General features: G+C 43.4%; 2 protein-coding genes, 1 long non-coding RNA gene and 2 pseudogenes across 7 annotated transcripts; 2 read left to right on the top strand and 3 right to left on the bottom strand.

Moving 5' to 3' along the window:
* Positions 1-23804: 23804 nt before the first annotated feature.
* Positions 23805-25274, bottom strand: LOC134739499 (uncharacterized). The gene is made up of 3 exons (XR_010126193.1): positions 25222-25274; positions 24597-24710; positions 23805-24418 (listed from the first exon to the last, which is right to left on the bottom strand). It is a non-coding gene; the product is annotated as an uncharacterized LOC134739499 (long non-coding RNA).
* Positions 25275-35400: 10126 nt separating this feature from the next.
* Positions 35401-43762, bottom strand: TRIML1 (tripartite motif family like 1). Its single transcript, XM_054485908.1, has 6 exons — positions 43179-43762; positions 42523-42618; positions 40619-40849; positions 39245-39267; positions 38972-39069; positions 35401-36317 (listed from the first exon to the last, which is right to left on the bottom strand). The coding sequence occupies exons 1-6, from the start codon at positions 43584-43586 to the stop codon at positions 35767-35769; spliced, it is 1407 nt and encodes a 468-aa protein (XP_054341883.1). The 5' UTR covers positions 43587-43762; the 3' UTR covers positions 35401-35766.
* TRIML2 (tripartite motif family like 2) lies at positions 42339-97718 on the top strand. Of its 5 annotated transcripts, none has more exons than XM_063664395.1 (10): positions 42339-42414; positions 63581-63693; positions 78079-78144; positions 78257-78667; positions 78911-79006; positions 81954-82148; positions 84053-84193; positions 85917-85939; positions 86102-86202; positions 97024-97718. In XM_063664395.1, the coding sequence occupies exons 4-10, from the start codon at positions 78479-78481 to the stop codon at positions 97593-97595; spliced, it is 1317 nt and encodes a 438-aa protein (XP_063520465.1). In that variant the 5' UTR covers positions 42339-42414; positions 63581-63693; positions 78079-78144; positions 78257-78478; the 3' UTR covers positions 97596-97718. The 5 variants fall into 5 exon arrangements, with proteins under 5 accessions (XP_063520465.1, XP_063520461.1, XP_063520463.1 ...); XM_063664391.1 differs by lacking the exon at positions 78079-78144 and adding an exon at positions 84996-85049 and having other exon boundaries at positions 42340-42414; positions 63581-63646; positions 78260-78667; XM_063664393.1 differs by lacking the exons at positions 42339-42414; positions 63581-63693; positions 78079-78144 and adding exons at positions 73713-74628; positions 84996-85049 and having other exon boundaries at positions 78260-78667.
* LOC129035901 (U6 spliceosomal RNA) lies at positions 61675-61774 on the top strand (annotated as a pseudogene).
* On the bottom strand, positions 75902-77284 carry LOC129035299 (ubiquitin-like FUBI-ribosomal protein eS30 fusion protein; annotated as a pseudogene).
* Positions 97719-144179: the final 46461 nt, after the last annotated feature.

The following is a 144179-nucleotide window of genomic DNA, read 5'->3' as shown; positions in this document are numbered from 1 at the left end:
GCCCCTGGGTTTTCTCCAAGAGTTCCATTCACATAAGTGTTGCACAGCTGTTAATACACTGCCTCATCTGCTTGGTTTTGAATTTATAATACAGTATCACACTACATATCTTTCCACAGCTTGCTTCCTCAATGTATTAACTTTCTGGGTTTCAATCACCCTGACATGTGTAATTCAAGTTTATTCATTTTGACCATTATATAGTGTCCAATTCATGAATAAACCTCTATTTCTTTATCCATTTTCCCACCAATAGACCCAATAGACATTTGGTTACTTGCAAGGTTTTGTTCTTGTTTTTGCTTTTTGCTATTATTAACAATGTTCCTAAAAACATTATTTTATATGACTCCTTGTGCAAAAGGGCAGACATTTTTTCTACAGCACATACTAGAATTGGGCATACTCACATTCAATTTACAAGATAATGCCAAATTGATTTCAAAAGTCATTGCACCAATTCACACTCTTAGCACCTGCCCCAGGGACATACTTGTTCTACATCCTGGTCATATGTACCTATGTATTGGGTGTAGCATGAGATTTCATTAAATATTAATTGCCTTTTACTGATTATTACGAATTGAGAATCTTTTTATATATATCTACTGGCCACTTATATTCCTGTTCTGTAAAGTACTTGTTAGTACCTTTTACAGATTTTTCTAACAGGTTATTTCCTCTACTGTGAAATTTTTTCACATCTTCTCCCCACTTTTATTGATTTACTGATATATTTTTATATTTTCTGGATCATAATGCTTCATTAATTTTATGTATTTAAAAAAAAATTAGGCCAGGCATGGTGGCTTATGCCTGTAATCCCAGCACTTTGGGAGGCCGAGGCGGGTGGATCACCAGAGGTCGGGGGTTCAAGACCAGCCTGACCAACATGGAGAAACCCCGTCTCTACTAAAAATACAAAATTAGCTGGGTGTGGTGGCGCATGCCTGTAATCCCAGCTACTCGGTAGGCTGAGGCAGGAGAATCGCTTGAACCCGGGAGGGGGAGGTTGCGGTGAGCCGAGATCGTACCATCACCTCCAGCCTGGGCAACAAGAGCAAAACTCCATCACAAAAAAAAAAAAAAGAAAAAAATTATTTTCCCTGCATGTGTATCATATTTTTGCTTGCTTTATTGTATCTTTTGATAAAAAGAAGTTTTTAATTTCAGTCAAATTTATCAAGATGTTTTTGTGGCTTGTACATCTTATATGCTGTTTCAGAAATACTTTCCTATTCAAAGGCCATAATGAAATTATTCTATACTGCCTTTAACATTTCCGAATTTCTCTTTTGCATTTAAAACCATTAATGCTTACAACATCTGTCAACATGAAACGGGAGAGTTCTCTGACCCCCTCACGGAACACGTGATGGCACGTGGCTCATTTATTCGGCTGCTGCGTGTTCAAACACTTTAAGGGAGGGAGAGCACACAGGTGAGCTGGGGTGAGCACACTTGGGCTCTGACCCCCCCAAGCAGTGGCTAGGGGTATTACAATGTCCTTTAGCCCTGCCACCCAGGGAAAGCTAAAGTGCTAAACAGCTCAGTGAAGAGTCAGTGTGACAGCCTTTTGGGTTCCTGTACCCAATGGGTCCTGAATTCCTGTCTAGCTTCCAGGAAGAATCAGCTCACACGGACTTGAAGAATGGTGAATGCAGGGACTTTATTGCGAGGTGGAGGTGGTTCTCAGTGGGATGGGGAGGTGGAGAGGGGATGGAGTGGGAAGATGATTTTCCCCTGGAGTTCAGCCATCTCGTGGCGAATCTCTTCTATGACCGCCCCCAGCCAAACTCCTCCGCACATTCAGACACTTCTCTTTTCTGCTTCTCCACTGTGCCGCTCTGCTGCTCTGCTGCTGTGAGGCCCTTCTGCTCATGGAGCCTGAGGTTTGGGGGTTTTATGAGTACAGGATGCGGGGTCGGGGGGGCGGGGCGTGAGGGTGGGGGACCAGGGTGGTTTTGAATAAAGCAACATTCGGACGGGAAAACAGAGATAACTGTTTTCATTTAGGGTCGCAGTTTCCAGGCTTGAAGGTGGGGCCTTTGCTGAAGAACCACCTTCTTCTACCCAGTGTTTCCCTGCCTCCTGTCCATATCAAACACGCATGCACACACACTCATATAGGCACATACACACACAGAGAAAGAAAGCGAAAGGGAGAAAAAGAGAGAGAAGATTAATTTAATGGACTAGCGCATATTATCCCCATTCACATACAGGATAATTTCACCACTTATCAAACCTCCACACTTTCATTGTGTTATTTCCAGACAATCTATCAAATTTCTTTTCTCTATTGGTCTATTCTTGTGCTAATGCCACTGTCTTATAGTCTATGGATTATGATGCATCTTGATATCTGAGGAAGCATATGTTCCCACCTCATTGCACTTGAAGAGTTTCTCCCATCTGTTCTTAATATTTATGCTGCCTTATACATGTTTTTTTTTTTTTTTTTTTTTTTTTTCTGAGATGGAGTTTCATTCTGTCACCCAGGCTGGGGAGCAGTGGTGTGATCTCGGCTCACTACAACCTCTGCCTCCCGGGTTCAAGATTCTCCTGCCTCAGCCTCCCGAGTAGCTGGGACTACAGGCACGTTGCAGCACGCCTGGCTAATTTTTGTATTTTCAGTAGAGACAGGGTTTCACCATGTTGGCCAGGATGATCTCGATCTCTTGACCTCATGATCAGCCCACGTCAGCCTCCCGAAGTGCTGGGATGACAGGCGTGAGCCACCGCGCCTGGCCCATATACATTTTTAAATTAATTTTCCCGTTTCCTTTTAACCCTGTTAGAGTTTTGTAATTTAATCAACTTTATTTTTTAGACCAGTTTTAGCTTCACACCAAAATTGATCAGAAAGTACAGAGAGTTCTCATATACCCTCGGTCCCTATACACACACAACCTACCCCACTACTACCATCCCCCATGAAAGTGGTGCATATTTGACAAATCTAAAGACCTGCAATGATACATCATTATTACTCAAATTTCATCGTTTATATTAGGGTCCTCTCTTAGGGTTGTACATTCCATGGTTTTTAACAAATGTATAATCACACATATCCACCATTATATTATCATACAAAATGGTTTCACTATCCTAAACATCTTCTGTTCTCCACCTAATCATCTCTCTTTATCCTTAACCTCTGGCAACCACTGACCTTTTTACCATTTCCATAGTTTCGCCTTTTCCAAAGCATCACATGACTGGAATCATGCAGTGCATAAACTTTTCGGATTGGTTTTTGTTTCAGTCATTTATATGCATTTAACATTCCTCCATGTGGTGTTGTGACTTGGTAGCTTATTTATTTTTAGCACTAAATAATATCATATTGTCTGGAGGTGCCACAGTTTCTTTTCTTTTTTAACCTAATGAACATCTTAGTTGCTTCTAAACTTTGGCAATTACAAATAAAACTGCTATAAACATTGACGTGTTCATTTGGGTAAATACCAAAGAGCATAACGGCTGGACTATATAGTAAAAAAATGTTTAGTTTTATAGGAAACCACCAAACTGCCCTCCATGGTATCAGTACCATTTTATGAGTACATCCACTCCCAGCACAATGAATCAGAGTTCCTGTTGCTACACATCCTTGCCAGCATTGGTGTTTGGGATGCTCACCTTTTTTCTTTTTTTTTTTTTTTGAGACAGAGTTTGGCTCTCGTTGCCCAGGCTGCAGTGCAGTGGCGCGATCTCAGCTCACCACAACCTCCCCCTCCCGGGTTCAAGTGGTTCTCCTGGCTCATCCTCTCAAATAGCTGGGATTACAGGTGCCTGCCACCACGCCCAAATACGTTTGTATTTTTAGTAGAGACAGGATTTCTCCATGTTGGTCAGGCTGGTCTCGAACTCCTAACCTCAGGTGATCTGCTGGCCTCGGCCTCCCAAAGTGCTGGGATTACAGCCACGAGCCACCGCGCCCCGCCTGCTCCCCTTTTTAATAGGTGTGTAGTGCTATCTTCTTTTCTAAAAATTTGTAATACTTGGTGATAAAAGATGTTGACATCATCTTTACATATGCTTATTTACCATGCCCGGTAGCAAAGTGTCTCTTCTTTCATGATCCCTTATTGTTTACGTTGTTCTGCTGTAGCACTGTAATATGTCCTAATATTGCCTTGCTCTTATTTGTCTTTCTTTGGATCTGTCATGATTTGGTACTATGATGAGCCAATAACCCTGAAACTTCCGAGCTGCAAAAAGAAAAATCAAATGAGAAATCAAATGGGATGAATGAAAGACACATGATGGATTCGTGTCTTTTATTCATTCCAGAAACACTGTTAGTCATTACTTCTGAAATATTTTGGCCAGGCACAGTGGCTCACACCTGTCATCCCAGCACTTTGAGGTGCCAACGCAAGATTTTAAGACCAGCCTGGACAATATGGTGAAACCCTGTCTCTACTAAAATTACAAAAATTAGTCTTGCGTGGTGGCAGGTGCCTGTAATACCAGCTACTCGGGAGGCTGAAGCAGGAGAATCACTTGAACCCGGGAGGCGGAGCTTGCAGTGAGCCTAGATCACACCACTGCACTCTAGCCTGGACAGCAAGGTGAGACTGTCTCAATAAAAAAAAAAAAGAAATACTTTATTCCTTGCATGTTTCCAATAATCTGCCTCTTAAATTCTGATTATATGCATGGTGGATTTTCTACTTATCTCAAACTTTTCTATTTTCAATGTATTGCTCTCTTCATGTAACAGTCAATACAATTTTTGAATAATTCACTTTACTAATTGTTCTCTCATCTCTAGCAATTTGTTTTAACCCTTCCACTTCTGATGTTTGGACGTCTTCAGAGTTCTTTCTTTCTGGTGGGTGGTGGTCTCTCCAGCTTCAGGATTGAAACTGCAGAGCTTCACGGTGAGTTGTACAAATCTTAAGGCAGCACCTCTGGAGTTAATCACCTCTCCTATCTGGAGTTGTTCATTTACCCCAAGCAGAAATGTGCATTTTTCCCACGGGGTTCAGGATCTTGATGGCCTCAGAATGGAAGCTGCAAACCTTCACCCAGAGTGTTACAGCTGGTAACACACAAAGCAAACCCAAAACATCAGTAACAACAAGATTTACAACAAAGAACAAAACAACAAATTCTCCACCAGTTAAAACGCGATCCAACCACGTTGCCAGGTACTAGCGCAAGCAGCCTGTTTTTATTCCCTTATCTGACCCCACCCACATCCTGCTGATTGGCCCATTTTTCAGAGAGCTGATTGGTCCATTTTACAGAGAGCTGATTGGTCTGTTTTAGAGAACGCTGATTGGTCTGTTTTCACAGGGTGCTGATTGGTGTGTTTACAATCCCTGAGCTAGACACAGAGTGCTGATTGGTGCATCCACGCACCCCAAGCTAGACATAGAGTGTTGATTGGCGCATATACAATCCTCCAGCTAGATATAAAATTCTCCAAGTCCCCACCTGACTCAGTGGACTCAGGAGCCCAACTGGCTTTGCCTAGAGAATCCCCTACCGGAGCAGCGGGCAGAACTGCCTGCCAGTCCCATGTGGTTCGCCTGCACTTCTCGGCTCCTGGGCAATTGATGGGACCAGGCGCCCTGGAGCAGGGGGCGGCGCTCGTCGAGGAGGCTTGGGCCGCACAGGAGCCCACGGCGCGGGGGAGACTCAGGTATGGTGGGCTGCAGGTCTTGAGCCCTGCCCTGCTGGGAGGTAGCTGAGGCCCGGCAAGAGTTCCAGTGTGGCCTGGGCAGGCCGGCAGTGCTGGGGGACCGGGCGCCCCTTCCGCAGCTACTGGCCAAGGTGCTAAGCCCCTCACTGCCCTGGGCGGTGGTGCCAGCCGGCCGCTCCAAGTGCGGGGCCCGCCGAGACCACGCACACCCGGAACTCGCGATGGCCTGCGACCGCCGCGAGCAGCCCCGGTTCCTGCCCGCGCCTCTCCCTCCACACCTCCCCGAAAGCAGAGGGAGCCGGCTCTGGTCTCGGCCAGCCCAGAAAGGGGCTCCCACAGTCTGCGGCAGACTGAAGGGCTCCTCAAGTGTGGCCAGAGCGGACGCCAAGGCCGAGGAGGCGCTGAGAGTGAGCGAGGACCGCCAGCACATTGTCACTTCTCAATAGTACCAAAAAAAAGTCAAATATTTACCTGTCTTTGTATGTCTTATTGTACCTGAATTTTGAACCATTCACCTGCCCAATATATTACAAATAAGAAATTTACATAAAATTTAAAATAAATGTTCTGAGCATATTGATCCTAGGTTGATCCTGTCATATTGATCCTAGTTTTCATAATATTAAGATATATTTAGATAGTTTTTGTCTTCAGCTTGGTCTCACAGTTCAAATGCAAAGAACTTTCTCAACCTGAGAAGCAGAAATGACTCATATCTAATACATCTAAGTGTTTCATCTAATTTATTCTGAGCATGACTCCTCAAGATTGCATAAGGGGATGGGGGTAAGGTTTCTTAGCTTGTCCTATCATTTTTAGAAAACAGAACCTACAGGCTTTTTGATGTTGACCATGGATTTCAAACAACAGCTGAAATCATTACTTATGTATAATGAACATGATATAATGTTTACTTTGCAATGTTACCAAAAAAAAAAAAAAGAAAAACTTTTTTACTAACGTAGGAATCTAGTAAGCTCTGGTGTAGATTTTTCTGCAAAGATGTGATTGATGGGGGAGTCAGTTCTGACTGGCTGGATCCTGGCCGTGTGTTCCGCGCTGATCTTCCCAGAACAGTGTCTGGCAGAGTTGTCCACCTCTTCCTTCAGGGCAACTTCTAACCCCTGCAATTTTCAGTGCTTGCATATATACTTGCTTCAAGCCTATTTCTGTCATTATCGTATCACTGAGTGTTTCCTTCCACGGTGCTATGCACCCTACAGTGCCCGCCTTTTCTCATCCAAACTCTAGTCTGCGGCGACACTACCAGTTAGTTCTTTTCCCTCTGTGTGATCAGTATTCCTATAGATTTGTAGCAATGATAGGAGCTAGGAGGAGGCATATTTTAAACCCCTTTTGGCTGGAGAATCCTTTCCTGCATGGAATTCCAGTCTCATTGCAAACCTCTGCATTGGGATAGCTCTTCGGCAGCACCAAATTTTCTCCTCACCCCACTACAGCGTATCTCAAACAATTACTCTAAACCTAATTTTGGGGTGACCAAATTGAGGTACAGAAAATAAAGTTTAAATACATTAATATATTTAAGGCAATTTATGATTAGTAAACATATTTGTATTCAAGAAACGATTTTTGTATTTCTAAGCCCTCTATTGAAAACTTCATTATCATTCTCTCAGGAAACACAGTCCAGTAGGATACAAAACATTGTGAAAATTCTCAACTTTTCGATCCTGACTGCCCTCAGGTCATCTTTTTGTGTTGGAGTGTGTTTTGTTTGGTTTTGTTTTCTAAACTACAGGGAGCATTCCCTTTTGCTTCTGGCATAATGCCTATTCCCGCCCCCATCTCCTTTTTTTCTCCCCCCCACCCAAGACAGAGTCTCGCTCTGTCGCCCAGGCTGGAGTGCGGTGGTGCGATCTCGGCTCACTGCAAGCTCCCGAATTCACGCCATTCTCCTGCCTTAGCCTCCCTAGGAGCTGCGACTACAGGCACCTGCCACCACGCCCAGCTAATTTTTTGTATTTTTGGTTTAGACAGGGTTTCGCCATGTTGGCCAGGCTGGTCTCTAACTCCTGACCTCAGGCAATCCGCCCGCCTCGGCCTCCCAAAGTGCTGGGATTACAGGCATGAGCCACTGTGCCCGGCCCAATTAAGGTTTAAGAGGTGCTTTCCAGCCGGCAGTGGTGGCTCACGCCTGTAATCCCAGCACTTTGGGAGGCTGAGGCGGACGGATCACCTGAGGTCAGGAGTTCAGGACCAACCTGGCCAACATGGCAAAACCCTGTCTCTACTAAAAATACAAAAATTAGGAACAGGCATGGTGGCTCACTCCTGTAATCCCAGCAGTTTGGGAGACCAAGGCAGGCGGATCACTTGCGGTCAGGAATTCGAGACCAGCCTGACCAACATGGAGAAACCCCACCTCTACTAAAAATACAACATTAGTCGGGCATGGTGGCGCATGCCTGTAATCTCAGCTACTTAGGAGGGTGAGGCAGGAGAATGGCTTGAACCCGGGAGGCGGAGGTTGCAGTAAGCCAAGATTGTGCCACTGCACTCCAGCCTGGGAGACACAGCAAGACTCTGTCTCAAAAAAAAAAAAAAAAAGCACTTTCCGTCCCTTAAGCACCTCCTGCATTGCTGGGTGGCCAATCATATACCAAACTCCAAGGGAAGTGTACCAAATTATGCACGAATAGAATAGGTGGATTTCAAAAGACCATTCCTACGTGTAAGTCCTATATAATTTACATTTTCTTGCAAACAAAGAAAGGAACCTTATAGACTTGGAAAGGAGCGTGTCTCCATGGGCCCTCTCTCCCTCTGTCTCCCTTTCTCCCTCTGTCTCCCTCTCTCCCTCTGTCTCCCTCTCTCCCTCTGTCTCCCTTTCCACCCTTCTCTTTCTGTCTAATCTCCCTATTCAATCCCTCCATTTCTCCCCTTTTTTTCTCCTATTTGGCAGACTATCTCCTTGCTGAGTGTTGCAGACTCACCAGCCTTAGGCCTGTTCCAGATGTCAGTGGCTAAGGGCTCCTACTATTGGGCCAGTCACTGCCCATTTCTACTGGACTGGAAGGAAATAGGCCATGTGGTGAGGGCGGGAAAAACACAAAAGAAAAAGAGCAGCTCCTGCCATTCATTTGTTAGGAGCTGGCCTGACCCTCACAGCTGGGCCTGGTGTTCTGGTGAAAGTAAACAATTTCACGGAGCACAGCATCAACAGGGTCACTCTGTGACTGTGATGGAGGGAGACAAAAACAAGATCCCTTCATAAACATGTCTGAGCACAGAATAAAACAAGAACACTGGCCGGGCACGGTGGCTCACGTCTGTAATCCCAGCACTTTGGGGGGCCAAGGTGGGCAGATGACCTGAGGTTGAGAGTTCGAGAACAGGCTGACCAACATGGAGAAACCCCGTCTCTACTAAAAATACAAAATTAGCCAGGCGTGGTGGCGCGTGCCTGTAATCCCAGCTACTTGGGGGGCTTAGGCAGGAGAATCGCTTGAACCCAGGAGGCGGAGGTTGCAGTGAGCCGAGATCGCGCCACTGCACTCCAGCCTGGGCAACAAGAGCAAAACTCCATCTCAAAAAAAAAAGAAGACTGTGCAAATCATAATACTGCCTGAACATCCCGTTCTTCCCCTAACGTGAACAACTGCCTCTATGTGGATTACAGCTTAAGCCCTCCTGTGTTCTTCCTGCCTCTTAGATAAAAATTATTACAACGTTTTATCACAGAATCTCCACTTCTTGCTCTCAGCACCAGAGAAAAACCATGTCTCATTGATTACTCACTCAAAATCCCCTGGTATAAGCTCAAACCCCATCGCAAGCCCGTGCTGTCACCCTCTTCCTGAGATGTGCCATGGGTCCCCACAGGATGGTCTCTTTGTTACCAATAAGCCCACCTTGTTCAACTCCGGGTGTCCTGATGGCCTTTGGCTGGGAGTATTCACAGCAGTCACGTCCCTTGTTCAGTCTCTGTCCTGAGGGCTGTGGGGACTTCCTTATAAATTCGCCAAAGAAGGAGGCTCACCTTTAGAGCAGACTGCAGTCTAGTTTCATACAAGTTAAGCATATTCGTCCTGTTAGAAGAACGTTGGTCCAGGGCAGGCGCAGTGGCTCGCACCTGTAATCCCAGAACTTTGGGAGGCCGAGGCAGATGGATCACTTGAGGTCAGGAGTTCGAGACAAGCCTAACCAACATGGTGAAACCCCGTCTCTACTAAAAATACAAAAACTAACCAGGCGTGGTTGCACTTGCCTGTAGTCCCAGCTACTAGGGAGGCTGAGGCAGGAGAATCACTTGAACCCAGGAGGCGGAGGTTGCAGTAAGCTGAGATCGTGCCACTGCACTCCAGCCTCAGCAACACGAGCGAAACTCCATTAAAAAAAAGAGAGAACTTTAGTCCTACCATTTGCGAATGAATAGTCACAGTATTACTCTACTCTTATCAGCACATCTTACAGGAGTTACTGCATTGGCTGTAATGGACCGTTTAATAAACCCAGGACCAGTAATACACACTTCTGTTAATTCTACTCCAAATCACTACTATTGTCACTTTGTCTCCATCAATGAGGTTACGCTTCAGCACATCTCACCAAACGATAAAACTGAATATACTAGAATTATTCTTATAATAAGGTTACTGTCAAATTTCAATATTGACCAAAATCTCACTATAATTTTCACCAATCCATGGAGGTCCCTTCATTCTAATATTGTTCCCGTGCTTGTTATTCAGAACCAGTCACCCCCAAGGCAGTGTTAATATTATTTGAGAAGCACAAATAAAGGTTTCCCAGCTGAAAAATTTCCTTCCCCCTAGGCTGCCACTAGGGAAAGCAAGAAGTTAACATTTATTGAGTTTCTTCTGAATGTGAAGCACTCTCATAAAAATTTATCTCATTTAATTCTCACAACACACTGCAAGATGGGTACTATTCAAATTTTGACATGGAAGAAACTAAAGGCTGATGGTTTTCTCTGCAAAGAAGTGACTTTGTCTTGTATCTGTTACCCCTTCAGGACAGGCCAGTGGTAGGCCATTGCAGACGCTGAGTAAAAGTTCTGTTGAATAAATGAGGCTTAAAAAGGTTAAGAAAATTGTCTGAAATCCACCACTTTCTAAAAAGCAAAATAAAGTTTCAAACTCCACTCGTATTCCAAATACCTAGCATTTATTAATAGCCTAAGTTATACCAGCTGCTAGAGATTGTGCTATTTGACAATTAAACCTACGCTTTGGTATAACTATGAACATGGTAAAGAAATGAAATATTTCTAAGTAACCAACACTTTAATCAGTACCTAGTAAATAGTAGGCATACAGTAATACTAATTCCCCTTTTCCTAATTAAATAGGGACATGCTGGGTTTTTCTGGAGCCATTTTTCTCTTTGACCATCCAGACCATAAAAGTCACTGATAGCCAATATTGAGGGATTGTCACAGACTGACAGGTTCTTCCACTGCCTCCCTCAAAAAGCCAATGAGATGGAAGGTATTTTATTTATTTATTTATTTTTGAGACAGAGTCTCACTCTGTCACCCAGGCTGGAGTACAGTGGTGAAATCATGGCTCACTGCAGCCTCAACCTCCACCTCAGCCTCCCAAATATCTGGGACTACAGGCATTCACCACCATACCCAGCTAATTATTATTATTTTATTTATTTATCTTTTTTTTTTTTTGAGACAGAGTCTTGTTGCCTGTTGCCCAGGCTGGAGTGCAGTGGCATGATCTCAGCTCACTGTAACCTTCGCCTCCCCACTCAAGCAATTCTCCTGCCTCAGCCTCCCAAGTAGCTGAGATTACAGGCATACCCCACCACACCCATCTAATTTTTCTTGTTGTTGTTGTTTTGTTTTGTTATGAGATGGAGTCTCACTCTGTCACCAGGCTGGAGTGCAGTGGTGCAATCTCGGCTCACTGAAACCTCTGCTTCCTGGGTTCAAGCGATTCTCCTGCCTCAGCCTGCCGAGTAGCTGGGACTACAGGCAGGTGCCACCATGCCCAGATAATTTTTGTAGTTTTAGTAGAGACGGGGCTTCACCATGTTGGCCAGGATGGTCTCGATCTCTTGACCTCGTGATCTGCCTGCCTAAGCTTCCCAAAGTGCTGGGATTACAGGCATGAGCCAATGCACCCGGCCATTTTGTATTTTTTTGTATTTTTAGTAGAGACAGGTTTTCACCATGTTGGCCAGGCTGGCCTCAAAGTCCTGACCTCAAGTGATCCACCTGCATCAGCCTTCCAGAGTGCTAGGATTACAGGTGTGAGCCATTGTGCCCAGCCTCCAGCTAATTTTAAAAATTTTTTTGTAGAAATGAGGTCTCACTTTGTTGCCCAGGCTAGTCTCCAATTCCTGGGCTCAACTGATCCTCCTGCCTTGGCCTGCTACAGTGCTGAGATTCCAGGCATGAGCCATCCCTGCCTGGCCCAAGAACAACAATTATTGCAGCCAAGAAAGAGTTCAATAATCACTAAGCAATGGCAGGTCATTAATGCTTCCTAGTCCTTAGCGAAGTTTAATCCCCTACCATAATTCTAATTTTGTTTTATGAATGTACTTTTAATCTCCAGACAAGAAGGGGGATCAATTTCCCTTGACTCCAAGTTTAACTATGACTACATTCCTCTCATAGTTTTATTGGCCTCTCTATTATAATAAGCAAAACAAAAACAAGTTAGCAGTTAAGGTTAAAAGCAAGATGGAATTAGAGTCATGTTAGAGTTCTCTAATTATTTATAATTATGCAAGGGTGGTTTTAGGATTAATTGGCATAGAAGTGTCTTCTTGGCTTGAACCTTCAGCAGGATTTTCTGAGACTATACTCTGGAATAAAAATGTGTGTGTGATGAGTGCCAATCACTATGATCTGTTACACCAAGGAAGGACCAGACAAAAGGCAACCTTCATTTTACATTCACAAGATGCCAGGCCCAGGGCCCAGCTACCTGAAGAGAAAGTGAAGGACTTGGAATGCAGTCGGCTCTGACTTCCATCCTGCTTGTAAGTAATGAGGAAGAAACAAAAGTGAAGAAGCGGGGAATACAAGAGGTCAGTATACAAAGAGGATAAACCGTATTTCTGTTTAAATAAGTGAAATCTATATTCAAATTCAGGCAGGAAAAAAAAGAAAGAAAGAAAATTGAGGTAGAAGAGGAGGAAAAAACCTTCCCTAGCTTTTCACTTGCTGACTTTGTTACAAGACAAAGTTACACAAACCCACTGAACTCTTTCAGCCTGTTTTTCCATTCTGCTTAGACAATCCTATAGTCTTTTTACACAGCACCTCTTCCTATTTTTAACACGATAGGCTGCTTGGGATCCGCCCTCTAATCATAGAAGGATGCTACCCAAACCAGAGTGCATAAAATTGATCCCAATTGTAATGAGCCCTGAGGAGTTTATCGAAAATCTTTTATACTTTCAACTTTGCTTGTAAACAACATCATTTTACTCACAGACAAAGAAGAGCTTGCCAATAGCAGACAGACTGTGTCATCAATGGAGTTGGCAGAGTGTGTCTGCTGGAACTGAGCCTCCCTGTGCTATTGGTGGTGATATGATGAGACTGGTCTCAGCACTTCAAGGTGCTTTTGCCCTGGTCCTGAGCTAGGTTGGCCTCAGTTCCTGGAGGTAAATTTGTACTCAGTGTGCAGTGTGACTGTGAGCCTTACTTTCCAAGAAGAATTGAAGGTCTTTCTCCCTTCTTCCCCTCCTCTGCTTCCACCCTTGATCCGTGTTAAGTGTTCTATAGCTGGGCTAACAAATCACCATGCCTTCTGTGGTTTTAAAACAACACAAATTTATTATCTCGTAGTTCTGGAGGTCTCAGAAGTCTGACATTATTTTGACTCGATTAAGATTAGGTGTAGGCAGGCCTGCATTCCTTCTGGAAGATAAGGGGGGGAGCTGTTTCCATGCCTTTTCCGGCCGCTAGAGGCTGCCTGCATTCCTTGGCTTGTGGTCCCTTACCCTATCTTCACAGCCAGAAGAGTGGCATCTTGTGTCCTGTCTGCCCTCTGCATATGTCCTTACATCTTGTCCACAACTCTCCTCAGTCATCATCTCTATTCTCAGGACCCGTGACACCATTCTAAATGGTTATTTCAAGCAGTTGTGGCAGATACACAAAATTTAATGTTGATCATGTATTTCAGACCACTGGAGCCAGGTTGTTGGCTTTTCTCAGCTGTGAGGCAGACACTGCTCCACTGTGTAACCACAAGCTCCGTGGATGCACAGTCAGCTGTAGCAGGGGCCTGTAGCTCCTCTTACCAGGCATGATGTGAGGGGACACTACACCCATCCTTCTCCCAGAGAGGGGAGATTTAGGGACCCAGGTGCTCAAGTTACTCTTTCCAAAGAAAGTTTCCATGAAAAGAAAAAGTTTAGACAAAATAAATTTTAACAGAATTTGAGCATTAAGGCATTCAGGAATCAGGCAGCACTCAGACACAGAAGAGGTGCAGAGAGCTCTGCTCCAGCAGACTGAGCAGCAAGCTTTTATAGGCTGACCATGAAAACAAAGGAATTACTCAACTGACTCCAGCCAGGCCTCGTTTGAGTACGATCTTGTGAAAAGTCCCTACTTACATAACTAACAGCTATTTGGCTGTTTGCGACCAGTTGCTAGTTGGCTGCTTGTGATTGAGTATTAGTTGGCTGCCTGTGATTGGTTGCTAATTAGCTGTTTGTGGTTGGGTGTTTGAGACTGGTTCCTAGTTGGCCGTTTATGATTGACTACTAGTTGATTGTTAGTGACTGCTTACTGGTTTGTTATTCGTGATAGGTTGCTGGTTGGCTTTTTATAATTAATCATTAGTTGGCTGTTCATGTCTGGTTGTTAGCTGTTTGTGATTGGTTGCTAGTTGGTTGTCTGTGACTGGTTGCTAGTTCACTGGTTGGTTAACAGTTGGTTGTGACTGGCTGCTAGTTGGCTGTTTCTGATTGGCTGATTATTGGTTGTTGTCTCCCCCCACCACCCCCACCCCCCACAAATAATAATAATAATAGTCAGTTTCAAGAAATGCTTCCAAGTTGAACTTTGGTTTGCTTGTGTAAGTGTTCCAGGCACAGAACCAACCCCAGGCTAATGGCCTCCTGGATATTTTGCTTTAACACCTCCAATTTCCAAATAAATTTCCATCTTCTTCAACTTTAGTACTTGCCCATGCAAGAGTAAATAAAAAAGTGATTCTTTTTCTAACTCCTTTGCAAATGAGGAAGTTGACGCATAAATGATCCTGGACTCTCAGTGGAATCCTAGAGAAAAGGAATTCCATTTTTGCATCCTGTCATACACAGTCATTTCTGCTGCTGGAGTGCCACATGTGTTCCTAAAAATCATTGCAATATACAGAATTGTGTAATAAAAAACTACTGTGTTTGGCTGGGTGTGGTGGCTCATGCCTGTAATCCCAGCACTTTGGGATGCCAAGGCGGGTGGATCACAAGGTCAAGAGATAGAGACCATCCTGGCCAACATGGTAAAACTCCATCTGTACTAAAAATACAAACAAATTAGCTGTGCGTGGTGGCGTGTGCCTGTAGTCCCAGCTACTCGGGAGGCTGAGGCAGGAGAATCACTTGAACTCAGGAGCCAGAGGTTGCAGTGAGCCAAGATCGCGCCACTGCAGTCCAGCCGGGCGACAGAACAAGACTCTGTCTCAAAAATAAATAATTAATTAAAAAAATAAAGAAACACAACAACAAACTACTGGGTTTATGGGGTCCTGGGCACAACACCTAGAAACATTGTCAGCTGACACATTAAAAAAGAAGGAACCTAATAAACACTGTAGCACAGCTTTACACTTGTTAAATGGCTAAGAAATACATAAATACTACAATAAATATGGCACTGTACCTTGAAAAATATCTGAAGTTTGCTAGTGGAAGTGGGCATCAGAAGGATTATAGCTTATGAGTTATTCTGAAGCAGTAGAAGGAGAGTTATCAGGAGGGACAGAAAAGAAAGGAAATCAAACGGAAAGCTGTTATACCAAATGTGCATGGGTGTGGCTCATAACACTGGCAGTGAACTGAGGTGGCTAGCAGATGTTGAGGGGTGTCTGTGCGTGTGCGTGTGTGTGAGTGTGTGAGTGTTTTATGCCTTCCTGGGCAGCTGGATTCAGCTAAGCGCAGTTGTCTCTGCTCACCTAGTGTTTTTCATGGATGAAATCATGCATACACAAACATGAAATTCTCATTCTGCTTGAATTGTTCTCCAATACACCAACTGCATTGGAACAAATTTGCATTTTCAAAACAAGTGAATAGCAGAACTGAATGTATTTTTATATGAGTGATCTGATCAGATCCTCCTTAGGGAGTCATGCCATCAGATTGTAGCCTATCAAGCTATTAAACATAAGCTGTTTTCAGTTGTCAGGCATCTCTGGGTATTCTTGGACAGATGGTGAGAAATGGGAATACTCTCCCACATTAAGGGCAAACTGGAGACGACTGTGAAGCTGTCTCACAGCAGAAGATGTAGGCAAGGAAGCAGTCTATCCTAGTAGAAAGGAATAGTCACTAAATCCTTGCTCCAAAAAATGTCGGTGACATACTGTGTGATTCCAACTATATGGTGTTTTGGAAAAGGCAAAGCTATGGAGACATTACAAAGATCAATGGTTGCCAAGGGTTACTAGGTAGAGAAGGATGAATAGGCAGAGCACAGAGGATTTTTAGGGCAGAGAAACGACTCAGTACGATACGATAGTGGTGGATGCATGTCATTATACACTTGTCAAACCCAAGGAATGTGCAGCACTTTTGAAACACATTGAGCCCAAGGGTGAATCCGAGTGTGAACCCTGGACTCTGTATAATAAAGATGTACCCGTGTAGGCTCATCAGTTCTGACAAAGGTACCACTTTAGTGGGCGAAGGTGATCATGGGGGAGGATGCATGTGTGCAGAAGCAGGAGTTTATGGGAAATCTCTCTCTGTTTCTCTCAATTTTGCTTCGAACCTAAAACTGCTCTAAGAAGCCTTAAGACTTCCTGAAGTGATACTGTTTCTCACACAGAGATTTTCCAGCCCTCACTTCTCACAGGACCCTGGAGTGAAGCTGAGCTCATCCGGACGGGGAGGACCAATTCACATTGCTCATATTGATCAGGCACAAGTTCCTGTTTGGGGATACTCCTGCATCTCAGCCAGTTTTTCTTGGGCATCAGGAAAAAGTGGTTGTTTCTACATTTTGCGTGATGCTAAGTGCAGAGACGCAAATCAGCACCCAAATGTGAGAGCACTGAGGGATGGTTAGCAAGCTCCGAATGAAATGCATGCATTTCTGAGTTTCTTTTCCAAAAAGAAGGAAAAGGAGAGTTCAGGGTGGCTCTTAGAGGCAAAGGTCTAGTGGGGTTCCAGCCTTGTAGGAAGAGGTCCTGGGGTTAAGCTGGGCGAGAGTCAGTTATGGATGAGAACAATGGTGCTTCCTAGCACCATCCACTGACCACCTTCTCTTGCACTTATGACAGCCACAATGTCAATGTATTTCCTTCCTTTTAAACAGTAACTACTTTTAGAAATTTTGCTCAGGGGACACAGGGACTCTCCCAATCCTGTACCCATCCTCTCTTCTCCGAGCCATCGTTTCCACCTTAGTTAGTTGTGTTGCTGTTGAGTGTGGGACTTCTTTTAGTCCTTTATTCCTAGACTTCTTTTTTTTTTTTTTTTTTTTTTTTGAGACAGCGTCTCACTCTGTCACCCAGTCTGGAGTGCAGTGATGCAATCTCGGCTCACTGCAACCTCCGCCTCCCAGGTTCACGTGATTCTCCTGCCTCAGCCTCCTGAGTAGCTGGGACTACAGGCACCCGCCACCACACCCAGCTAATTTTTGTATTTTTAGTAGAGATGGGGTTTCACTATATTGGCCAGGCTGGTCTCGATCTCCTGATGTCAGGTGATCCTCAGCCTCCCAAAGTGCTGGGATTACAGGCATGAGCCACCACGCATGGCCTATTCCTAGAATTCTAAGCCACCCTGTCATTATTGTAGTTGCCGTACACACAAATACTATATTTATATATAAAGAACCATAATTTTAAAGGATAGAACTTAAATAAAAATTCTCTGACCTTGTGTCATTATAATTGCTTTAAAAGGTTTGCTTTAAAATTACTCAATCATGCTTAACTTACATGGTTTTACCATTAATTCAGTTCCATAATTTCTTATCAACAATTTATCAATCCAGGCCTAAAAGTGTTTTCCTCAATCCAGGGGAAAAAAAAGTGTATTCAGAGACAACCTACCCTGCACTGACAGGAGGATGCTTTTAGTCTTTACTGATCCCATTTCATATGAATCATTTTATGTTTCACTCCAGGAATATTGACTGATTTGTGTAAAGGGTGCTGTCTCCGACCCCACTGGGGTGCTACACAGTGTAGAGTGCATGTAATTTGTTACTTTTCTATAAACCAAAAATTCCTGACTTTCAAAACACATTGAGCCCAAGGGGGATAAGGAATTGAAAGCCTGCACGCTTTTCAAAGCATTTTTTCCGTCAAGCAGGTAACGTGTGTGAGGTTTTAGTGCAGCTGATGCAGAGGTTGCTGGGGTCCCTAAATGTGCTCTCCTGTTAGCGCTTGGCTGCACCCAGTACCTAGCCGTTTTCACAGACACCAGGGACCAGATGAGCAGTGGAACCTGAGGCAAAGAGATGCTGAAGCTTCTGCATCACCTGGGTAAAGAACAGGCTGTCGCCAGGCACGGTGGCTCACGCCTATAATAACAGCACTTTGGGAGGCCGAGGCGAGCGGATCACCTGAGGTCGGGAGTTTGACACCAGCCTGACCAACATGGAGAAACCCTGTCTCTGCTAAAACTACAAAATTAGCCGGTCGTGGTGGTGCATGCCTGTAATTCCAGCTACTCAGGAGGCTAAGGCAGGAGAATCGCTTGAACCTGGGAAGCGGAGTTTGCAGTGGGCCGAGATCACACCATTGCCCTCCAGCCTGTGTAACAAGAGCAAAACTTGAAAGAGAGAAAGAAAGGAAGAAAAGGAAGGAAGGAAGGAAAGAAAGGAAAGAAAGAAAGAAAGAACAGCCTCTCGCTCTGAACTTCCAGGCTCCCTTACTCCCCCAGCTTCTAGCAGCTTGAAATGGTCGTGACTGAAGCTGACTTTAAAACCCTGTGCTGGGCGTGGTGGAGACACTCTGCTAGTCCCAGTTCCTGAATGACTCTGTGGAGCAGAGACCACTAATTCACCAAGAATGGTTACCTGAGAGGAAGTTTTCTGCTGTTTAATCTATACTATTTGAGGTTATCTTTGGTATAGCACCTGGCCTTTACCTATTATGAGATCATCAACATCCAGTCAGCACATAGTGACTTAATGAGGTTTCATTATTTCTTTCAAGAAAAGAAAATTTAGGCCGGGTGCGGTGGCTCACGCCTGTAATCCCAGCACGTCGGGAGGCCAAGGCAGGCGGATCACGAGGTCAGGAGATTGAGACCATCCTGGCTAACATGGTGAAACCCCGTCTCTACTAAAAATACAAAAAATTAGCCAGGCGTGGTGGTGGGCACCTGTAGTCCTAGCTACTCGGGAGGCTGAGGCAGGAGAATTGTGTGAACCTGGGAGGCGGAGCTTGCAGTGAGCCAAGATCGCACCACTGCACTCCAGCCTGGGTGACAGTGTGCGACACCATCTCAAAAAAAAAAAAAAAAAAAAAAAAGAAAAAGAAAATTTAGGCCAGGCGTGGTGGCTCACACCTGTAATCCCAGCACTTTGGGAGGTTGAGGTGGGTGGATCACTTGAGGTCAGGAGTTCAAGACCTGACCAGCCTGGCCAACATGGTGAAACCGCATGTATTTCTAGTCCCTACTAAAAATACAAAAATTAGCCAGGTGTGGTGTTGGGCGCCTGTAATCCCAGCTGCTTGGGAGGCTGAGGCAGGAGAATAGCTTGAGCCCAGGAGGCGGAGGTTGCAGTGAGCTGAGATCGCGCCACTGCATTCCAGCCTGGGCAACAGAGCAAGACTCTGTCTTAAAAAAAAAAAAAAAAAAAAAAAGAAAATTTATTCTCAAACTTTTTTGAATAGGTTTCTTAGATTAAATAAGACGCCTTTTCAGCTCACTGATTTTTTTTCCTCTCCTTGAATCTCAGTTAGCAAAAAAACTAGCTCGTCAGCATTGGCCCAAATTGACAAAATTGTTTTCCTTTCCTTTGTTTCTATCATTTAATAAATTCCTTAATTAACAACTTTCTCCAGCAGTGGTCTTTTCTCTCTGCTGAGGTGTAGGCACAGCAGCCCTCAAAGCTGTTCCTGTGTAGATCTCAAAAGAAGAAAAAGACGAAAGTCATCTTGGTCTTTTTTTTTTTCCTTTTTTTTTTTTTTGAGACAGAGTCTAGGTCTGTTGCCCAGGCTGGAACCTGATCTCAGCTCACTGCAACCTCCACCTCCTGGGTTCAAGCGATTCTCCTGCCTCAGCCTCCCGACTAGCTGGGACTACAGGTATGCGCCACCATGCCTGGCTAATTTTTTTGTATTTTTAGTAGAAACGGGGTTTCACTATGTTGGCCAGGCTGGCCTTGAACTCCTGACCGCATGATCTGCCCACCTTGGCCTCCCAAAGTGCTGGGATTACAGGGGTGAGCCACCGCACCCAGACTTTTTTTTTTTTTTTTTTGAGACGGAGTCTTGTTCTATTGCCCAGGATGGAGTGCAGTGGTGCTATCTCGGTTCGCTACAACCTCTGCTTCCCAAGTTCAAGCAATTCTCCTGCCTCAGCTTCCCAAGTAGCTGGGACTACAGGCACTCACCACCACGCCTGGCTAATTTTTGTATCTGTAGTAGAGATGGGGTTTCACCAGGTTGCCCAGGCTGGTCTTGAACTCCTGAGCTCAGACAATCCATCTGCCTCAGCCTCCCAAAGTGCTGGGATTACAGGTGTGAGCCACGCCCAGCCATCTTAGTCTTTTTAAAAAATGACCTTTCACAAAGCGGTAAAATGGTAAACGTGTATAAAATATATCGTTATAAACTACAGGGATTATTCTTCTTAATGACTGACTTCCCATAATACCTCAATTTCTAATCAGTATGGCCTTGATCTACCACTTTTTATTAATGTTCCAGAGGTTAACATCTGCTACCCGAGATGTTGACACCATGATGTCAGGGGTTTGCTGATGAATATCCATCAGCAATCGGCAAACCCTCAGCCCTGTTGAGAAAACTATTGGTTATTTCAAGTTCAGAGCACTGATACTTGGCTTGCAATACTCATGGGACCCTCTGGTTAATTAATAACCAAGAATGTGAGATTTTACTCTACTGATTCTGTTTTATGACTAAACTTTGCTGCCATTTTAAGATTCTACATTTTGTTTCCCCAAAAGTAAATAAATTTACTTTTATAAATTTACTTCTTAGTAAAAAATTTTTTTTCTGTGCTGGTCAACCAAATGCAAAATGGAGAAAAAGACGAAGGAAACTGAAACATGAGAAGGAAAAAACTGGGTCTCTTGTAACATCTTATTCCTTCCCCCTGTGATTTTTTTTCTCATAGAAATTCTGTATGAGTGAATTTAGTATTATTAAAATAACACAGTGGTTCCCAGAGTTCCATTGACCACCATCTTGATTCAAATGCTGTTTCAACCGGCCTGATTATTTATTTAGTTATTTATGGAGACAGAGTCTTGCTCTGTCACCCAGGCTGGAGTGCAGTGGCACAATTATGGCTCACTGTAGCCTCGACTTCCTCCTGCCCTCCCAAGTAGCTGCAACTACAGGCATGTGCTGCCACATCCGGCTAATTTATTTTATTTTTGTAGAGATGAGGGTCTCACTATATTGCCAAAGCTGGTCTTGAACTCCTAGCCTCAAGCAATCCTCCCTCCTCAGCCTCCTGAGTTCTAGGCCAACAAGCACATGCCGCAACAGCTGGCTAATATATTTTATTTTAATTTTGTAGAAATGGGGGTCTCACTATGTTGCCCAGGCTAATCTTCAACTCCTGGCCTAAAGTGATCCTCCTGCCTTGGCCTCCCCAAGCACTGGGATTACAGGCATGAGCCACTGCACCCAGCCTAGGCAACTTCTTTAACCCTTCTAAAAGTAGTGTAACTATTATACACATACTTGGCCTGTTACAGACGTTTCATAAATGTGAGAATTTATGAAATATCTGGGATATATTATCCAAGAGATTATAATCGTTATTAGCGAGAAAGTACACATGCATAGAAAAGACTTGGAGTCATAGCTATTCTCTTTGCCTTTATTGCATATGCACACCAAGGCTGCCCAGCAGCAGCTCAGCCTAGCTCAGTGGCCGCTCGTCTAAGCACAAAGCTGCAGCCATCAGCCATTACCCATCAGGGGAGGAAGGCAGGATGACAGTCCCCAGAGGGCCAAGCTCCTGGGAAAAGATAAGCATCTGAATCCAAACACAGAGCCAAGATCTTATCCATGAAGTGGAAGATAAAAGCCGTGGAGATGAGAAGAGGCAGATAAAATAGAATCTGATTTCTAGCAGCAGAATACTAACTAAGATCTACCAGCTAGATCTTCCACAGCCTGCTCTTTTTAAAGACATTCTCAGCTTCTTCCTTATAGTAGCTCTTAAGAAAAAAAAAAACAGCAATGTATGTAACTCCTGAAGAATTAAGAACAGCTTTGTACATTCAGTATGTGATATATACATATCTCTATATGTAAAGATATATGGTTTTTTTTTTTTTTTTTTTTGAGATGGAGTCTCACTCTGTCACCCAGGCCAGAGTGCAGTGGTGCGATCTCCGCTCACTGCAAGCTCTGCCTCCCGGGTTCACGCCATTCTCCTGCCTCAGCCTCCCGAGTAGCTGGAACTACAGGCACCCACCACCACGCCTGGCTAATTTTTTTGTATTTTTAGTAGAGACGGGGTTTCACCGTGTTAGCCAGGATGGTCTCGATCTCCTGACCTCGTGATCCGCCTGCCTCAGCCTCCCAAAGTGCTGGGATTACAGGTATGAGCCACCGCGCCCGGCCATCTACATGGATGTTTAAAAATTAAATAATACAGAGTGCTGGGCCAGACACAGTGGCTCATACCTGTAATCTCAGCACTTTGGGAGGCCAAGGTGGGCAGACCACTTGAGGACAGGAGTTCAAGACCAGCCTGGCCAAAATGGCAAAACCCCATTCTCTACTAAAAATACAAAAAAAAAAAAAAAAAAATTAGCCAGGTATAGTGGCACGTGCCTGAAATTCCAGCTATTTGGGAGACTGAGGCACGAGAATCCCTTCAACCTGGGAGGTGGAAGTTGCAGTGAGCAGAGATTGCACCACTGCGCTCCAGCCTGGGTGACAGAGTGAGACTGTCTCAATCAATCAATCAATCAATAAAATGGAGTTTTAAAATGAAAGGCCAACAGAACTCTGCTCCACCTCTTCCCTCCTGAAGTCCTGGTCTCCAGAATTAAGGTAGACACTTTCTTTTTTCTTTTTTTTTTTGAGACGGAGTCTCACCCTGTCGTCCAGGCTGGAGTGCAGTGGCCCGATCTCGGCTCACTGCAACCTCCACCTCCCTGGTCCAAGTAATTCTCCTGCCTCAGCCTCCCAAGTAGCTGGGATTACAGGCACGCGCCACCATACCCAGCTAATTTTTGTATTTTTAGTAGAGGGGGGGTTTCTCCATGTTGGCCAGGATTGTCTCGAACTCCTGACCCCAGGTCTGCCCGCCTTGGCCTCCCAAAGTGCTGGGATTACAGGTGTGAGCCACTGCGCCTGGCCAACGTGGACACTTTGATGCATGTCCCAGATTCCTCCCAGCAAAGAAGGACTTGGTTGCCTCTTGCTGGAAATGCCCTGGGCAGATAGACTGCAGCTATCAGCCCCTTTAGGAACTGCCTCTGCTGGGGGAGCCACCTTGCCCAAGGGTGCCTAAGGGCTGGGATCTCTCAGTCCAACTCCAGCCAGGCTAGTTTGCAGAGCCAATTTAGCTCCAGGGCGCCCTGTGTGCCGCTGAGGCAGCCTGTAGCTGGCCCTGCATGGCAGCTAGACTTATCCCTCTGCCAAATCCTGCTTCCTTCCCCATCTTTAAACAGGTCTTGGTCTTGAGGTCATCTTCTTAAAAAAAAAAAAAAAATATATATATATATATATATATATATATCAGCATTGGACACCTGCTATAAAAGGCAGCCAGTTTTTAAAAAATTTTTACTGAAGTACAATTTACATACAGAAATTGAACATATGAATTTCCAGCTCAATGCACTTTCCCAAATGAAAAACAGGATGTAACCAGCGCCAGATAAGAACAGAACATTTCCAGCCCCACAAAAGAGACAACACATTTAACAATTACTCTTTAAAATGCCTAATAGCATTTTAAATGAGTCTAACAGTTCTTTAGATCTATGCCAAAGAAGAAAGAAGGGAGAAAAGTTACATTATTAGCTTCAGTGCCTAGGGTTCAAACAACAATAAAAGATTTAGGCTTTAAAAACAAAACATAATTAGTTCTAAATAGTATAGTATTCAATATTCATGTTGCTTAAAACTGGCTTTTGAATGATGTCCGTTAATAGGAAAAGGCTAGTTATAAAATAACTAGGATGTGTGTAAAAGCAGCATGGACTCTCTGATTCGTCTCAGGAGGGTCTCCCGGCTGCCTCTGCAGTGAGATCGCATCACCAAGCAGCAATCTGGTCCCTCCTGTCTTCAGCCTGGGGCTATTTTTTCCCCGTGCTCCAGAAGCAGAGAGGCCAAGAAACCTCCGTGAGCTTTTCTTCTCAAACAGGTTTACAGAACCAGTGTTTCATTTCTGAGAAGCGAGACAATTGGGAGACAGAGAGGGTTGGGGGAAAGGAGAGTGACAATTGGAAGGAGAGGGGCACAATTTGAAGGGACAAGATGGGGAGCTGAGAAAAACAGCCTCCAAAAACAGCCGGACCCTGCAAGGACCCTCCTACACCGCACCTCACTCCTCTCACACTCTTCACCTAGAGGACAGTCGCCTCTCCAGATCACCTGGGCCTTCATTCCCATCTGCAGGAGGGCAGGGCTCCCAGATACTCTGTGAGGGGTGGGCCCCACCAAAATAGAACCGAACAGAACTGGTGGGGAAGGAATTTGTTTGAAATTTGTGGATCCACCATCACTGTGAAAAACACACCCCAGAAAGCAAATCACCACTCTAGACACTGACTTACAATGCCGAGGAGTTTACTATTTAGACCGGAAGGAGATGAACCCGTGAGTCGATGCAGAGGAGTTTACTATTTAGACCGGAAGGAGGTGAGTACGTGAGTCGATGCAGAGGAGTTTACTCTTTAGACCGGAAGGAAGTGAACCTGTGGGTCAATATAGAGGAGTTCACTATTTAGACCGAAAGGAGGTGAACCCGTGAGTAGATGCGGAGGAGTTCGCTATTTAGACCGGAAGGAGGTGAACCCGTGGGTGGGTATAGAGGAGTTTACTATTTAGGCCGGAAGGAGGTGAGTAGTGAGTCTATGTGGAGGAGTTCACTATTTAGACCGGAAGGAGGTGAACCCGTGGGTGGGTATAGAGGAGTTTACTATTTAGACCGGAAGGAGGTGAGTAGTGAGTCGATGCAGAGGAGTTCACTATTTAGACCGGAAGGAGGTGAACCCCTGAGTCGATGCGGAGGAGTTTACTGTTGAGACCGGAAGAAGGTGAACCCGTGAGTCGATGCGGAGGAGTTTACTATTTGAACAGGAAAGGGATGAATCCCTGAGTCAAATGAAGGACAATGTTTGAAATTATCAGGAATTTTTAGGAAGGCTTCCTAAGAGATGAAGAATGAGGGAATCAGAAACTCAGAAGAACCAGATTTGGGGCAGTATGCTTCGAGGCTGTTTTGTCCAGCCAACTCAAGGCTGGAATCACCCCAAAAGCAGCGGCGGGGGAATTACCACAAGGGAGTGCTCTGAACTGTTCCAGGATGGGGTGGATTGGGATTTCAAAGAAAGAAGCCCTCAGCAGCAGGGTGCTCAGTTCAGAGCAGTTACAGAGGCCACAGTGATCCTTGGAGAGAAAGGGGTGCTCTGTATGGACACAGGGAGGGGAACAACACACACTGGGGCCTGTCGGTGGGGCAGGGGGAGGGAGAGCATCAAGATAAATAGTGAGTACATGCGGGGCTTAAATACCTAAAATGACGGGTTGATAGGTTTAGCAAACCACCGTGGCACATGTTTACCTATGTAACAAACTTGCGTGTCCTGCACATGCATTCCGGAACTTAAAATTAAATTACATTTTTAAAAAGTATTTAATAACCAGGAAAGGAAAAAAAAAAGAGAGAGACTGGGTACAGTTGCTCACACCTGTAATCCCAGCTCTTTGGGAGGCTGAGGCGGGCGGATCACCTGAGGTCAGGAGTTCAAGAGCAGCCTGGCCAACGTGGTAAAATCCCGTATCTATTAAAAATACAAAAATTAGCGGGGCGTGGTGGCATGCGCCTGTAATCTCAGCTACTCAAGAGCCTGAGGCACGAGAATTGCTTGAACCCGGGAGGCAGAGGCTGCAGTGAGCTGAGACCACTCCACTGCACTTCAGCCTGGGTGACAGAGTGAAACTCCATCTCAAAAAAAAAAAAAAAAGGGTGTTCTACCTGGGTGTGTCTGCAGTGAGGGGTTCAGGGATTATGGAATGTGAGAGTTTAAGAAATTTGGTTAGGGGCCGGGGCCAGTTTCTTTCCGTGTTTCGGGCGACAACCTCGAGACTTTTACGAGTGTCTGGGAATGTTCAAGACTCCGGTTTGGGTTTGGGCGTGCTGGGAGAAGCTTGCACCTGGCTGGGTCAAGAGCTGTCAAGGCACTCTGTGACTTTTGGTCAGGACACAGAAAGAAAGTGAAGTAGGGGAGAAGGGTTACTGGGGGACCCCACAGAGGCCATTGCAAAACTGGGGAGGTAGAGTTTCCGTAAGGACAGAACCAGGACCCCCAGGCAGAAATGGGAGGAATAGAAGGCAATATTCCGACCTCAGATTGAGGTTCTTGGTCAGAACTGTGAGGAATCAGGGCAGTGTCTAAAATCGCAAATAACATCATGCTAGTGTAGACGTCCAAGCTTGGTGAGGAGCAATTCATAGTTAGCACTGTTGAGTGCTTACGCCTTAAATTAAGTGATGCTCCAAGTACAAGCGTTATGTCATTTCATACATACGACAGCCCTATACAGCCCTGTGAAGCAGTATTATTTCCATTTTTTTTTTTGAGAGAGGGTATTGCTGTGTCACTCAGGCTGGAATGCAATGGCACAATCACAGCTTACTGCAGCCTTGACCTCCCAGGCTTAAGTGATCCTCCCACCTCAGCCTCCTGAGTAACTGGGACCACAGGTGTGTGCCACCATACCTGGCTTAGTCTTTTTATTTTTATTTTTGGTAATAGTATTACTTGGGGTCTCACTATATTGCCCAGGTTGGTCTTGAGTGGGGCTCAAGTGATCCTCCTACCTGGGCCTCCCAAAGTGCTGAGATTACAATGTGCCGGCCCAGATATTATTTTCAAACACATTTTTCTGATGAGGAAACTGAGGCAGAGGGAGACAAGGTGGTACAGTTAGTAAGTGGTGGAGTGGTGGAGCTGAGATTTGAACCCATCAGACCTGGCTTTACTGCCTTTGTGCTTCATGTTCATATCTGGCTAACCCAGAGGCAGATGTACAATGGAGCTAGAGAAACTCAAGTTTCAGGCCCCTATTTATTTGAAACTCTCTAAGACCCTGGGCCTAATCTTATCATTTGTAATTTTTTAATTATTTTTCCTTTTTTTTTTTTTTTTTTTTTTTGAGACAGAGTCTCGCTCTGTCACCAGGCTGGAGTGCAGTGGCGTAATCTTGGCTCACTGCAACCTCTGTCTCCCGGGTTCAAGTGATTCTCCTGCCTCAGCCTCCCAAGTAGCTGGAATTACAGGCACGCGCCACCACGCCTGGCTAATTTTTGTATTTTTAGTGGAGACGGGGTTTCACTGTGTTAGCCAGGATGGTCTCAATCTCTTGACCTCATGATCTGCCTGCCTTGGCCTCCCAAAGTGCTGGGATTACAGGTGTGAGCCACCGCGCCCAGCCTTTTTTTTTTGAGACAGAGTTTTGCTCTTGTTGCCCAGGCTGGAGTACAACGGTGCAATCTCAGCTCACCGCAACCTCTGCCTCCTGGGTTCAAGCGATTCTCCTGCCTCAGCCTCCTGAGTAGCTGGGATTACAGGCCCACGCCACCACACCCGGCTAATTTTTGTATTTTTAGTAGAGACGGGGTTTCTCCATGTTGGTCAGGCTGGTCTCGAACTCCTGATCTCAGGTGATCCGCCTGCTTCAGGCTCCCAAAGTGCTGGGTTTACAGGCATGAGCAGCCATGCCCAGCCTAAATTATTTTTCTTAAAGAGGTTTGGCCTCAGAAAACCTTGCTCCATTCTGTGAGCTGTCAATAAGAAAGTGGCAACAAGCTGTCAATAAGAAAGTTGCAATAAGAAAGGGGTTGCAACAGTAGAGAAAGTTGCAACAGGATATCTCAGGCAAGGGTTCAACAGTGCAACTATGGGTAACTTCTCTTTCTCTCTATGTCTCTGTCTTTTTTTTTTTTTTTTTTTTTTGCTTCCAAACAAGCTGTTTATTTGCAGATATAAAACAAGACCCCAGCCGGGTGTGCAGTGGCTCACACCTGTAACCCCAGCACTTTGGGAGGCCAAGGCAGGCAGATCACTTGAGGTCAGGAGTTCGAGACCAGCCTGGCCAACATGATGAAACTCCATCTCTACTAAAAATACAAACAATAATGATAATAATTAGCCGGGCGTGGTGGTGCACACCTGTAATCCCAGTTACTTGGAAGGCTGAGGCAGGAGAATCACTTGAGCCCGGGAGGCAGAGCTTGCAGTGAGCCGAGATCGCGCCACTGCACTCCAGCTTGGGCGACAGATCGAGACTCCGTCTCAAAAACAAAAACAAAAACAAGCAAACAAAAAACAAAGACCCCAGCTATGAGTGGCAAGGGCATTCCAGGCTCACCTGCAGCAATGTCTCCCTGGCCAGAAAGTGCCTATAGGACAGAAACGTCAACTCTCCCCACCCCCAACACTCCCCTGCTTCTATTCAGAAACAACTGGGACTCTAGCAGAAGGGTTACCCCAGTTAAAACCTACAATGAGACAAACCAACAGAGATGCCAGTGAGAAATCAGTGGCTATCAGGCATGGAGCTAGCAGCCAGCCACTCCCACCCCAAAGACAGATCACCCTGGAAAAACTGCCCCCTGTAGAGTTTCCAAGGATGACTTCTTGTCCTCTCCCTGGGGTTGGTCCCACTCTTGAAAGAAGATAAAACCATAAAACCTTAGAACCTAAAAATACCGTCATGTCCCCAGAGTTCCAAAGAAGGCTAACCACACTCTCGTTAGATGGGCGTGGGTGGATTAATTTCAGCAAAATGTTTTGCTGAAATTAATCCACCCACGCCCATCTAACAGGAGCCCATTCTCAGGAGTGAGTAGATCACATCCTCAGACACTCACCATCCTCCTCTTGGGTCATCCACTCAGACTTGCAGGTAGAAAGGTGAGCCACAACCGACACTCCTAGCCAGACAGTAAAGTTTCTATCGGAACCCGCCCAGATTGTGGCCTTGGTGAAGGAGACATGATCCGCGCTCAGCTCCTTGTACAGAAGCTTCGTGAAGCCAGGATAGAGGGGTTTGCCCCCACAGGCCATCATGTGGGAGACCAGCAGCAGGCCCGGGGAGGTCTCACAGGACTCCATGTATGTATGCAATATAAAAATGTATACAGGCCGGGCGCGGGGGCTCACGCCTGTAATCCCAGCACTTTGGGAGGCCGAGTTGGGCGGATCACGAGGTCAGGAGATGGAGACCATCCTGGCTAACATGGTGAAACCCCGTCTCTACTAAAAACACAAAAAATTAGCCAGGCTTGGTGGCACCCGCCTGTAGTCCCAGCTACTCGAGAGGCTGAGGCAGGGGAATTGCTTGAACCCAGGAGGTGGAGGTTGCAGTGAGCCAAGATCGCGCCACTGCACTCCAGCCTGGCGACAGAGTGAGACTATGTCTCAAAAAAAAAAAAAAAAAAAAAAAAATTATACAAAGAGAGAGGATGCAGTGCTTTCCAGCCTTGTTCACGTCATGGCACACATCTGACATGTTTTTTATAAGGCAGACAGGAGTGCTCACAGCTGGTGGTAACCTTCCTGAGCCTCACCCAATGGCTGATGAGGTCCACATTTCAGGACACCTTTAATCTACATGAGAACACTAACTGAGGCACAGTGGTTGTAAAAGGCGACATTAGCCCATTCTTCCACATGCAGGACGTGAAGCGTGCACACTAATAACATTTAGCAAAGTTCATACAATGTCCTAGGAGCTCAGGGCAAAGGTGTGAGATTTCCAAGACTGAGGATGAAAACAAGACTTCCTCTTTAAAATGGTTATGTATTCATTTTAAATTTATTTTTAAGACAGGGTGTCGCTCTGTTGCCCAGGCTGGAGGGCAGTGGCACCATCATAGCTCACTGCAGCCTCCAGCTCCTGGGCTCAAGTGGTCGTCCCGCCTCAGCTTCCTGAGTAGCTGGGACTATAGGCATGTGCCACTGCGCCTGGCTAATTTGTTTTCATTTTTATTTGTGGTGGAAGCAGAGCCTTGCTATGTTGCTCAGGCTGGTCTCAAATTTTGGGCCTCAAGGGATCCTCCCAAAGTGTTGGGATCACGGGCATGTGTCACCAAGCCCAACCTACTTTTATTTATTTAGTATATATTAGTTTATTTTTTAGAAATTTCGTAATAGAGTGCTCAGCATGAAGGGTCAGAAGGACTACATAAACATACGAAAATAATGTATGGAGGCTTTTTTTTACTGCAACTGAATTTTTATTAATATTTTTCCCTCTAAAATAGTAACACCAAGCTTGGAAACATTTCAAAGATGTTGGTGCCTGTATGTTCTGTCTTCCCCACAAGTCCTATGTTTTTCTGTCTCCTTTCTGAAAAATACAAAATAGAGCCTCTGGGGGAGATGGGAGAACTAACAAAAGTCATCATGCCCCACACATTGTTTTTATTTGTGCTCACATAATTGTCACAGTCAGGAGGGCTTCCCCACACTGTTGAGAAGAGGCAACTAGTCTCTGAGAGTTGAAATAACTTATGAAAGTTAAAACAGTTACTTTGTGGTGAAGTCAAGCATTCAAGCCTAGGTTGTCTAGTTTCATTTCTTTAACTTTTTTTTTTTTTTTTTTTTTTTCTGTTAGACAGAGTCTCGCTCCCTCAACCCAGGTTGGCATGTAGCAGTCACGGCTCACTGCAGCCTCGACCTCCTGGGCTCAAGTGCTCTTCCCACCTCAGCCTCCAGAGTAGCTGGATCCACAGGTGTGTGCCACTACACCCAGCTAATTTTTTAGTTTTTAGTTTTTGTTTTGTTTTGTTTTGTTTTTGAGACGGAGTCTCACTCTGTCACCCAAGCTGGAGTGCAGTGGTGAGATCTCGGCTCACTGAAACCTCTGCCTCCCGGGTTCAAGCGATTCTCCTGCCTTAGGCTCCTGAGTAGATGGGATTACAGACACGCACCACCATGCCCATCTAATTTTTTGTATTTTTAGTGGAGACGGAGTTTCACCATTTTGGCCAGGCTGGTCTCAAACTCCTGACCTCAGGTGATCCGCACATGTCAGCCTCCCAAAGTATTGGGATTACAGGCATGAACCACTGTGCCCAGCCCTCAGTTTTTTGTAGAAATAAGTTCTCACTATGTTGCCACAGCTGGTCTCAAACTCCTGGGCTCAAGCCATCCTCCCACCTCAGCCTCCCAAAGTGCTGGGATTACAGGTGTGAGCCACCGCCCAGCCTGAGTGTCTAGTTTCAAAGTCTAAGCCCTACTCCAATTCCTCTCAGTGTAGTTTCTTGGGGAATAAACGCAATGCTCTGGTGAGACCGTAAGGCAGGGGCACACATGGTCTTTCACTGGTCTGGAACTAGTGTGTCTGTCCCTTCGGTGTGGGGGTGTGAGGGAAGCTTTTGGGACGCCTTGCAGTGCAGGTAGAACGAAGGGAGGGTACAACCAACACGTACACGGTGCAGGACACACAGTGAGCTTTCCTGCCTGCCAGAGACACACTTGGGGAAGAATTAGAGAGACACCCAGGGGCTTATGTGCACTGTATTCACCACAGTAGGAGGTATCATAGTTACCAACAGAAAATCTGAATGCTGCACGATAGTGGAATGATCACATAAATTAGGGACAGTCGTATAATGAAATACTACTCCCATTAAAAATCATATTTTCTGCTGGACATGGTGGCTCACGCCTGTAATCCCAGCACTTTGGGAGGCCAAGGCGGGTGGATCACGAGGTCATGAGTTCAAGACCAGCACGGCCAACATAGTGAAACCCCATCTCTACTAAAAATACAAAAATTAGCCGAGTGTGGTGGCACGTGCTTGTAAACCCAGCTACTAGGGAGGCTGACGTGGGAGAATCACTTGAACCCAGGAGGTGGAGGTTACAGTGAGCCAAGACCATGCCATTGCACTCCAGCCTGGGCGACAGAGTGGGACTCCATCTCAAAAAAATCAGGCCGGGTGTGGTGGCTCACACCTGTAATCCCCCAGTGCTTTGGGAGGCCAAAGCAGTGGATCACCTGAGGTCAGGAGTACGAGACCAATATGGTGAAACCCAGTCTCTATTGAAAAAAAATAATAATAATACAAAAATTAGCCAGGCATGGTGGTGTGTGCCTGTAGTCCCACCTACTGGGGAGGCTGAGACAGGAGAATTGTTTGAACCTGGGAGGCAGAGGTTGCAGTGAGCCGAGATCGCACCACTGCATTCCAGCCTGGGCGACAGAGTAAGACACCATCTCAAAAAAAAAAAAAAAAAGTAAAAAAAAAAAAAAAATCATAGTTTCGGAGACAATTAAATTCAATGCATGCTCCTATATTATTTCTGGTAACTGGAAGACTGAAAAACAACTATAAAGAACATCACAAGGACAAGTGAGAAATTTTTATATGAAGTGTTTATTAGATAATATCATTGTATCATTTATTGAATGTAGATTTTTGGATAAGATAAATGTCATGTAATAAAATGTGCTAATTTGTAGAAGACACATGCTTATACATTTAGGAATATAAAAGTTCATATTTTAAAGAACTATCTAATGATTGAAGGAAGTTCACTATGTAATATTAAGGTAACCTTTCTTTTCATTTTGTTAAAAACATACATACATTAAAAAACAAAGGGTTAGAAAGATATACACAAAAATATAAGCACTGGTTATCTGCATGTTGTAAAATTACATGCAATTTTTATTTTAGCCTTTGCACATTTCAGCATTTTTTCATTTTCCTATGGTGGCGTATTAGATCTCATCCTTCCAAGGTACAAGCCAGGGGTAAATCCAAGAATATAGAAGGCTGGATTGGCCACATTCTTCAGTTACTTAGTGTAAGAGGGCCTTGTAAAGTAATCTAAGGTCAGATAAGGTACCGATACTCTCTAAGCATAATAGGTTGATTGTGGCAGGGGCAGGGGGAGGTACACCAGGAAATTGAGAATAATCAGAGCAAAAGAGTAGATAAAGATCTTATCTGAAGAAGTTTTGGATATCAGATTTCAGCATAAGAGATTGACAATATTTTATTTTTAAAGTGCTCCAGGGAGAAGAAAATTTAAAAATGAAGCAAATTGCAGTCCGATGCGGAAGATTCCTCCTGATGTCCTTCTTACCTCTTCTAGCTAATTTCGAAGAGGTAGAGAAGCAAATTCCGCTTGAAATAGCTGTCTCCCGGGGAAATGGGCCCCTCAGGAAAGGGGGGATGACAGGGATTTGGAGCGGAATTAACAAGGGAGGATAAGGAACAGCTTAAGGAATGGTGGCAGGTTCTGTGGAGACAACCTCATATCCAAGGAATGTCGTTATCACAAGGTGAAAGGCCGAAGCAGCGAGACCCCGCCCTGAGCAGTGCAAGGAATGAGTGTCTACATGAGGGAACAAGCCTCCCGGGGTCCACTCTCACTCCCCTTCTCACCCTCACTCTCACTCCCATTCTCACCCCCACTCTCCCTCCACTTCTCACCCCCACTCTCACTCCCCTTCTCACCCCCACTCTCACTCCCCTTCTCACCCCCACTCTCCCTCCACTTCTCACCCCCACTCTCACTCCCCTTCTCACCCCCACTCTCACTCCCCTTCTTACCCCCTCTCTCACTCCCCTTCTCACCCCCACTCTCACTCCCCTTCTCACTCCCACTCTCCCTCCGCTTCTCACCCCCACTCTCACTCCCCTTCTCACCCCCACTCTCACTCCCCTTCTCACCCCCTCTCTCACTCCCCTTCTCACCCCCACTCTCACTCCCCTTCTCACTCTCACTCTCCCTCCGCTTCTCACCCCCACTCTCACTCCCCTTCTCACCCCCACTCTCCCTCTGCTTCTCAAACCCCACTCTCACTCCCCTTCTCAATCCCCACTCTCACTCCCCCTCTCAACCCCCACTCTCACTCCCCTTCTCACCCCCACTCTCACTCCCTTTCTCAGCCCCCACTCTCCCCTTCTCACTCCCACTCTTACTCCCCTTCTCACCCCCACATCTCATCACCTTGGCGTTTGTATCCAGAAACCATGAGCGGCAATTTTCTTGCAAAGTTTTCTTGGTGGTTTATTCAAACTCCAAAGGTTATCCTATAGATTCAACCTTCCCCACACACCTCATCAGTGGCAGGCCCTGTGTACACAATGGTGCAGCAAAGAGCCACTCAGGATGATTTTCCCAAAGGAAAAATTAGGCTAGACTCTTTGTCAGTATCTACCACTTTGGGACAAAGAAGGAAAGGAAAGGATGTATCACTGGATTATGCTACAATTAGATGTAATGCCCACAAAGTAAAATGTATTACTTTTGTATTTATTTAGTCCCTCCACAGAATTGGGATTTTTGGTAATTGAGAAAAGATATATTCCAAATGTTTGCTGTTTGCTTTTCATCACACCCCTTCCTCACAAACCCTGACTTCTTTTTTATTTGAGGTGGAGTTTCACTCTTGTTGCCCAGGCTGGAGTGCAATGGAAAGATCTCCGCTCACTGCAACCTCCGCCACCTGGGTTCAAGTGATTCTGCTGCCTCAGCCTCCCGAGTAGCTGAGATTACAGGCACGTGCCATCATGCCCAGCTAATTTTTGTATTTTTAGTAGAGAAGGGGTTTCTCCATGTTGGTCAGGCTGGTCTCAAACTCCCAACCTCAGGTAATCCACCCACCTTGGCCTCCCAAAGTGCTGGGATTACAGGCGTGAGCCACCGCACCCGGCCAACCCTGACGTTTTGAGGGTAAGCTCTTTGGTCTTCCAGAGATTGAAAGCCTTCTGCTCACAGCAAACCACAAAAGCACCGAAAAGAACCTTATATACAATGCAATATAGTCGCTTGGTATCCCTTGTCATGATACATTTACTGAATAGACACTTTGCTCTGTCACCTTTTAACGTATTAATGGAAGGTTCCAGCCTGTTGTGATTATGGAAGCATGAATGGTATGACGATATTCACACAAATATTTGCAGTGTTCTCAACATATAAGCCTTCATGAGTACAAACACTGCAGGCTCATGGGATGGGAAGGAAAATGGCTTTTGGGAGAAGGATGAGACCTGAGCCCTCTCACACACCCTGGAAAGATGTGTCCATGCCTCAGTTTCCCCAGATGGATTTGCGTTGCCCCAGCATGCGGAGCTCTGCATGGAGGACAAAGAAACATTCGAGCAGCACAGTTTTTCAGAGTCAAATAATTAAATACACTTGAAAAAGTGACATATATTTATAAAATCCGGCCTATGGCAGTAGGATTCATGGTAATAGGGGCTCAATATTTGAGTGACCAGCACACACATGGGGTAGCCTAGAGAATACATTTAGTCAAAGACACAGAATATGATCAGCCCTCTTCTATTGGGGTTGAAGTTGATTGTGTAATGTGACTGTTCATAATGGGATCAAGTTAATGGGAACTCTTGGGGGTGGGGTGGGGGTACGGGAGTTTATTTCAGATCACCTGACATTAATAGTGTCGATGCCTTCATTGTCTTAATAGTTATGTCTTGGTCTCAGACATCGCCCGCTGTGAAGGCTCAGGGCACGCCTCTCAGATGTGACTGTTGAGTGAGCAGATGGTGAGAGGGTCTGTGTTTGTCCCCTCATTTGGGAGGCAGGGGGAAAAGATAGGCCTGAGGGCCTCTTGGAAGGAAGCTGGTGGGAAGCTGTAGATGAGGGATTCATCCGTCCCGTTGTAGAATGCTACATGTCCAGATTCATAGTCCAGGAAGACACCAACCTTACACACAGGCTCTCTGACGTGCTGACCTTTCAAAGGTGATGAGACCCAGAGGCTGTAATCATCTCCGATTTTTAAACCTATTAGTGAGAACAGGTCCCCAGGTGGCTTGGGGAGATTCCCCTTTCTGCTTACAGAGTCCTTGCAGATGCCCACTTCCCACTCGGTCTTGTTTCCCACCTCCACCTCCCAGTAGTGTCTCCCACTGGTGAAGATCTGAGCACCCAGCACAGTCGCAGACTGGTCAAATCTTTCCGGGTTGTCGGGTAGCTGCTGTCTGCTTCCCCCGTATTTCACACTCTTTAGATCCTCCGACAACACGAGATAGGCATTAGCTGTGGCTGGGTCCAGCGTTATCTCTGCTACAAGAGGAGGAAAGAAGAGATTTCCCTTGGGCATGTTTGAAAAACCTCTTACGTATGTGAGATTTACATTGAATTCTTAGTATTTAGTCCTGGTTTTTTAAATGTAATTTGGGGCCGGGCATGGTGGCTCACACCTGTAATGCAGCACTTTGGGAGGGTGAGGCAGGCAGATCACAAGGTCAGGAGTTCAAGACCAGCCTGGCCAACATGGTGAAACCCCGTCTCTACTAAAAATACAAAACAGTCAGGCGTGGTGGCACCTGCCTGTAATCCAAGCTACTCAGGAGGCTGAGGCATGAGAATTGCTTGAACCCAGGAGGTAGAGGTTGCAGTGAGCCAAGATTACACCACTGCACTCCAGCCTGGGTGACAGAGCAAGACTCAGTCTCAAAAAAAAAAACAGTATTTGGTTTAGAACATAATTTCTGAGCTCTTCTTTCACTGTTCCACAACACACAGCATGAAGCTCTAAATGGAGAGAGAGAGAAGAGCCACGTGGAGAAAGAGCTTTAGCCTGCCTGAGGTGGGGAGGAGAATCCCTGTGAGTGGAATGGACATCGCTCTGTTTACAGGACATCTTTAGAGCTCTGAGCTGTGTATCCACATAGGGATACCCTTGGTTGTTCGCATTCATATTAGCCATGGTAGGTTCTGGTTCTTCAATTTGGGTGGGAGAGAAAATAGCACTTATCTTTGGCTGAACTTCTAATGTGCCAAACATTTTCTATACATTATCTCATTTAATCACTGCAAGCATTCTTTTCTCTCATTTTTACAAAAAAGAAAACAGGTTCAGGAAGGTTAGGAAACTTCACCAAGATTACACAGTTACTGAGTGTTCAGATCACAGATCACAATCCCTAATCAGCTTTTTTCATTATGTCATGACAAATGCAGCTTCCTGTGAGTTCAGTGCAGCACGCAGGGACCATCTGATGAAGCACACACACGCTGTGAACTAACAGTCACATATGGGGCCTCCTTTTTTTTTTTTTCTGAGACAGAGTTTTGCTCTTGTTGCCCAGGCTGGAGTTAATGGCGCGATCTTGATTCACTGCAACCTCCTCTCCCAGGTTCAAGTGATTCTCCTGCCTCAGCCTCCCGAATAGTAGTAGTGTCCGCCACCACGCCCGGCTAGTTTTTTGTATTTTTAGTAGAGATGGGGTTTCATCATGCTGGCCAGGCTGGTCTCAAACTCCCGACCTCAGGTGATCCACCCACCTCAGTCTCCCAAAGTGCTGGGATTACAGGCATGAGCCACCATGCCTGGCCGAGGACTCCATCTTCCACTCACTGTCCGGACAAGATCAGGTGCCCCAATCATTCCATTTCTGATTTTTTTTTTTTTGAGACAGAGTTTCTCTCTTGTCACCCAGGCTGGAATGCAATGGCACCATCTCTGCTCACTGCAACCTCCACCTCCTGGGTTCAAGTGATTCTCCTGCCTCGGCCTCCCGAGTAGCTGGGATTACAGGCGCCCATCACGCCCAGCTAATTTTTTTAAATATATTTTTAGTTGAGACAGGGTTTCACCATGTTGGCCAGGCTGGTCTCGAACTCCTGACCTCAAGTGATCTGCCCGCCTTCACCTCCCAAAGTGCTGGGATTACAAGCGTGAGCCACCGCACCCGGCCGCAATCATACCATTTCATACTTTTATTTATAGACCAGATCCCACCATAACTAATTATCTGTGTGATTAATGCCTTCCTCCTCAATTTCATTGAAAATTCTACAAAAGCAAAGGCAAAATCTGCCTTATTTATCATTGTAAGTAAGCACAGAGCCCAGTAGCATAGTGTGGGGTCCATGGCAGGGCTTTATTCAACACTCTGGAGTTCAAAGCTCATTAGGCCTTCCTCTGAAGGTCAGATTGTCCACAAGATAAAAGCTGAGAACTAATCCTGACGTCTCTCGGTGTTGACCAGACTAAACATCTGGAGCATTCTACAAGGACAGTTCGTTGAATGCGCCCTCACTGGGATTTTAGAATTTAAGTCAGCTTTTATCCTAACGGGAACAGAGCTAGAAATGTAGACGCCCCTGCATGAGGGAGGTGTGTCTGCACGTGCAAGGCGGGATGGAAAAGACAATGACAAAACCAACAAAGAAAGGACCAGGATTGGCCGGGCGCCGTGGCTTACGCCTGTAATCCCAGCACTTTGGGAGGCCGAGGCGGGCGGATCATGAGGTCAGGAGATCGAGACCATCCTGGCTAACACAGTGAAACCCCATCTCTACTAAAAATACAAAAAATTAGCCGGGCGTGGTGGCGGCGCCTGTAGTCCCAGCTACTCGGGAGGCTGAGGCAGGAGGATAGCGTGAACCCGGGAGGTGGAGCTTGCAGTGAGCCGAGATCGCACCACTGCACTCTAGCCTGGGAAACAGAGCGAGACTCTGTCTCAAAAAAAAAAAAAAAAGGACCCTTTAGACAGAAAACAAAGCCAGATAAAGCCTGAGTCAAGTCTCACTGCTTCTCTCTGCTCACGCTCAGAGACGGTCTGTGGCCCCAGCCCTCCCTGGTGTTCCGTGCTGGCCGGGATTCCTTAACCAGGAGCCTAGTGTCAGATCGTGAATGTCTGACACTGGAAGAACATAGGCTGAAGTTAAATCTACGAGCCCCGGAGGGGTAACAAATCAGGCTGACTTACTGCTGAATTTTCTTAGCATTTCCTTCATTCCCGTGATGCGGCACAGACTCAGCTCTGTGGTGGTGGCCTCTGGACACTGAAGCAAGAGTGGCTCGCTCCTGCAAGACAGCAGAGAGGTTCACTCTTCAGCACAGACCGCGTGACCAGCTCCAACTGGAGAGTCCACCTCGTTTGTCCCCCAGCAACAGCGCAGACCTCCTATCCCCACTCAAAACTGTCCATCAGCACCACTCCCCCGCAGCTTGCGTAACTGAACACAGAATGAAAGCCTACCTTTCCAGGGCTCCTCTCACTTCCTAAGGGGAAAAAAGAAAGAAGTTAGCATTGTGCGCTTTGATCATAACACAGACGAGATTCATTTTGCATACAGTCCTTGCAAAGCTCACAGAATCTGCTTCCCATGAAGCACACCGTGAGTGGGAGCACATAGAGCAGAGAAAAGCATCCCCAGTTTCTTCCAGGGATGTGCTGTGGTGAACACAAGATGTTTCTCACAATGACTAGAGAATACTTTGTCCTTTTCTTTTTCTCGTATCATCACCTTGTCCAGGGAACCTGTTCTGCAAACAAGCCAACCTGTTAGTCTTATTGATCATCCAGTGAGAGGCAGAGATAACAAAGGAAAATGGGCTGGTGACAACTGAGGCTAACCAAGCCTGTGTCAGCTTGGGGTGGTGTGTTTGGAAGGCACTAAATTAAATAGTAGCATTCTGTGGAACCAGTCTACAAAACAGACCTGAAGCCGGAGTTGGATCACATGGCTTATGTTTAAGAAAGTCCATGGCCGGGCGCCGGTGGCTTATGCCTGTAATCCCAGCCCTTTGGGAGGCCGAGGCGGGTGGATCACGAAGTCAAGAGATAGAGACCATCCTGGCCAACATTGTGAAACCCCATCTCTACTAAAAATACAAAACTTAGCTGGGCATGGTGGCGTGTGCCTGTAATCCCAGGTACTTGGGAGGCTGAGGCAGGAGAATTGCTTGAACCCAGGAGGCATAGATTGCAGTGAGCCAAGATTGCACCACTGCACTCCAGCCTGGGTGACAGTGCAAGACTCTGTCTCAAAAAAAAAAAAAAAAGGTCCTGAAGAATGCAGTAGCATAGAAGGGCGGTAGAGCAAAGGTGGTGAGAAATAGGAGCTCCCTGCACGGAACAGGGGGGTTCTCCTGTCTATTAACCATCAGGGGGGCAGATCGCGTTAGTACCACAGGCATGAATAATTAAATCAGTGCCTCTATTAACCCATCCTGTAGATGACAGTCATCTAGACCTAGAGTTCATATCATAATGGTACTTATCTTCATCAGGTCTTTGTGAAGATTAAATTTAGTGTGCTCAGCACATAGTAAATACACATTAATAAACTAGAAAAAAATTAACAAAGCTGAGGTTGCAGAGAGGCAGGTACAGAAGAAATCGAAGCCACTCTCAGGCTTGTTTGGGATAGTTATTCCTCTGGATTTTTTTTTCTCTCTCTCTCTCTTCTATAAGGCTTTATTGACATATAGAATGTCAATTCTTTAGGAAAACTACTTTTGGACCAGAACTTAGTTTTTAAGATGAATAAAGAAAACATTATTTCCTACGGCTTGAAGTACTGTGAGTTACTATAATTTTTCCCATTACTCTCGTGAATGTTACTCTCACCTCAAGAGATTCGAAAGCCGAGCTTTGACTTGAGGACTCGATCTGTCCAATCATTTTGCTTAGGCTTCTGATTTGCTGGGTCAGTTTGATCTCATTGTTCCTCAGCTTCCTCATGTTCTCTCTCTCTTCCTGTTCTAGTAGCTGGAGTTGCAACTGCTCCTCTTCCTTCAGGAACTGGTGCATTTTCATGTATTCTGACACAACAACCTGTTTACAAGTCTTTGTTTCTTCCTGCCAACACACACACACACACACACACACACACACACACACACACACGAGATAAAGTTAGTAAGAGAAATGCCCTGGTCTGTAGATTTTTAATCCTTGCAAGTCCTGGAGTTTCTTTCTTTTTTTTTTTTTTTGAGATGGAGTCTCACTCTGTCGCCAGGCTGGAGTGCAGTGGTGCAATCTTGGCTCACTGCAACCTCCGCCTCCTGGGTTCAAACGATTCTCCTGCCTCAGCCTCCCGAGTAGCTGGGACTATAGGTTAGGCATGTGCCACCATGCCCAGCTAATTTTTGTATTTTTAGTAAAGATGGGGTTTCACCATGTTGGTCAGGATTGTCTCAGTCTCTTGACCTGGTGACCCGCCCTCCTTGGCCTCCCAAAGTGCTGGGATTACAAGTGTGAGCCACCGTGCCCGGCCAAGTCCTAGAGTTTCATGGCAACGATTCCTAAATCCAACATAAAACATTTAATCTATTGATGTGCTGGGTGTAGAGGATGTTTTCAGAAGTATGTGCGCTGTAGATACAATAGGAAACAAAACCAAAATCTCCATTCCCAGGAGGCTGTCGTTCTAGTGGAGAAAACCAAAAATGAGTAAGAAATATGACAGGTAGTGATCAGGACTATGATACAAATAAAACAAAATTAAGAAAAATTATGAAAAATGTGTGTTCATTTACTCAATAAATATTTGTTCAATGAAAGTAGGTGTCAGATAACCAAAAAGGAATAGAAATATACATGGCAAATACTCTCACTTAAGAATTCAAAGTCTATGGCCAAGCACAGTGGCTCACACCTGTAATCCCAGCACTTTGGGAGACCGAGACAGGTGGATTACCTGAGGTTGGGAGTTCGAGATCAGCCTGGCTAACATGGTAAAACCCCGTCTCTACAAATATACAAAATTAGCTGGGCATGGTGGCACACACCTGTAATCCCAGCTACTCGGAAGGTTGAGGCAGGAGAATCGCTTGAACCCGGGAGGTGGAGGTTGCAGTGAGCTGGGATCGCACCACTGCACTCCAGCCTGGGCGACAGAGCGAGACTCTGTCTCCAAAAGAAAAAAAAAACAGAATTCAAAGTCTGTTGGGAGAATCAGATACATAGTTTTAAAAAATATATAATTAGATATTTAGTCCTTTGCTTTGACTGCTGGAGAGCTCAAATCCAAGTCTGTGACTAACCTTGAGGACTTGTCAGGTATAATTTAAACCACTATTTTGCTTTTATATCTCTGTCTCTTTATTTCTGTTTAATTTGCATGTTCCCCTCCATGTTTTTGAGATATTTCTTTTTAAAATCGCTTTCTGTCTCATGTTACGTGTCTATAAGTATCATCTGTCTCGTTACGTGTCTATAAGTATCATCTGTCTCGTTACGTGTCTATAAGTATCACTTGTGTTTTAAATAATTCTATCAGAGCCGTCATAGAGGAAGCCACAGAGTTGTCTAGTTGCGCAAAGGAGGCTCCTAGAGGGGGCGAGTTGCAGCTGAGCCTTGAGAGTCCCAAGGGGACGCTCCGAAGAAGGCAGCCCAATGCAAGGAAACTGCATATTTTAGAGGTGAGACTGGAAAAATTTGTCTTTTTTTTTCTTGATATTTCACTAAATTTCCCTTTAGTCCCCCTCATGGGGTCATATACAAGCAGCAAAAGTCAGACAGACACCAACCTGGCACAGTTTCACTCTCTCCTTCTCATGGGTTAGTACAGCCTGAGCTTCCTTTCTCCTTACACGCAAAAGATTCAGGATTTCCTGAAGTTTCTCCTGCAATAGAAACAAACCCTTTCTGGCAAATGAGCAGAGTACCAGGTCATGAAGGGGCTTTGAAGACCAGTAACTGCACAGTGCTAGGCCTCTAAAACAAAGGGCAGGCTGGGTGCGGTGGCTCACGCCCGTAATCCCAGCACTGCCTCGGGAGGCCGAGGCAGGTGGATCACCTGAGGTCAGGAGTTCAAGGCCAGCCTGGCCAACATGGTGAAACCCCATCTCTATTAAAAATACAAAAAATTAGCCGGGCGTGGTGGCAGGTGCCTGTAGTCCCAGCTACTCGGGAGGCTGAGGCAGGAGAATGGCGTGAACCCGGGAGGCGGAGGTTGCAGTGAGACAAGATCGCACCACCGCACTCCAGCCTGGGCGACAGAGCAAAATTCTGTCTTAAAAAAAAAAGGGGAAAAAAAGGGTGTAAGCTGGACCCACACCAGTTTGTGATGTGGTGCTCAGATGGGCCCTCGTGACTGTCCCCCACAGAGGACGTTAGGAAATGTCAGGAAAGCTAACGGAGTTAGCTGCGATGAGTCAGGGTTCCTGCTGAGCAGCTGTCTTACTCTGTGATGCTCCTCAGCCTCGCTGGAGAGGTGAACTCTGTTTACACCATGACTCTGGGCTATGAAGTTGCTTCCACCCTGCTTGTCATCGGAGAGCGCCTTGGCAGCGGCGGGCATCCTCCCGTAGCTGCCCTGCTCATCATCGCTCTGCAGCACCTGGGACCGGAGCTGCCTGGCGATGCTGGCCAGCCTCCCTAGACGCTCATTCGGCTGGAAATGCGGGCCCTCCAAGGTCCTCCAGCACTCAGGACAAGATAAAGGTGTGTTATGTTCCTCCCAGCTCCTGAGGAGACACACCAGACAAAAGCTGTGCCCACACTCGGTGGTCACCGGGCTGTTGAAATAGTCCAAGCAGATGAAACAGGTGAGTTCCTCCCTGAGGTTCTCCATCAGATCTGCTGTACACATTTTCTCGAGGCTGGATATGGGGCCAGGTTACACCTCTGTTCTGGGATTAGCAAAGCCCTCACTGCAGTCCTACAGTTTTGAGTAACACGTGGGTGACCTGTTGCTATGCTGTTATGACAAGAAACCCTTATCTCTTCTGTGCCTGACTTCACCAGCTGACATATACTGTCCAACACAAAGCCAATTATGACTTAATGTGGAACTCCTGTACACTGGGCTCCTCACCAACCCCAAACTTTGAGACTTATCTCTGTGAAAAGCACACGTGCTAGAGGCTGAGGATTCTGGCTTCTAACAGAATTACCATTTTGCGAATTGGTTATTGTACATGAACAGCACGGTGGAACCATGTGAACATGTGGGTTTTAGGCTGGAAGCTTGGGTGATTTGGTGTAAACCAGTAAAGAGACTTGAGTTTTGATGATCTCTAATAATATCTGAATTGGAAATTTGGTCCAAATCTTTTGGGAACTCCACTAATAAAACCTAGTTGAGAACTGAGAGAAGAAAACTGTAATACATAGTCCTTTTCTCATTAGCCCTTTGTTCTGCTTGACCAAAGCCTAAGCTTTTGTTCCTTTATTGGGTACTGTGTACTTTTATTTAATTTTATTCATCCTAACAAAATGAGAACCCTTCCACTGAAGTATTCCTTGGTGTTAGATGCACGATGGATCGCCAGAGCTGTTTATTGTTCTTCCCTGCACACCCTAGTACTCACCCACCTGCCATCATGGAAAGCATCTAAAATGACATTCTAATTGGAAGTTGCCTCAAGAGGCTATCCCACTATGGAGCGGATGGAAAGAATTATATTTTAGTATAAATGTAATTTGCTCACTTATTTTCACCTATTGAAAATTTCCACACTAGGCCTCTTCAAATCCCTGATTCTCTATCAGTTCTTACTGGACAGAAATGAAGTGTGCAGACATTTTTTCAGACATATGAAAAAGTAAATGCCTAGTGTGGAGACTGTGCACAGTGAACTCCGAGATTGGTAACAAATGCCACAAATCCACTGTGTCCCCTGCTCGGGAGTCAGCTTCTCCTGTCCTGGCCTGCCTTCTGCTCACTGCACGCCAGGAAGTTGCACCTCAAAAGCTCTTCCTCAAAGGCCCGCGAGTTTGACCTTCCCACACACTCATCACGCCATATTTCTGTCTCGGTCCCCTCACTCTCCAGCTTGGCAGCCTTCCACTGGTGGGGTCCATTACTCAGGTTGTTCCATTCATTGGTTTCTGACTTTCAAGGCTCCAACTGCTACTTCTTTCCCACTTACCTCCAACAGGATGTTGGATGTTTCCTTATCTTGAACTTTGGGAAAAAGAAGTTTTCTGGCTGAGAATGTTTTTTCTGCCACCTTCCTTTCTCCTAGTCAAAACTCACCTTTCTGAAATCATTAATTCAAAATGTTTTAATCCTATACATCTCTTGTAAAGCATATGTGAATTTACATCTCTTGTAAAGCATACGTGTAAAGCATATGAGAATTTAAGCTATGAAAAATAACAGAGCAAAGAGTTATACTACTGTAAAGAGGAAGAGAGGTGGCATCAGGGTGGCGTCATGAAACCTCTACCGAGATAGCCTCCAAGATACTAACTTGTCACAGCTTCAGAATATTGCTATGAGTTAGTCTTAAGTAAGAGTCCTAAAAAAAAAAAAAAAAAAAGGTTGGCCGGGCGCGGTTGCTCACATCTGTAATCCCAGCACTTTGGGAGGCCGAGGTGGGTGGATCACTTGAGGTGAGGAGTTTAAGACCAGCCTGGCCAACATGGTGAAACTCCATCTCTACTAAAAATATGAAAATTAGGCCGGGTGCGGTGGCTCATGCCTGTAATCCCAGCACTTTGGGAGGCTGAGGCAGGCAGATCACTTGAGGTTGCGAGTTCGAGACCAGCCTGGCCAACATGGAGAAACTCCGTCTCTACTAAAAATACAAAATTAGCCAGGCATGGTGGCACATGCCTGTAATCCCAGCTAGTCAGGAGGCTGAGACAGAAGAATTGCTTGAACCCAGGAGGTGGAGGTTGCGGTGAGACGAGATCACGCCATTGCACTCCAGCCTGGGCAACAAAAGCGAAACTCTGTCTCAAAAAAAAAAAAAAAAAAAAGTAAAATTAGCTGGGCGTGGTGTTGCCCACCTATAATCCCAGCTACTTGGGAGGCTGAGGCAGGAGAATCACTTGAACCCAAGAGATGGAGGTTGCAGTGAGCCAAGATCCTGCCACTGCACTCCAGCTTGGGAGACAGAGAAAGACTCCATCTCAAAAAAAAAAAAAAGACTACAATAATGCTAACTGCCACCACTAGAAAAAAGAATTTATGAACTACCATCTCCATTCAGTGTGTTATTTCAACACAACCCCAGGAGGAGTCTTTAACATTTACCAAAATCGTTAGAATAAGCCTCACAATACAGTTATAGCACATCACAGAGCCAGTATTCCAATATGGAATAGGGAGGCTGGCATAGTCTCCGTTCAAGTCACACTGATCTGTTCCATCCCGTTTCCCTCTTCTGGATAATTTTTTTTATTTTATAATCATCGTAACACAATAACCATGTGTTATTCATTGATGACTGCAGAATTCTTTGCACATGGCTTGATTTTTCTGTTAATGAGTTAAAAAAGAATAGAGGAGCTATATTATTATGGAATCATAGTCTTATATTTAGCTGGAAGTCAAGAGATCACATAGTCCAACTACCTTCTACAGATGCTGAAGAAAACTGAGGCTTGAAGAAATTAAATTCATCTCCTGATACTCACTTACTACATAGACCAGATTAGGACTAGGAAACTGGAGCGCCTACCTCCCAGTCTTTCTCTTTTGTCAACACACTATACTGCATCTCACTTGTTGACTTGTGAGTGGGTGAAAATTTCCAGTTATCTCAATAAAATGAACATTGCAGGCCGGGCGCGGTGGCTCACACCTGTAATCCCAGCATTTTGGGAGGCCGAGGTGGGTGGATCACGAGGTCTGGAGATCGAGACCATCCTGGCTAACAAGGTGAAACCCTGTCTCTACTAAAAAAATACAAAAAATTAGCCGGATGTGGTGGTGGGAACCTGTAGTCCCAGCTACTAGGGAGACTGAGGCAGGAGAATGGCGTGAACCTGGGAGGTGGAGCTTGCAGTGAGCCGAGATTGCTCCACTGCACTCCAGCCTGGAGACAGAGCGAGACTCCATCTCAAAAAAAAAAAAAAATGAACATTGCCCAATTGCTGTCAGAAGGGAGTCAGACAGCTGTCATTATGGAGTGGTGGTGTGACAGGTATCTGAAATCACTGGCCACATTCACTCTTGGGAAGGCAGACTTCCTTACCGTCTTTCTAAACATTTTGCCTGGGCTTAATTCATAGATGAAATGCATTCATAGAGTAGACCAGCCTTCCCAAAATATATGACCCAATCGCACTACCAGACATGGCTTCTGAGATCAACAACTCAAGTAGCTTCTTCTCTGGCCTTTCTCTCCTGAGAGGGTGGTGCCAGGGGTACTCCAAGAGGGTCACAGTCACAACTATCACCCAGATGCCATCAGGGTTGGCACATGCAGAAAAATGGAACTTTATAGATACAGTAAGGGCTTATTTGTTGATGAGGCAGTGGACTAGTTGGGAGCTTATTTGAAGAATACATTGCTTGAAAGCCTAGTTTTAAAAATAAAGTTAGCTAGGCCCAGTGGCTTACCCCAGTAATCCCAGCACTTAGGGAGGCCGAGGCAGGTGGATCACCTGAGGTCAGGAGTTCAAGACCAGCCTGGCCAATATGGTGAAACTCTGTCTCTACAAAAATACAAAATTAGCTGGGCGTGATGGAGGGTGCCTGTAATCCCAGCTACTCGGGGCTGAGGCACGAGACTCACTTGAACCCAGGAGACGAAGCTGGCAGTGAGACACGATCACCAGTGCACTCCAGCCTGGGCACAGAGTGAGATTAAAAAAATACAATTGGCCCTTGAGCAATGCAGGGGTTACAGGTGCTGACCCCTTGCACAGTCAAAAATACACTTTAACTTTCCCAGAACATTAACTACTAATAGTCTACTGTTGACCGAGCCTTATCAATAACAGAAACAGTCAATTAATATATTTTTGTGTTACATGTATTATTTTATTCTTATCAAATAAGCTAGAGAAAAGAAAATGTTATTACGAGAAAATCTATTCACTAAGTGGAAGCGGATCCTCATAAAGGTCTTCACCCTTGTCGTTACCACTTTGAGTAAGCTGAGGAGGAGGAGGTGGGGGTGCGAGGGCTGGTCTCGCTGTCTCAGGGGTAGCAGAGGCCAGACAGGTAGAGGAAGTGGAAGGCTGAGCAGGAGAGGCAGGCATTCTTGGTGTCACTTTTATTGAGAAAAATCCATGTATAAGTGTCCATGTTGAGGACTTCAAACCCGGGTTGTTCAAGGGTCCTCTGTATATCTGTCATTTCATGCCAGTCTGGAAAAGATAGGTTACTCAACACACAGTTTAGGGAAAGTCGGGGAGTCATCTGGAAAAATAAATTCAGTTGATCTCTACCTAGCAACTTATACCAAAGTATATTCCAGGTAGATAACTACAGGATATATGTGTGTGTGCGTGGGCGGGGGGGAGTGTGTCTATTTTTTCCCCTCTAAGTATGAATTTCTACTCATATTTTTCCTTTTTTATTGCTTTTTTCACCTTATTTATATATTTCTAGGAAAGAGAATTTGCAACAGGTGTCAAACATATACTCTGAAATTATGGAGCAGTCTTACATGAATGTATATTTAAAATTATAGCTTTTATTATTATTATTATTATTTGAGAAGGAATCTTGCTCTGTCGCCCAGGCTGGAGTGCAGTGGCATGATCTCAGCCACTGCAACCTCCGGCTCCCAGGCTCAAGCGATTATCATGCCTCAGCCTCCTGAGTAACTGGGGATTACAGGTGTGCACCACCATGCCTGGCTAATTTTTGTATTTTTAGCAGAGACGGAGTTTCACCACGTTGGCCAGGCTGGTCTCCAACTCCTGACCTCAAGTGATCTGCCTGCCGTGGCCTCCCAAAGTGCTGAAACTACAGGCATGGGCCATCACACTGGGCCAAAATAATAGCCCTTCATCATACTATATAGACAGTTTTTAAAAAGCAGATCTATTTACATACATTAACATGATATGGCATCCATTATATGACATTAAGGGGAAATAAATTTTTGCCCTCAAAAATAGTTTGTCTAAATAATTAAAATTATGTTCCACTATTTATGTATTTTTCCTAAAAATAAGAGGTCATACTATAGATGTTGACATATGTATTTGTGTAGTTGAAAGCATAGAAGAAGTATGGAATTTCAAGAATATGACACTAAAAGCACAGTCAAAAAAAGCAACAACAGACAAAGGGAACTACATCAAGCTGAAAATCTCCTGCATAGCAAAGGAAACGATCGACAGCGTGAAAAGGCATATTCTGCGGAATGAAAGAAAATGCAGTGGCCCCTCGGCGTCTGTAGGAGACTCATTCCAGGACCTCTTGCAGATACCAAAATTCAGGGATACTCCAGCCCCGGAAAGAAAATGACATAATATTTGCATTAACCCTGCACATCCTCCTGTATACTTTAAATCATCTCTAGATTACAAGTAATACCTAATACAATGTAAATGCTATGTAAATCGATGTTATACTGTGTTGTTTAGAGAATGACCCAAAAAAGTCTGTACGTTTGCAGACTTTTACATTTATTATTTATTTTTAAGTATTAAAGTATTTTTAATGCTCTTGCTTTTTTTCCCCTACTCTGCATGTGGCATCCAAATAGTTAACACTCTAAATACAAAAAAACTTCAAAAATGGAAAACTTAGAGGTTTTGGCAGACTGTTCAGAGCCTGACGAAGTCGGAGTCGGGCTGGAGGTGAAGGTGAGCAGAGACCCAATCACAATAGGCTTCTGTGTTATGCCAAGTTTTGAAATTCATTCTGTAATCGATGGGAATTGCTAGAGATTTTAGGCACAGGAGTGATACAATTATAAAATATTATATAACATTTTCGGAAGATCAAAGAACCATACATGTGAAAGAAATACAAATAACATGAACACCCCAGCTTTTTCTTTATAAATGAGAAATTAGGAAAAAATAAAGGAAAATCTCTACCATCATGGAATTTATATTTCAGTAAGGAGAGGCATAAGATCAAAAACAGATATATATTAAGTAGTTATAAGTGCTAGAAAGAACAATTTTTAAGCAAGGTAAGGAACATAATTTTTTTTTTTTTTTTTTTTGAGACAGGGTCTCAGTTTGTCACCCAGGCTGCAGTGCAGTGGTGCAATCATAGCTCATTGTAGCTTCAAGCCCCCAGGGCTGCAGTGATCCTCCCGCCTCAGCCTTTTGAGTTGCTAGGACAACAAGTGCACACCACCTAGCCTGTCTAATTTTTATTTATTTTATATTTTATTTTATTTGTAGAGATATGTTCTTCCTATCTTGCCCAGGCTGACCTCAGGCTCCTGGCCTCAAGCCATCCTCCCACCTCCGCCTCCCAAAGTGCTAGGATTACAGGCATGCCCCACCATGACTGGCCCCATGATTAGTTTTTTAAAAAATATTTTTGATCCACGGTTGGTTGAATCAACAGATGCAGATCCCATAGATACGGAGGGCTGACTCTGTTTGCAAATGATATGTCAGATAAGGGATTAATTCTCAAGATATATAAGGAACTTCTATAACTGAATAACAAGAAAACTAATAACCAGATTACAATATGGACCAAAGAGTTAGATATTTCTCCAAAGAAGGCATAGAAAGGTCAACAGGTATATGAAAAGATGCTCAATATCACTAATCATCAGAGAAATGCAAATCTACGATCACAAAGAGATAGCACCTCTCACCTGTTACATGGCTATTATCAAAAAAAAACAAAAAACAAACAAAAAAAACAGACAACAAGAGTTGGGGAAGATGTGAAGAAATTGGAGAGTTGGGGAGGATGTGAAGAAATTGGAGAGTTGGGGAGGATGTGAAGAAATTGGAGAGTTGGGGAGGATGTGAAGAAATTGGAACCCCGCTGGTGGAAATGCAAAATGGGGCAATTGCTGTGAGGTGAGGGACCAGGCATGGTGACCACGCACGCCGTAATCCCAGCACTTTGGACGGTCAACGTAGGAGCATTGCTTCAGGGCAGGAATTCAGCCTGGGCAACACAGCCAGACCCTCCTCTACAAAAAAATTTCTTTTTAAATTAGCCGGGCATAGTGGTCCATGCTTGTGGTCCTTAGTCCAGCTGAGGTGGGAGGATCATTTGAGCCCAAGATGTCCAGGCTGCAGTGAGCTGTAATGGTGCCACTGCAATCCAGCCTGGGCAAGAGTAAGACCCCGTCTCAAAACAATTTAAAAAAAAAATAGCGGAGATGAGGAAACAATTAAATGTCCATCGAGGAATGAATGGATAAGGAAAATGAGATCTATACATACCAATACATATACTGAATACACTGTATTGAATATACTATACATATTCAAGTCAGTCTTGAAAAGGAAGGCCTGTCATATGCTACAGCATGGATGGACCTTGAGGACATTATACTAAATGAAATAAGTCAAGCACAGAGAGCAAATACCACATGATTCTCCTTCTACAAGTTACCTGACATAGTCAAACTCAGAAGCAGAAAGTAGAAGGGTGGTTGCCAGGGACTAGGGGGAGGGAAAAAATGAGAAGGTGCTAAACAGAGTTGGGAAAGCCAGGCACGGTGGCTCACGCCTATAATCCTAGCACTTTGGGAGGCTGAGGTGGGTGGATCACTTGGGGGATCACTTGAGGTCAGGAGTTCGAAACCAGCCTGGCCAACATGGAGAAAACCCGCCTCTACCAAAAATATTTTTTAAATTAGCCAGACATGGTGGTGGGCACCTGTAATCCCAGCTGCTTGGGAATCTGAGGCAGGAGAATCGCTTAAACCCAGGAGGTGGAATCGTGCCATTACACTCCTGCCTGGGCGACAGAGTGAGACTCCATCTCAAAAAAAAAAAATTAAAATTAAAAAATAAAACGAAGATTGGGGGAACAGTTTGAAACCAGGGGTTTGAGACCAGCTTGGGCAACATAGAGAAACCGTGTCTCTAAATATAAATATAAATATATATATATATATACACATATATATATATATATAGCTAGGAATGGTGATGTGTGCCTATAGTCCCAGCTACTTGGGAGGCTGAGGTATGAGAATGTCTAGAGCTCAGGAATTCAAGGCTGCAGTGAGCTATGATTGTCACTTCATTCCACCCTGGGTGACAGAGCAAGACCCTGTCTCCAAATACACACACACACACACACACACACACACACACACATGCCTTCTAAAGAATTTGTCAGCAGTGTTTTCAGTAAAGAAATATTGGAGAATGGAGTAGGAGCTAAGAAATGTGAGGTGTGACTTGGAGTAAGCCAATTAATGAAGCAGTTTTCCTCACCTTTAAGGATTAAATTGTCTCTGAAGATTGGTTTCAGCTGTGATATAATAAAATTTTTTAATAGTTTGCAATTTCAGTGGCAGCTTTTATTTATTTAACGAATAGATATTGTGCCTCTGTTATATAGAGAGCAATGAGCTCAGTGCTGAAAGTGACCAAAAATTATTTCTCTTCTTTGGGAGCAAAAGATATATGTGCAAAAGAAGAAGAAAAATCTATGAAATGAAAAGACAAGTGCCCCGAGAGGGGTACAATTTAAATTAATTAACTACTTTGGCATTTTAGTGGCGGGAACATGACATTCCTGCTGGAACAATTAGAAAAAACTTCTGGGAGAAATGGCATTCGATCTGGACCTTTAAGGGCTAACATGTATTTCAACTGAAGAGATAAGCTACTATTTAGGAGTGAGAAAACTCACTGAATATTTCAGAAATAAAATGCGTAATCTGATTGATGTTGAGTCAAAATATTACAAACAAACAAACAAAAATCACAACACTCTTGTTATCTCGGAAATATTTAAAGACCCAATTCAGCTTGACAATATTCGCCTTTAACATTACACAGCAAGACGTGGGGCCAGATCTGTGGGGAAGGGTCCGGGCACTGCAACTGCACAGGTTTCCTGGTGTGTCGAACCCAGCAACTCTCAACCAGTTGCCCAGGTTGGCCACTGGGAGGTGCTCTCTAGAGCTTCCATCTACGTAGCTTCCCTGAGGATTTAGGCGGAGGTGTTTTGTTTGTTTCTGGAAAATAAAGGCTATATTGTTCATCCCCTTGCTTTAAGAAACCTTAAACGAAGAAAATTTCCTTGTTTCAGGCTTTCTGTCGGGTGCTTTGTGTACTTGTCTCTTAAGATTTAAAAAAATGGGGGGGAAGTCAAAAAGAAATTGTATAAGTTGGGGAGACTGGGCAGGAAACTTTGAAAAGCAGTTCAAACAAATAAGACAAGTAAGAATTTAAACACTTGGTTGACATTTAGGAGTTATAGTCTAAGGCCAGGCGCGGTGGCTCACGCCTGTAATCCCAACACTTTGGGAGGCTGAGGTGGGTGGATCACCTGAGGTCAGGAGTTCAAGACCCAGCCTGGCCAACATGGTGAAACCCCATCTCTACTAAAAATAGAAAAATTAGCAGGGCATGGTGGCAGGCACCTGTAATCCCAGCTACTTGGGAGACTGAGGCAGGAGAATCACTTGAGCCCCGGGAGACAGAGGTTGCAGTGAGCTGAGATCACGCCATTGCACTCCAGCCTGGGTGACAAGAGTGAGACACCGTCTCAAAAAAAAAAGGAGTTATAGTCTAACTTCTTCCCTCATTCTAATGCAGATTCTGGGGTTTAAGATTATTAGAGATAAATAATTTGAATTACTACCATGTGTATAGGATTTAATATTGGTAAAGAATAATGGCAGATTAATTTAGAAAAACCCTTGAGAGCAAAGGTCACTTGTTCTGTGTCTTGCTTCTATCACTTAATTCTGCAGGAATTATTAAAAACCTTTTAAGTTCTAGGTGGTGTAATACACCCAGTATATTAGGAAATAAATAATCATCCCACATTAAACTAGTATTTTATAGGGAAACAGATGCTTACGTATATACACGTTGTTTCCTCACCTGCTTTTTTTTTTGTTTTTTTTTTTTTTGTAGAGACAGAGTCTTGCTATGTTGCCCAGGCTGGCCTTGAACTCCTGGGCTCAAGTGGTCCTCCTGCCTCAGCTTCCCAAGTAGCTGGGACTGTAAGTGCACACCACTTCCTTAATGAGAAAGTCCACTTTTTGCTTTTCTTAGGTAAATCTTTTTTTTTTTTTTTTTTGAGACAATCTCTCTCTGTTGCCCAGGCTAGAGTGCAGTGACGCAATCTCGGCTCACTGCAACTCCCTCTTCCCAGATTCAAGCAATTCCCTGCCTCAGCCTCCCGAGTAGCTGGGATGACAGGTGTCCACCACCATGCCTGGCTAATTTTTGTATTTTTAGTAGAGATGCGGTTTCACCATTTTGGCCAGGCTGGTCTTGAACTCCTGACCTTGTGATTCACCTGCCTTGGCCTCCCAAAGCGCTGGGATTACAAGTGTGAGCCACTGCGCCCGGCCCGGAAATCTTAACATTTATCCATGAGACTCTACCTGTCACCCCCCTGCAAAAAAATAGGATCTTTAACGGAAAGAAACATGAGACTAGTTGTTCTAATGGCACCCGCTTCTTGCCAGACACCGTTCTCAACACCTTCAACACGTGACCCTATGAGGTGGACATGAGTTCCTGCCCCATTTACAGATGAGAAAACAAACTCTAGTTATGTGACTTGTCTTAGATTCACAGAGATGGCCTTTTTTTTTTTTTTTTTTTTTTTTTTGAGACAGGGTCTCCCTTTTTTGCGCAAGCTGGAGTGCAGTGGCTCGACCTCTGCTCACTGCAACCTCTGCCTCCCAGGTTCCAGCGATTCTCCTGCCTCAGCCTCCTGAGTAGCTGGAATTACAGGTACCCACCACCACACCTGGCTGATTTTTTTTGCTTTCAATAGAGACGGAGTTTCTCCATGTTGGTCAGGCTGGTCTCGAACTCCTGACCTTGTGATCCGCCCGCCTTAGCCTCCCAAAGTGCTGGGATTACAGGCGTGAGACACTGCGCCCGGCCCAGAGGTGGCCTTATTTCAGAGTCCAGGCTATCAACCACAGAGCCATACTGCCATTTCCACAGAACTGAATGAGCCACAAATGCAGAACTCAAGGAGTTTGGTTGGCAACCAGACTCCTTGAGTTTTGTGACCAAAAGGAGGTTTGCTGGGCAAGAATTCTGTCAAGTCCGTCCCTGGCAGTGGATGGGCTGAGGTTCCTCTGGCCCCTGAACTATCCAATAATAGTTGGTGCCAGATTCTGCCTGGGGACACTCCTCCCATGCTCACTGATTACTTGTAGCCACAGTTGGTAAGGCCAGAAAAGAGAGCGCTTACTTCTAGGTAAGTTTATGACAGGACTTTCAAAAGGAGCTAGCAAGGCCAGGCATGGTGGCTCATGCCTGTAATCCGGGCATTTTGGGAGGCCGAGGCAGGCAGACCACCTGAGGTCAGGTGTTCGAGACCAGCCTGATCAACATGGATAAACACAGTCTCTACTAAAAAATACAAAAAGTAACTGGGTGTGGTGGCACATGCCTGTAATCCCAGGTACTCGGGAGGCTGAGGCAGGAGAATCACTTGAACCCGGGAGGCAGAGGTTGCAGTGAGCTGAGATCACACCACTGCACTCCAGCCTGGGCAGCGGAGCGAGACTCTCTAAAAAAAACAAAAAAAGAATCAGAATTGTTGTCACTTTTCAGGTGATTGTAACATGCAATGAAGTTAAGAAGTTAAGAATCACGGCTTTCACAAATAAAACCACCTCACAAAGACTGGGTTCCCAGGCAGCTGGAGGCTGGCACCCGGGGCATGCTTTTATTCTGCCTCTTAGCAAAACTGTGCTCGCTCCCTTCATTCCAAATGAGAGTTCGCAACATGAATGTGGGTAGACAGTAACATTCTGAGGGAGGTCTAGGGTGGAGGGAGGAAAGTCCCAGACAACTTCTATACAGGCTAAGAATAAAGTGTGACTCAGTCAGAGTGTGACTCAGAAGACGAAGGAATGTGATCGTGAGCTGACATTAAAGACAAATTCCTGTTGCTGCAAAAAATCAGGTCAAGATGAGAGGTTTTTATTGATTTTTCTCTCCTTAATCCTTCTCTTCCTCCCTGAAAAGTATGAAGGCTAGCTTGGATCTACCAGATTTCAAGAAAGAGCTGACTTGTTCTATCCTTTCACATCATTTGATCAAACCACTTGTAATTGCAGGTGCACACAGGCCTTGCTGTGAGTGCGTCTAAGGAGATGGAAAGGAAGGTCTGGTTATGGCGCCTGTGCTCCAAGGTTTACTGTGCAGTAGGGGATGACGGCTGAGATGGCAAAGCATCTGAGATGTCATGTAATGGATTTCAAGAATAGCATATATGAGATGTACCCAAAAAGCCTGAAGCCTTGTGTTGACAGATCGGATGCTCCTGTATGAGACTCGAGTTCTGTCTCAGCAACACAAGTCTCTCTCAAAATTCATCACTGGGAAGGCAAAAGTCATCTTCAAGGTAAGATTGTCTACTCTGAAAATTTCAGGCTGGGAGCGGTGGCTCACGCCTGTAATCCCAGCACTTTGGGAGGCCGAGGCAGACAGATCACCTGAAGTTGGGAGTTTGAGACCAGCCTGACCAACATGGAGAAACCCCATCTCTACTAAAAATACAAAATTAGCTGGGCGTGGTGGCACATACCTGTAATCCCAGCTACTCAGGAGGCTGAGGCAGGAGAATCGTTTGAACCCAGGAGGCAGAGGTTGCAGTGAGCTGAGATTGTGCCACTGCACTCCAACCTGGGCAACAAGAATGAAACTCTGTCTCAAAAAAAAGAAAAAAAGAAAATTCCAGGGGTTCATTCTTCTTTCCGTCTTTGAAGACGTGGGATCTTCAAAAGAATTCCTACTAGCTCATTCATTTTCTATCCCTGACCTGTCAACAATGGAGACTCAGGAGACCCAAAAGCCCCCTTTTGACTGACAGTAATGCTAATTTCCACATTCTAATTCACACCTAAATTTATGCTGACTTTTGACTTTATAGCTCTAGCATAGCAACCTCCAAGAGAGGACAATAGTTATCCTTTCAGAATGAGGCCCAAGAAATCCTGAATTCTCTACACAAGGCAATGGTCTCACAAGCGGACAACTGCCTCGGCAGAGAAAAATGAACGGGTGAGAATGCTTGGGGCTCTTCCGAATAAGGATGGCCGCTTGATCAAGGAGGAATCTTCAGTGAGTCCAGGGTCACAGGCTGCAGCTTCTCCTCACCACAGTGTCAACACCAATTTGGCCAAATGTGAGCACCCGAACTATATAAAGGCCAGAAAATACAGCAAGTTCTTGCCTCAAGGAAACTATCCTCATGGAAGAGTCAGAAAAGTCACTGGATAGTCATGATCCAGAAACTATGGTAAAATGGCTGTAGTGGATACACAAAGCACCAAAGCCAGAAACAGTTTCAAAGAAATAGTTAAAGATTCTACTCAAGCGTCACTTTTCCATCCTAATAGGGTTTGAAGGAACAAGAAGGCTCAGAGGGCACCATTATTAAGTAGGAAGGACTGGAAGGAGGAGTAAGTCAAGCTCCTCATCAGCAAAAGTTATTTGGGAGAAAATAGGCAGGGCTTTACACATCTAAAAAAAGTTTACTTAATTCCAAAGTAAATATATATCCACCAAAGTGGTAAACAAGAGACTGGCAGGGAAAGACTATTTTTTATTTATTTATTTATTTTGACTGGCTTCAGGTTGGCATCAAAATAGTTTACACTGTCACAGAACTTGATATTTGGTTGCAGTTCTCAGCTAAAAGCTTGGCTGGGGTAATGGCAGTGGGATAGAGATAAGCGGACTTTAATGTTGTATAAAGTCTTAGACATGCAGGGCACGGTGGCTGATGCCTGTAATCCCAGCACTTTGGGAGGCTGAGGCAGGCGAATCACAAGGTCAGGAGATCAAGACCATCCTGGACAACATGGTGAAACCCTGTCTCTACTAAAAATACAAAAATGAGCCAGGCGTGGTGGCACACACCTGTAGTCCCAGCTACTCAGGAGGCTGAGACAGGGGAATCGCTTGAACCCAGGAGGCAGAGGTTGCAGTGAGCCAAGATTGCGCCATTGCACTCCAGCGTGGGCGACAGAGCGAGACTTCATCTCAAAAAAAAAAAAAAAAAGTCTTAGATAGCTAAAACTTGGTAATTAACTATAGAAATATGAAGCAGATAGTCTTTCCTAGACAATACTGGCATTCCCGAACAACTGAGTGGATGTGGTTGCCTCTGACACGGGGAGAGAATGGTGTATATATATGTATATGTTTCATTTTGGACACCTTGACTTTGAGGTGCCCTGCACAATATCTGGATAGAGAGTTCCAGTGATCAATATGTACATCCTTATAAGCCTGAAGACGAACAGAGGGACCTAAACTAGAGATGAAGTTCTGGCATATAGAAGGTAGCTGAAGACTAGATCACAGGTAGCTGTCCAGGAAGAATATGTAGAATGGGGAGTCTCCACTGTCATGATTACAGAAGGCAGGTGAAACTCAAAGTTCAAATAGATCTTAAACATCCTTGGGAATTGTCCTGTGAGGATTGGAAATCAACTGTAGGGCTAAAATTAACATGTTTCTATAATGCACAATAAAGGACTTGTTTTAGTATGACAAGAAAATCATGTTGATTCAAACATGAGCTTTCCCTGGTACACTGCAGTTTGGTTGTAAGTAAGAGCAGTCGAAGGCAGAGAACACTAACGCAGCCAAGTGCAGCAAGCCCTCAGTGGGGTGATCTCTCTGCTATGATGAGATCACGATGGCCATCCACACCACACTCTTCTTGGCTCAGTTTGACCAGACACTGTGTCATAGAGATGCTGATTTTGCTGTTCGTATGTGCATCTTGTCCTGGCCACCCTAACTCGGCAGCCTCAACCCTTTCCCAAATTTCTCATCAAATAACTTTCACTTCCTAAAAAAGCAGATTCAATAGTTACCCTGTATTTTTGTTTTTGTCGTTGTTAGAAGTTTATGTGTCTTCGACTCTACATGTGGCTTTTTTTTAACGGCTGTTAACATTTTGTAAGCATCTGGTTTGAGTTGTATAGGGATTGAGTGTTCCACTCTAACTCTTATGGAAGCACTATTATTTTAATACATTATCTGGCAGAGTGGGGTGTCTTTTTGTTTGTTTGTTAGGAAAATACATCGCACGTAGCAGAAATGCCTATATATGGAAAAATGCAGTATTTCATCCAGATCAAACTCTAGATTTAAATGAAAAAGGCATTTGAGTATATTAAGACCCAAGAAAATGCAAAATCTCTCAAGTGATGTATGTATGCTGCTGAGAGGGGTGTTTTGAGCTTCAGGAATAGAAAGCCTGAAAGGTTATGAGACCACTGATGAATGGTAAGAATTCAGTGGGCCTGCCAGGGCCTCTGACCAAATCCCAGTCAGCATCTTCACAAACGTATCTGGTCATTATGTCACTTCAAGCAGGCTGCAAAAGAAATCCCAAAAAATCACATAGGAAGGGATGCATCAACATCATGTGGTGGGAGGTCAGTTCCTTGGTGGGTGCTGAGGAGAAGCACCCTGGGTATCTGCTGCCTTAGAGTTCACGCCCAGCTGAAATGTCCAACCCAATGACAGTGATTCCCCCTAGAAGACTAGTGCCTTTTAACTGAAAGAAGTACCATAACCAGAGTCTTCATTCTTTTGGATATGTAAAAATCTATTTAGTTTTGTTTGTGATATTTAGGAGAACTCAGCTATGGAAATAGCCAAGTAACTCCAATGTAAAACATACAATTGAGTCATTGATTTAAATTTGTGATTCTAAGTTGAGATTTAAATATATACAAAGCATTGTGATGTTTCAGAATATCAGGTTCACTATTTTTATAAGTTTGATTTATCATATAAGAATTTTGGGCCGGGTGCGGTGGCTCACGTCAGTAATCCCAGCACTTTGGGAGGCTAAGGCGGGTGAGTCACCTGAGGTCAGGAGTTTGAGACCAGCCTGGCCAACATGGTGAAACCCTGTGTCTACTAAAAATACATAAATTAGCTGGGCATGGTGGTAGGTGCCTGTAATCCCAGCTCCTCAGGAGGCTGAGGCAGGAGAATCACCTGAACCCAGGCGGCAGAGGTTGCAGTGAGCTGAGATCACGTCACTGCTCTCCAGCCTGGACAACAAGAGCGAAACTCCATCTCAAATTTAAAAAAAAAAAAAAAAAAAAAAATTCGTGCTGAGGAAGGATATTTTTCAAGTCAGACAATTAAAGTATTTTAAAATATTGACTACATTAATTGATAACTATATCCTGACTATATGAAATGGTCCAGCTTTGTAAACAAGACCAAGCGTAAGGGTCTTTGAGTGGTAAAATTTGCTAGAATTATGTAACAACGCTAAACAAACTCAGAAGTTTAAGAAAACCTATTTTGGGGTTTGACTTAATAAATACAAACCTTCCAGATAGTCTACATATAAAAGTACTGCCCTGGTGGTTCCCCTAACCTTTATATCAATTCACGTGTGATATAAGAAGATATAGTATAGAGCCATGGGAACCTCCATGTAAAATGCTAAGCTTTGCAAAACCCTCAAGATTTTGAAAGGACAAGACCAAAGGCACTTCTAGATGATAAGAAGAAACAAAGAAAAAAATTAAAAGAAAGAAAAAAGAAAAAAAAAGAAGAAGAAAAGAATTTATTTGTTTTGTACTCGGTAATAGTTTTCCTTTTAAACCACCAATCATTTTGAAGAAGAAAGCAAGCTTTCGTTCATCTATTTGCCCAACCATGATTACCTTTAGAAGTGAACTGCAGGGATTAATGGAAGATACCCCAGGGTGAAGGGCATCTACCCCACTTACTGCCTTTTCAGCTTGAGCTTCCTCCGGGAAGTGTTTCCAAATCTCCTTGGATAATTAAATTCCTCCTGTGATACATGAGCTCATAGTTCTTCATATCTCTCCTTCAATGCCTTAGTGTTGTAATTTGTCTCTTGTATTAGACTTAACTCCCTTATGTCAGTCAGTGCTTTTCATACTACTGACCATGACCCACTGGAAGAAACACAGTTTTACATGACATGGGACATGCAGCTGATGAAACACTTTTAGCTTTGCTGCCGAAAAAGTGCCCTGAATCTTTTTTTTTTTTTTTTTTTTTTGAGATGGAGTCTCACTCTTGCCTAGGCTGAGTGCAGTGGCGCAGTCTCAGCTCACTGCAACCTCCACCTCCCGCTCAAAGGATTCTCCTGCTTCAGCCTCCCAAGTAGCTGAGATTACGGGCACGTGCCACCATGCCCGACTAATTTTTTAATATTTTTAGTAGAGACAGGATTTCACCATGTTGACCAGGCTGGTTTCCAACTCCTGACCTCAAATGACCCGCCCGCCTCAGCATCCCAAAGTGCCAAGATTACAGGTGTCAGCCACCACGCCCAGCCCAAATCCCTTATTTTTTTTAGTACTGGTCATGATTAATTCAACTGACATAGCAACCTGCAGTCTAGAAAAACGGACCCAAGAGGAGGGGACCGTGTGTGTGTGTGTTTGTGGGTATTTTATTTTTCTCCACACATTGCATTCTAACAATTCTGTGCATATATATGGAGACTGGCATCAAATAGATGCTGGGTAAACAAAGGGCTGGATGAGAATTTCAACTACCTGTGTGTGTGCTATGTGTTGGATTTCCTTTGAAGAAGGATTTATCTCCTTAAAGTGGAAAGCCACAGGTAACAATCTGTGAGTACCTGTTATTAGCCTCTGTAAGACTGAGAGAGGGTACGCCACTAACTTCATGGAACGAACTTCAACCACGTGGATTACACAGTTAACTACCAGTAATCAAACGTGAAACCTCTCGTGAATGAGTGAGAAGTGGAGAAAAACAAAGAAAATGCAAGAATCTGTCAATACCTGCAGGAGGCTTCTCTCTAGAAGATGCTTATGCAGAATCTGGTCAGAAAAAAACGGAAACCATGATCGCTTCAGCAGCACATAAACTAAAATTGGAACGATATGGAGATTAGCATGGCCCCTGCACGAGGATGACACCCAAATTTGTGAAGCATTCCACATTTTCTTAAAATAAGAAAATTCTTAAAATAAAATGTAAAACTACTGAAACTGATAGCAATTTGTGCTCATTTCATTGAATATGTGAAGACATTTAGTTCATTGTCTTGTGTGAACAGGTATAGAGATAAGTAGGATGAATTTTTGGAAAATAAATACTTTGTATCTTCTAAAGAACTTTGGTTCAGGGAGAGGGTTTCACCCTTGTAGGGGAAGGGTAAAATGTATTACTTTCTCATGAAAAAGTCCTCACCGAGTATATTTTCTTTCTAGGTTAAATTCTGTGCCAAAGCTATTCTAGGTTTGTGTTGAGGCTATCATTTTGGTCTAACAAAATAATTTTGTGTTAGAACAGAATTTTTGATTTGTTTTCTTTTTTTTAGATACAGTCTCACTCTGTTGCCCAGGCTGGAGTGCAGTGGCGCTATCTCAGCTCACCGCAACCTCCACCTCCCAGGTTCAAGCAATTCTCCTGCATCAGTCTCCCGAATAGCTGAGATTACAGGCGCCTGCCATCACGCCCGGCTAATTCTTGTATTTTTGGTAGAGACAGGGTTTCGCCATGTTGACCAGGCTGGTCTCGAACTCCTGACCTCAGGTGATCCACCCGCCTCAGCCTCCCAAAGTGCTGGGATTACAGGTGTGAGCCACCGCGCCCGGCTTGATTTGTTTCCTGAACCCAACATAAGATGTAGGCGTTGCTTGAAAAATCCACTTCTAATCCTCTTTCTTTATCTCCTTAGTCACTGAGCAGTTCAGTGGGGTGTCTGTGTCAGTTGTCTATTGCATTGTAACAGGTGACCACAAACTTAGCATCTGAAAACAACACCCATGTAGGGGCTCACAGTTCTGCAACCAGAAATCCAGCATCCCGTGACTGGGTTCTCTGCTCAGAGTCTCAGAGGCTGGACAGCAAGTATTCTCTTAAGTTTGGGGTCTTCTTCCAAGTTCATTTACATCGTTGACAGAACTCAGTTCCTTAAAGTTAGAGGAGTGGATGAAGACCCCATTTTCTTGCTGACTGTCAATGAGAGTTGCTGTCAGAGGCCACTGTCCACCACTGTCAGATCCACGCCGTGTGTCTCTCCAGAATCCTTCTCCCAAGCCACCAATCCCTCACATTGTGTCTTCCTCACCACAAAAACCCAGTCTTTGTTAGGGGCTCACATGAGTAGGTCAGGCCTATCCAGGGCAATCTGCCTACCTGAAGGTCAATTGATTTGGCCTTAATTACATCTGCAAAATCTCTCACATCAGCAATGAGACTTTTTTTTTTTTTTTTTTTTTTTTTTGAGACATAGTCTCACTCTGTCACTCTGTTGCCCAGGCTGGAGTACAGTGGTGTGATTTTGGCTCACTGCAACCTCCACCTCCTTCCAGGTTCAAGCAATTCTCCTGCCTCAGCCTCCCAAGTAGCTGGGATCATAGGTGCACACCGCCATACCTGGCTAATTTTTGGATGTTAGTGGAGACGGGGTTTCACCATGTTGTCCAGGATGGTCTTGATCTCTTGACCTCGTGATCCACCCGCCTCGGCCTCCCAAAGTGCTGGGATTACAGACATGAACCACCGCTCCTGGCCAGTACCCAGATTAGTGTGTGTTTGAAAAACTGGGAGAAGGTGTATGTGTACCAGTGGGTGAGAATCCTGGGGGCATTCTCATATTTCTGCCCACCACAGTGCCTCTTCTCTATGTGCCTGTATCTAAGGGATGGCCTACTTACTGAAGGCATCCAGTGAGAAAAGGGAGTAAGGAAAACAAATTTTTTTCTTAGCATTACCTAAACAGAGTAACTCCATCTTTGTTCACAGGCACCATTCCAAGATGAAGAATGTCCCCAAGGTGGTTTTGAGAAGGCCTGAGAACGCAACAAGATGGTAAGAATGGATGAGAGAATTTTCAGGCGAAGTCAGCAATGGCGCAGGTGAGCTGGCCTGGATTCACGCTGTTCTATCACTGTACTGCGCCTCCACGCTTGGAGCAGGCAAGAGAAAAGACCAAGGCTTACCCATACAGGATTAAAATCAAATGAAACTGTCCATGGCACACAGGACTTGGATAGAAATATCGGTTTCCTTCTATCCTCTCTCTTTTCAGGAACTATCAGTTTCAAGAAAATGCTTTTGATTCACAGGTTTTATATTGCAGCTCTTCATTATTAAAGCCACATAGTCTAGAAGGCAGAGACAGTCTGAGTCCTTCTCCACGATTAACACTGCTTTTTCCAGAGCTTTATCTCCTGCTCCTCAGCCACCTCCCCTCGCCATCACTGCCAAAAACTCAGAATGATCCCATGAGTTATCCCAAACTCAGATAAATCCCATGCTCAGCTGTCCATGTTAGATCTTCCAGACCTTAACTTTAGGACAGTCAATGTATCCAATGTACTAGCTTCAGCTATGTGTGACAGTAAAAAGCAAAGTAATGGTGGCTTAAAGAGGGTGGAAGTTTATTTTCCTCATTTAATATCCAGTAGGCAGAATGAATTCAGGGACCTTGACTCTCATTTCTTTGACACATGCAGCCTCCATCCTACAGGATATCTGGTGACCCAGTTTCTATCATTGTGTTTACATTGAAGCCAGGCTCAAGAGGAGAAGGGTACACCCTCTCTCTTTAAGACTCTACAAAGTGACCAGCTGCGGTGGCTCACGCCTGTAATCCCAGCACTCTGGGAGGCTGAGGCGGGCGGATCCCTGAGGTCAGGAGTTTGAGACCAGCCTGCCCAACATGGTGAAACCCTGTCTCTACTAAAAATACAAAAAATTAGCCGGGCATGGTGGCAGGCGCCTTTAGCCCAGCTACTTGGGAGGCTGAGGCAGGAGAACCGCTTGAACCTAGGAGGTGGAGGTTGCAGTCAGCCAAGATCATGCCACTGCACTCCAGCCTGGGTGACAGAGCAAGACTCTGTCTTAAAAAAAAGAAAAAAGAAAAAAAGGACTCTACAAAGTGGCACAAAAACTTTGTGGTAGAACCTGTTGGCGAGAACATAATGACATGTCTATATGTTGCTGCGGTGGGGGCTGGCTAGGCGTCTTTCCCCCACATTGTGACGATTGATTTTAGGTGTCAACTTGGCTGAATTAAGGAATGCCTAGAAACCTGGGAAAGCATTATTTGGGGTATGTCTGTGAAAGTGTTTCTGGAAAAGATGAGGGTGAGAGTCACACTGGAGGGGATGGGGAAGATCTGCCCTCAATCGGGTGGGCACTCCAAGCAAAAACAGAGCAAAGGCGAATCTGTGTGTCCATCTTCCGTGGTGGGATGCAGGCCCTCTTCCTCTCCTGTCCTTGTTCACCAGAACTCCGGGTTCCCAGGCCTTTGGGCCCCAGGACTTACACCAGTAGCTCCCGGGGTTTGCGGGGCTTCAGCCCTGGCCACGAGCCCCACCATCGGCCTCCCTGGCTCTAAGGCCTTCACACGTGGCTGGTCTCCAGCTGGAGACACACCCTCCAGCTGACACACGAGGGCGTGTCACATCCTGGGACTTACCAGCCTCCTAATAGCATAAGCCAGTTCCCCTGATACACCTCCTCTCATGCATCTCTCTACCTATCCTACTGATTGTGTCTTTCTGGAGAACTCTAATCCCAGTGCCTAAACCCTGGATGGGAAGACAGAGCCCTTCCCTCACGGAGTCCTCGGATTTGCAGCGTGTGGTTAATCGAGGTGACTGTCTTGACAGGCTGATTCTCCTGCCATCGTGAGAACTCAGAACTTTACCTCGGAGTCATTACTGGGGGTGCATGTGGGAGAGAAGCGTGGCTGAGCAGTAGGAGTCGGTCAGGTATCCCGGAAGACAAAGATGTCTCCTTCTCCAGTGTGGATTTGTATTTGCCGAGGTGTTTGGCAGACACCACTGTATTTTCTGTAACCACATTCTTTACTATTAGTTCCTCAAGCAAAGCTTGTTACAAACAAGGAAGAGCTCTCACTAGGTATTTGGGGGCTGTTTTCGTTTATGATGCTACTAGAGACTACCTCCTACTCTGTTTGCCAATTGTGCCATTAGGACTCTGCATCCTGTCTTCTTTTTTTTCATTCCCACAATATGCGTGGGGATTCTGTACAATTAATTGTCTGCCCAGTCCACAAATCTTTAAAAAGAAAACTATGTTTAACCCTCCGAGAAAAAAAAAAATCCTGGATTAGGAGTCAGGGACTTTTGCACTAAGCAGATAGAATAATAGATAAAATGTAGGCCTGGCTCCTCCCTCCACTGTTTCTAATTACAATCAAAATGCACATTGAAATAGTTACAGGCTAAAGAAGAAGTTATTTGGCAGTAATGACACTACTTACTTTCTTTCAAGATTGTAATCACCGCAACATTTAACCAGTCCCTACATTCTACCCACTACTGATGAAAAAGCATTGACAAAGTCAGCACTATGTTCTAACAGGGCCAGTGCAGTGGCTCACGCCTGTGATCCCAGTACGATTACTTGAGGCCAGGAGTTCAAAGCTTGCACTATGTTCTAACAGGGCCAGTGCAGTGGCTCACGCCTGTAATCCCAGTACGATTACTTGAGGCCAGGAGTTCAAAGCTTGCACTGTGTTCTAACAGGGCCAGTGCTATGGCTCACGCCTGTAATCCCAGTACGATTACTTGAGGCCAGGAGTTCAAAGCTTGCACTATGTTCTAACAGGGCCAGTGCAGTGGCTCACGCCTGTAATCCCAGTACGATTACTTGAGGCCAGGAGTTCAAAGCTTGCACTGTGTTCTAACAGGGCCAGTGCTATGGCTCACGCCTGTAATCCCAGTACGATTACTTGAGGCCAGGAGTTCAAAGCTTGCACTATGTTCTAACAGGGCCAGTGCTGTGGCTCACGCCTGTAATCCCAGTACGATTACTTGAGGCCAGGAGTTCAAAGCTTGCACTATGTTCTAACAGGGCCAGTGCTGTGGCTCATGCCTGTAATCCCAGTACGATTACTTGAGGCCAGAAGTTCAAAGCTTGCACTACGTTCTAACAGGGCCAGTGCCATGGCTCATGCCTGTAATCCCAGTACTTTGACGGGGGGGATTACTTGAGGCCAGGAGTTCACGACCAGTCTGAGAAACAAAGCCAGACTCTGTCTCTACAAAGAAACTTTGTGAAAAAATAGCCAGGCGCAATGGCGTGTGTCTGTACTTAGGAGGCTGTGGTGAGAGGATGGCTTGAACCCAGGACGTCGAGGCCGCAGTCAGCCATGATGGTGCCACTGCTCTCCAGCCTCAGCAACAGAGGGAAAAACATTAATTTTAAGTATTAGATATATTGACTTGGTAAAGATCAGAGATCAAGACTAAGCATTTAAGTTAGCATCTACACTAGTGGAAATGATATAAATATTAAGATTTAATAATGTGGGCTGGGCGCAGTGGCTCATGCCTGTAATCCCAGCACTTTGAGAGGCCAAGGCGGGCAGATCACCAGGTCAGGAGATCGAGACCAGCCTGGCCAACACGGTGAAACCCCGTTTCTACTAAAAATGCAAAAATTAACTGGGCATGGTGGTGGGCGCCGGTAATCCCAGCTACTCAGGAGGCTGAGGCAGGAGAATTGCTTGAACCTAGGAGGCAGAGGTTGCAGCGAGCTGAGATCGCACCATTGCACTCCAGCCTGGGGGACGAAAGCAAGACTTCGTCTCAAAAAAAAAAAAAAATTAATAATGTGAAAGAAACATATTTTATTCATATGCACACACACGAACTGTGATTACTACATACAACCCATTGATGTTTCTGTCAAACGTGTCCTCCTTCTACCTTCAAGAGGGATGCTCATCTAAAATCATTTGCAGACAACTTTTTTTGAGAGTATAATACTAACAGAATTATTAAGTTTTTAAAGAAACAAAACCTGAGAAAGCACACTAGGCCTAGGTAGATGTATCCTGTGTAAACTTCTGAATCTTAGAAAACATTCTTTTGCATTAGCTAGGTGGGGACAGCAGAAACAGTTTTATTATAGTTTAGTCTTACAATGTTTACTAAAATATTTGCGTTTATAACTTTTCCTAAAGAGTTATATCCATAAGATCTTTTTACTTTACCATGTTATCTCCACTACTTTTCTATAACTTCATGTTTGTATCCATTTTCATTTTTTCTTTTTTTTTAGGTGGGTGGGGGACAGAGTTTTGCTCTTGTTGCCTAGGCTGGAGTGCAATGGCACAATCCCAGACTACCGCAACCTCCACCTCCCGGGATTACAGGCATGCACCACCATGCCCAGCAAATTTTGTACTTTTAGTAGAGCCGGGGTTTCTCCATATCGGTCAGGCTGGTCTCGACTCCCTATCTCAGGTATCCGCCCTCCTCAGCCTCCCAAAATGCTGGGATTTCAGGAGTGAGCCACTGTGCCGGGCTGTTTCCATTTTCTTTCTTCTTCTTCTTTTTTTTAAATTAATTAATTTATTTATTTATTTGAGACGGAGTCTCGCTGTCGCCCAGGCTGGAGTGCGGTGGCGCGATCTCGGCTCACTGCAAGCTCCACCTCCCGGGTTCCCGCCATTCTCCTGCCTCAGCCTCCCGAGTAGCTGGGACCACAGGCGCCGCCACCACTCCCGGGTAATTTTTGTATTTTTAATAGAGACGGGGTTTCACCATGTTGGCCAGGCTGGTCTCAAACTCCTGGGCTCAGCCAATCCACCCGCCTCGGCCTCCCAAAGTGCTGGGATTACAGGCGTGAGCCACCGCGCCCGGCCTCCATTTTCTTTATAAAAGGTACTTTATGACTAAGAAGCAATCTATAGCTTATATCCTACCCGGTTAAATGTAAATGTTCGTTACTCAGGGTGGCCCTTATTTTTGCCATCTCTGTGCTGCTTCCACCCTAGCAAACCACGCCCTTTTTCTACTTAACATTCACTTTAACCACTTTAACAAGAGAAGCAAAAAAGCAGTGTCTCTCCAGGACTGCACCGACAATACTGATCAACAGATCCTTGCTAAGCCGCCGCAGCCGGGAGATGTAAAGTTTAGTACAGGGACTGAGCATGCTGAGGAAATACTCTTGTTTACATCACTACTAGGGCTACTGTTGAAGGTGGATTTGGGGAAGGATTTCCTGCATTATACTTTGAGAGAAGATGGATAGTACTGATTTATTGATTTATTTTGTCTCTCAGCCATCTTTCCTCATGCATTCCAATCAGACTATGAAACTGTGTTCACAGTAGTACAACACTACTGTGTACTAAATTGAGTAGGTTGAATAAATTAAGTAAACTGCATCAAGTTCTGCAAGACTAACACCGGGTTTTGTAAAAATATTTTGACGACATAAAATTTTCTTTGCTTTTCTTTTTTCTGGAGGCAGAATCTTGTTCTATCCCCTAGGTTGGAGTGCAGTGGCTCAATCTCAGCTCACTGCAACCTCCGCCTCCTGGGTTCAAGCAATTCTCCTGCCTCAGCCTCCTGAGTAGTAGGGACTACAGGCGCCTGCCACCACGCCAGGCTAATTTTTTGTATTTTTAGTAGAGACAGGCTTTCGCCATGTTGGCCAGGCTGGTCTTGAACTCCTGACCTCAGGCAATCTGCCCACCTTGGCCTGCCAAAGTGCTGGAATTACAGGTATGAGCCACCATGCCTGGCCAGATTTTCTGTTTGAACGAATATTGCCGGCATAATAACCTCTGGTCAAGTTTATTTATAAAGCTGCTTTTTTCTCTGAGATCCAATCCCTTACATTTGATGCCAGTCCTGTTAAACAGGTCCAGGTCCTGAAGGGTATCCAAATTATCAGATAACTTTAAAGTGTGGAGCAGGCTTTTTGACTCCTTGTTTCATGAGGGTGTAAAGATGCATATCCTCAGTGATAGTGAGTAGCATGTACATTTTAGTATCTTGTTAAATTTTTATTACTTATTTATTTTAGAGACAGGGTATCACTCTGTCACCCAGGCTGGAGTGCAGGGGCGCAATCATAGCTCACTGCAGCCTCAACCTCTCTGGCTTGAGATCCTCCCTCCTCAGCCTCCCAAGTAGCTGCAACTATAAGTAGGCACCACCATGCCCAGCGATTTTAATATCTTGATGATGAGGCTTTATTATTGAAATTGACTATAATGGAATAGAAAAAATTATTCATAAAAATTTATACCAGTGGCTGGGCGTGGTGGCTCACACCTCTAATCCCAGCACTTTGGGAGGCCAAGGTGGATGGATCACGAGGTCAGGAGATCGAGACCATCCTGGCCAACATGGTGAAACCCCATCTCTATTAAAAATACAAAAATTAGCTGGGCATGGTGGGGCATGCCTGTAGTCCCAGCTACTTGGGAGGCTGAGGCAGGAGAATCACTTGAACCCAGGAGGCAGAGGTTGCAGTGAGCTGAGATCGCGCCACTGCACTCCAACCTGAGCGACAGAGCGAGACTCCGTCTCAAAAAAAAAAAATTATACCAGTGGCCTAAAAGTTTTCAGATAAACATTACTTTAATAAAAGCTGAATATATGCCTTGATATCAATTATACAGTTACCACATTATTAATATGTATATTATTAAACAAAAGAAACTGAAAAGGGCATCAAAAATCTCTTTATTTCCCATATGCCAATAATTCATCTCTACCACCTCCATCACCACCCTGGCTGCACTCTCCCTCACATAGAGGGCTGTGCCCTTGACTTTGCTGAAAAGAATGACTCTGGGCGAGAAGAGGAAGCATACTCATTCAGAGAGCAATTTCTGTTCTCATTACCACTCTCCTCGCTCCTCCGTGTGTTTCATCCAGCCTCTCCTAATGCTCAGAGACTTGTGAAAGATGGTGACGGTGACTCATGGTGCAAGTGATGCTTAGCGTTCGGTGGCTTGCTGCAGGTCGTGGGAAGTGTGTGGCCAAGCTGGAATCAGAGCCCACGTCAGTCTAATTTCATCCATGAGACATGATGCTTTCCTCAGCCTGTGAACTTTGGCAAAAATCTGAACTTCATTTGCTCAGGATTCACTGATTTCAGCTAAAGCCAGCCTGTTCCTTTTGCTGAGGGTATTCTCTCTAGTGAAAGTCAACAGGGCTTGTCCCGGTGTTGTAATAGGTGAGGTGAAGGTGACCTCTTAATTCTGTTGGAATTGTTAGGAGGATTATCTTCCTTACAAAAGAGTGCAAGCAAACTGAACATGTTGGGTTCAGATAAGCATGCACTGACTTACAACAACAAATGGGTAACTGTGCTATCATGAGGTCGACCATAATGTTTGATTCTTTTTTTTTTTTTTTTTGAAACAGAGTCTTGCTCCGTCGCCCAGGCTGGAGTGCAGTGGCTGTGATCTCGGCTCACTGCAACCTCTGCCTACCGGGTTCAAGCGAATCTCCTGCCTCAGCCTCCCAAGTAGCTGGGATTACAGGCGCCCGCCACCATGCCCAGCTAATTTTTATATTTTTAGTAGAGACAAGGTTTCACCATGTTGGCCAGGATGGTCTTGATCTCTTGACCTTGTGATCCACCTGCCTCGGCCTCCCAAAGTGCTGGGATTACAGGCGTGAGCCACAGCGCCCGGCCCCCATAATGTGTGACTCTTAATTTTTTTTTTTTTTTTTTGAGACAGAGCTTTGCTCTTGTTGCCCAGGCTGGAGTGCAGTGGCACGATCTCGGCTCACTGCGACCTCTACCTCCTGGGTTCAAGTGATTCTCCTGCCTCAGCCTCCTGAGTAGCTGGGCATGCACCCATGCCCGGCTAATTTTGTATTTTTAGTAGAGACGGGGTTTCTCCATGTTGGTCAGGCTGGTCTTGAAGTCCGGACCTCAGGTGATCCGCCCGCCTCGGCCTCTCAAAGTGCTGGGATTGCAGGCGTGAGCCACTGCGCCTGGCCTGATTCTTAAGTTTTAATGCTTTCTTAAACAAGGAAGAAGCAATTGAACATGACTTCTGGACCTCTTAGAGCTGTGGGAAGTAAGCCAGTGAGAGCCAAGCCCCTGCTTCTAATGGAGCAGCCTTGGAGAAAAGGAGCCAGAGAGAAGCCACACCTTCCAGAAGAGTGATAACACTGGGACCACAACCAGCGCACCCCTGCCTCCAGCTCTTCTTTTCTGGAATGGGAGGAGGTGATAGTCTCCTGCTGCAGATTTGGTCCAAAGTAACAAATACAGCCTTGTTTGGCAGCAGCCATACTCATCCCACCCAGAAGCCGAAAGTATGCCAGCCTGGGGTGAGTGGTGAAGGTGATGTGGCTAACAAAGGGGACAGGACTGTTTTTGTCTTGTCCTGGTTTTTTGAGACCGAGTCTCTCTCTGTTGCCCAGGCTGGAGTGCAGTGGCACGATCTTGGCTCACTACAACTTCCGCCTCCTGAGTTCAAGCAATTTCTGGCTAATTTTTGTATTTTTAGTAGAGAAAAGGTTTCCCATGTTGGCCAGGCTGGTCTTGAACTCCTGACCTCAAGTGATCCACCCGCCTCGGTCATCCAAAGTGCTAGAGATACAGGCGTGAGCCAGAGTACCCGGCTGGGATACGACAGTTACAAGTTCATGAAATGACTTACGAGAACAATGACTTACTCATTCATAATTGTATTTGTTCTTTGACAGTGAAAAAAAATTACATTTCTTCAGGATTTTTATTTTAATGAAAAGTTTTCCTATGAAAAATCTAACCACCTTAAAAAGATCTGTGTTCCTTGTAATGTGATTACTGTAGCCCTATGAAAGCATCTCGTGATAAATTGTCATACAAATTTGAGGCATCTTTTTTATAAATTGTCAAGCCATTTGGTTGACATTTAATAAGGACAAATAAGTATAATAAGGAAATATCATGAAATTTGGCACCAGATTCAAATTCCATATCTTCAATTTTCTGCACCCAGTGCTCTTGGTCAATTACTTAATCCAGTGACTTAATCTCTATGTCATCTACTTTATCAGCTGCAGATGTACCTCACAGGGTTGTGGGGCATGTAACAGTAAATAAGGGTTTAGCACATTTTTTTGTAATGTTTTTAGAATTATCTTAAAATATTGACTTTTCTAGAATTAATAATTTAATTATTAATAAATATTTACTAGTAAGACAGGCTTTAATAAATATTTATTTAAGTATTTAATAAGTATTTAATACTCTAAAACAGGCTTTAAGGGACTTCAAATCCTGACAATATGCTTGATGTTTATTTTCCATTTGATTCAAAGATTACAAAGTTTTCTTGTCAAAATGAGTAAGCTCAAGAGTTATGAAAGCTCAAGGGATGGTGAGAATAAATGACAGAGTATCTGACAAGTATATGTGAGTATCTTCACAGACGTTGGCTGTACCCAGGCTTAGAAGAGAAAGGAAGATTGGATTAGAAAAATAAGAGAAGTAAAGGACGATGGATGGCTGAGGAGGGGAGGGGCGCACAGGAATAAATGTGGTCTATTTGAAGAAAGCTGGGGAATTGGGTTTTGGAAAAGAGAGTGGGTGTATGTAATCATCTGAGATAAGAGAAAGGGTGTATGGCTGGGCGCGGTGGCCAGAACTTTTGGAGGCCAAGGAGGGTGGGTCACCTGAGGTCAGGAGTTTGAGACCAGCCTGGCCGACATGGTGAAACCCCATCTCCACTAAAAATACAAAAATTAGCTGGGTGTGGTGGGCGCCTATAATCCCAGCTACTCGGGAGGCCGAGGTGGGAAAATTGCTTGAACCTGGGAGGCGGAGGCTGCAGTGAGCCGAGATCGCTCCACTGCACTCCAGCCTAGGCAACAGAGTGAGACTCTCGTCTAAAAAAAAAAAAAAAAGAAAAAAGAAAAAGAGAAATGGTGTATTGAGATTCCATAAGGTAGAACCAGGTTCTGAAAGATCAGATAAGCCAAGGAGAAGAATTCTCATTATCCTGTCAGCAGTATAAAGAAAAAAACTCACTGGTTTGATTAGCAGGGGATTGATTGACTGATGCAATAAAAACCCTCGGGGACAAAACTATAAAACTTAGAAAGCTGTGAAGAGTTCCTCCTCACTGAAGCCAAATATCAAATATGAATTATCTGGGATTGTTCCCTGACCTCCCATCTGTGACAGATTCCTTAGGCAGTTATCCCTACTCTTGGTTTTTCTTTCCACAGATAATGGAATGAACACTTCTTCCAGCAAATGTTCTAGAAACTAACAAGTCAGGCATTATTTTCTACTAAGGAACAAACACAGTCTTGAGTGTTAGCTTGAAGGCTTCTTTCCTGTGAAATTGTCAATATACACTAGATTCATTAAGAAAGAAAACCCCAAACCTTAAGGAGCTAGAAGTGTTAGGCACTGTACATGGCATTGGAGATAAAACAAGATATTTATCCAGCCAAGGTCAGGGCTATTAAGCATTTTCTGGGAGCCCATTAAAAATGTAAATTACAGACCCCACCCTAGATTTCTGGAATCAGAGACCCTGTGAAGAGGCTTGCGTTTTAATAAACTCAGGTGGTTCTAATGAGATTAATTGTGTGACTATGATAAGAAACTTCACAGATGCCTTCCTGATGGTGTGAGGGCGGGGCTGAGGGAGGAACTGAACAGATAAAATCTCTTCGGTCTCCACTGGTCCAGCTTTTTCCCTAAAGGAAATACCTTGGTTCGGCGTGGTGACTCATTCCTGTAATCCCAGCACTTTGGGAGGCTGAGGCAGGCAGATTGCTTGAGCCCAGGAGTTCAAGACCAGCCTGGGAAACATACTGAAACCCCGTTTCTACAAAAAATACAAAAATTAGCCGGGTGTGGTCGTGCAGCGCCTGTAATCCCAGCTACTCAGGAGGTTAAGGTGGGAGAATCACTTGAGCCTGGGAGCTCGAGGCTGTAGTGAGCCGAGATCGCACCACTGCATTCCAGCCTGGGTGACAGAGCAAGACCCTGTCTCAAACAAAAAAAAAAAAAAAAAAAAAAAGGAAATACCCAGGATTGCTACAAAGAAAGTAAGTGAGATTTTCTCTCTAGATCATTTTCTTAATAATTGTTTCTAAACTTGATCTTAGAATCTATGTGTGCGTGTGTGTGTGTATCTGTGTGTTATCAGGAAAAAGCCTGAAGAAAAAAATTAGGAAAAACAAAATAAGGGTAGACAACATGCTGGGGACTTAAATCGTCAATTTTCCTTTGCTGTTTCTGTAAAAATATTCAGTCTCCCTCTCTCATTACGCCTTCAATTTTTACTGGTTTGACATAAAATACATTTTAAAATATTTATTGTGCATCGAGTATGTCAGATGTAGACACAGGGCATCTCAAGGACTTAGTTTCTTATGGATGGAGAGTGACCCACAAGTAAACTTGTTCATAGAAAGATAAAATCATTTCGCTACAAAGAAAATAAAATAAGGAGATGAGTAGTGGGAAGGTATTTCAAATTGAGTAGCGATGGAAAGGTCTCTCTTGGGAAGACATCTGAGCTGAGAACTGCAGAGAAGAGGCAGCCAGAATTGCAAAAAGATGAGAGAAGAGCTTTGCTGGCCATGGAAGGGGGAAGGGCTGTGATGAATTAGAGGCAACTAGAATTGGCAGTGATGGGGGAAAGCTATAGTGAGATCAGAAGAAGGCAGGAGGCCAGATTCTACAGGGCTGGGTTACCCACTTGGATCTTACTCTAAATGCCATAGAAAGTGACCAGAAACCTGCTCACTTGGTTTTGGTTTTGAAACAGTATTCTGGTGGTTGAGCAGAGAGGAGTTGGAGATGGGCGAGGAGGGTAGGACAGAATATAAATTTGGAAAACAATAGTTGAGTTGGTGAAAGGAAGGCTTAAACTGTGGCTCTAAAGGAATGAGTTTGGGGGAAGAGAGCCATTGGGTTGAGATCCTGAGTGGCTTTAGATATGTTAATTTTGGGTGCTCCTTAGACATTCTATTGCAAAAATGTTGGGAATTGGGCAGGAGATTGAAATCGGAGAGTGGAACTTAAATCTTCAAAAACTATTAAGATTACCTAGGGAGAGACCAGGACTGGGAGACCAGAACTCAACCTTGAAGCACCCCAAGATTGAGAGGTTCAGAGGATGTGGGACCAGAAAAAGCCACGGAGAACAAGACCAGTCAAGTTAGAGGAATGTCAGCTGCAGACAGATGAGAAAAGAAAACATTCTAGGAAGAAGGGCGTGGTCAGCTATGTTAACTGCTGCTGAGAGCTCAAGGAAAAATTTGAGTTGGTGAATTTCTTTGTTTTGGTGACTCAGTGGAGTCATCTCGGACATGTTCAGGGACCTAAGACACGGGAAACCAGCAGGGATTTCAAAGACCTAAGCAAAAGAAAGGATGAGAGCATCAAAGACAAGGAAGGAGGGAGAAAGTATTTGCAACTCATACAACTTACAGGAACTTGGATCTATAACTCTCTCTTAAAATTGACCCCTCCCTCCAAAAAGGCCAAACCTGATGGAATAAACTGAGAGAGAGGCTTGAACATAGAGTTCGCAGCAAAAGAAATGAAAATGGTTTTTTTAGCATATGAAAATAAAAGGCTTAGACATATTAATAATAGAACAGATGGAAGTTGAAAATATATGAATATACTATTTCTCACCCAGCCAGTGGGCAATGATCCAAAAGTTTAACATCTTTTTAATTTGTTGCTTGGAGTGCAAAATTGTACAACTTTTGTGCTTGGGAAACTGACAAAACATATCAAAATTATGGATGCATTCATTCACAGCCCTATTTGTGGGGAATATGCCTTTTCAGGCCAAGATTCTCGACTTTTTGGAATCAGTACTCCTTTGCACTCATTATTGACGAAGATCCCAATAAGCTTTTATGAGCGTTAATATCTATGTTTACTGTATTAGAAATTTAAAACTGCATTTTATAATTATTCATTTAAAATAATAAAAACAAGCCAGGCACGGTGGGTCACACCTGTAATCCCAGCACTTTGTGAGGCTGAGGCAGGCGGATGACCTGAGGTCAGGAGTTCGAGATCAGTGTGGCCAACACGGTGAAACCCCGTCTCTACTAAAAATACAAAAAATTAGCTGGGTGTGGTTTCACGGACCTGTAGTCCCAGCTACTCGGGAGGCTGAGGCAGGAGAATCGGTTGAACCCGGGAGGTGGAGGTTGCAGTGAGCCGAGATCGTGCCACTGCACTCCAGCCTGGGCGACAGACTGAGATTCTGTCTCAAAAATAAATAAGTTAATAAAATAATAAAAACAAAAACATTTTTCTGAAAAAAAAAATTTCGAGCCAAGTGGCTTTTTTAATAGAGAAAGCCAGAATTAAAAAGGACTTAAGAAGGGCATTGGGGCCCTTCTTCTTGCCAAAGATGGGCACAACGTTGACAAAGCGCCTGTGGTACTGCATCCGCGGCTCAGCCCGGCCTGTCTTCTCGCTTGGCCACCTTAGTAAGAGTCTGACCTGTCACTTTCCCAGCGCGGGCCGGGGAACCACGGACTTGGCCTCCCACTTCGCCCTGATCCAGGGTGGCCTCGCCCTGCAGGGGCGCGCCTGCCAGGAGCACGATAGATCTTCCGGGGCGAGGCCCTCCAGTGGCGCCCCCTGAGCCGCGACCTGGGAGACCGTCTCCTGGCCGGTCACCTGGAGGGCGTGTAGCTCCGGGGCGCGGACCAAGAACCGCATGTTGGTGACTGAACGGCGGTTCCGGCTGCCGCCACCGCGAAGATGGAGTCAAAGAGGAAGGAGCGAGGGCGCTCACGGCCAGACTGCGGGCTTCGCGTCACGTCACTCCTGCAATTTTATTTCGGAAACAATTATTGAGAACAGTGGCTTTGGCTTCACTGTTTTGCAAATCTCTTTAATTGATGGCTTCTTAGAAGAGCCGTTTTCGGCCGGGCGCGGTGGCTCACGCCTGTAATCCCAGCACTTTGGGAGGCCGGGGAGGGCGAATCACGAGGTCAGGAGATCGAGACCATCCTGGCTAACACGGTGAAACCCCGTCTCTACTAAAAAAATACAAAAAATTACCCAGGCTTGGTGGCGGCGCCTGTAGTCCCAGCTACTCGGGAGGCTGAGGCAGGAGAATGGCGGGAACCCGGGAGGCGGAGCTTGCAGGGAGCCGAGATGGCGCCACCGCACTCCAGCCTGGGCGACAGAGCCAGACTCCGTCTCAAAAAAAAAAGAGGAGCTGTTTTCCCTTATTTGCTTCCCCATTCCTTCTGTTGCACTGTGTTTTGAGCCGCCTGTGGTGGCTCGAGCCTGTAGTCCCAGCTACTCCGGAAGCTGAGGTGGGAGGATCGCTGGAGCGTGGGAGTTCCGGAGGCTGCAGTGAGCCGTGGTCACGCCACTGTACTCTAGACTGGGCGACAGAGCAAGACCCTGTCTCTCAAAGGGAAAGTATTTTAATAACTTTTTCAGATAGTTGTGATTTTTTTTCTATAATTCTATCAATGAACTTCTTTCGTACTGTTACCTCACTCTAGTCCTGAAGCTCCTTCAGTAATTAGCGCGATGCATTTTGAGCACCGTTTTCCCCGAATGACTCATAGGTGAGTACTGTTCCTTGTAATTAATTTTCAGCCTATTGCCCAAGATTGTCAGAAGACCTGAGGGAGACCCGCTGGTCTTAGAACACTGGCCTAACTCTGTCTTTTCCCCAAGCAGGCAGCTGCCAGAAGTTTGTTGGATTTGAGGAGTCCAGAGCTCCGACCCGCTCTGTCTGCGTGGACTTATTTCCTTGGATCTTCGTGGACCCTGAAGTTGCCAAGTGTGTGTGCCTGCTCCAGAAAACAAAGGAAGCCACCATTTTTTCTCATTCACAGTGCAGGGAAATACCTCAGTAGAAGCAAACAGTCCAGTCTTCAACTAGGGACCCCTACCAGGATGTCCAAAAGGCTCAGCCCTCAGTTACAGCACAACATCACAGAAGATGCTTATTGTGAAACACACCTGGAACCAACACGGCTGTTCTGTGATGTTGACCAAATCACACTCTGCAGCAAATGCTTCCAGTCCCAGGAGCACAAACATCACATGGTGTGTGGGATACAAGAGGCTGCTGAGAATTACAGGGTAAGATTCACGCAAATCCCAAAACACTCTAGCCAACTCCTATATGGATGAAATGGACAGACATTCTGGTCTTCCAAAACCATTACCTTAGTTGATGTTTATTACAGAATATTAGATAAGTTCGTTGAACTTTCAACCTAAAAGCTAAGAAAATATATACTCAGAGTTGTTGGCTGTTTAAGGTTAGGAATCCAACTGTTCTAAATCAATGATCTCACCTGGAATTCTGTGCTTTCTCTATAGAAGTTATTCCAGGAAATATTGAACACATCGAGGGAGAAACTTGAAGCAGCTAAAAGCATATTGACTGATGAGCGAGAAAGAATGGCGATGATTCAGGTCAGTGAGTGCTTATCTTGATTCTTGGGGGAAAATTACCAGTAATGTTGTTAGAAAATAGTGTATCATAAACAAAGTCAAAAGACAAATCACAAAGCAGGAAAAATGTGAAATCTATAGGAAGGAAAAGTGCTAATATCTTAATGTATAAAAAGCTCTTTAAAGTCAGTAAGAAGCTGGGCGTGGTGGCTCACCCCTGTAATCCCAGCACTTTGGGAAGCTGAGGAGGGCGGATCACTTGAGGTCAGGAGTTTGAGACCAGCCTGGCCAACATGGTGAAATCCCATCTCTACTAAAAATACAAAAATTAGCTGGGTGTGGTTGCATAAGCCTGTAATCCCAGCTACTCGGGAGGCTGAGGCAGAAGAATCGCTTGAACTGGGAGGCAGAGGTTGCAGTGAGCCGAGATCACACTACTGGACTCCAGCCTAGGCCACAGAGCAAGACTCCATCTCAAAAAAAATAAAAATAAAAAAAGTAATGAAAAGACTAGAAATTTAATTTTAAAAAACGATCAAATAAGAGTTTGCAGAAAAGAAAGTGTAAATATATTTTAAATACATTGAAAGAATTTGAACTTTGTTCATGGTAAGAGAAATACAAATAATATGGTGAGTAAAATGGCATTTGCAATGCTATTTGCAATGATCAAAAAGATTAACGACACCGTTTATAACAATGACATAGGAGAATGAGCATCTCTTGTACTTCTGGTTGCCACATAAATTCTGAAACCCTTTAAAGAGCAATTTGAGAATTGCTATTCAGATTTGAGGGTTCACCACCTGTTAGGCATATTTCATTTCTAATTTCAGCCTGTATCTTCATACTTAATCCTATTCTGTGCAAGGTATCCCTGATTCTGGGTCTTTTCTCTCCCTCAATTTTTAAAGGAAATAAATGCCTAGTTAGGGAAGATAGTGGAGGAGGATTGCCTGGCTAGGTAAGAATTTTTCAGCTGATCCCCCTTTTTTTTCAGTTCCAAGCACCACGTGTTCAGCAAATACTGAGATCCCACTGTTTGCCCGGGACTATGCAAGGTGCTAGGGGCTCGTCAATGGAAAACAAAAAAAAACAGTTCTGCTTTCGTGGAATTTGCATTCTAGTGGATATAAACAAAATAAGTTTAATGTATAGTATGTTACATGGGAAGTGTTTAAAAAAATTTTTTTTAAGTGAGAAAGAAAGCAATGGAGTGAGCTTTTAAATAAAGTGATCAGAACCTTGTTATTCAGAAGGTGGCACTGAAGGAGGTGAGGGATTGGGCCATGCAGTTTTCTTGGGGAGGAATATTCTAGGCAGAGGAAAGGCCTGGAGGCTGCCATGTATCTGGCTGGAGCTGTGTAAGGAAATGGGGGCTGTAGGTGATGAGATCAGAAGAAGGCGGTCAGTCATTTAGGGTGGCTAGCCTTCAATGAAATACAAGGTTCAAAACCACTGGAAGATTTCGAACAGAAGATTGACAAGATTTAACTTCCATTTTCATAGAAACATGCTAGCTGCCAAAAGAAAATAGACATTAAGATAGTAAAAGCAGAGGTGGAGAGACGTGCAAAGGGACTTGCAATAATTAGAGAGAGATGAAGGTGAGCTGGGGGACAGGTAGAGAGGTGGTGAGAAGTGGTCAGGTTCTTGATAAATCTTGATTTTTGAGACGGAGCTTCGCTCTTTTTGCTCGGGCTAGAGTTCAGTGATGCGATCTCGGCTCACTGCAACCTCCGCCTCCCAGGTTCAAGCGATTCTCCTGCCTTAGTCTCCCAGGTAGCTGACATTACAGGTGTCCGTCATCATACCTGGCTAATTTTTGTATTTTTAGTAGAGACAGGGTTTCACCACGTTGGTCAGGCTGGTCTCAAACTGCTGACCTCATGATCCACCTGCCTCAGCCTCCCAAAGTGCTGGGATTACAGACGTGAGCCCGGATTCAATTTCATTGAATCTTAAATAGCTTAATAGAGATGCTATTTAAGCATCTCTAAGATGACTACTCCCAAATATATATCCCTAGCTCAGACTTCCAAAAGGTGGTAGACTTCATGTCCAATTTCCTACTTACTATCTTTACTTGGATGTCTAATTGACTAATCAAATTCATCACATCCCGAACTAACGGACACTCCTCACTTCTGGAATCCAGCCATTCCATAGATTCTCTCTATATATTTTGGTAATTCCATTCTTCCAGTTGCTTAGTCTAAAATTTTCGGTGTTTTTCATCCATGACTCCTTTTTTTCCCACAACTCTTACCCAAGCATCACCAAATCCCATTGTCCCTTTTCAAATGTCCTGGTCTCCTCCTCTGTGTTGACAGAGGCTGTAGCTTCCTTAGTTTTTCCTTACTGATGAACATTTCTTCGTCTCCATTTTATGTTCTGAAATTGTGTTGATGTCTTGGCTGATGTTGACTCAAATTCCATTTCTCCTTTGGGTTTATTCCTTTTCTTCTGTACTTTATATTTCCTTGACTTTTTTTTTTTTTTTTTTGAGACAGAGTCTAGCTCTGTTGCCAGGCTGGAGTGCAGTGGCGCAATCTCGGCTCACTGCAACCTCCGCCTCCCGGGTTCAAGCGATTCTCCTGCCTCAGCCTCCCGAGTAGCTGGGATTACAGGCATGTGCCACCATGCCTAGCTAATTTTTGTATTTTTAGTAGAGACAGGGTTTCACCATGTTGGCCAGTATGGTGTCGATCTCCTGACCTCGTGATCCGCCCACTTTGGCCTCCCAAAGTGCTGGGATTACAGGTGTGAGCCACTGTGCCCAGCCTTCCTTGTCTTTATATTGGGGTTAGAGATGGAAAGAATACATTGTGGTCAGTGTAATATATATATATATATATATATATATAAAAAAATAAATAAATAACTATTATAACGTGTGTGTATGTGTGTGTGTGTGGTGTTAATCTATCATGTTTAACCTGAAGTCTATCATGTCTATATGAGGAAGGAAGAGGAACAAAATTTTAAAAAGATGATTGAGTCTGAGTATAGTATGAGACTCCGGTTGTTGAATGAAGAGTGTGAGCAGAATCTCCAGAGACAGCAGGAATGCGTATCTGACTTGAACTTGAGAGCAGCCCTTCTGAATCAAGTGATCAAGCTTGCCACCGAGCTAGAGGAGATGTTCCAGGAAATGCTACAGGTGAGATGTTGAAAACAACATCCTCATATTTGAGAAATGAGAAAAAGAAGAGCTAAACATTATGTCAATTCCAAAATAACATAGCCAGTGACAACCACACACGTATTAAATGAATTATATACCTACCTGGCAACTCCATTTCTATGAATTTATGTTGACATGCATACAAAAAGACATAAATAAAGCACAATATAGCTATAAATATATTTGTACACATATTACTGTATTATGCTTCAAATAAACTTACACACATAGAAAAAGACACCTGGGTAAGGCAACACTGAAACTGAGTTTCAGTTTAGAGCCATGGTTTAGAATTCACCTTTTTTTTTTTTTTTTTTTTGAGACGGAGTCTGGCTCTGTCTCCATGCTGGAGTGCAGTGGCGCAATCTCAGCTCACTGCAGGCTCTGCCTCCCGGGTTCACGCCATTCTCCTGCCTCAGCCTCCCGGGTAGCTGGGATTACAGGTGCCCGCCACCGTGCCCGGCTAATTTTTTGTATATTTAGTAGAGATGGGGTTTCACCGTGTTAGCCAGGATGGTCTCGATCTCCTGACCTCATGATCCACCCACCTCAGCCTCGCAAAGTGCTGGGATTACAGCCGTGAGCCACCACACCCAGCCTAGAATTCACCTTTGAAGCCGGATGAACGGAGTTCCTATCTGAGCCAGCTGTTTACTGGCTCCTGGGTGGCCTACGACCTGCTGTTTAACCTTTGACTTGGTTCCTTTAGCTGTAAACTGGATATAACAATGGCCCCTAATTTATAAAATTATTGTGAGATTTGAGTGAAATAATCTGCTAAAGCTTATTAAATAGTGTTTTGTTCATGTTAAGCAGTTGATGAGTAGCAGATATTACAATTATAACATTTATTCATAGCAAGAGGTTAGAAACACCCTATGTTTGTCAATAGAAGACTCACAAAATGTGCTCCATACATACATGGAAGAATACTCTTCAGCATGTTAAGATGGTGTCATGGCTCTGTGTATATGAATAAGGAATGTTCTCCAAGAAAAAAGTAAGTTGTCAGATTAGTAATCAAATATAATAAACTATCACTTATGTTTATGTTTTTTCCCCCTAAATAACATACTCATGTTGCTTATGTGACTACCTACGTAGAGTATACGTGCAAGGATAAAAAGAAAACAGATATCAGTAACATAATTATTTCTTATTTGTTAATCTATATAACTTAATTTTAATTGATTTCAAGTTAATGAAAAAATAGGGAACCTTCTGAACAAACAGCCACAGAAAAAAACATGAAATGTTTTAGGTGCATGTTCATGTGAGTAAGGGCTGCGTGCACACACATCTGTGTCAGCTTAAACATACATAATAGGGGACAAAGAATCAACTCTCTTGAGAGGAATCTTGCTTCAACAGAAGAATATCATGGCCTTACCTAATTATGTCTATTCCTGGGGTAGCAGGCAGAAAAGCAGGTTTGTTTTTTTGTTTTTGTTTTCATTTTTGTCTTTTTGTTTTGTTTGTTTTGTTTTTGAGATGGAGGCTTGCTCTGTCGCTCAGGCTGGAGTGCAGTGGCACGATCTTGGCTCAGTGCAACCTCTGCCTCCTGGGTTCAAGCGATTCTCCTGCCTCAGCCTCCTGAGTGGCTGGGATTACAGGCACCCGCCACCACTATGCCAGGCTAATTTTTGTACTTTTAGTGGAGACCGGGTTTCACCATGTTGGCCAGGCTGGTCTCGAACACCTGACCTCGTGATCTGCCAGCCTCGGCCACCCAAAGTGCTGAGATTACAGGCGTGAGCCACCGCGCCCAACCGAAAAGCAGGTTTTTAAAGACATGGTTGAATTAATCTATAGGAGAAGTTACCAAGCTCTTGTTCCTGAACTTGAGGTTGTTGAATAGTAACAAAGAGATGCTTCTGCAGAGACTGGGCCTTGTGGGGAGAGAGAACATGAAGAAACTGAAGGAGAGTGAAGCCAGGGTTTCTGAACAGATCTGCAGCCTCCGAAAGCTCATCGTGGAGCTTGAGAAAAAGTGTGGGGAAGGCGCCTTAGCATTGCTCAAGGTAAGATGCTGGGAAAAAGAAAATAAAATTCATTCCAGTATTTGAGAAATGAGAAGTGGACAGTACTCATTAGGGGTTGCTGCCAGAACACAATATCCAATGATCTTCAACCACAAAAGAAGGCTACACGACCATTTTTTAGCTGCCAAAAGCTTTAGGAATGGTCATAGCTTCGTGGGATAGTGTGGAGCTGCTTCATGAGATGAATTCTCACCTTAAAATTATCAGCAGTAAGTTAGGGTTGAGATGTGACGCAGTGTGGTTAATCATTGATTAGTCAAATTATGATACATCCATGCAATGAAATACTCTGTAATCATAAAGAATAAAACAGCTCTATAGACACTAAAAGAGTATCTTCAAGCACTCATTAAGTGAAAAAGAAAGATGCAGACTGCTTTTTGTTTGATCTTTGGATAATAAGTATGTATATACACACATATACATGTGTGGTTGCTAACATTTACAGACTTTCTGGCAAAAAATAAATAAATATATAGTCATCTGTGATAATCTTGAAACAAGGGTGAGATTATCTGCTGTGGTCTGAATGTTTGTGTCCCTCCAAAATACATATGTTGAAATCCTGTCCCCCAAGGCGATGGTTTGGGAGGTGGGGCCTTTGGGTAGTGAGTGGGGCCTAGGGGCAGAGCCCCTGTGAATGGCATTAGGGCTCTTATAAAAGAGGCCGAGGAAGACCTCGCCCCTTCAGCTTGTGAGGCTGGAGATGGAGGCTACCTAGGAGGGATGGAGCCCTCTCCGGACACTGAATCTGCTGGTGCCTTGATCTCGAAATTCCCGGCCTCCAGAACTGCGAGAAATGAATTTCTGTTGTGCAGAAGCTACTCAGTCTATGGTAAGTATTGCATATTTTGAATTTTGAATTTTGTACAGTAACATACATTGCCTTTCAGAAAGTGGATTACCATTTTTTTTTTTTTTTTTTTTCCTGAGACAGAGTCTCGCTCTATTGCCCAGGCTGGAGTGCAGTGGCGAAATTTCGGCTCACTGTAACCTCCGCCTCCCCCGGCGATTCTCCTGCCTCAGCCTCCTCAGTAGTTGGGATTACAGGTGCCTACCACCATGCCCAGCTAATTTTTGTATTTTTAGTAGAGACGGGGTTTCACCATGTTGGTCAGGCTGGTCTCAAACTCCTGACCTCAGGTTATACGCCCACCTTGGCCTCCCAAAGTGCTGGGATTCCAGGCGTGAGCCACCGCGCCTGGCCTTACTATCTTTTTAAGATTGTCCATATCCCTCTCCTGGGCTTATAATTGCAAGTGAATGCGCTCATCTGGAAAGCGTCTGCAGGTAAATCCTTAGGAAGCAGCTCAGTTCTTGAGCATGCAGGCAGGTGTGGCTCTGCCTGGCTCCCACTGCCCTCCCAGCCAGTGGCCCCTTCACCTGCTCAACTCTGGCCACCCCCTGCATGGAAAGCAGATAGATGCCCCCGTCTGAAGACTGAGAAATGATGGCTCCGAGTAAGGTGGCTGGGGTGAGGGAAAGAAAACCTTTCCCGTGGGACTACAACAAAATGATTTCATGCATTTTTCTGACTTTTTCTATTTCCATGTTAGAATTTGTTCATCTGATAACTAGCATGATGAGGCTGAAGAAATGACATGGAAATTGAGTTCATTGTAAGAGGATATTTTCCTGGGCACAGATTGCAAAAGACAGCTCAAAAACCCAGTAGTAACCTGGTCTCTTTTCTTTCCCTTAGAATGCAAAATACTCTTTAGAAAGGTGAGTTTTCATTTTGGATACAATTGGGTGAGAATCAGAGTCCAGTAAGATGTTGATTGGGATAAGGAGATTGCATTTGCTGGTAGGATGTAATGGGATCCATCCACTAGACCAAGGGGCCTGTGGTCTGTGCAGATGACTGAGGCTGTCCTTTCTCTTCAGGAGCAAGTCACTGCTGCTTGAGCATCTGGAGCCCGCTCATATCACAGACCTGAGTTTATGCCACATAAGAGGACTCAGCAGCATGTTCAGAGTACTCCAGAGTAAGTTGACACGTGTGAACGCTCACAGGGCACTGTTCTATATTTGAGAATCAGGTGACTATCCTGCCATAAATGAAAACAAATTCCAGTAATTTAAAAATTTTAGGCTGGCACAGTGGGTCACTCCTGTAATCCCAGCACTTTGGGAGGCCAAGGCAGGCGGTTTGCCTGAGGCTAGGAGTTTGAGACCAGCCTAACCAACATGGTGAAATCCCGTCTCTACAAAAAATAAGAAAATTAGCCGGTTATGGTAGTGCATGCCTGTAGCCCCTGCTACTCGAGTGGCTGAGGCAGGAGAATTGCTTGAACCCGGGAGGCAGAGGTTGTAGTGAGCTGAGATCACACCACTGCACTCCAGCCTGGGCAACAGAACAAGACTCTGTCTTAAAATAAATAAATAAATAAATAAATAAAAATTTTAGGAGACTGGAGAGCTTAATATGTTATACATATTAGGTAAGGATCACAAAAATAACTGTATGAGACGAGGTCTTACCATGTTGGTCAGGCTGGTCTTAAACTCCTGATCTCAGGTGATCCGCATGCCTTGGGCTCCCAAAGTGCTGGGATTACAGGCATGAGCCACCACGCCTGGCTGCAGATTCTTTACCAGTTTCCCAACCATGAAACATAATTGCAGGCAGATTCCACTGCTTAAAAATTTAAAACTTCTGGGGGAGAAATTCAGCATGTATAACAAAGGGTTTATATCTCCTGTCCTTATAGCTTTGCCTTTCCCAGAGTGTCCTATCGATGGAATCCTACAATGCGTGGCCTTTCGAGGCTGACAGCATACTGCAGTTGACATATGGAAGTTCAGGCTGCTTCATGTATCAGTAGTTTGTTCCTTTTTATTGTTGATAATATTCCATTGTATAAATATACCATAATTTACTTATCCTTTCGCAATTCTATGGACATGGGTTGTTTCCAGCTCTGTGCTGTAAATATTAGCAGCAGATTTTTGTGTGGGCACAGCTTCATAGTTCTTGATTGACTATCTAAGGGTGGGATTGCCAAACTTGTTTTCCAAAACTGCCTGTGTCATTTTGCCTTGCCACCAATAACGTGCGAAAGATTCAGTTACTCTATATTCTCACCAGAGTTTGGTATTGTCAGTTTGTTTTACTACATCTGACCCGACAGATGGGTAGTGGTATCTCGTTTTAATTTGCATTTCCAGAATGACTAATGATGTTGAGCATATTTTCATATGTTTATTTTCCCTCTATCTCAACTTCGGTGAAATACATGTACAAACCCCTTTTCTAAATTGGGTTGTATGTTTCTTGAGTTTTGTAATTTCTTTATATATTCTGTTTAGCATTCATTTATCAGATAAGTTTGGCAAATATTTCCTCCCAGCATGGTTTATATTCTCATTTTCCTAATACTGTCTTTTGAAGTGTAGAGGTTTTGCATTTTGATGAAGTTCAATTTATCAAGTTTTTTCTTTTATGACTTCTGCTTTTTGTGTCTTATTTAAGAAATTTTGCCAAAGCCAACAAAGATTTCCTTCTAGAAGTTTTATGGTTTTAGGTTTTACATCGCGGCCTATGAGCCACTTAGAGTTAACATCTATGCAGTTCACAGAATGGTGCAAACCCTCTCCTCCTCCCGCCTTTTATTTTTATTTTTTGACTCATGTGTATCCATTTGTTCCAGTTTCATTTGTTAAAAACACCACCCTCATCCATTCAATTTACTTGGCCCCTTTGTTGGAAATCAACTGGTATATGTGATCAGGTCTATTTGTGACTCTAATAGGTCTATTGATGGTTGACTCTAACCCTTTGCCAATAGCACATTGGCTTGATTGATAACTCTGTAGGAAGTCCTGAAAGCAGGTACTGTGCATTCTCCAAATTTATTCTTTTTCAGAATAGTTTTGGCTACTGTCGGTTGTTTGCTTTTCCACATAAATTTTGAAATCAGCTTGTTGGCTTCTTCAAAATGGACCGCTGGGATTTTTATTGATATTACATTGAATCCGTAGATCAATTTGGGGAGAATTGACATCTTGACAATATTTAGTGCTTTCAGTCCAGGAATACAAAATATCTCCATTTGTTTAGGTCTTCGATTTCTCTTATCAATGTTTTGTCACTTTCAGCATAAAATGTTATATGTATTTGGAGATGTATCCCTAAGTATTTTATGTTTTTTACTGCCACTGTAAACGGTATTTTAAAATATCAATTTCTAATTGACATTTCACTCATTTCTAGTTCATTACAAGTATATAGAAATGGAATTGTTTTATATATATTGACATTTGTACCCTATAACTATGCAAAACTCACTCATTAGACAGTGGGTTTCTATAAATAGATCCTTCGGGATTTTCTACAAAGTCATGCAGTATATGAGTATAGATAGCTTTATTTCTGCCTTTCCAGTCTGTAAGCCTTTTCTGCATTTTTCTTTTTTTTTTTTTTTCTTTTATTATTATTTATTATTATTAAACTTTAGGTTTTATGGTACATGTGCGCAATGTGCAGGTAAGTTACATATGTATACATGTGCCATGCTGGTGCGCTGCACCCACCAACTCGTCATCTAGCATTAGGTATATCTCCCAGTGCTATCCCTCCCCCCTCCCCCCACCCCACAACAGTCCCCAGAGTGTGATGTTCCCCTTCCTGTGTCCATGTGTTCTCATTGTTCAATTCCCACCTATGAGTGAGAATATGCGGTGTTTGGTTTTTTGTTCTTGCGATAGTTTACTGAGAATGATGATTTCCAATTTCATCCATGTCCCTACAAAGGACGTGAACTCATCATTTTTTATGGCTGCATAGTATTCCATGGTGTATATGTGCCACATTTTCTTAATCCAGTCTATCATTGTTGGACATTTGGGTTGGTTCCAAGTCTTTGCTATTGTGAATAATGCCACAATAAACATACGTGTGCATGTGTCTTTATAGCAGCATGATTCATAGTCCTTTGGGTATATACCCAGTAATGGGATGGCTGGGTCGAATGGAATTTCTAGTTCTAGATCCCTGAGGAATCGCCACACTGACTTCCACAAGGGTTGAATTAGTTTATAGTCCCACCAACAGTGTAAAAGTGTTCCTATTTCTCCACATCCTCTCCAGCACCTGTTGTTTCCTGACTTTTTAATGATTGCCATTCTAACTGGTGTGAGATGGTATCTCATTGTGGTTTTGATTTGCATTTCTCTGATGGCCAGTGATGGTGAGCATTTTTTCATGTGTTTTTTGGCTGCATAAATGTCTTCTTTTGAGAAGTGTCTGTTCATGTCCTTCGCCCACTTTTTGATGGGGTTGTTTGTTTTTTTCTTGTAAATTTGTTGGAGTTCATTGTAGATTCTGGATATTAGCCCTTTGTCAGATGAGTAGGTTGCGAAAATTTTCTCCCATTTTGTAGGTTGCCTGTTCACTCTGATGGTAGTTTCTTTTGCTGTGCAGAAGCTCTTTAGTTTAATTAGATCCCATTTGTCAATTTTGGCTTTTGTTGCCATTGCTTTTGGTGTTTTAGACATGAAGTCCTTGCCCATGCCTATGTCCTGAATGGTAATGCCTAGGTTTTCTTCTAGGGTTTTTATGGTTTTAGGTCTAACATTTAAGTCTTTAATCCATCTTGAATTGATTTTTGTATAAGGTGTAAGGAAGGGATCCAGTTTCAGCTTTCTACATATGGCTAGCCAGTTTTCCCAGCACCATTTATTAAATAGGGAATCCTTTCCCCATTTCTTGTTTTTGTCAGGTTTGTCAAAGATCAAATACTTGTAGATATGTGGCATTATTTCTGACGGCTCTGTTCTGTTCCATTGATCTATATCTCTGTTTTGGTACCAGTACCATGCTGTTTTGGTTACTGTAGCCTTGTAGTATAGTTCGAAGTCAGGTAGTGTGATGCCTCCAGCTTTGTTCTTTTGGCTTAGGATTGACTTGGTGATGCGGGCTCTTTTTTGGTTCCATATGAACTTTAAAGTAGTTTTTTCCAATTCTGTGAAGAAAGTCATTGGTAGCTTGATGGGGATGGCATTGAATCTGTAAATTACCTTGGGAAGGATGGCCATTTTCATGATATTGATTCTTCCTACCCATGAGCATGGAATGTTCTTCCATTTGTTTGTATCCTCTTTTATTTCCTTGAGCAGTGGTTTGTAGTTCTCCTTGAAGAGGTCTTTCACATCCCTTGTAAGTTGGATTCCTAGGTATTTTATTCTCTTTGAAGCAATTGTGAATGGGAGTTCACTGATGATTTGGCTCTCTGTTTGTCTGTTATTGGTGTGTAAGAATGCTTGTGATTTTTGCACATTGATTTTGTATCCTGAGACTTTGCTGAAGTTGCTTATCAGCTTAAGGAGATTTTGGGCGGAGACAATGGGGTTTTCTAGATATACTATCATGTCATCTGCAAACAGGGACAATTTGACTTCCTCTTTTCCTAATTGAACACCCTTGATTTCCTTCTCCTGCCTAATTGCCCTGGCCAGAACTTCCAACACTATGTTGAATAGAAGTGGTGAGAGAGGGCATCCCTGTCTTGTGCCAGTTTTCAAAGGGAATGCTTCCAGTTTTTGCCCATTCAGTATGATATTGGCTGTGGGTTTGTCATAAATAGCTCTTATTATTTTGAGATACGTCCCATCAATTCCTAATTTATTGAGAGTTTTTAGCATGAAGGGTTGTTGAATTTTGTCAAAGGCCTTTTCTGCATCTATTGAGATAATCGTGGTTTTTGTCTTTGGTTCTGTTTATATGCTGGATTACATTTATTGATTTGCGTATATTGAACCAGCCTTGCATCCCAGGGATGAAGCCCACTTGATCATGGTGGATAAGCTTTTTGATGTGCTGCTGGATTCTGTTTGCCAGTATTTTATTGAGGATTTTTGCATCAATGTTCATCAAGGATATTGGTCTAAAATTCTCTTTTTTGGTTGTGTCTCTGCCAGGCTTTGGTATCAGGATGATGCTGGCCTCATAAAATGAGTTAGGGAGGATTCCCTCTTTTTCTATTGATTGGAATAGTTTCAGAAGGAATGGTACCAGCTCCTCCTTGTACCTCTGGTAGAATTCGGCTGTGAATCCATCTGGACCTGGACTTTTTTTGGTTGGTAAGCTATTGATTATTGCCACAATTTCAGCTCCTGTTATTGGTCTATTCAGAGATTCAACTTCTTCCTGGTTTAGTCTTGGGAGGGTGTATGTGTTGAGGAATTTATCCATTTCTTCTAGATTTTCTAGTTTATTTGCATAGAGGTGTTTGTAATATTCTCTGATGGTAGTTTGTATTTCTGTGGGATCGGTGGTGATATCCCCTTTATCATTTTTTATTGCATCTATTTGATTCTTCTCTCTTTTTTTCTTTATTAATCTTGCTAGCGGTCTATCAATTTTGTTGATCCTTTCAAAAAACCAGCTCCTGGATTCATTTATTTTTTGAAGGGTTTTTTGTGTCTCTATTTCCTTCAGTTCTGCTCTGATTTTAGTTATTTCTTCCCTTCTGCTAGCTTTTGAATGTGTTTGCTCTTGCTTTTCTAGTTCTTTTAATTGTGATGTTAGGGTGTCAATTTTGGATCTTTCCTGCTTTCTCTTGTGGGCATTTAGTGCTATAAATTTCCCTCTACACACTGCTTTGAATGCATCCCAGAGATTCTGGTATGTTGTGTCTTGGTTCTCGTTGGTTTCAAAGAACATCTTTATTTCTGCCTTCATTTCGTTATGTACCCAGTAGTCATTCAGGAGCAGGTTGTTCAGTTTCCACGTAGTTGAGCGGTTTTGAGTGAGATTCTTAATCCTGAGTTCTAGCTTGATTGCACTGTGATCTGAGAGACAGTTTGTTACAATTTCTGTTCTTTTACATTTATTGAGGAGAGCTTTACTTCCAAGTATATGGTCAATTTTGGAATAGGTGTGGTGTGGTGCTGAAAAAAATGTATATTCTGTTGATTTGGGGGTGGAGAGTTCTGTAGATGTCTATTAGGTCCGCTTGGTGCAGAGCTGAGTTCAATTCCTGGGTATCCTTGTTGACTTTCTGTCTCGTTGATCTGTCTAATGTTGATAGTGGGGTGTTAAAGTCTCCCATTATTAATGTGTGGGAGTCTAAGTCTCTTTGTAGGTCACTCAGAACTTGCTTTATGAATCTGGGTGCTCCTGTATTGGGTGCATATATATTTAGGATAGTTAGCTCTTCTTGTTGAATTAATCCCTTTACCATTATGTAATGGCCTGCTTTGTCTCTTTTGATCTTTGTTGGTTTAAAGTCTGTTTTATCAGAGACTAGGATTGCAACCCCTGCCTTTTTTTGTTTTCCATTTGCTTGGTAGATCTTCCTCCATCCTTTTATTTTGAGCCTATGTGTGTCTCTGCACGTGAGATGGGTTTCCTGAATACAGCACACTGATGGGTCTTGAGTCTTTATCCAGTTTGCCAGTCTGTGTCTTTTAATTGGAGCATTTAGTCCATTTACATTTAAAGTTAATATTGTTATGTGTGAATTTGATCCTGTCATTATGATGTTAGCTGGATATTTTGCTCGTTAGTTGATGCAGTCTCTTCCTAGTCTCGATGTTCTTTACATTTCGGTATGATTTTGCAGTGGCTGGTACCGGTTGTGCCTTTCCATGTTTAGCGCTTCCTTCAGGAGCTCTTTTAGGGCAGGCCTGGTGGTGACAAAATCTCTCAGCATTTGCTTGTCTGTAAAGTATTTTATTTCTCCTTCACTTATGAAGCTTAGTTTGGCAGGATATGAAATTCTGGGTTGAAAATTCTTTTCTTTAAGAATGTTGAATATTGGCCCCCACTCTCTTCTGGCTTGTAGGGTTTCTGCCGAGAGATCCGCTGTTAGTCTGATGGGCTTCCCTTTGATGGTAACCCGACCTTTCTCTCTGGCTGCCCTTAACATTTTTTCCTTCATTTCAACTTTGGTGAATCTGACAATTATGTGTCTTGGAGTTGCTCTTCTCGAGGAGTATCTCTGTGGCGTTCTCTGTATTTCCTGAATCTGAATATTGGCCTGCCTTGCTAGATTGGGGAAGTTCTCCTGGATAATATCCTGCAGAGTGTTTTCCAACTTGTTTCCATTCTCCCCGTCACTTTCAGGTACACCAATCAGACGTAGATTTGGTCTTTTCACATAGTCCCACATTTCTTGGAGGCTTTGCTCGTTTCTTTTTATTCTTTTTTCTCTAAACTTCCCTTCTCGCTTCATTTCATTCATTTCATCTTCCAGGGCTGATACCCTTTCTTCCATTTGATCGCATCGGCTCCTGAGGCTTCTGCATTCTTCACGTAGTTCTCGAGCCTTGGTTTTCAGCTCCATCAGCTCCTTTAAGCACTTCTCTGTATTGGTTATTCTAGTTATACATTCTTCTAAATTTTTTTCAACGTTTTCAACTTCTTTGCCTTTGGTTTGAATATCCTCCCGTAGCTCGGAGTAATTTGATCGTCTGAAGCCTTCTTCTCTCAGCTCGTCAAAGTCATTCTCTGTCCAGCTTTGTTCCGTTGCTGGTGAGGAACTGCGTTCCTTTGGAGGAGGAGAGGTACTCTGGTTTTTAGAGTTTCCAGTTTTTCTGCTCTGTTTTTTCCCCATCTTTGTGGTTTTAACTACTTTTGGTCTTTGATGATGGTGATGTACAGATGGGTTTTTGGTGTGGATGTCCTTTCTGTTAGTTTTCCTTCTAACAGACAGGACCCTCAGCTGCAGGTCTGTTGGAGTACCTGGCCGGCCGTGTGAGGTGTCAGTCTGCCCCTGCTGGGGGGTGCCTCCCAGTTAGGCTGCTCGGGGGTCAGGGGTCAGGGACCCACTTGAGGAGGCAGTCAGCCCGTTCTCAGATCTCCAGCTGCGTGCTAGGAGAACCACTGCTCTCCTCAAAGCTGTCAGACAGCGACATTTAAGTCTGCAGAGGTTACTGCTGTCTTTTTGTTTGTCTGTGCCCTGCCCCCAGAGGTGGAGCCTACAGAGGCAGGCAGGCCTCCTTGAGCTGTGGTGGGCTCCACCCAGTTCAAGCTTCCAGGCTGCTTTGTTTACCTAAGCGAGCCTGGGCAATGGCGGGCGCCCCTCCCCCAGCCTCGCTGCCGACTTGCTGTTTGATCTCAGACTGCTGTGCTAGCAATCAGCGAGACTCCGTGGGCGTAGGACCCTCTGAGCCAGGTGCGGGCTATACTCTCCTGGGGCACCGTTTCCTAAGCCCGTCGGAAAAGCACAGTATTCGGGTGGGAGTGGCCAGATTTTCCAGGTGCCGTCTGTCACCTCTGGAAGGGGAACTCCCTGACCCCTTGCGCTTCCCGAGTGAGGCAATGCCTCGCCCCTGCTTCGGCTGGTGCACGGTGCACTCACCCACTGACCTGCGCCCACTGTCTGGCACTCCCTAGTGAGATGAACACGGTACCTCAGATGGAAATGCAGAAATCACCCGTCTTCTGCGTCGCTCGCGCTGGGAGCTGTAGACCGGAGCTGTTCCTATTCGGCCATCTTGGCTCCTCCCCCGCATTTTTCTTGCCTTATTATACTGGCTCAGACCTGCAGTGTGTTGAATAGAAGTGGTGAGAGTGGACACTTGCTTATTCTCGATCTTAGGAAGAAAGAAAACATTGAGTCTTTTCACTCTAAATTCTGATACAGCTATAGGGCTTTTTGTTGTTGTTTGTGTTTTTTGTTTTTGTTTTTGTTTTTTTGTTTTTTTTGAGATGGTGTCTGGCTCTGTCACCCAGGCTGGAGTGCGATGACGAAGTCTCAGCTCACTGCAACCTCTTCCTCCCAGATTCAAACGATTCTCCTGCCTCAACCTCCCGAGTAGCTGGGGCTACTGAGTGCCACCACACTCAGCTAATTTTTGTATTTTTAGTAGATACGGGGTTTCACTGTGTTGGTTAGGCTAGTCTCGAACTCCCAACCTCGTGATCTGCCTGCCTCGGGCTCCCAAAGTGCTGGGATTAAAGGTGTGAGCCACTGCACCTGGCCCTAGCTATAGTTTTTTTTTATGGCTGCCTTTCATCAAATTGAGGATGTCCCCCTTTATTTCTGGTTTATTAAGAATTTTTATGAATCAATGTTGAATTTATCAAGTTCTTTTTCTCTTGAGATGTTCCTGTTTTTTCTTCTTCAACCTTTTTTGTTTTTGTTTTTGAGATGAGCCTCGCTCTGTTGCTCAGGCTGGAGTGCAGTGGCATGATCTCGGCTCACTGCAACCTCTGCCTCCCAGATGCAAGCGATGCTCCTGCCTCACCTTCCTGAGTAGCTGGGATTACAGGCCGCCACCAGGCCTGGCTAATTTTTGTAATTTTAATAGAGATGGGTTTTCACCAGGCTGGTCTCAAAGTCCTGGCCTCAAGTGATCTGTCCGCCTTGGCCTCCTAAAGTGCTGGGATTACAAGCGTGAGCCACTGTGCCCAGCCACAGCTGTGCATTTTTCCAGAGATAATTTGCATTTGTTTCTGCCAGTCTCCTGGAAATACTGAGAGTCTCAGACAATTTTTTAAAAATTCAAGACCTGTAGCTGTTGAGACCACCCTAATAATGTGATTTGGGCTTCAAATTCAGAGATTTAAGTTAATTAAATTTACTTCAGTCAAATAATAGAAATTAAGCTGGATTCCACGTTACAGAAAGTAGGAAATAAAGGCCTTCCAGGTTTATGACTTAGCCAACTGAAGCAATAAGGGAGCTGTGAACTGAGAAGTAGAGACTGCAGAAGGATGGCGTTGAAGTTCCATTTTGGGTGTATTATGTTTGAAATTCCAGTGTTTTTTCCAACTGGTATTTAGCTGTTTATGGAGTGAGTCACAAATACAGAGATGTTTAAAACTGAAGCTATGCACAGTTACCTGGGGGCAGTGAAGGAGAATATACTACTTGAAAGAAGAAGTCCCAGGACCAAGCCCTGAAAGATCACAATAGTTAGAGTTCGGGCAGAAAGAGATGAGAGGAACAGTCAGAGATAGGAAGAAGGCGTATTCATGCAGGTATGAGGAATTCATTGAGCCTGCGTATTCTCAGCGTGAGTTTCTGGAGGGTCCTCACAGGTATTCTATCCTCCGCTGATAAATTCTCTGATGTACTGCCTGATGTCCAGGGCCTGTTGTCAGCAATTTCCAGGCCTCTATGTCACCCTGTGGGGATATTTAAGATGTGTAGAGTACGGCATTGGGAGGGCCATGAATGAGTTGCTGCTAGCCAACTCCTCCAGCCGCTCCAGGCTTGGAGATCTGTAGAAGACCAGGGTTGGGCCCCAAGTGATATCTGGGTGGAACTTGGCACCAGGACAGTTTGACAGCCTCTGGGGTGAAGGTGTTTTTTGTTTGTTTGTGTGTTTGTTTGTTTTGAGATGGAGTCTTGCTCTGTCGCCCAGGCTGGAGTGCAGTGGTGCGATCTCGGCTCACTGCAATCTCCGTCTCCTGGGATCGAGCAATTTTCTGCCTCAGCCTCCCGAGTAGCTGGAATTACAGGCGCCCACCACCACACTCGGCTAATTTTTGTATTTTTTAGTAGAGACGGGGTTTCACCATCTTGGCCAGGTTGGTCTTGAACTCCTGACCTCGTGGGCCACAGCACCACGTTGGGTGAAGGTGTTTTTAAACCTTCCTTGGCTCATTCGTCTTTGTTTTATTCTTCCTGCTCAGGTAGACTGTGTCCCTTTCCATATCTTATGGACTTTTTCCTCCATGAGGTCCATATTGAAGTTTAGCGGTTCCTTTTCCTGGACCCTCCCAAATTACCTCTCCCGTATCTGGGCCTGGGACTTGTGCCCACTCAGTGGGAAACCCAGGCATGTTAGAAATCATGTCTCTGGCATTGGCAGTGGTGAACTCCTAGGTTAACGTGGGTTTTCTCTCCTGGTAGGACATTTAACGTTGGATCCTGAAACAGCTCATCCTTGCCTGGCACTATCTGAGGACCTGAGAACTATGAGATTGAGACATGGGCAGCAGGATGGGGCTGGCAACCCAGAACGATTGGACTTCAGTGCCATGGTGCTGGCTGCGGAGAGCTTCACCTCAGGGAGGCACTACTGGGAGGTGGACGTGGAAAAGGCAACCAGGTGGCAAGTGGGCATATACCACGGCTCTGCAGACACAAGGGGCAGCACGGCCATAGCTTCCGGAGAGAAAGTCTTGCTCACGGGGTCAGTGATGGGGACCGAGTGTACCCTCTGGGTCTTCCCCCCTCTGAAAAGGCTCTTCCTGGAAAAGAATTTGGACACAGTTGGGGTTTTCCTTGACTGTGACCATGGGCAGATATCATTCTACAATGTGACCGAGACGTCCCTCATTTACAATTTCTCCCATTGCGCTTTCCAAGGAGCTCTCAGGCCTGTGTTTTCCCTCTGTATCCCAGATGGAGACACAAGTCCAGACTCCCTCACCATCTCCCCACAACGTGGTCCTTCTTGCGATGCTACTGTTAGCCCTTAATCTTCTGTGTGCGAAATCCAAGACCACGAGTCACTAGAAAGTTGAAGAACAAGACTGAAAGAATTTGTGTAAACTAACCCAATAAAAAGTGTTCCAGGAATTGGAGCCTGATTTAATATCCAGAGCCTTTGCATTTGTGTAGCTGTCATCACCTGTGTGTAGTGGAAGAGGTTTCACTTAACCTGAATCATGAATGATAATAACGGGGAGATCCTATGCTAATGAGAAAAAATGCATATGCCTCGTAAGGTTGGGGAATTAGAGAAGAAATATAGTCTGGGGTCCTTAGAACTAGGTTAGGAACTCGATATATTTCTGAAAACATTTGCAGAATCAGGTATAATCAGGAATGAAGGCAGAACTTTAGATGTGAGCTTGCCACCGTGCGGAACAGAGACATCCCATTACTGACAGTGAGTATCAGGACTTCCTAAAATATTTTATTCCAAATAGAGAATAATAATTTATATAGATATTTTATGTGGATAAGAAGGAGGAGTTGTGGAAAATGTGAATATTTTTAAATTTTCTTTTCTTTTTCTTTTTTTTGAGATGGAATTTCGCTCTTGTCACCCAGGCTGGAGTGCAGTGGCTCGATCTCGGCTCACCATAACCTCCCCGGGTTCAAGCAGTTCTCCTGCCTCACCCTCCCGAGTAGCTGGGATTACAGGTGCCCACCACCACGCCCAGCTAATTTTTGTATTTTTAGTAGAGGCGGGGTTTCACCATGTTGGCCAGGATGGTCTCGATCTCCTGACCTCAAGAGATCCAGCAGCCTCAGCCTCCCAAAGTGCTGGAATTACAGGTGTGAGCCACCACGCCCGGCCTACCTCTCTTTCTGATAGGAACAATTTGATTTATTAGAAGAAGCCCAATAGGTAATGGTTTCAATGAGGTAAGTAATACCAATGATGCCTGGTGTTCACCCTCTTCTTTCTCTGTTTGGTGGTCTACTGGCAAATGCCTTCTCTTACATCCTTGCTCAGGGATGATTGTATAATGCTGAGAAAATAAGTATCTACATAGGGACTTTTATGTTTAAGTTCTATCATACTTTATCTCCTTTAATGTTTTTAACAACCTATGAGTGTGCATTAATCTTATTACTCATATGTGGAAACTGATGCTCAGAGAGCTGATTTGTTTTTTCTAAAGTGACATTGCTGTTACATATCTAGTAACAAGGAGAAGGAATTAAATCTAGACCATCATCAGATCAAAAAGCAAGCTCTGCCTTGACTCCTGTTGCACAGGGATCTGTTGTAATGAGCATGACTAGGTGGAACAGTGGTCCAGTTTTACTCAAATGTTCTCAAAATGCAAGTCAGTTCCCACAGAAAATAGAAGCAGCACATCATTTACATGGCCCTCTGTAGGTGAGCTCTGGCTCGTGGAGGCCAAGTTCTTTAGGACAGGCAGAGGAGGAAGGAACGAAAGGCAAATGTCAGAAAATTGCCACTGTTGACTCGTGGGAGTCAAGGAAGATGTAGGATCTTACTTATCTGCCTTTTGGGGAGACATTTTTGACCATTTCGAATTCTCAAAATGTGCTTTTAAAAGATGTGAATAAGGCTGGGCGCGGTGGCTCACGCCTGTAATCCCTGCATTTCGGGAGGCCGAGGCAGGCGGATCACGAGGTCAGGAGGTCGAGACCATCCTGGCTAACACAGTGAAACCCCATCTCTAGTAAAAATACAAAAAATTAGCCAGGTGTGGTGGTGGGCGCCTGTAGTCCCAGCTACTGGGGCGGCTGAGGCAGGAGAATGGCATGAACCCGGGAGGCAGAGCTTGCAGTGAGCCGAGATCGCGCCACTGCACTCCAGCCTGGACGACAGAGCGAGACTCCGTCTCAAAAAAAAAAAAAAGATGTGAATAAGTATATTCTGGTAAAGATAGACACTTGGAAAAGTCACAATACGTCTTGATGCTGAATCACATGGAGAATTGGGGGAAGTGGCTCTATCGGAAAAGTCAGGGTCAGGTCAGATAAGTGAGCTGGAAGTGAGATAATTATTTGAAACACTGAGATGAAGAATTCAGAGCAGACCAAGTGCGATGCCTCACGCCTGTAATCCCAGCACTTTGGGAAGCCAAGGCGGGCAGATCACGAGGTCAGGAGATCGAGACCATCGTGGCCAACTTGGTGAAACCCCGTCTCTACTAAAATACAAAAAGTTAGCCGGGCGTGGTGGTGTACCCCTGTAGTCCCAGCTACTTGGGAGGCTGAGGCAGGGGAATCGCTTGAACCCAGGAGGTGGAGATTGCAGTGAGCTGAGATCGCACCACTGCACTGCACCCCAGCCTGGCGACAGAGCAAGACTCTGTCTCAAAAAAATAAAAATAAAAAAAAGAAGTCAGAGCAATGGCTTTCAAACCCTTACCTAATTTTTAAAGAAAAGATAATGATGACTCATAAAGGGAAATGTGAGATGATTTAGCAATAAATGTTTGATTAATGTTCAAAACCCAGTAATAGACATCTCCATGTCTAGGTACTGCAAATTTCAAGCTAAAATAAATACTTTGGATCAAACATTGCTATACAACCCACAACATAAAAATAAAATTGTTTATAATAAGCTAGACCATGTCTGGAGCAGTTTTTTAGTTGTCACCAGAAAAGTGGTGCTACTGGAATCTAGTGAATAGAGGCCAGTGATGCGGCTGTATATCCTACGATGGACAGCACAGCCTGACGCACCAAGAATTATTCAGCTCAAAACATAGTAGTGCTGAGGCTGACAAACCCTGACCTACATCAACAATAATAGTAAAAACTGAAAAATCAGAGAATGTTGTTAAACCATTATCAGTGTTCTTTCTCCAAAGTGCAGGAATTCCTAGTGTACCCATGTAGTGAGGGCTTTGCAAGTTTTATCTATTTATTTATTTATTTATTTACTTATTTATTTTTCTGTTGCCCAGGCTGGAGTGCAATGGCATAATCTTGGCTCACTGCAACCTCCACCTCCAGAGTTCAAAGGATTCTCCTGCCTCAGCCTCCCAAGTAGCTGGGATTACAAGTGCCCGCCAACACAGCTGGCTAATTTTTGTATTCTTATAGAGACAGGATTTCACCATATTCGTCTGGCTGCAGGTTATTTGTTAGCAGCTAATTATCTTCAAATATTGAATTTAAGACAAAGAGGAAATTAATATATTGAACTTACTTTGTGAATATCATAATAATAAATTATTAGTTAAATATTTTGGTCATAATTCTATACATTTTCATCCGTTTTTTTTTTCTTTTGAGATGGAGTCTCACTCTGTCACCCAGGCTGGAGTGCAGTGGCACGATCTCAGCTCACTGCAACCTCTGCCTCCTGGGTTCAAGCGATTCTCGTGCCTCCGCCTCCTGAATAGCTGGGATTACAGGCATGTGCCACCGTGCCTGGCTAACTTTTTGTATTTTCTATAGAGATGGGGTTTCACCATGTTAGCCAAGATAGTCTCCATCTCCTGACCTCATGATCCACCCAACTCGGCCTCCCAAAGTGCTGGGATTACAGGCGTGAGCCACTTCGCCCAGACTTTCATCCATATTTTTAAAAAATGCATTCATAATGTCCAAAAACTCCAATTCCAACTAGTTCCACATCCTGCAAGACCCCCTTTGAACCCTCCAACCCAGACCCTATGTCTTTCCCCTGTTTCTCCATCTGACACACTGATAGGACTGTCAGGGTTGTGTGCTTATGACAGAGAGCCTGACTTAGAGCTTTGTTCGACCAACAGGGTTTTCCGATGATCGATCTTTCAAGGAGCCCAGCAGTCAACATTTCTCATCTTTTGAGCAACAAATTGCAAATTCACCTTCACCTATTCTTTCTCCTTTCTTCTCTCTTGCAATAAACCAATTTTTTCCTACCTCGTATTTCCTCCAAATTCCTGAGGGCTTTTAGGAAATCTTCACCTGGAGATCAGGGCTTGGCAAACTTTTTCTGTAAAAAACTAGGTAATTAATATCTTAGACTTTATTGGTCATACTGCCCCTCTTGAAACTAACTCTGCTGCTGTAGTGCATACACAGCCAGGACAGTGCTTAAATTAATGCATGTGGCTCTACTCTTCCAGTAAAACTTTATAAAAACAGGGGCCACAGTTTGCCTACCCCTGCTATAGATGATTCGTTTTCTCTTTTCAATATTGAAACTATTCCTCAATCAGGACCTTCTAAAATTAACTTTTAAAAAGCTAATGTAGGGCAGACGTGGTGGTTCCTCCTGTAATATGAACACTTCAGCAGGCCCAGGCAGTATGATACCTTGAGGCCAAGACTTTGCGACCAGCCTGGGCAGCACAGGGAGACATTGTCTCTACAAAAGATAAATTAGCTGGGCATGGTGGCTTGCATCTGTGGTCCCAGCTACAGGGATGAGTGAGGTGGGAGGATCACTTGAGCCCAGAAGTTCGAGGCTACAGTGAGCTATGATTGCACCATTGCACTCTAGCCTGGGTGACAGAGCGAGATGTTGTCTCCAAAAAAAAAAAATGTGTGACTATATCTCTTTTTTTTTTTTTTTGAGACGGGGTCTTGCTCTGTCGCCCAGGCTGGAGTGCAGTGGCGTGATCTCGGCTCACTGCAACCTCCTCCTGGGTTCAAGCAATTCTGTCTCAGCCTCCCGAGTAGCTAGGTTTACAGCCATGTGCCACCACGCCCGGCTAGTTTTTGTATTTTGAGTAGAGATGGGGTTTCACCATATAGGCCAGGCTGGTCTCGAACTCCTGACCTCGTGATCCACCTGCCTCCACCTCCCAAATGCACTCCGGTGTGTGTGTTGTTTTATGCTATCCACTCCTGTGTTCAGTCCAATTTGCTTTCTGTCTCTTTCTGCCTACAGGTCTTAATCGCTTCCATATTGCTAAATCCAACTGATTTTATTCCTTTTTTTTTTTTTTTGAGGTGGAGTTTCATTCTTGTTTCCCAGGCTGGAGTGCAATGGTGCGATCTCGGCTCACCACAACCTCTGCCTCTCGGATTCAAGTGATTCTCCTGCCTCAGCCTCCCAGGTAGCTGGCATTACAGGCATGTGCCACCACGCCCAGCTAATTTTGTATTTTTAGTAGAGACGGTGTTTCTCCGTGTTGGTCAGGCTGGTCTCAAACTCCCGACCTCAGGTGATCTGCCTGCCTCGGCCTCCAGAATGCTGGGATTACAGGCGTGAGCCACCACACCCGGCCACTTCCATTTCATATTACTCAAGCTCTCAGGAGTAGTCAGTGCTATTAATCTCTTTATCCTTTAAAAATTCTTCCTTGACCTATAGGACGTGCACTGTCCTCATTTTCCTACCATTGTACCAAATGCATCTTTCCCTTTAAACCTGTAGTAAATACTTCATGTTCCTTCCTAGGATCTCACTTCTCATTCACTTCTCTAAGTGAACCTCATGTCCACAGCCAAAACTATCAACTCCTCAGAAGTGACCCCTAAATGTATACAGTTAAGTGTTGCATAATAGTGTTTTGGTCAATGATAGATCATATATATGATGGTGGTCCCACAAGATTATAATACTGTATTTTTACTGTACCTTTTCTATGTTTAGACACAAATCCATTGTGTTACAGTATGCAGTCCAGTAACCTGCTGTACAGGTTTGTAGCCTAGGGGGGCAACAGGCTACACCATATAGCCTAGGGGAGCAACAGGCTACACCGTATACACCATATAGCCTAGCGGGGCAACAGGCTACACCATATAGCCTAGGGGGGCAACAGGCTACACCATATAGCCTAGGGGAGCAACAAGCTACACTATACCATATAGCCTACGGGTGCAGCAGGCAGTGCCATTCAGGTGTGTGTGAGTACACTGACATTTGTGCAAGGACAACATCGCCTAAGGATGCATTTCTCAGGAACTGGGGCGACACACACATGACTGTACTTCTAACCCATGAGTTCGATTGGTAAAAATTGGGTCATGAGGTGAAAAAAGTCGTATATATTCCTGTGGCTAGGGCCTCCAAAAGAGCCCAGTCCATAAACATATGCAGTATACACGTGGTAGGAAAATTTCATGAGGGAGGACGTGATTAAAGAAAAAACTCCAAAAAATCTGTAGAAGGGTCTGGTAGAAAAAGATCATCTCAGAGGTTTTCATTGTATAGCCCTGTGGGGTTTTAACCGGTTTTGTATCTAATGTAACAAAAATGTTGAGAGACATTGCTCTACCCCTAAGTGTTTTTTTTTGAGACAGAGTCTTGTTCTGTCACCAGGCTGGAGTGCAGTGGCGCAATCTCGGCTCACTGCAACCTCTGACTCCTGGGTTTAAGTGATTCTCCTGCCTCAGCCTCCCGAGTTGCTGGGATTACAGGCACCCGCCACCACGCCCGGCTAGTTTTTTGTATTTTTTAGTAAAGACGCGGTTTCACCATAGTGGCCACGCTGGTCTCAAACTCCTGACCTCGTGATCCGCCCACTTCAGCCTCCCATAGTGCTTGGATTACAGGCGTGAGCCACCACGCCCGGCCCAGGTGTTTCTTTCTTTTTTTTTTTTTTTTTTTTTTCCCGAGACGGAGTCTTGCTCTGTCACCCAGGCTGGAGTGCAGCGGCGGGATCTCGGCTCACTGCAAGCTCCGCCTCCCGGGTTCAAGCGATTCTCCTGCCTCAGCCTCCCGAGTAGCTGGGACTACAGGCGCCTGCCACCAAGGCTGGCTAATTTCCTTTATTTTTAGTAGAGACGGGGTTTCACCATCTTGGCCAGGTTCGTCTTGAACTCCTGACCTCGTGATCCACCTGCCTTGGCCTCCCACAGTGCTGGGATTACAGGTGTGAGCCACTGCACCCGGCCTACCTGAGAAGTTTTTATAAATCCTAATATCTAAATCATATCTGCACAAGAATTATATCAGAATCTTTGAGGTTGAAAACTAGGCATCATTTTTTTTTTCAAAGCTCCTTAGTTGATTACAATATCCAACCAAGACAAACAGGCAAAGTTGGCAGAAGCAAGAAATAGAAAACAACAGCTGGTTTGTTCAGTGGCTCTAGTGTAGTGTATGGTTTACTGTCTAAATGTAAAAAAGTGTTGATGGTGCTAGGGATTAGTTATAATGAAACGGCTGTATTAGGAAGATTGTTAATTGGGCAAAGTATAATTGGAATTAGCTTTAAGAAGTGATAAGTGGGCTGGGCGCAGTGGCTCACGCCTGTAATCCCAGCACTTTGGGAGGTCAAGGCAGGCAGATCACAAGGTCAGGAATTCAAGACCAGCCTGACCAACATGGTGAAACCCCTTCTCTATTTACAAAATACAAAAATTAGCTGGGCATGGTGGTGCACGCCTGTAGTCCCAGCTACTCGGGAGGCTGAGGCAGGAGAGTCTCTTGAACCCGGGAGTCGGAGGTTGCAGTGAGCTAAGATCATGCTGCTGCACTCCAGCCTGGGCTACAGAGTGAGACTCCATCTCAAAAAAAAAAAAAAAGAAAAGAAGCGATAAGTGGCCAGGCATGGTGACTCATGCCTGTAATCTCAGCATTTTGGGAGGCCAAGGCAGGAGGATCGCCTGAGTCCAGGAGTTCCAGACCAGCCTACGCAACAAGGTTAGATCTTGTCTCTACAAAAAATACAAAAATTAGCCTGGCATGGTGGCACACACCTGTAGTCCCAGATACTCAGGAAGCTGCAGTGGGAGAATCACTTGAGCCTGGGAGGTCGACGCTTTAGTGAGCCAAGATCACGTCACTGCACTCCAGCCTGGGTGACAGAGCAAAACCCTGTCTCAAAAAAAAAAAAAAAAAAAAAAAGAAAGTGTAAGACTTGGATATTTGAGCTAAGTAGACTTAGGAAACCTTTGGCCAGAGGGGCCTCCAGTGCTATGGAATGCCTGGGATTATCTCACTACACTGAAAAGATGTCTCTGTATTTGTATATGGTAAATGTACCTTGGGCAACAAATGTATCAATAAAGTAGGATATCTAGTTTTGTTCTGTAGTTATAACTTGGGAAAAGTGCTCTTATATGTGCAGGGATGTCAAGCTGTGAGTTTTTTTATAGTCGAATGACTAATAAATTTCTGGGTTAAGGATTAGCGGGAGAGGCTCAGGAAATCTCACAGCTCATAGGAATCTAGACCAGCTCCTTCTGTCTTCAATGGAAATGCAGGGCAGTCAGCTTGAAACAGTCTGTGTAGGGCTGAAAGAAGGAGAGGTAAGTGACCTCACTGCAGTTAATTTTTTGATCTTGCACAAAGCAAGAAAAGGAATTACAGGAGAGAGAGGAGATAAGAATTCACAGGGAATAAGGAAGGAATTTGAAGCTTTGATTTTTCAGATTTTCTGACTGGAATGTGATAAATACTATCAACCCGTAGGTGGGTAACGGCAAAACGTGGGTAAATTTGCATTTCAGTTATGCCTCGACAAATTGGAACACATATAAGAGAATGAGACTTTTGACCTGGAAAAAATCAAGTATGAGATTGGAAATTTAACCTCACATGAGAAGAGGGAATTCTCTGTAACAATAGATGGATGTGGTAGAATGATAAATAGAAAGGATGTGAATGTAAATATTACTTCTGCTTTCAAAATAGCAATTTAAGTTTGTCGTACATTTGCTACCTGCCAGGTAAGGTTCAGAATGCTTTCTATGACCTCATCTACCCTGGGTGGTAGATACTTTTTTTTTTTTTTAACTGAGTCAGAAATAGAGCCAATGTGTTGAAAATCTCCAGAGAGTGATATTCAGACTCTTGAAACCCGGGCTGTTTATTCTTTCCAACCACACAAATTGTATCTCTTTAAAAGTATTCGCAGACAGATAACAGGCTCACTGGAGGGGAGAGTTGGGGAAGTCGAGAACTGGCAAAGATGTGGAAGTGAGGTTCACATTACCCAAAGGAAGCCGTTGATGGAAACTTAAAATTATTTTCAAAAAGTGTATTTATGTAAAATAAAATTTTTAATTAAAAAACAGATTAAAACCAGGCTGGGCGCAGTGGCTCATGCCTGTAATCCCAGCATTTTGGGAGGCCGAGGCAGGCGGATCACGAGGTCAGGAGTTCAAGACCAGCCTGACCAATATGGTGAAACCCCGTCTCTACTAAAAATACAAACATTGGCCGGGCGCGGTGGCTCATGCCTGTAATCCCAACACTTTGGGAGGCCGAGGCAGGCAGATCACGAGGTCAGGAGATTGAGACCATCCTGGCTAACACGGTGAAACCCCATCTCTACTAAAAATACAAAAAATTATCCGGGCATGGTGGCAGGCGCCTGTAGTCCCAGCTACTCTGGAGGCTGAGGCAGGAGAATCGCTTGAACCCAAGAGGCGGAGGTTGCAGTGAGCCGAGATCACACCACTGCACTCCAGCCTGGGCGACAGAGCGAGACTCTGTCTCAAAAAAAAAAAAAAAAAAATAGATTAAAACTATGTGAATAAGCTTTTTCCCCTCCCTAACCGTTTTAGTGAGCTTTGTGTTTTTATCCCAGCACTCTCTGGTCAGCTAGATTACCCTGTTTTGTGTGTCTTATTTCAGATAGGAGAGCTATGTGGTCATTCCAGATACTCAGAGATACAAGAGAACTTTGTATTTGAAAAAGAGGGTGGAGGTAAAAGCTCCTGTTGCAATCTTCTTAATGGTTATCATTGTTCTTTGGCCTGTGGAATTTCTGAAGCTAAAAGCTATTTCTACATTGGATGTTAACATTCAGAGCTTCAGATAGGAGTGAACTATAGTCCAGGAACTATCCATGTCAATTTCCCCTGAGAATGTGCTGTCCCTATCTTCATTGTGGAGTTAGATTGCTTGTGTGGAGGGAAAAGGAGAAATAGAATTCGTTTCCTAGGTCTACAGTGATGTAGGGAACATGCTTCACCCCTTTAGCCCAAAATCTCTTCCCAAATACTTATAAAAAAGACGTGTGAATGTTCATCAAGAATGTCTTCCCCACCCTGCCTGTGTTTTTATTGATTTCTTGGGGTAATTTAATTTTGCTTTATGGGTAGAGCTGAATTAATGTGGAGTCGTAGTCAATGATGAATTGCTTGATAAAAATGAAAACCTATTTCCTCAATTTAGTTCTCTTCATCCTTCTGAATTACATTAGCTTCCCTTCTTGCCTGCAATTATAAACACAGCCAGGCTTTCATAAAGGGCCTCCTAAGCCCACCTCAGCATCCTTTCTTCCTCACTTCTTTGCCACGTTTCTCCATAGCTTCAGTCAGAGCCAACTAGATTCCCAAATGTGCCACCCTCGCAGGCACCCCGTGCATTCTAAAAGCCTCAGGGGCTCATTCAGACAGCACTGACGTTGGAGCCATCCTTTATTTTGCTGCCATTCTGTGTTCAATCTATCAGCAACGACTGTCGGCTCTACCATCCATATATGTCCCTCAGCAAACACTCGCCATCCTCCCTTTGACCACACTAGTTGAGGCTGTGATCTTTCGTCTGGACCGCAGTGCTAGGCTCCAGCTGGCTGCCACCACACAGGCCTTTCTTGATCTGTCCTCCATGAAGAGCGCCCTCCCTGAACATTCTCTCTCATCCCCATTCATTCTCTTACCTCTTACCCTACATTATTTTCTTTGTAGCATTAATCATGACCTGATTTAACATTATGTATTTAACTTCCTGTCTGGAATGGAAACCCCATGATGGCAAAGGCGTTAAATGAACGAACAAGAAACCCAGAAAGTGTTTATTAAACAATCCCTGTATGTTGGGTATTTGCCTTACCTGAAGGAACAAAACAAAGATCTCAGCATTAATGAACAGATAAGGAAGCTTGATTTTGAAGTTTTACAGGACAATTTTATCTAAAAAACTCTCTACAAATTAGCTTTTGTTTGTTTTTGTTTCTTGTTTTGTCAAACTGATAGCTACTTAATGAAACAGCTTCTCTAGTGTGCCTGTAATATTTCATCATGACCCAGCAACCATTAAGTTTTGCCAAGGATGTCTCCTGAGTACAGGAAAGAAGAGAGGTGAAGGAATTAACAAAGTGATCGTGAATGGGAAAATTCCCAGGAAGACAGCATCAGCTGGCCCTAATTAGAACAAAAGGTGGAAGATTCACAGAAGGGTATCTTGAAGGAAAAAATAAATAGAACTGATTATTTCAGAGCCATTTGGCTATGTCAAGAAAAGCTTTATAGCTCCATAGGACAGTATAAGGGATGAATTTGTGTTTGGTACACTAGGAAAAAAAAACTAAATATATAAAGAGGTAACTGTTAACTCCATAAAAAACAAAGTTGTTGATGGTTTAATAAAATGTTGCTTTGACTATATTGGAATGATGTGGCAGGGAAGTTATCTGTAGCAAGTAAAAGGTAATAAAAGACAATCCTTCTTTCTTTCTCTTTTCTTTTTTTTTTTCTTTTCTATCGACAGGGTCTCACCCTGTTGCCCAGGCTGGAGTGCAGTGGCACAGTCATTCTGCTCATTCTGCAGTCTTGAATTCCTGGACTCAAGGGATTCTTCTACCACAGCTTCCCAAGTAGCTGGGACTACAGGCGTGCGCCGCCACACCCAGCTAGTTGTTTACCTTTTTGTAGAGATGGCGTCTTGCTCTGTTGCCCAGGCTGGTCTCAAACTTCTGGACTCAAGAAGTCCTCCACCTTGGCTTCCCAAAGTGCTGGGATTACAGGTGTGAGTCACTGCAGCTGGCCAATCTTTCCAATTTCTACTTCTGTTTCCAATTTATATTTCTATTTCCAATTTCTGTTTCTAAGGAAATAGAAATAGAATGCCTCATTCTGTTTCTTATAGAATATACATAATATTCCTTAACTTAAATGAAACATGAGGGAATATCGTGCATATTCTATAAGAAAGAACTGAGCGTTGGACATGACTGTATCTAGATAGCAATGGGGGAGGAGAGAGGATTTTTTTTTTTTTTAATTATAAACCTTCAAGCACTTTTTGACCTTTGGTACTAAAATATGTATTATTTTGATGAAATGAAATTAAATTCAAAACAATGGATAATGGATTAATGATGAATTGTGTTTCTATTAAAAGCGAAGAAAATTTTAGTGTCGGAGGTTACTAGGAATGTCAGATTATTTCAATGAAAATTATAAGGGATTTTTTTTTTTTTTTTTAAGACAGAGTTTCGCTTGCTCTTGTCACCCAGGCTGGAGTGCAGTGGTGTGATCTTGGCTCACTGCAACCACTATCTCCCAGGTTCAAGCAATTCTCCTGCCTCAGCCTCCCAAGTAGCTGGGATTACAGGTGCCTGCCACCACCCAGCTAATTTTTGTATTTTTAGTAGAGACGGGGTTTCACCTTGTTGGCCAGGCTGGTCTCAAACTCCTGACCTCAGGTGAACTGCCCACCTCGGCCGCCCAAAGTGCTGAGATTACAGGCGTGAGCCACCACAACCAGCCAATATAAGGGATTTTTTAAAAGGTATATTGACTAAAGTGTTATGAAGATTTTTGGCTCTCAGGAGAAAATCTATATACTAACAGAGAAAGGCCCCCCAAAAAAGTAATATAATAAGGAAAACCTTACTAATTGAACAAGGAAAATAAAGAGATGCTAGCCAATAAGAGACAAGTCATTGAAGACCTGGGAAATTAACAGACAAGCTTGAATTCTGGGCAAATAAAGTGAAATTTTGGTGAAAATAAATCAGTAGATTATTCCAATTGCTCCAAGTTTGCAGAAGTTGGCATACTTATGAGAAACTTAATAAAGTGAAAACAGTCTAATATAGAAAATTATTCTTGTAATAACAAAACTTAAAAAAAAAGAGAAAGAAAGAAAGAATGACATGGAGCTATTCCAACTGGGCATGGTCCAGAGGCCGGTAATCAGCCACTGGTTATTTAGTGAGTGATTTCGTCCTCCAGCAATACTCAAATGTTTCCCTAAACTTGTGTCTAACTAAACATTTGACTTCCTAGGCTAATGGTTTGCCGGATTAATAGCTGTAAAAAATTGTGAGCAATTGTTTGAATTGTGAATGGATGGAAATTGTTTTGAATACTTAAAATTAATGGACTACAGTCATATGCTGCCTAATGATGGCTCCAGTCAACTGCGGACATATAGGACGGTGGTCCCATAAGATTATAATACTGTATTTTTACTGTGCTTTTTCCAGGTTTAGAAACACAAATATTTACATTGTGTTACAACTGCCTACATATGTAAAATAAAATTTTCAGCCTACATTTTCAGTACAGTCATATGCTGGACAGGTTTCTACCTAGGAGCAATAGGCTGTACCATATAATCTAGGTGTGTTAGGAGGCTACACCATCTGTTTGTGTAAGTACACTCTATGATGTTCACACAATGCAAAATCGCCTAATGATGCATTTCTCAGCATATGTCCCCATTATAAAACAATGCATGGCTGTAAACTGATTATTAATACTTTTAAAATACATTGATTTATCCTCTGGGGACACAAGATCTACCAGACAACCAGAATCAGAAGATTGAGAGCATTAACTGTGAGGGAAGACTCTGCTTTTTACCCCCAGGGTAAAGATGTGTTCCGCCGACACTTCCTATACCAAAGCCTGTGGAATTTCTGTGAGTGGAAATATTACAAACAGAACTGTGTGTATGAGTATTTTGAATAGTAAGTTAGGCACTATAAAATGTCCGTGGCTCAGTTTGAAATGAAACCTTTGGGATCCATCGTGACACTGATTTGCACATTCTCAGTAGCATCTGGAATGGAAGATGCACCAAGCCCTCTGCTCTTGCTCTGTGTGACCCTCCTTCTCCAGCGAAGTTTCTCTACTATTTATAAAAACAAATTGGGAATGTCATCTGGCCTTGTCAGGTGTATACAACACCCTTGACATAAGTAATTCCATCTTAACAAAAGACTCCATCTTACATTTCACAAAGCACTTTGCCAACAAGGACCAAATGTTTCACCTGATCAACAAAGAGTGCATCCAGTCAGATAAGGGCATCACCAGGCACACTCCTCCACAATCAGTCCTCACCAGAGGACTCTGTGGCTATCAAAGAGCAGGACTTCACCAGCTCGAAACAGCCATCTTAACAGACCCCATCTTGCTGTCACTGGTAATTGGCACCCAGAATCCACCACCAAAGGTTCTGCCCACATCAAAGACTCTTCCTTGCAAGACTGATGGGCCACCTGGGCCAGACCAGGAGATTCTTTGGGACTGGTTCATTAACCTTCTTTCCTATCCCCTTTCTCTTGGTGTTAAATATTACTTTGTTTGTTGTGGAATTTTGTTTTGCTTTGTGTTTTTGAGACGGAGTCTTGCTCTGTCGCCCAGGCTGGAGTACAGTGGCGCAATCTTGGCTCACTGCATGCTCCGCCTCCCAGGTTCACGTCATTCTCCTGCCTCAGCCTCCTGAGTAGCTGGGACTACAGGTGCCCGCCACCACGCCAGCTAATTTTTTGTATTTTTAGTAGAGACAGGGTTTCACCGTGTTAGCCAGGATGGTCTCGATCTCCTGACCTCGTGATCTGCCCGCTTAGGCCTCCCAAAGTGCTGGGATTACAGGCGTGAGCCACTGCGCCTGGCCAACATTTATATATTAATTAGGTATATTATGATGTATGGTTTGCAATATTGACTGACATGTGGAGTGGCTTGAGCCTGTGTGCCGCAGCTCTGACCACTGAGTGACCAGGAAGTACTAAGGAGAACTGCCTCTTTGGGAACTCCATGGAGCTGGTGGCTTTTATGATTTAAATAGCATCAATACAAGTCTGACGTGGAAAGACAGCATGTATGGGCCTGGTTATCTCTGAACTTGTGCCACTCATGATACCAAGGGTTTGTCTGTGCCTCTGTGTCGGGTGTGCATGCCTGCCCTTCCCACCGGTCTTCAGCTCCCTGGGGATGTTCCCCCTCTGCTACAACAGCATCGAGCACGTAATCCCAGCTACTCGGGAGGCTGAGGCAGGAGAGTCGCTTGAATCTGGGAGGCGGAGGTTACGGTGAGCCGAGATCACGCCATTGCACTCCAGCCTGGTGACAGAGCGAGACTCTGTCTCAAAAAAATAATAATAAAATAAAATATAAATGAACTTTGCAGAAGATGTTTATTTCATTTTCAACAGGAGGTTGACGATGTTCTAAATAATCTTAGTAAGGAATTCGAGGCCTAGAGACAGATTGATAATCCCTCAGTGAAAGGTATATATCTGATTTCATCTTTTTCTCTGATGCATAGGTTTACACAGAAAATTCCTAGCCATAAGTTACATCTTCCTGTACCCGGTCACATCATATAAAAGAATGATCTTCTACTATTGGAATATGTGTTCCTAGATACCAGAGACCCAATTCAGAACATATTGGTGAATCAATGAAAAGATACCTCCTCAGTTTACTGGAACCACACAGTTCTGTCCCAGGCCCTCTCTGGTAAACCAGAATGGATATACAGGTCTCCAGTAAATTGCTTTCCTCCTGTGGGTCGGGGAGGAGTTAGAACAGTTCTTTTAGTTCACAACTGAACCCTGACTGGTCTGTAACACTGCCGTCTGAGAATACTGTGAGAACTGAGGACTACACAGAGTTATCTGATTTTGTCAAATTAAAACAAGAGCCTGAATGTTTGTGTGTGTCTGAGAACAGCGAGAAAATGATAAGCCCAGTTATGCAAAACATGGACATATGTAGAGATGGTCATTAGAATTCTTTTTCAACTTTACTGATATTTGGCTTTTTTCAAAATAAAAAGCTGAAGTTAAAAAAAGAAAAGGTCATGGCTGGGCACGGTGGCTCACACCTGTAATCTCAGCATTTTGGGAGACCGAGGTGGGCGGATCACCTGAGGTTGAGTTCAAGACCAGCCTGGCTAACATAGTGAAACCTCGACTCTGCTAAAAATACAAAATTAGCTGGGCATGGTGCCACATGCCTGTAATCCCAGCTACTCTGGAGGCTGAGGCAGGAGAATTGCTTGCACTAGGGAGGCAGAGGTTGCAGTGAGCGGAGATTGCACCATTGCACTCCAGCCTGGACAATAAGAGCAAAACTCGGTCTCAAAAAAAAGAAAAAAGAAAGAAAAGGTCTTTGTTGAATGACCTGGAAGAGCAACTGAATATTTTTCCTATACAGGAGGAAGGAACTAATGTTATTTTTCTTCAAATATTGTCAGGACAACTCTCTATTATAGCACTAAGTGTATTACAAATCTGTGAATTTTCATTATAAAAATGGAGAAATATAAACTGCCCCTCTGAGTTTCATTACCCCAATACAAGTATAATTAATTTGATAGAGAATATTTTTTGCAATTCCCTTTCCTCTGTTAAGGTTTAAATTTGTGTGACTGAAATAATTCTATGTATAATCACAAGATGCAGTTAATTTGTTCTGATCATTAAATTACAAGTCTGTGTGGAAACTTGTTTTTAAAATTTATTTCTTGAATAGATAATACACTTTCCATATCTATTTTTCCATCAGATATCCCTCTACAGAGAGTCTGACTGTACATATTTCTTTTTAATAAACCAATTATGTCATACTTTTCTATATATTTTTCCCCAAATAATATATTATGAAATTTTTTTGTTTTTTTGATAAAAAGTCTCATTCTCACCCAGGTTGGAGTGCAGTGGCACGATCTCGGCTCACGCAACCTCCGTCTCCTGGGTTCAAGCAATTCTCCTGCCTCAGCCTCCTGGGTAGCTAGAATTACAGGCATGCGCCACCACACCCGGCTAATTTCGAATTTTTAGTAGAGTCGGGGTTTTGCCTTGTTAGCCAGGCTGGTCTTGAAATCCTGGCCTCAGGTGATCTGCCTGCCTCAGCCTCCCAAAGTGGAGGGATTACAGGCGTGAGCCACCGCCCCCGGCTGATATCATGAAATTCTATCTAAAGACTTTGTGTGTATGTGTGTGTGTGTGTGTGTGTGTCTGTGGTTACAGCTGCATGTGTATTCAAAAGCACACTAGTGTGTTTTATATATTAAGCTCCCTGTCAATAATTTGTTTTCAAATTTTCACTAAAACACATGATGTTACAATAAATAGCTTTGTATAATGTAATTTCCTATAATACATGTGCAGTTATATATATGGAGTGAATTTCCTGGAGGTAGAAATACTGGATCAAAAAATATGCGCATTGGAATTTTTATAGATGTCATAGTTCTCCACAGAAATGCTCACATACATTTTTACTTGCAAGTCTCTCTTCCCCTTTACTCCAGCCTGTGATGTAATCAAAACTTTAATGCATTTAATTTTTTTTACTCTACATACAGAACACATGCGTGTGTATTAGTGTGTGTAAATGTATATACACACATATGCATGTTCACACAAAGAGACTTAAGAATAATAAAACACCTCTGTACCCGTCACCTAGTTTATACAACAAAGAATAGGATATTAACTAGTATCTTAGAAACTTTCTGTGGGCTTCTCCCTGATTGCTTTTCTCTCCCTTCCTCCCTGAAATAACTACTACTTTGTATTTATATATCTTTTTTTTTTTTTTTGAGACGGAGGAGTCTCGCTCTGTCTCCAAGGCTGGAGTGCAGTGGCACCATCTCGGCTCACTGCATCTTCCACCTCCCAAGTTCAAGTGGTTCTTCTGCCTCAGCCTCCCAAGTAGCTGGGACTACAGGCACCAGCCAACACACCTGGCTAATTTTTGTATTTTTAGTAGAGATGAGGTTTTGCCATGTTAGCCAGGCTGGTCTTGAACCCTGGACCTCAGGTGATCTGTCCACTTCGGCTTCCCAATGTGCTGGAATTACAGGAGTGAGCCACCGTGCCCAGCCGATATATCTTTTTTTTTTCCTTTTTTTTTGTAGAGATGGGATCTCACTATGCACCCCAAGCTGGTCTCAAACTCATTGGCTCAAGTGATCCTCCCATCTCTGCCTCTCAATGTGCAGGGACTACAAGGCATGAGCCACTGCACCCAGCTTGTATTGATAACTTGTGTATACTTGCATTGTCTAGTTTTCTTGGTTTACAGACAGTATTTATAGATTAAGGAAGTTAGTCCTTTGTCTATGATGTCAGTTGCAGATTTCTCTCAGCTGTTTGTTTTGATGTTCTTCTTGTGGTCTTTGCCAAGTAGTCAAATCTTCTGTAGTTTTTGAATTTTGCATTATGTTTGGACAAATCCTCCCCACTGTGAGACTGTTAAAAAAAAATACCTCCTTTAATGAATAGTTTTCTTTTTCTCTTTTCAATTGGTTTTTCTTTCTTTCTTTCTTTCTTTTTTTTTTTTTTTTTTTTGAGACAGAGTCTTACCCTGTCACAAGGCTGGAGTGCAGTGGCACGATCTCAGCTCATTGCAACCTCTGCCTCCCAGGCTCAAGCAATTCTCCTGCCTCACCCTCCTAAGTAACTGGAATTACAGGCATCTACCACCACACCTGGCTAATTTTTGTATTTTTAGTACAGACGGGGTTTCACCATGTTGGCCAGGCTGGTCTCAAACTCCTGACCTCAAGTGATCCGCCCTGCTTGGCCTCCCAAAGTGCAGGATTACAGGCATGAGGCACCGTGCCCGGCCTCAGTTGTTATGTTTACATAGATCCTTTTCTGAATTTCAGAATTGGTAATCGTTCCTTAGAATGGCACTCCCAACATTGACTGATACTTATATACAGAGTCTGTGTACAGAGTCTATATACAGAGTCTTACATCTTTCCTACTTCAGAATCTCTATTAGAAAATGGCCAGTGTTTGCTGGGTGTGATGGCTCTCACTTATAATCCCAGCACTTTGGGAGGACAAGGTGGACAGATCACAAGGTCAGGAGTTCAAGACCAGCCTGACCAATATGGTGAAACCCCGTCTTTACTAAAAATACAAAAATTAGCTGGGCATGAGTGCACACACCTGTAATCACAGCTACTCAGGAGGCTGAGGCAGGAAAATCACCTGAACCCAGGAGGCGGAGCTTGCAGTGAGCCGAGATCCCGCCACTGCACTCCAGCCTGGGCGACAGAGTGAGACTCTGTCTCAAAAAAAAAAAAAGAAAAAGAAAAGAAAAGAAAATGGCCAGTGTTAAATAATTAAAACCTTATACGTGGGACTTCTGGTTCGCCTGGTGTTGTGGCTACGAATTTTGCAGAAAACAGTCACGAATTCAGAATTTTTATTTTATTTTATTTTAGAGACAGGGTTTTGCTCTGTCACCTAGGCTAGAGTGCAGTGGCACAAATCATGGCTCCCTGCAGCCTAGAACTCCTGGGCTCAACTGATCCTCCCTCCTTCACCTCACTCCTAAGTAGCTGGGACTACAGGCAAGTGCTACTACGCCTGGCCATTAATTCAAAATGTAAAGAATATCTGGCCAGGCACGGTGGCTCACGCCTGTAATCCCACCACTTTGGGAGGCTGAGGTGGGTGAATCACCTGAGCTCAGGAGTTCGAGACCAGCCTGGCCAACATGATGAAACTCCATCTCTACTGAAAATACAAAAACTTAGCTGGGCATGGTGGTGGGCGCCTGTAATCCCAGTTACTTGGGAGGATGAAGCAAGAGAATCACTTGAACCCATGAGGTGGAGGTTTCAGTGAGCTGAGACGGTGCCATTGCACTCCAGCCTAGGCAACAGGAGCGAAACTCTGTCTCAAAAAAAAAAAAAAAAAAAATCTGGCTTTAGAAGTATACTGAATATTTTAATATTAAAATCTGTTTTCATTTTTAAAGAGTGTTAATAACAGTTATAGAGAAAATTTGGATTGACTACATCAAACTCTACCACCTGGAGATAAACCAGTGCTGCTAACATTTTAATGTATTTTCTTTCTATTTATTTCTGTATGATTGTATACATATTTTTATATTAAAAATAAATTAGAATTGGGATATTTAGTATTTTAGATCCTGCTGATTTCATATTATAATTTGATACATCTTTCTGTGTCAGTACAAATCTAATCATTCTGATAGCTATATGGCTACAGGCTATTGGTTTCCCATAAATGAATTACCCAAGTTTTTATTGAATCCAGTTATGTTGTTTATAATTTTTGCTTATCTGTACATATGATAGACAATACAGCCTGGTTTCAATCACACTTAATTCTGCTATTTTGGGCTGAAGTTTCCAGGAAAGTGAATTTCTTTTGTTTTTGTTTTTTGTGAGACGGAATCTCACTCTATTGCCCAGGCTGTAGTGCAATCGTGTGATCTCAGTTCACTGCAACCTCCACCTCCCAGGTTCAAGTGATTCTCCTGCCTCAGCCTCCTGAGTAGCTGGGATTACAGGCGTGCACCACCACACCTGGCTAATTTTTGTATTTTTAATAGAGACGGGGTTTCACCGTGTTGGCCAGTCTGGTCTCGAACCTCTGACCTCATGATCCACCCACCTCAGCCTCCCAAAGTGCTGGGATTACAGGTGTGAACTACCGTGCCTGGCCAGAAAGTGCATTTCTTTTTTTTTTTTTTTTCGAGACAGAGCCTTGTTCTGTCACCCAGGCTGGAATGCAGTGGCTCAGTATTGGCTCACTGCCACCTCTGCCTCCCAGGTTCAAGTGATTCTCCTGCCTCAGCCTCCCAAGTGGCTGGGATTAGAGGCGTGCACCATCACACCCAGCTAATTTTTGTATTTTTAATAGAGACAGGGTTTCACCATGTTGGCCAGGCTGGTCTCAAACTCCTGACCACAGTTGATCTGCCCACCTCAGCCTCCCAAAGTGCTGGGATTACAGACGTGAGCCACCACACCTGGACAAGTATAGTGCCTTTCAAATGGACGTAATGCATAGAGATTGGGAGCCTTTTGATATATCTGTAGAACTGGGCCCAGCCACTTAAAAATAATCCAGGATCCATGGTCAGCAGTGAGAAAGACGTTTGCATTAAAAAGTGGTTACTGGCCGGGTGTGGTGGCTTTCACCTGTAATCCCAGCACTTTGGGAGGCCAAGGCGAGCAGATCATGAGGTCAGGAGTTTGAGACCAACCTGGCCAATATGGTGAAACCCCGTCTCTACTAAAAAATACAAAAAACTAGCTGGACGTGGTGGCCTGCGCCTATAGTCCCAGCTACTCAGGAGGCTGAGGCAGGAAGAATTGCTTGAACCGGGAGGCAGAGGTTGCAGTGAGCCGAGATCACACCACTGCGCCCCAGCCTGGGCGATAGAGCAAGACTCTGTCTCAAAAGGTTCCTGTACAATTACTTGAGGAGAATTAAAAGAACAAATGCAGCCTGAAGTCCGATATGCAAAATTATGTTTGTATTGCATGAAGAGGGGCCGTTAGGCTGATACCAGTCCAGGAACTGCTCAGACCTGAGTCAGTGAATGTATAAAATCTAATTGCACCTGGAGAGAGGGGCACAGCTCAGAGCTTTCCTTCTAGAACTGTACCGACCAACACACTAGCCACTAGCCACATGTGCTTATCTAAATTCAAACTGATTAAAACAAAATGAAATGAAAACGTCAGTTCTTCAGCCAGCTGAGCACATTTAAGTACCCAGTAGCCACCTGTGGCTAGCAGTGACCATATCAGATGGAGCAGCTCTAGAACGTTTCCATCCTTTCCAGAAGCACTGTGCAAGGAAATCAAACTGACAGCCTTTTGCAAAATGCGCTGGAGCCAGAAATTGGGTTGGGAGGATTCTATTAGAAAGCTATTTTTGTAGCCCATTTGAAGATGGTGTTAGTAAAAGGGCTAAGAGATTGATATGAGATGATATTCAGTTATTATAGAGTGTAAAACGGGATGCTGTAACTTGTGCCTTGGGAGACAGGCCGATAGAAGTGTCAGGAAGAGAAATACGGAGCACAGAGGATGAGCCAAGTATAGAGGAAAGGTCCTCTGGGGATGTGCTAAGTTGAATACTCGGGGGTCTCCGTAGAAAGCAGGTCAAAGTATTGGTGCTTAGAATGCTCTGAGTCTTAGACTGATGAGTACATTTTGGGGACAAGCCAGACAATGACTTTCTTTTTATTAGTTGCTTATTTGGCTGCTCTTCGATTTGTTTTGGGAGTCTTTTGCTTTTGTTTTATTTTAACTTTTTTTTTTTTTTTTGAGACGGAGTTTGGCTCTTATTGCCCAGGCTGGAGTGCAGTGGCGCGATCTCAGCTTGCTGCAACCTCCACCTTCCGGGTTCAAGCGATTCTCCTGCCTTAGCCTCCTGAGTAGCTGGGATTGCAGGTGCCCGCCACCACGCTTGGCCAATTTTTTGTATTTTTAGTAGAGATGGGGTTTCATCATGTTGGCCAGGCTGGTCTCGAACTCCCGACCTCAGGTCATCCGCCCACCTCGACCTCTCAAAGTTCTGGGATTACAGGCATGAGCCACTGTGCTCAGACTTATTTTAACTTTTCTTTCATGACTAGATATACACAAGCCTATTAGGAAGCTTACTTTTTATAAAATTAGGTAAATTTTATATTGAGTCAAGTGAACAAATCTTCAGTGTAAATTCAATGAGCTTTTACAAACAGTGCTTATCTACCAGTGATGTTACTACCTAGATCAAGTTTCAAAAAATGTCCAACAGCCTCCAAGGTCATCTGATACCCTTCCCAGATAGTACCTAACTTCTCAAGAGGTAGCCATTATTCTGACTTTTTTCACTTTGTCACACAGGCTGAAGCGATCCTCCCACCCCAGCCTCCCAAGTAGCTGGGACTACACATGCGTGCCACCATGCTCAGCTAATTTCTTTTCTTTTTTGTATTTTTGGTAGAGACAGGGTTCCACCATGTTGCCCAGGCTAGTCTCAAACTCCTGAGATCCGCCTGCCTCGGTCTCCCAAATTGCTGGGATGACAGGTGTGAGATACCATGCCTGGCCCTGATTTTTATTACAAGATTAGTTTTGCCCGTTCTTGAACTTCATATAAATGGAATACTAGAGTATGCATTTCTTGATGTGAAGTTTCTTTTGCTCAAGATGAGGGTCATGAGATTTTTCCATGTGTATCCACATCAGTAGGGATTTTATTATTGTTGCTTCTGTCTGTATCATATCCCATTTGCTCATCTGTTCTCCTATTGGTGGACATTTAGATTGCTTCTAATTTTTAGTTATTGTTAATGAAACTGCTGTAAATATTATTGTTCATGTTTTTGATGGTTGCATGCGTTGGTCTCTCGTGGATATGTACCTAGAAGTGTAATGAGTTCTAAGACGTGCCAATAAAATAATATATCCAACATCTCACATATAATTCATGTATTGGCATTTTCTTATTTGTTGCATGATATGTGTGTGTTTGTGTGTGCGCAGAGATCTACAGCATTTTGTAGATGTTGTATTAGGGGTAACTAAGTTAAAAAATAGAATGGCAAAAATGATCTCTGAAATTTTTTAAAACCTTCAAAATTATAAAATACCTAGGAATTAATAAGAAATGTGAAAGATTTATGGGGAACTTAATCATAAGACTGACTTCAGCCAGGCATGGTGGCTCATGCCTGTAATCCCATCACTTTGGGAGGCCAAAACAGGTGGATCACGAGGTCAGGAGTTCAAGACCACCCTGGCCAACATAGTGAAACCCTGTCTCTACTAAAAATACAAAAATTAGCCAGGCGTGGTGGTGGGCGCCTGTAATCCCAGCTACTTGGGAGACCGAGGCAGGAGAATCCGCTTGAACCTGGGAGACAGAGATTGCAGTGAGCCAAGATCGCGCCACTGCACTCCAGCTGTGGGGGACGCAGTGAGACTCTGTCTCAAATATATATATATATATATGTGTGTATATATATATATTTGTAAAAATATATGTGTAAAATATATACATATATATTTTATATATGTATATTTTATATATGTATACATATACATATATAAATAAAATAAGACTTACTTAAAAGACTTGAAAAGTGGGAAGACGCACAATTTTCCTAAGTGGAACACTTGTATAAAGACAAATGCCAATTCTCACCTAATTTCCAATGTGAGTCCAAAAATAGTCTCTCCAGAATTGTCTTGGAATGCAAAAACTGTTTCTAAAGTACACGAAATAGTAAGTGTGAAAATAGCCAATAAAAGTGCCTAAAAGAAAAATAATGGTATGGGGACTCCCAACCAGATATAGATAATAAACTCTTCAATTAACAGGTTGGGACAGTAGGCTACATTTAGGAATAAAACATATATCCTAACTGCAGTAACAAATTCCAGGCTGGGCCCAGTGTCTCATGCCTACAATTCCAGCACTTTGGGAGGCTGAGGCAGAAGGACTGCTTGAGGCCAGGAGTTTGAGACCAGCCTGGACAAGACCCAGCTACTTGAGAGGCTGAGGCAGGAGGATTGCTTGAGCCCAGGAGGTCAAGGCTGAAGTGAGCTATGATTGTACTACTGCACTCCAGCCTTGGCAACAGAGCAAGACCCTGTCTCTAAATAAAATAAAGTAAAACTGTGGGTGGGACTGTAAACTAGTTCAACCATTGTGGAAGACTGTAGCGATTTCTCAAGGATCTAGAACTAGAAATACCATTTGACGTAGCCATCCCATTACTGGGTATATACCCAAAGGATTACGAATAATGCTGCTATAAAGACACATGCACACATATGTTTATTGAGGCACTATTCATAATAGCAAAGACTTGGAACCAACCCAAATGTCCATCAATGATAGACTGGATTAAGAAAATGTGGCACATATACACTATGGAATACTATGCAGCCATAAAAAAGGATGAGTTCATGTCCTTTGTAGGGACATGGATGAGGGTGGAAACCATCATTCTCAGCAAACTATCGCAAGGACAGAAAACCAAACACCACATGTTCTCACTCATAGGTGGGGAATTGAACAATGAGAACACTTGGACACAGGAAGGGGAACACCACAGACCGGGGCCTGTGGTGGGGTCGGGGGAAGGGGGAGGGATAGCATTAGGAGATATATCTAATGTAAATGTCGAGTTAATGGGTGCAGCACACCAACATGGCATATGTATACATACGTAACAAACCTGCACGTTGTGCACATGTACCCTAGAACTTAAAGTACAATAAAAAAAATCATAAAAATCATTAAAAAATGAATAAAATAAAGTAAAATAAAATAAAAATAAATCCCAGATGGCTTAAAAACAGAAGTTCAAACAAAATCCAACAGTGTGAAAGAATTTACCAAAAAAAGCTTTTTAATTCTGAAATATAAAAGGCTTTTCTAAGCATGCAATAAATCCCAGATAGCCTAAAATGAAGGCTGAAATATTTAAAACTACATGAAATTAAAGACAAATGGCAAACTAGAGAAAATGTTCTGTAACATATGTGACAAAATATTAATAGTCTTGCTATAAAGAGTTCTAACATATCAATAAAGAAAAGGCAAAGAATCCAATACAAAACAAGTTGAGAACATAAAAATGTACTTCACCTTGGCAGAGACAAAAATACGCAGTACATATGCACTTGCCTTCACTAATAATGCATGTGTCTAGTTCCTTGTTAACAAGGGTACGAAGAATCAGACACTGCCACCATTACCTGGAGGGTGTGTATATGAGTACAATCTCTTTCCAGGGCAAATTGGAAAAAAGATATATGAAAATGCATTGGTGTTTACCATACCCAGTTCTGGGACTTAACTCATGGAAAGAATTGGGCAGGTGCACAAATACATGTTATGAGACATTTATTACAAAATTGTTATAAAAGGAGAAAAGATCAATAGGGGAATGGCTAAATAAATTAAGCAACATTCTGTAGCTGTTAAACAGAAGACAAATTATATAGAGATAGAGAGATAAAATAGATTTACAAAATTACTATAATATATTTTGAGTAATAAAATCAACTTCCATAAAAACTTTTAGATTTATATGTCCTGAGAATTCCAGGCTAAGTAGTTTACATGGATCATCTCATTTAATCCTCAGAGCCCTGATTGTCTAGTATATCAAAACATTTATTACAAATATGTCTCTTCACTAAGAGCCGCCTTAAATGAAAAATACAGCAATGGCCAAGGCTGTTGTGGAAAAATTTCCTGACTTTTATGGTTGAGTCTTTAACGAGTTTTTATTATTTTTGTTTTATTTTACTTTTATGGAATTTTCAAACATATTAAAAGTGGGGAGAAAAATAAAATGAGTCCTCATGTGTTGCCAGAGTAGCCTCAGTGAGCGCTAGCACCTGCCTGTCTCGTTCCAGCTCTTCCCCACCTGTCCTGGAGGGCCCTGACCCGAATCGTGGACACCGTCACTGCACCACGGACATTCCCGTGGCAGCTCCAAAGCCAAGCCACAGCCTCCCTGATGTACCACTTCGTTGTCAACATAATGGCTGTATTTCTTTTTGTTTGTTTGTTTGTGTTTGTTTTTTGAGTTTCGCTCTTGTTGCCTAGACTGGAGTGCAGTGGCGTGATCTCGGCTCACCGCAACCTCTGCCTCCCTCGAGCGATTCTCCTACCTCAGCCTCCGGAGTAGCTGGGATTACAGGCATGCACCACCATGCCCGGCTAATTTTGTATTTTTAGTAGAGATGGGGTTTCTCCATGTTGGCCAGGCTGGTCTCGAACCCCCGACCTCAGGTCATCCGCCCGCCTCAGCCTCCCAAAGTGCTAGGATTACAGGCGTGAGCCACCGCCCCCGGTCTCATAAGAGCTCTATTTATTTTTCTGCTTTCAAACTTATTCTGTGCATTTACCTGCATGTTGGTATCGTATAGTATGGACACAGCACAGATTTTTAAAATCATTTCTCTATTAATACGCATTTCAGCTGTCAATTTTTCACTGTAACAAGCTGTGCTGTAATAATCTTTGTACAATGCTTTTTCTTTCTCTTGTGGGGCTGGGGGTGGGAGCAGGGTGGCGTATGTTGAATATTTCAGATAGATGCCCAGAAACGAATTGGTTGGATATTTAACAGATAGAAAAATGAAATAAAATAAAATTTATTTTTTATTTTTATTTCTTGATAAGGGTCTTGCTGTCTTGCCCAAGCTGGAGTGCAGTGGCGCAGTCTCAACTCTCTACAACCTCCGCCTCCCGGGTTAAAGCGACTCCCACCTCAGCCTCCTGAGTAGCTGGGATTACAGGCGAGGACCACCACACTCAGCTAATTTTTGTATTTTTTTGCAGAGAAGGGGTTTCGCCATGTTGCCCAAGCTGGTCTGGAACTCCTGGGCTCAAATGATCTGCCTGCCTCAGCCTCTCAAAGTGCTGGGATTATGGGTGTGAGCCACTGCACCCTGCCCCAAGTTTTTGTATATGATATTTCTATGCTGTAAATCTACCAGGGACTTTTCATCTCATTCAGACTAAAAGTCAGAGTCTTATAACGGCCTACAAGGGCCCCAAGAGTGATCTGGACCCTCATGTCCCACCTCCACCCCCACTAGGGCATTATCTCCCATCTCCCCTCCTCAGACTGAACTCTCTGCTGCAGTGACTCCAACTCTCCTGTTCTTCAAACACACGACAAGCACTGCCAGTCGAGGCCCTGACACACGCTGGCCCTTAGGCCTGGAATACCCTCCCGGAAACAGCCCCACGGCTCCTACCCGTGCTGCTTCCATCTAATGCTCAATAACAATTTTAACAGGAATTTTTTAAACTAGAAAGCTGATTCTGAAGCAGGTATGGAGAAATAAGTGAATAAGAATAACAGGCAAAAGTATAAATCTGAGAAATACTTTATGCAAGTAATTAGCCCTACAAGATAATAAAACAATAATAATTAGGCTGGGTGCAGTGGCTCACGCCTGTAATCCCAGCACTTCGGGAGGTCGAGGCAGAAGAATCACAGGGTCAGGAGTTCGAGACAAGCCTGGCTAATATGGTGAAACCCCATCTCTACTAGAAATACAAAAATTAGCTGGGCGTGCTGGCCGGTGCCTGTAATCCCAACTACTCAGGAGGCTGAGGCAGGAGAATCGCTTAAACCCGGGAAGTGGAGGTTGCAGTGAGCAGAGATTGTACCACTGCACTCCAGCCTGGGAGACAGAGTGAGACTCCGTCTCAAAATAAATAAATACATAAATAAATAAATATATAAATAAAATAATAATATTAAATTGAAAACACAGTATTACGAGAATATGAAGATATAGACTCATCCATGAAACAGAATGAAGTCCAGTAAAAGACTCAAATACGTATGGAAATCCAGTATTGATAAAGGTGCTATTTCAAATCAATTGAGAAAGATGGATTATTCAACAAATAGTGTTGCAACAACAGGAGCTATTTGAAGAAAAAATTAATTGTATCTCTACCTCACACTTTAAACCAAAATAAATCCCAATGTTCACATATTTACACTTCAAAACTGATACCACAAAAGTGCTAAAAGAAAACACAGTTGAATACTTTTATCAAATTGGAATATATTAGCCTCCTCAGTATGTTAAACTCGAAAACAACAAAAATCACAGATTGATTTGGCTTTTAAAATAATTAAGGCCAGGCGCAGTGGCTCACGCCTGTAATCCCAGCACTTTGGGAGGCCGAAACGGGCAGATCCCCTGAGGTCAGGAGTTCGACACCAGCCTGACCAACATGGAGAAACCCTGTCTCTACTAAAAATACAAAATTAGCCGGGCGTGGTGGTGCATGCCTGTAATCCCAGCTACTTGGGAGGCTGAGGCAGGAGAATCGCTTGAACCAAGGAGGCGGAGGTTTGAGGTGAGCTGAGATCGTTCCATTGCACTCCAACCTGGGCAACAAGAGCAAAACTCTGTCTCAAAAAAAAAAATTATAATAATAATAATAATTAAAATTTTTCACATAACTAAAAATTTAAAATAATAAAAATGAAATAAATGTTAAATTAGAAAGCAAATATATGTCTCATATCATAGACAAAAGCTAACTTAATCTATGAGATGCTTTTTCAAATGAATGAGGAAACAAACAGGAAAATATGCAAAGAATGCAAGAAGTAGTTTACAGAAGAATGTAAATTGTTCTTAAGCTTATAAAAGATGTTCTTAATAAGGGAAATGCAAACTAAATCTACCGGAGATAACGTTTCTTACTCTTGAATTTGTCAGTAATTCAAAATGTTGACAACCTACTTTGGGCAAGGCTACGGAAACAGAGGCCCGCTGGGACCACAGCCTGTGGGACCCTGAAGCTTTCTGGCTCCACCACGGTCCGTGGGACGGTGAAGCTCTCTAACTGCACCACAGTCCGTGGGACCGTGAAGCTCTCTAACTCCACCACAGTCCGTGGGACGGTGAAGCTCTCTGGCTCCACCACGGTCCGTGGGACCGTGAAGCTCTCTAACTCCACCACAGTCCGTGGGACCGTGAAGCTCTCTGGCTCCACCACGGTCCGTGGGACCGTGAAGCTCTCTGGCTCCACCACAGGGGCCTCTTTGTGTGTTCTTCCAGGCACTTCCACTTAGAGTTTCCTTTGTTAACGCCTAGTTAATGCTGATGCATTCGTCAGAGCCCAGTTCAGCAGCATCTCCTCAAGGAAGCCTTCCCTGACCTGGCTACCAGCCCCAATCCTCTCCCGCCCTCCGTGCTCATAATACTTATTCATAGCACCTCTCGAAAAGGGTTATTTATTCATCTGGCACTTGTTTTTCTCACTCAAAGTCAAAATTTACGAGGTCAAAATCCTTAGCGATCATTTCCTCCAATATTTGGCTCCTACTGGGTGTAGTTGCATGGCAATTAAAGAATAAACTTTTAGTTATCTGTGCCATTTCATTACGTTCCCTCAGCCTCTGTTGTCTCAAGAAAATATAAACGTCCTCGGGAGATTGTGACTGTTAAATGAGATATAAAGTCCATAACATAATGCTTGACACAGAGTAAATCCTCAAGACAGGGAAGCTATACTAACATTTAATTATAATTCTCATTACCAAGGCAATGTGTACCTGGTTGGGACAGATTAACATGTGCCAAGCTTCAGTTGTTGTTGTTGTTTTTTTTTTTTGAGACAGAGTCTCGCTCTGTTGCCCAGGCTGGGGTGCAGTGGCGCGATCTCGGCTCACTGCAAGCTCCACCTCCCGGGTTCCCGCCATTCTCCTGCCTCAACCTCAGTTGTTCTTACCTCTGCTCCACTACTGTTGCAGAGGCTATGTTCTGTTGAAACTCTTATTTACTTAATATTTTACTTTCAGTGACTGACTTCTTTAAATTAAACGTCTACTTTAACCTCACACAAAATTAATCTCTGCAAAAGTATTAGTTTTCTTATGTTATTTTCTGCAATAAATCGTTATCTAATAAAAAGTGTTCCTGGTGATCACCTAAAATTATCATGAGAAGATGCTACTTGACTCAGTCCTTGGGAAATGCTGAGATAAATAATCACTTGATGTTTATCATTCCCCTTCTTTGCATATCTCTAAATTGTACCTATTAGAATTATTTATCTCTGTGTTTATCTTCATCATTAACTGGGATGTCTAAGGGCAAGGACTGTGACTGTAAATTCTATTGCCAGTGATTACCAAAATACTTTCCCAGAACAGCAGCTCAATAAATATTTGCTAAATGAATTAAACAGTTTTTGAATGCCTACATTGATTAAGAAATATGCTAGACATGTTGGCAGGACTCAAAGAATAATCAGACAGATTCTCAATCAAGAAGATAGCAAGTTATAAAAGAAATATTTTTATTTTTCTATAAAAATGTATATGTTATACAACTTATAGGTATGTTATACGTATGTAGTTACTTTCCATGAATGTTAAGAGTAAAGATAAACAACTTTTTAGCTAAAAATTACATTCAAGCTATACCTTGACAAACAAGGATGTGAACTGACAATGTGTGTGTGTTTTTGCCTGTGTTTGCTTGTATAGAGGTTACATGTAAGCTTCCCACAAAATGTAAAAGTACAAAAGGTGTTGCAGTGAAAAGTAAGTTTCCCTGAAATCTCTGACTCTATGTACCCAGTTCTTCCACCCGGGATCCCTTGTTACTAGTTTCTCCCCTCCAAGACCACCTGGAGCTATTCTGTGCATATGGAATTAAGATTCCAAGTTAAGATGTAGGGAGAGGCTGGAGAAAGGCAATTCCAAAACAGAGAATTACAAATGCAAACCATTGAGGTGAAAAAGTGGAGAAACGTGAGGGAAAAGTGAGGAAATAATGAGTGAAATTATGACCAACAGAGTAGAAAATAGTGAAGCAGGGTATTGTGGCTCATGCCTGTAATCCCAGAACTTTGGGAGGCCAAGACAGGAGGACGGCTTGAGCCCAGGAGTTTCAGACCAGCCTGGGCAACATAGGGAGACCCCAGACCCATATATTTTAAAAAATAAATTAACTGGGTGTAGTGGTTTGTGCCTGTGGTCCCAGCTATTCAGGAGGCTGAGGTGGGAGGATCACTTGAGCCCAGCAGGTTGAGGCTGCAGTGAGCTGACAGCGCACCACTGCACTGTGGCCTGGGCAACGAGTGAGATCCTGTCTAAGAAAAAATAAAAAAGGAAGAAAGAAAGGAAAGAAAAAAAAGAAAGGAAGAAAGGAGGGAAGGAAGGAAGGGAGGAAGGAAAAAAGAAAGGAAAACGAAGGAAGAAAATAATGGCAAAAATAAGTTGGTAAAATGTAAACAGTCCCTGGCAATTACAAAAATGAAATCAATAATGCCTTTAAAATGTGAGGATAATTAACAAATTTTACTTTAAAGAAAAGAACATTAAAGTAATAGTGTGATATCACTTTTCAACTATAAATTATAATGATCTCAAAATGTGATAGCAATGTGTTGGCCAGTGTGAAGGAAAATGGTGCTTTTATACATTGCTGATGGAAGTATAAATTGATATAATCCATGGAAGAAAGTTTGCCAATATTCATTAAAATTTTAAATGCATTTACTCTTTGATATAGCAATTTTACTTACAGGATATTGCTATGGTTTTAATGTGTCCCCTCCAAAATTCAGGTGTTAAGGGAGGGCCAGGAAGGCTCCTTCCCGTGTGAATGGAATTAAGGCATGTGTATATATATGTGTATGTAAATTATATATATAAGGCCTTTGTGTGTGTGTATACACTCTTAAAGCCCTATATAAAGCCCTATATATATAATTTATTATATAAATATTATATATAAATTTGTTATATATAAATATTATATATAAATTTATTACATGTACATATTATGTATAAATTTATTACATATACATATTATGTATAAATTTATTACATATACATATTATGTATAAATTTATTACATATACATATTATGTATAAATTTATTACATATACATATTATGTATAAATTTATTACATATAATATTATGTATAAATTTATTATATATAATATTATGTATAAATTTATTATATAATATTATGTATAAATTTATTATATATAATATATATAAATTTATTATATATTATATATAAATTTATTGTATATAAATATTATATAATTTATTGTATATAAATAGTATGTATAATTTATTGTATATAAATATTATATATAATTTATTGTATATAAATATTATATATATTTACATATATAATAAATTATATATAATATATAAATATATTTTATATAAATATAATATATACATATATAATATATTTATATATAAATATACTAATATATATAAATATATAAAAATATTATATATAAATATATTATATATATAATTTTATATATATATATAAAGGCTTTACCCGGGTTTTGGCTTCCTTGTCCTTCTGCCTTCTGCCATGTGAGGATACAGCATGTCTACCCCTCCAGAGGGTACAGCATCAAGGTGCCAGCTCGGAAGCAGAAGGCAGAGCCCTCACCAGACAAATGGCACCTTGACCTTGGACTTCCCAGCCTCCAAAATTGTGAGAAAATGAATTTCTATTCTTAATAAATTATCTGGTCTCAAGTGTTTTGTAGCCGCACAAGGAAAAATTATTTTCCAAACACTCATATGTATGAGCAATGTTATCCATACAAGAACACATAGTACAGGATTGTTTAAAAATCACAAAATTTGGCCGGGCACGGTGGCTCACGCCTGTAATCCCAGCACTTTGGGAGGCCAAGGTGGGTGGATCACCTGAGGTCGAGAGTTCGAGACCAGCCTGACCAACATGGAGAAACCCCATCTCTACTAAAAATACAAAATTAGCCAGGCATGGTGGCGCATGCCTGTAATCCCAGCTAGTCGGAGGCTGATTCAGGAGAATCACTTGAACCCGGGAGACGGAGGTTGTGGTGAGCCGAGATCGTGCCACTGCACTCCAGCCTGGGCAGCAAGAGCAAAACTCCGTCTAAAAAAAAAAAAAAAAAAAAAAAAATCACCAAATTCTAGAAACTGAAATACCACCAGTAAAAGATTGGTCAAATAAATTGAGGACACAGTTATACAAGGATTGCTATGTCATTTTTATAAAGAAGAGAGAGTTTTCCCAAAATTGATATAAAATTACACCCAAAATACAGTTGAGGCAAAAGGTAGAATACAGGAGACGTGTACAAGATGTTCCCTTTTGAAGGTAGAAAAAAGGATATCTATGGTGTGTCCATACACACACATATGTCTATCTGTCTTTATATATATACACATGCTTAGGTGGGCTTATAATATCTCTAGAGAAAGACAAAATAATAAAGTTGTGATTGTCTCTGGGGGTAGAAACCAGGTTCTATAGGGATAAAAGGAAAAGTTACTTTTCCCTTTATACCATTTTGTAGCCAATGAATTGTACAGTCATTAAGTCAGCAAATATTTACAAGTACCTACTAAATATCAGATACTTTTGTAGGTGTTGGAGATAAAGTTCCTGCTCTCCTGAAGTTTATATTGTACATGTGCATGTTATATAAAAAATTAAAGTTCATAAGACAAATATGATCTATGTACTATAGCTAAAATAAATATTATTTACTTTTTAATTTCTTCTCACTACATAAATTACAAAGTAATTATTTTAACAACTTTTTCTTTTTTAAATCTAAAATTGTATTCGTCTTTTTTTTTTTTGAGACAAGAGTCTTGCTCTGTCACCCAGGCTGAAGTGCAGTGGTGTGATCTTGGCACACTGCAACCTCTGCCTCCCAGGTTCAAGGGATTCTCGTGCCTCAGCCCCCCCAAGTAGCTGGAATTACAGGCACACACCACCACGCCCAGCTAATTTTTGTATTTTTAGTTCAGACGGGGTTTCACCACATTGGCCAGGCTGGCCTCGAACTCCTGACCTCAAGTGATTGACCCACCTCGGCCTCCCAAATTTCTGGGATTACAGGTGTGAGCCACCACGCCCAGCCAGTCTTTAACATAAAATACAAGCATTAAAAATTAATTACTTTTTTCACATCAGTTTAAGTACAAGTAAAACTATGTATTCAAAATTACTTTTTATCATAAACTTTTAAAAATTAGAAAGTCAAATCTCAAAGTTAAAAAGTTAGGGATCAGATAAAGGATACTAAAGTTAGGATAACAGATTTAAAAGTTTAAGAATGAAAGTCTCAACTTTGGTTGACTAATTTAAAGATGATTACACTGGTTCTTTCAGCAGGTTTTATGAAGCTGAATGAACAAGGTGGCAGTGCAGGGGAAGCAGGAGGAACAAAGACAGCCCCAGTGCAGTGATCCCAACTTGGGTTCGGAGGTTTTAACGGCCTGAAAGTTTACAGGATCCTGAAGATTTGAGACTGGTTGACTGAGGTAGACTGTGCCCGCATGGAAGGGAGAGGTAGACTGTGCCTGCATGGAAGGGAGGAGAATGAAACCTGGAGCTCATCACGGAATCTGTTCAGTTCCAGATGATGTCAACCCTCACCATTAGAAAGAGATGAGAATGAGGCCGGGTGTGGTGGCTCACACCTGTAACCCCAGCACTTTGGGAGGCCGAGGTGGGTGGATCACGAAGTCAGGAGATCAAGGCCATCCTGGCCAACACTGTGAAACCTCTTCTCTAATAAAAATACAAAAATTAGCTGGGCTTGGTGGTACGTGCCTGTAATCCCAGCTATTTGGGAAGCTGAGGCAGGAGAATTGCCTGAACCAGGGAGTCGGCGGTTGCAGTGAGCCATGATCACACCATTGCATTCCAGCCTGGGTGACAGACTCCATCTCAAAAAAAATAAAAATAAAAAAAGAGAGAGATGAGAATGTGACTCAAGGACTAGAGCAAAGCAGACAGGTCTGGGTTTGAAATTTAATTTTTCGTGTTTTACTCACACACAGGGTGAGTGTGATCATGCAGAAAAGACCCACAGAAGGAAGGCTTTTACCATCTGTGGCAAAGCCTAGAAGAGAAGCTGTGGAGATCAAAGGGGCAATGAGTGTAATATGGGGGACACAAGGAATCCAGAGGCAAGGAAACCTATGGCCTTTCTGAAGAGATGAGTTTTTGTTTTGTTTTGTTTTGTTTTGTCTTTGAGACAGAGTTTCGCTCTTGTTGCCCAGGCTGGAGTGCAATGGCATGATCTTGGCTCACGGCAACCTCCGCCTCCTGGGTTCAGGCAATTCTCCTGCCTCAGCCTCCTGAGGAGCTAGGATTACAGGCATGCATCACCACGCCCGGCTAATTTTGTATTTTTACTAGAGACGAGGTTTCTCAACGTTGGTCAGTCTGGTCTCGAACTCCTGACCTCAGGTATCTGCCGCCTTGTCCTCCCAAAGTGCTGGGATTACAGGCGTGAGCCACTGCGCCCAGCCTATAATGAGTTTTGTAAGAAGAATAATGTAGGTAAAGGGTTAAAGTTGTGCAGGTGAAGGGGCTAGATAAAAGAAAAATCAGGAGCTAGTTGTGACAGCACTTTGGAAGTGTTCTGAGGCTGGAAGGCATTTTGTTAGAAGTTTTTTTTGTTTTTGTTTTTGTTTTTGAGAGAGTCTTGCTGGTGCCCAGGCTGGAGTGCAGTGGCGCAATCTCGGCTCACTGCAACCTCCGCTTCCTGGGTTCAGCAATTCTTCTGCCTCAGCCTCCCAAGTAGCTGGGACTACAGGCGCACGCCGCCACACCTGGCTAATTTTTTCTGTATTTTAGTAGAGATAGGGTTTCACTGTGTTGCCCAGGCTAGTCTTGAATTTCTGAGCTCAGGCAATCTGCCCGCCTCGGCCTCCCAAAGTGCTAGGATTACAGGCATGAGCCACCGCACCCGGCCTAGAAGTTTAAGTAGTGAGCTACAAGAAAAGGCAGCAGGAAAGAAAAGTAGAAATATGAGTTATTATGAGGTCATGTAGCAATGACTTAGGGATGTTTATTTTTTTGCAGATCAGTTAACTAAGGCCATGAAACTTGAATGTGTTTTGTGGTGTTATCAAGAGATTTGGAAATGCACAAATATTCCACACATGATACACTAGTACCATATTGAATGTGATTGTTCTCCTTATTCAATTGATTGAATTAAATGTCTTTTTGTTTCATTGAGCTGCCTAATTGCTCCATTATAATTTCTATGTATTCCCCAAAAGACCAGTTTCCTTAGGATAAGATACAATGGAATAGCCTACAGAGATAAACAAAGTATAGGCATCTTCTCCTTTTCGTTGAAGTAGAAATTTATTTGTTTTTGTGTTAAAATTGGATTCAATGGGGAGGCAAACTCTATTAAATTAAACCATAAAGAAGTTGCATGAATATGGATGGATGGGGTGTTTGTCGGGTGACTTTCCAACTGTCTACAGAAATCTGAGCCTCAGAGAGGCAAAGTCAAACTTCCTTGGGGCAATGCCAAGAGAGGGCCCAGGGCATGACAGTGCTTTAAACATTAGAGTCTTAGGAAAGCTGTAGGTCACTGGATGTCTATGCAATTGAGCTAGTGTAACGCTAAAAAAGGGTCCAATTTTGTCTATTGGTAACTGTAAGAATTATATCCATGAATAAAGAAGATAGCTATGTGGGTGTATTAGTCCATTCTCATGCTGCAATGAAGAAATACCTGAGACTGGGTAACTATAAAGAAAAGAGGTTTAATTGACTCACAGTTCCACATGGCTGGGGAAGCCTCAGGAAACTTACAATCATGGCAGAAGGCACCTCTTCACAGGGCGGCAGGAACGAGAATGAATGCAAGCAGAGGAAATGACAGATGCTTATAAAACCATCAGATCTCATGAGAACTCCCTCACTATCATGAGAACAGCGTGGGGGAAACTGCCCACGATTAAAATACCTCCCACCAGGTCCCACCCTCGCCATGTGGGGATTATGGGGAGTAAAATTCAAGCTGAGGTTTGGGTGGGGACACAGAGCCAAACCATATCAGTGGGTCATATCTGAAGATGGCCAGAGATAACTTAGTTGTTGAGTTTGTTTAGGCTATATAATCCCACCAGAAATCTTTGAATGTAGGGGCAAGCTTGGCCAAATATCTCAAGGACATCTGTGGAAAAGGAAAAGCTAGCCCCTATATTCCTGACTTGAATAAATGTTAACTTCCTGTTTGAGAGACAGAGACTTGATTTGGGGAAGATGACCAAAATCAAAAAGAAACACACAAATCTCACTTTCTTTAATTAAAAGTGAAGTGAATCCAACGTGAAAACCAAAAACCACCAGGCGCTGTGGAAATGACTTTGTCAGCAGGACCAGAGGCCCTTTTGTGTTCTCTTTCCACTTTCAGGAGCATATGGCTCATTAAGTGCTTCCCAAAGGGAAAGGCGCAATCCATGGCTGGGAGATGTAAGGAGGCAGCAGTTCCTGCAGGCAGGCAGAGCGTGTCACTCACCAGCACATACACGTGGGGTAGACTGTTCTGAAACTAAACAGCTGTCCACTTAGGTCTCATCTTAAGCCAAGAAGTCTCCAAAATCGAATTCACCTGCAAAAAGTATATGGGAGAGATGCTCGCTCCAGATGCTTTTTGAAAAATAAGAAACTTCAGACGGTGGTGTGCTACTAATTTATTATTATTTTTGTTAATGATGGTGGTTATTCAACATAAATCATTCCTCTAAGGAAGTGCGGTTCATTTTGTTGTAAGGTTTGGCTTCCTTCTATTTGTTTTGTTGTTATCGTTGTAATTACTGTTTCTGTGGTATCCAAGTTTTGTGATCTATGCAGTTTTCTGATTTCTGCACTTCGATATTTCTGTAACAAGATTGGGTATTTTTTTTTTTTTTTATGAGACTCAGTCTCACTCTGTTGCCCTGGCTGGAGTGCAGTGGTGCAGTCTTGGCTCACTGCAACCTCCACCTCCTGGGTTCAAGCAATTCTCCTGTCTCAGCCTCCCAAGTAGCTGGGACTACAGGTGCGTGCCACCACGTCCAGCTAATCTTTGTGTTTTTAGTAGAGATGGGTTTTCACCATGTGGGCCAGGCTAGTCTTGAACTCCTGACTTCAGGTGATCCGCCCACCTTGGCCTCCCAAAGTGCTGGGATTACAGGCATGAGCCACCGTGCCAGGCCAAAATTAGGTATCTTTGGTAATTTTCTTTCTTTTCTTTTTTTTTTTTTTGTTGTTTGTTTGTTTGTTTGTTTTGACTGAGTTTTGCTCTGTTGCTCAGGCTGGAGTGCAATGGCACAATCTTGGCTTACTGCAACCTTCGTCTCCTGGGTTCAAGTGATCCTCCTGCCTCAGCCTCCCAAGTAGCTGGGATTACAGGCACCCGCCACCACATTCGGCTAATTTTTGTATTTTTCCATAGAGACGGGGTTTCACCATGTTGGCCAGACTGGTCTCAAATTCCTGACCTCAAGTGATCCACCTGCCTTGGCCTCTCGAATTGCTGGCATTACAGACGTGAGCCACCTTGCCCAGCCTTTGGTAAGTCTTTAATTCAGAAGTCATATTTGTGGTTAGATAGATTGGCCTTTTTGCAAAAGCCAGTCCCTTTTTCTTGAAATATTGAAGAATGTCAGACATACAGACATCATGCAATATATCTTGAAAAGTAATCCACGTGAATGTAAGGGGTCCAAAGGAGACCTTAACCTGAATGAATCTTTATTCAAAATGGGTGCTTTTTACAAAGAAAATCTTATCTAACTTTACCAAAGTTATTCTCTAATATTTTCTAATTTTTGTGCATGTTTCCACATGTTCTTCATTCATTCTGCCATTCAGTTGTGCTCTTTTCAAACAGACATGGAATTGCACTACAGGGTTCTGCAACCTGCCTTCTTCACTAAATAATTTCTGCATAGTATTCTGTCTCCTTACACAGAGATCCTCTTGTCGTTAGTGACTGCATGATAGTTACATAACCAATGTTCCACATTAGGTTTATTAAGCCCCTTCTTGAAGAAACTGTTTCTGCATTTTTGTGCCTACAAATATTGCTCGAATAGACTCCCATAGTAAAATCATGAACTTGACAAGTGTCCGTAGAGCATCTCCAGATGTGGAATTGGTGGTCAAAGGAAAAATGCCAAAGTTTTAGAATTTAATACCAAGAATGGGTTGGTACTTCATTTTTACTACAATTTTCTGATATTTAAGGATGTGTTCTCAAAAAATGATTAGATATATTTACTGAAATCACTAAAAGTCTCACTTACAATCATTAGGCAATAATATCTCATTTGAATTAAAAACATGAGTTTTGTGAATGTGGTAACATTTTATTATACACACTGGTGATGAAATTACATCTCAATTTAATAGTAGGGTAAGTATTAAATTTTTGTTGTTTCTTTTATGTTGCTTTGTGCATTTTGTTCAATAATGGTAGGGTAAGTATTAAATTTAAGAGTAGGACAACTAAATATTACATCTTAATGTGATGCAATCATAAAGTATAGTACAACTTATAAAATGTCTGGCCAAAAATACTTACCTGGTAGCTAATGAAACCTTTAGCTCTCACTTTCACATTATAAAAAAATACACGTGATAAGCAAAGCTAAATGACATCATGAGGAAACACTTGGACAAATCTAGAAGGTAGAACATTATAGAAACTGGACCAATCTCTTCAATATGTCAATAAGATTTTGAAACGAAAAGGGGCTACTCTTTTAGATTCAAAATAAGAGATATAACGAAATGAAAAACTTGCTATTCATTGTTTATCAGCTTAAACAAGGATGTGCTAAAAAACCCATAGGGACATGTCACAAGGATATGGAAATCAACTTCAAAGCACCCCTGCTTGTAAATTTGGGAATACTCGATCATCCGAATAATGACAAGAATGTGTTATTAGGCTGACGCAAAGGGAATTGTGGTTTTTGTCATTAAAAATAATTGCGGCTGGGTGTGGGGGCTCACGCCTGTCATCCCAGCACTTTGGGAGGCCCAGGTGGGCAGATCACCAGGTCAGGAGATCGAGACCATACTGGGCAATGTGGTGAAACCCCGTCTCTACAGAAAATACAAAAATTAGCTGAGTGTGGTGGTGCATGCCTGTAATCCCAGCTAGTCGGGAGACTGAGGCAGGAGAATCGCTGGAACCAGGGAGAGGAAGGTTGCAGTGAGCCGAGATCGCGCCACTGCACTCCAGCCTGGGGACACAGCGAGACTCCATCTCAAAAAAAAAAAAAAAATTGCAAAAACTGCAATTACTTTTGCACCAGTAGAAAATCGTAATAAAGGCCGGGCAAGGTGGCTCATGCCTGTAATCTCAGCATTTTGGGGAGGCCGAGGGGGAAGGATAGCTTGAGGCCAGGAATTCAAGACCAGCCTGGGCAGCATACTGAGACCCTGTCTCTACAAAAAAAAAAAAAAAAAAAAAAAAAATTAGCTGGGCACAGTGACACGTGCCTATACTCACAGCTACTCAGGAGACTGAGGTGGGAAGATCACTTGATCTCAGGAGGCCAAGGCTGTGGTGAGCCGAGATAGCGCCACTGCACTCCAGCCTGGGTGACAGAGCAAGACTCCATCTCAAAAAAAAAAAAAAAAGCAAACACACTTGGCAGCTAAATGCAATGTGTGTGCTTTGATTAAACTTTGAGTTGGAGAAAAACAAACAAACAAACCTAACTATATTAGGACAAATGGGAACATTTAAATATGACTGCATATTACTGTATAATGTAGTACTGTTTTTAGTTCCTGAATGTGAAACGTATAGTGTGGTTTTATAAGCAAATGTACTGGTTCTTGGGAGGTTTCCGCTAAAGTATTTAGGAAAAAAAAGTAATGTTGCCTGCAACTAACAGGCATGTAATAGTTCACCCGTTCCTTCACCCCTGCAAAAAGTGATATGTACACACATACGTATGCATATGTATGATGTGTGTGATAGTTTGTGTGTGTGTACTTCACAAGTGAGTGTGTGTGTGTGCATGCCTGTGCATGTGTGTTTGTGGAGACAGAGAGAGAGATCACAAAAATGTGACGCAGTGTTAACAATTAGTGAACGTATAAGAAAGGTACAAGGTATATTAGTTCGCTCAGGCTCCCATAATAAAATACCACTTACTGGCTGGCTTAACCAGCACAGATTCATTTTCTCGGAGTCCTGAAGGCTGGAAGTCCAAGCTGAGGGTGTCAGCGGGGGTCTTCCTTTCCTCCGAGGCCCCTCTCCTTGGCTCTGGCAGCTGCTTCACAGGGCAGTCCCGGTGTGTGTCCAAATTTCCTCTTCTTACAAAGACAACAGTCAGATTGGATTAGGGTCCACCCTAATGGCCTTGTTTTAACTTCATCACATCTTTTAAGATCCTCTCTCCAAACACAGCCGCATTCTGAGATACGCAGTTTAGGACTGCAACATGCGAATTTCGTAGGGACACAATTTAGCCCATCACAAAGGGTATTCATTGTACTATCTGCAGCTTTTCAGTGGGTTTGAACATTCTCAAAATAAAAAGTTGTGGGAAAAAAATTAAGAACCTGGCTGGTCCCATCTACTTCTCTAAAATCAAATTATTCTGAGAGTCAGAAATATTTTGGCATGTGTTAAACATTGACTAAACTACTCAGACGAGCAGTGTAAGATATTATGGGAAGACTTTTTTTTTGAAAGAAAAAGAATCAACAGGAGCTGCACTGTGTTAGTCAATTTCTATCTCATACCAACAACCTCCTACACCACACACACATACACACACACACACACACACACACATCCTGCAAACCGAAGCACAATTTTTGAAATTCAAAATAAAATCTGCCCTATCATTTTGGCAAAAGTCGTAACTTCTTCATTAACTTATTATATTTAATGTCTTATTGATAAAGAATATTTGTAATGTGACACAGGTCAACATTATGACAATGCTCATTGTTACAATTACAGTCTTCAGATTTAAAAAATGTTTCTATTTCGAGATTTTTTCCCTTATAATTTAGCTATAAATTGAATCAATATAATGGCATTCACCTTTCATTTCCAATTCCTCTTGATAGTTTTCAGTCCTAAAGCTTTTTCACCTCAAGCTGTGATTTGTCAGGTTTTATAAGCTCTGAGTATTGTCAGCATTGCTGGTGTGTGGATGGGAAGACCCTAGAGAAAATCGAGGCTCTGTAGAAAAGGCTGGTGATTCAGGAAGTGAAGCTCATTCCTCCGAGTGCGGGTTGAAGCAATGCCCCAGCACAAGAGCTGCTCTCTCTTTTAAAATGATATAAAACAGAGGTCTTAACTTTAGCATGAGATGCTTTCTTTGAAAACCTCCAGAAACCATCCCAGTTTCAGATTTCATGAGTTGTCTTAGAAATTTTTTTCAGATGTATTCAAAAGTTTTAATACTTCAAGAGATCAGAGGAACTTCACTAACTTGCAAATGTATCTTTATTCCCTGACTCCTTTTTCAAAAGCATTTTTTCTGGTTATAAAGTTAGAATATTTTTGGTAAAAAAAAACTTCAGAAATAAAAGTATAAATGAAGTGAAAACTCATGCATAATACTCTACCTAGGGATCAGAGAATTGTTAGTATTTTATCAATGAATTATTCTAAAGTCTGGTAAATAAAAGAGTAAAGGATTTATCCTACTTTTCTTGTATGAATTATATCTCAGAATAGCTGAAGGGTGAATTCTGGGTCAAATCCTGACCTAATTTGTTGCCAGTCTTTCTTATTTCTTCATTCATATATTTAAAGTTCTTTACTTTAGATACTGCTTTGGCAGTGTTCTACCAATATTAACATGGGGTGCTGCTGTCATTTATTCTACATTCTTCAAAATGAATCTCATTTTGCTCAGAAGATTTTAATTTTAATTTTTTATTTTATAAATGCTTGACACCTTTAATTATACAAAATCAACTTGTTTCAAGATACAAAATTAATGTTGATATGTAATTAATGAAAAAAAATATGTTAAAAAGAAGACTATACAAATACCCAGACAGGCCAGGCAGGGTGGCTCATGCCTGTAGTCCCAGCACTTTGGGAGGCCGAGGCAGGCGGATCACGAGGTCAGGAATTCGAGCCCAGCCTGGCCAACACGGTGAAACCCTGTCTCTACTGAAAATACAAAAATTAGCTGTACCTGGTGACACACGCCTGTAATCCCAGCTACTCAGGAGGCTGAGGCAGGAGAATCACTAGAACCTGGGAGGTGGAGGCTGCAGTGAGCCACGATTGCACCACTGAACTTCAGCCTGGGCAACAGGGCAAGACTGTCTCAAAAGAAAAAAGAATACCCAGACATATGCTGTATTTCCACTTACATACGTGCGATCAATAAACATCAACACACTCACGTAGAAACTGATTTCATGCATGAATGAAGGCCATATTTTGTAGATATTTTAAGGATGCCAGGACACTGCGGAAGCTGGAGAAAGGAGCTGAGGAGCAGTACGTGCTGGCCACACAAGAACTATGTTTATTTAGCTGGTGAGTACCTAGAGTCGTAAATGACAGCAATCAGGCTCACAAACACCCAGAAATGGGAATTAAGGGTTTCAATGTAGTTATAAAGCTCATAAAAAGTCCGATTAGACTGAGGTACATTTACTCAAAATTTTGAGATTCATTAAGTGGTGGCAAACAAAATAACTCTTCAGACAAATGCACATTGTTCAGTATACACAGTATTGCAGGGACGGAGGGAGAAGAATGTGCCTTAACTGGTGAAATCCACCAAGCTGCATATCAGGATTCTGTTACACCAGTTTGAAGACAGGGAAATGTTCTAACATAATTTCAGATTATGTTTAAGTTGGCTAAAATAGAGCTTAAGGTTGCTTACAGGAAAATGTTCTAATATAATTTCAGATTTTGTTTCATTTGGCTAAAATATAGCTTAAGGTTGCCTTCTCATGTTAAAAGTTTATTACAAAGATTTTTCACATAAACATGTAGACTTGAACTCCAGGACTAAATATGGCATGATTATTTTGCTTTTAATCTGTCAAGTAGCTAAAAATTGACCATTCTAAAACTACAACAAAGAAAAAGTTGAAGTAGTGTGGCTTATATATCGTTGAACCATTTCTAATGGTTAACTGTTAGCATTTAACAAATTCAGCTGGGCACGGTGGCTCACGCCTGTAATCCCAGCACTTTGGGAGGCCGAGGCAGGCAGATCATGAGGTCAGGAGATCGAGACTATCCTGGCTAACACGGTGAAACCCCATCACGTCTCTACTAAAAATACAAAAAATTAGCCGGGCGTGGTGGTGGCGCCTGCAGTCCCAGCCACCCGGGAGGCTGAGGCAGGAGAATGGCGTGAACCCGGGAGGCGGAGCTTGCAGTGAGCCGAGATCGCGCCACTGCACTCCAGCCTGGGCGACAGAACGAGACTCAGTCTCAAAAAAAAAAAAAAAAAAAAAAAAAAAATTCGAAGAGTTAATGAATCCTTGCTTTCATTTGGTTCTGCATGCCTCAGCTAGGATGCCTAATCACAAAAGGCAGCAGACACTGGCAAAACTTGCTCAGAAGTTTTTAACAGCATGTTGTAAATGTCCCGGGCATAACATTTTAAATCAATCGTCTACTAATGGTTTCAAATTTACTGTATTATCAGCAGACCACAATCTTTATAATATTGATCTTCAGAATGGATTAAGGTTTTTCTTGTATCCTAGCACATGAACATTATTTTAAGATTTCATGTGTGATTGAATAATTATTGTATTTTTTCTGATTGATAGGCATGAAATATTTTCTTTTTTCTTTCTTTTTTTTTTTTGGAGATGGAGTCTCACTCTGTCTCCCAGGCTGAGCGCAGTAGCGCTATCTTGGCTCACTGCAACCTCCACCTCCCAGGTTCAAGGGATTCTCCTGCCTCAGCCTCCCCAGTAGCTGGGACTACAGGTGTGCACCACCATGCCCGGCTAATTTTTGCATTTTTAGTAGCGATAGGGTTTCACCATGTTGGCCAGGCTGGTCTTGAGCTCCTCACCTCAAGTGATCTGCCTGCTTTGGCCCTCCAAAGTGCTGGGACTGCAGGCGTGAGCCACCATGCCCAGCCATGAAATATTTTCTATAGCTAATAATTCAAACATTATTTTTAGGGGTTTATTTTTAAATTTCAGACTGATCTTGAAAATCATAATCTCGGAAGTGTTTTTGATTTCTATTTAAATAAAAGTAGATTTAGACAAGTTCAGAAAAAAAGTACTAGCCTTTTGCATACAGTTTATTGATACTGTCACAGCCAGGGTAGAGTAAACCCCATACGTGTTTTCTTACACCTACTCTATTTACTTACTCTTACTCTCTGCCTCTCAGATTCCCACCCTCTCTGCTGTAGCTTATTAGCTTTCAGAGCTAGTTAGGTTTCCAACTTATCACTTTAATTTCTAAAGGCACATAATGAATTTTAACCAGTAACTAACCATTGTGAGAGCATGGGGAGATCCTTCTGCTTTTTTAAAATTTTTTCTGAGACGGAGTTTCACTCTTGTTACCCATGCTATAGTGCAGTGGTGTGATCTTGGCTCACCACAGCCTCTGCCTCCTGGGTTCAAGCGATACTCCTGCCTCAGCCTCCTGAGTAGCTGGGATTATAGGCATGCGCCACCACGCCCGGCTCATTTCTTTGTATTTTTGGTAGATGGGATTTCTCCACGTTGATCAGGCAGGTCCCGAACTCCTGACCTCAGGTGATCCACCCACCTTGGCCCCCAAAGTGCTGGGATTACAGGTGTAAGCCACTGTGCCCGGTCATCCTTCTCCTTTTTAGTTCAAATAAATCTCATTTAAGTTAGTAAGCTCATGTGAAGAAACCTGGAGATGGAGGCACAGCAGGACGGGAGTGATTGATGATCTAGACATCTGAAGCAATGCGACGTTTAAAGTCCTTTGAACCTGTTGATTCAATTGGTCTTACTTATGACCTAACAGCTTAATAACATTCACTTGTGAGGAGTTGCTGGGTGTTTCTGAATTTGTGATGGTGAAAGGTGGGAGAGAATGTGCATAGGCAATTAGCCTGAAGAGTGGAACTATTTTCTTTAAGGGTTGTTGAAGCAGCACTTATTAACATGCCATGGAACATGCTTGGAGTGACTGAGTACCAATGGAGAGCGGGGTTGCTAGGAAGACCAGAGTCCCTGGTATTTATACGCCAAGCTTACCAGAGTGGGAATAGCAATTATGTCTTTCTGTTTTGGGAAAAAAACAAAGCAAAATACCCACTTCTTTCCTCTGCCACTGATCTTTCTAGGGCTGACTTTTTCATTGTGTTGGGAGCACATCCCACCAGGAGGGCTGCCTGTGGCACAGTAAGATGTCTTTTCGTGGAGAGCCCATGAAGGGCTCCAACACGTCCCATGTAATGGCAGCCACACTAGAACAAGCAGGAGTCACACACTGGGGAGCCTTTGGGACCTCGTTTGATATATGGGTTCGCATCCCTTCTGCTCCTGGATTTATTATTATGCCATGCCATGCCGCAACTGCCAATTTTTAATGAGTTTTGCATCCTGAACACTCAGTTTAATTCCAGAGAATTCAGAACAGGGCCCTTTATTGTTGGTGCTATATCCCCAAAGGG

Source organism: Pongo pygmaeus, chromosome 3 (genome assembly GCF_028885625.2).
Source record: "Pongo pygmaeus isolate AG05252 chromosome 3, NHGRI_mPonPyg2-v2.0_pri, whole genome shotgun sequence".
Classification (NCBI taxonomy): domain Eukaryota; kingdom Metazoa; phylum Chordata; class Mammalia; order Primates; family Hominidae; genus Pongo; species Pongo pygmaeus.
The sequence above is the reverse complement of the archived record's forward strand: the minus strand, read 5'-3'. Positions and strand labels throughout refer to the sequence as shown.

Coding starts and splice junctions, on each gene's coding strand:
- TRIML1 (XM_054485908.1), bottom strand. CDS start 43,586: ATGTGTACAGCAGATCTGATGGAGAACCTCAGGGAGGAACTCACCTGT. Junction 39,268..40,618: donor CGGCTTTCGAATCTCTTGAG/GTGAGAGTAACA, acceptor TTTTCCCCTTAG/GAAGTGAGAGGAGCCCTGGA. Junction 36,318..38,971: donor AATGCTAAGAAAATTCAGCA/GTAAGTCAGCCT, acceptor CTCCTCTTGTAG/CAGAGATAACGCTGGACCCA.
- TRIML2 (XM_063664391.1), top strand. Junction 79,007..81,953: donor AAAGAATGGCGATGATTCAG/GTCAGTGAGTGC, acceptor TATATGAGGAAG/GAAGAGGAACAAAATTTTAA. Junction 85,940..86,101: donor GCAAAATACTCTTTAGAAAG/GTGAGTTTTCAT, acceptor CTTTCTCTTCAG/GAGCAAGTCACTGCTGCTTG.